The 144,179-nt window shown below is 37.0% G+C and overlaps 1 protein-coding gene across 1 annotated transcript; it reads left to right on the top strand.

Annotated features, from left to right (window-relative positions):
• Positions 1 to 4,154: 4,154 nt before the first annotated feature.
• Positions 4,155 to 78,997, top strand: IRS1 (insulin receptor substrate 1). Its single transcript, XM_051983444.1, has 2 exons — positions 4,155 to 8,063; positions 77,948 to 78,997. The coding sequence occupies exon 1, from the start codon at positions 4,249 to 4,251 to the stop codon at positions 8,038 to 8,040; it is 3,792 nt and encodes a 1,263-aa protein (XP_051839404.1). The 5' UTR covers positions 4,155 to 4,248; the 3' UTR covers positions 8,041 to 8,063; positions 77,948 to 78,997.
• The last annotated feature ends 65,182 nt before the right edge of the window (positions 78,998 to 144,179 follow it).

Raw genomic sequence — 144,179 nt, forward strand, 5'->3', positions numbered from 1 at the left:
GTGTGTGTGTTTTCACCCTTTAACAAAAATCTCCTATTTATAGTGTTGCTGATGTGGGCACGTGTGCCAGTGTTACCAAGCTGTAGCGGCAGTGTGTGTGTGTGTGTGTGTGTGTGTGTGTGTGTGTGTGTTGCACGCTGCAGATTAATAGAGTTTAGATAAAATAGAGGGCTTGGATGGGGAGGGAAGAGGGAAAGAGAGAGGAGAGAAAGGGAGAGAATACGAGTCACCAGATTTGAACTGCTACTGCAGAGATTCACAGCCCCTCAGTTTATAAATAACACACCACTGAATGGCGTCTACCTCCTTTTTTTTTTTTTTTTTTTTTACTATGCATTGCAACCTACCTTGGAACCCTCATCCTCTCTCCCCACCCTCCCCACGCTGCAGTGTATTGAAGGACAAGCAACTGCACCAATCAGCAAGCTTCCCAAAGCAGAAGCCCATGTGTTCAGGGAAGGCTTCCTACTTGCAGACTGGCTTTTTTTTTTTTTTTTTTTTTTTTTTTTATCCTCTACTCTCTATTCTTCCCTCCCCCCCCTCCCTCCCCCCTTTCCCTTTAGCTACTGAGCATGCTCAGCTCCTCGGCTGGAATCATAGTGGAGTTGCAGTGTGGAGCATCCCACGTTTCAGGAAAGCCTTAGTGAGAGGCGGGACCAGTGCAGATCGATACTAGGGCTGAAATCTAAAAGAGACTGCAGGAGAGTGCAGTGAAGGGAGACGAAGCATTAGTCAAGCTTTGCTTTCCACTTTGCCCTTTATTGATGGGCGTTATTTCATGCTTCTTCAGGTGACGTGGGTGGGCAGGGGCTACATTTAGATTGTAGGTCAGCTGAAGAAAAAAAGATTCTGGGGCCCATTTACTTGTGATAAGGGAGAAGGTAAACACCTCGGAAAAAGTAAACAGCTAGAGCACGGCTGTCTGGACAAGCAGAGCTCCTGACCTCGGCTTATGACAGACCGTGGTAGTAATGAGTTTGTAATCATCCATAATCTTTCTTCCCATTTCCCCTGTGATTAAGGGCACACGTTTATTACATGGCTTCCTGGTGTTATGGTTGCGCAGCACCAGCGGCTGCAGGGCTGAATTCTGCCTTTTGACTATTCATTAACTGGACTATACACCGGGATTGAACCTTTCATGTTGGCCTAATTAAGTCTATGCTGTAGCTAACTGGCAGTCTCTTTACTTGCCTTAAAAAAATAATAAAAAAAAAAACCCAGAAAAACAAAACAAGAGACCTTCTCAGTGTAGTATGACTAGTGAATGACACATCAAACTTTCTTTGGAGACCCTCACCATCTGTGTCTGCCTATCATTTTGACTGGGAGGAGGCGAGAGAGAGAAATTGTATAAGACCCAAGGGAGGAGAGCAACTAATTGTTATCCTCACCTGTTCCCCACACTTAAATCACAGGATCACAGATTAAGCTGGAAGGAACCTTAGAGATCATTTATTCTAGAGGTTCCTAACCTGGGGTCTGTAAATTTGATTTACAATTTATTTTTGACAACCGTGTTTTGAATAATTGGTTTCCTTTGTTAATTCCCATGTATTTTTTTCCCACTTAAAAACATTATTCTGAGACTTAACCAGTGAACCAAGGGGGTTCATGTTATCCGAATTCACATTCGGTACCCTTCTCACACCTACAAACCCACTGTGAATTGGCTGATCTTACTGCACTACTGTTATTCATCTTTGTTATGCCCTCCCTCCCTCCTTATTCTCGATCTTGAGAGAGACTGAGCTTCCTTTTAAAGAGTCACCGCCAAAGTCCCCCCTCTTTGGTACTGCACCATACATACCCTCTCGCATCCGCCCAGGACCTGCATACAGAATAGACTGCAGTATGTCTCCTCAAAACCTTGCCATTTTCAAAAATTTAAAGAAACCCTTCCCTGCCACACACACACAACACACACACACACACACACACACACACACACACACACAGAAAAAAAAAAAGAAAAAGAAGCTTCCTTTGGCCAATCTATGACAATTTCTCTGAAATCAAAACCCGATTTTTAATACAGCAAGAGCTTGTGAAGATCTGCATAGATAATAGCTCACATTCATATAGAGCTTAGTATGGGCCGGGCACTGTGATAGATGTTTTACAATTATTATCTCATTTGAGATATGTAGGTAAGAGATTAGTCTGTTAGTCACTCAATAAACATTAATGAATACCTACTAGGTGCCAAACGTGTTTACTGCTTTCCAGGCATTTCTTTTGAGATGAGATTGAACTCTCAGACAGTCAATCAACATTACTAAAACACTTATTACGTTCCAGACGCTGCTCGGTGCCTTACAGTTGTTATCTCGTTGGAATTGAGACTGGACTGTTAGACACTTAATAAACATGTATGAAACACCTACTATGTGCCAGACACTGTGCTTAGTGTTTTACAAGTTTTCTCCTTTGTGATGAGACTGAACTGTCAGTCACTCAATCAACATTAATAAAGCACTCATTATAAGCCAGGCACGGTGCTAAGTGCTTTACAGTTATTATCTCATTGAAGATAAGACTGGATTGTCAGTCACTTAATAAACACTTGTGAAGCACCTACTACGTGCTAACCACGACAGGCTACCTAGTTCTTGGAGGGGTCTCGTCCGTGTCCCCACCCTTTTACCCCCGGTTTTTCAGCCCCAGTTTCCCCGAGCAGCAGGGGGCGGGAGGTGGCTGTCAGTTGGTGCACCTACGCCCCAAGGCTGGACCACTCCCCTCCTCGGTGCCTCCTTCTAGGTCAAAGCTGAAATAAACAAACAAGGCAGGCCGGGGCCGGGCATGCTCAGTTGGACCGGGGCAGGTTTGGGTCGGTGAAGTCGGAGGCTTTATTTTGTGTGTGCGTGTATGTGTGTGTTCGCGCGCGCGTGAGTGTGAGGGTGCACTCCCGGGCCCAGCCGCCGCTCCGGGGCGCTGCCTGAGCGCAGCGCGGGGCTGGGGGAGGAGGAGGGCGGGCGCGGGTCGGATCGGAATGTAGCAACCTCGGCTGGAGCCTCTCGGCGGCGGCGGCGGCGGTGGCGGTGGCAGCTCCCTCCGTCACGTGTCGCGGTCCTGGGAGGGAGACGCGGCGGCGGCACAGGCAGGGGGGCCCCGGCGCAGGCAGGCCCCGACGCTTGTTTGGGTTCTGCAACTCTCCGAGGAGGAGGAGGAAGGAGGAAGGAGGAGGGAGGAGGGAGGAGGGACTGCCCCGGCTCCTCCCTCCCAGGGAGAAAGCGACTCTGCCTGGGACTCCTCTCCCCAACCTCCCCCCCCCCCCCCATCCGCCCTAGCTCCCCGCCAGCCCTCGGGGGCCGCCCCGGCGGCAGATTGAACCCCTACCTCCCGCCCGACCCGGCTGCATTTCGCGTGGAAATGGCTCTTTCTCCTCGAGTGGATGGGGCTAGCCTCGGGATCCGTGGCAGGCGGCGGCAGCAGCACGAGCGGCGGCGGCAACAGCCCCGCGGCCGGCTCTGAGATCCGATCCCGGTATTTCTGGGCAGAGGAGGAGGAGTGGGGGGTGGGGCCGCTAGTGCTAAGGCTCAGGCTGCTGCTGGTGGCGGCGGTGGGAGGGTGAGGGTGGGAGGAGAGGGAGGAGAAGAAGGAAGAGGAGGGGGAAAGGGAGGAGGAGGAGGGAGAGCCCTGTGCAACGTTGGGACTTGGCAACACGCCTCCCTCGGCCCAAGGATATTTAATTTGCCTCGGGAATCGCGGCTTCCAGTGGAGGACTCAGAAATCGGAGGAGTGTGTGTGTGTGCGTGTGTGTGTGCGTGTGTGTGCAGGAGAGGGAGAGACAGAGGAGAAAGGGGAAAAGCAGGGACCCCCCCTTCCCCTTTCCAGCCCCCCAGCTCCTCCTCCCTGTGCAGGAATCCAGCCCATGCAATGAAAGATGCATCTTTGCTTCTTCCCAGCGGTGGCTGAGAGGAGACTTTGCTCTCTATGGATTGGGACTGGCCTCGTCCTGGACTGATTTTCACCCCCAAGGGCATGAAACACCCATAAACTCTCTCGCTGGGGATCCTGACTTCTCGAGCAGCTGCTTTTCTTCTGAGCGCCGGCGGGGGAGAAGAATCACGAGAGATCTGGATCAAGGACAAGGGGGAGGTTGTATTTTTTTTTAAGCCGTTTCCCCCCCTCTCTCCTCGGGCTGACTTGTTTGCATGTGCTGTGTTTGGGGGAGGTGCCCGCTCTCCCACCCACCCGCTTGTATTTTCCTGGCTCGGCGGCCGGGGCTACGGCAGCAGCGGCAGCATGGCGAGCCCACCGGAGGGGGACGGCTGCTTCTCCGACGTGCGGAAGGTGGGCTACCTCCGCAAACCCAAGAGCATGCACAAACGCTTTTTCGTGCTGCGGGCGGCCAGTGAGGCCGGGGGGCCGGCCCGCCTGGAGTACTATGAGAACGAGAAGAAGTGGAGGCACAAATCCGGTGCCCCCAAGCGCTCTATCCCGCTGGAGAGCTGTTTCAACATCAACAAGCGAGCTGACTCCAAAAACAAACACCTGGTAGCCCTCTATACCCGGGACGAGCATTTCGCCATTGCCGCGGACAGCGAGTCGGAGCAGGAGAGCTGGTACCAGGCGCTCCTGCAGCTCCATAACCGGGCCAAGGGACATCACTTGCACCATTCCCACCACGAGGCTGCAGCTTTTGGAGTGGGAGGGGGAGGAGGCGGAGGGGGGAGCTGCAGTGGCAGCTCTGGCCTGGGAGAAGCCGGGGAGGACAGTAGCTATGGGGAAATGGCCCCAGGACCAGCATTCAAGGAGGTTTGGCAAGTGATCCTGAAGCCTAAGGGCTTGGGGCAGACAAAGAACCTGATTGGCATCTATCGGCTCTGCCTGACCAGTAAGACCATCAGCTTTGTGAAGCTGAACTCGGAGGCGGCCGCAGTGGTCCTCCAACTGATGAACATTCGCAGGTGTGGTCACTCGGAAAACTTCTTTTTTATTGAGGTGGGGCGCTCTGCGGTGACTGGACCTGGGGAGTTCTGGATGCAAGTGGATGATTCTGTGGTTGCCCAGAATATGCACGAGACCATCCTGGAAGCTATGCGGGCCATGAGTGAGGAATTCCGGCCTCGGAGCAAGAGCCAGTCGTCCTCCAACTGCTCCAACCCCATCAGCGTACCTCTGCGCAGGCATCACCTCAATAATCCACCCCCCAGCCAGGTGGGGCTCACCCGCAGATCCCGGACTGAGAGCGTCACAGCCACATCACCCGCTAGTGTCGTGGGTGGGAAGCCCTGCTCTTTCCGGGTCCGGGCGTCCAGTGATGGAGAAGGCACCATGTCCCGACCGGCCTCGGTGGATGGGAGTCCCGTAAGCCCCAGTACCAACCGGACTCATTCACACCGGCATCGGGGCAGCTCCCGCTTGCACCCGCCCCTCAACCACAGCCGCTCCATCCCGATGCCTTCCTCCCGATGTTCCCCGTCGGCCACGAGTCCCGTCAGCTTATCGTCCAGCAGCACCAGTGGCCACGGGTCAACCTCCGACTGTCTCTTCCCGAGGAGATCCAGTGCTTCCGTGTCGGGCTCACCCAGTGATGGGGGCTTCATCTCTTCCGATGAATACGGCTCTAGCCCGTGTGACTTCCGAAGTTCCTTCCGTAGCGTCACTCCAGATTCCCTGGGTCACACCCCGCCGGCCAGGGGCGAAGAAGATCTGAGCAACTATATCTGCATGGGAGGCAAAAACACGCCTAACTTGACCGCCCCCAATGGCCATTATAACCTATCCAGAAGTGGCATTGGGCACCGCTATACCCCGGGAGCTGGCCCGAGTCCTGCCACTGTGGGAGATGAGGTAGCAACCGCTGCAGAGCTGGAGAAGAGTTTCCGCAAGAGAACACACTCAGCAGGTACTTCTCCTACTATTTCTCACCAGAAGACACCTTCTCAGTCCTCCGTAGCATCCATTGAAGAGTACACAGAGATGATGCCTTCCTACCCGCCCTGTTCAGCAGCTGGCAGCGGGAACCGGGGCCAAGCCTACCGCCACTCAGCCTTTGTGCCCACCCACTCCTATCCTGAGGAGTGTCTGGAGATCCATCCCTTGGAGGATCGGGGCGGCCACCACCATCACCGGGTGGATACTCCGGTGCTACATACAGACGATGGCTACATGCCCATGTCTCCTGGGGTGGCTCCAGTGCCCAGTGGTCGAAAGAGCGGTGGAGATTACATGCCCATGAGCCCCAAGAGCGTTTCTGCTCCCCAGCAGATCATTAACCCCAGCCGGCGCCATTCTCAGAGGGTAGACCCCAACGGCTACATGATGATGTCTCCCAGTGGCAGCTGTTCCCCAGACAGTGCAGGTGGCTCTGGCAGCAGCAACACGGCCACTTCCGGGAACAGCTACGGCAAGTTATGGACAAACGGGGTGGGTGGCCACCATCACCACCACGTTCACCCAAAGTTCTCTGTGGAGAGCAATGACAGCAAGCTACCTTGCAGCAGCGATTACATCAACATGTCCCCTGCTGGGGACTCTGTGACCAGCAGCCCCTCAGACGGCTACTATGGCCCTGATGATCCACAAAACAAGGCCATCTACTCTTACTACTCATTGCCAAGATCCTTCAAACATACTCAGCAGCAGCAGCAGCAGCAGCAGCAGCAGCAGCAGCAGCAACAGCAGCAGCAACAGCAGCAGCAGCAGCAACAGCAGCAGCAGCAGCAGCGCCGGGGGGAGCCTGAAGATGGTGGTCGACTCCCTCACCTGCGCCTCTCGGTCAGCTCTGGCCGCCTCCTGTACGCCACTGCAGCCGAGGACTCTTCCTCTTCTGCCAGCAGTGACAGCCTGGGAGGAGGTGGAGGCGCCCAGGAGGGGGCCCATGGCCATCTCCATCATCAGGCCCTTCCGCAGCACCTGCCCCGGAAAGCAGACATGGTTGCCCAGACCAAGAACCGCCTAACCCGGCCCACCAGGCTGTCTCTGGATGGCCCCAAGGCCAGCACCTTGCCTAGAGCCAGGGAGCAGCCCCAGCAGCCTCTTCTGCCCCCAGAGCCCAAAAGCCCGGGAGAATATGTGAACATTGAGTTTGTGGGGGACCAGCCAGGCTACTCCCACGGATCGGCCATCTCCCTCTGCTCGCCCACAGTCAGGTGCCCAGTCCAGCGACAGCCGGCCCCCAGAGAAGATGAGGCTGGCTCAGAGGAATACATGAACATGGACTTGAGGCCTCCTCGGAGGCCTGCCTGTCAGGAAAGCTTTGTGGCAAAGGCTGGCAGAGCATGCCCCCTGCCCACCGGGGCAGGTGGGGTGTGCAGGCCCAGCCGCGTGATGCCAAACAGCCAGGATTACGTGACCATGCAGGTGGGTGGGCCCTGTCCTGGCTGTGCAGATGCCTCCCTCAGCTATGTGGTCATGCAGGCAAGCAAGGCTTCGGAGGAGTCCGGTGTCCCAGCTGCTGCGGCTCCTGCCCCTTCCCTTCCTTTTACCGCAGCGCCCCCCTCTCTCCCCCAGCACCAAGGACAGGCAGAGCTGGCTAGCCGCCCATCCCTGTTAGGAGGTCCGAAGGGACCCGGAGGAATTAGCGCCTTTACCCGAGTGAACCTCAGTCCCAGTCGCAACCAGAGTGCCAAAGTGATCCGGGCTGACCCCCAAGGGTGCCGGAGGCGGCACAGCTCGGAGACCTTTTCCTCCACCCCTAGTGCTTCCCGGGGCAGTAGCGTCACAGTGCCCTTTGGGGCTGCTGCCGCAGGTGGCTCTGGGGCCACTGGCAGCAGCGAAGATGTTAAACGCCACAGTTCTGCCTCCTTTGAAAATGTCTGGCTAAAGCCTGGGGATGTCGGGGGCCCACCCAGCAGGAAGGAGACATCCCAGATGAGCGGGGCTGCAGCGGGTTTAGAAAATGGACTCAACTACATTGACCTGGATTTGGTCAAGGATTTTAATCACCGGCCCCAGGAGTGTCCCCCTCTGCTGCAGCCTCCTCATCAGCCCTGTGGCAGCGGCGGAGCCAGTGGGAACGGCTGCTCCAATGAGGACCTAAGCGCCTATGCGAGCATTAGCTTTCAGAAGCAGCCCGAGGACCTTCCATAGCTCCTCCTGAAAAATCACAGCAGGTGAGTTTCCCAGTGATTTAGGCCAGCTGCAGAAGCTTGTTCCGGATTGCTGCCTCCTTTTCCCTCTTTTTCTCTCCCTCCCTCTTTCTTTTCCTCTCTCCCTCTCTCCCTCCCTCCCTCATGTCTTCCTCCCCTACCTTGCCAGGCCTGCAAGGATCCGAGGGACACACACATTCAGTATTCACCCAGTGATCTAGGGGCAAAGCTTGGCACCTTGTGCCATCCAAACAGCATTGGAAAAACAACTTGTCATTGTTTATAGGAGGATAGGTAAGGGAAACGTATATAAGTATTACTGGCCACTGTGTCAGGTATCTGGGTCTGTAGATCCCCATAGTGCAAATATATAGCATGTGTGTGAATATGTGTGTAATATGTATGTATACACATGGATGTTGGCACACAACATTTCTAGGGCTCGTATAAGAGAAAGAAGCCTAGTCTGTTCTTGTTACTAAATTGCAACAGTATTTAAGAAGAAAAACAAAACAAAAAAATCAACAGACTGGCCCCCTGGATTGGGATGGGGAGGGGGAGGAGGGTGGAAATCTTGCTACAAAATAATCTTTACTTGAATTTTTAAAGCAGTGGCTAACCACCCCATCTGAGGCTGGTTTAACTTAAAATCAAGGTCTCCTTGTCCAACTTGGGACTTTGGATCTGTTATTTCAGAATGCTAAAACATCCTAAAACACACATAGGAAGCCATATTCAAAATGCCTTTAAAAGCTTTTATCACTAATCTAGTTAAAAAAAATATTGAGAATGAAGTCAAAATGGGTAAAGAAATAAGATCTCTCTTTGTTCCTGAATCAATATTCCAACAATATTATTCACACGTAGACACATCATCTCTAAGGCATGACTGTTTTTCAGACAGGATATGCAGTAATCCTCTGCATGCAACTGGGACCCATTATTAGTGAAGAGTTATGGAGGTTCATTACAGTGTGTCTGTATTACAGTAGTCTGCTTTTGGAAATGTCTGCACTGAGACTGAAATATCTGTTGGGGGCTACTGTCCGGTTTATTTAAAATTATTTAAGCTGTTTCTGTTTGTGGAAAGAAGAAGTAAGTCAGGAAACATGGGGGATCTTTAAAAAAAAATTTTTTTTTTACACATAGAGCACAAATGAACTATATTAAATGTCATCTTCTGTAGATTTCATTTGCTGTTGATCTCTAAGCTTGAGAATAGACATTTCAATAGTAAATGTTGAAAGTTGACTTTGGAAAAACTATGGCTAAGGTGTGTTGAGGATGAACATAGCTGCTGTTTGCCCACACTTTCCTTGCATTGAACATATTGCCTGACTGGTGATCATAGCCATGGATTGAGCTGTGGAGTACTTTTGCACATAACGTCATGAGTTGTCTACTAGGAAGTTTCTACCATTTGGAAACAATTTATTCTAGTGAACTTGTTATCTTGTGACTCTTTCTTATTTCTGTATCAAAGAGAGTTTTTTTTTAAGTGTTTCTTAAGTGTATGTGTTCATTCATAAAATATTGATTTTTTACTGACCTTTCAGGAAGCCAGTTAATTTCTATAGGGACAATTTCCTTGATTCTAGTAACTTTGACCCACATCAATCATTGTTTTGTCTTAGGTGTATGAAAACACAGTGACAGAGGGCAATGACATCAAATCAAGAGTTTAGATTCTAGGATGTATCAGCAGAATGATGCTTACTTGTTTATCTTCAGTGTGTTTGTTTGACCCAGATGGGCTATGGTGTGTTGGGTGTAAATATTTGGAATTAAATTTATCAATGAAGAGCTGTCTTGTTTCTTTGAAATTAGATTCCTTGGAGTATGAATCATTGGTAGAGTAGTCAGAAGTAAAAAAAAAAAAAATGTTGTTTCATCATATTTATTCATAGCTGCTCTATAATTGAGCCAAAAAAAGTGAGCAAGAAAAGTAGATCTTTAGTAATATTCTTCCCAAAGAGAAATGTATTCACCTTAGGTGGGAAGGATTATCCCAAGTATATTCATTCATAAAATATGCTTTTTTTATCTTAAGCTTCCAGTTCTAGGCAAGTGTGTTAATTTCAATTGTGACCCTTTCTTTGCTTCCCAATAGAAGAGATATTCTTCTTAAAATTGGTATTTGTGACCTTTCAGGAAAAATAATATTCTGGGATAATCAAATTCTAATAATCACAAAATAAGGAGTTGTGGGGGGGGCAATTCCTTAATATTTGTTAGTCAGATGGAAATGTGGGGCAGGTATCTCTGTGTGAATTGGGTATTGTAGGAGCTGATTTGGGTTATCAAAACAAAATTGGGATATATTGTTCAGTAATACCCACCACTTTAGGCCTGTTTTCAATTGTTCAGTTAAGAGATATTTTGCTCATCTTGATAGAGATATGAATCATATCATTCAGTAGCCAGATTGAAGCTCCTAGAGCTAAGTAAGTTTTGCATTTGTGAAAAAACCTTGTAACTTCCTGGGCTTATATTTTTCCTTCCATTCAGGTGGGCTTGGATCTTTAGGTAGAAGAAAGGGAGATATGGAGCTATGAGAAGCTTAAAGTGCTAGTTAAGTGTTTCCTTCTGTTTTTTTCCCTCCTTTCATTCTGCACCTTTTGGATTCCTGTTTCCTTGTCTGTTTATCCATGCTAGGTTTGCCCTTTCTAGACCCCTAGTTTCTTCTATTCAGTTCAGCAAATAAGATTAAGTCCTTGCACTAGGGGGGAGGGAGGAGTGCGAAAACAAAAAAGGAAAAATGTTTCCTGTCCTTGGAGAGTTTATAATCAACCTAGTAGAGGGCTAGAGATCACTCAGATTAATACAAATTAGAATATGAGGTATGTTTCAGACTGGTCTGGGAGGACTAGAGATTAGAGGGGGAGGATCACTACTAGTTTAGGGAAGGGGGAGGGTTTATACCCTAGTCTCCCGAAGTTGATTAATATTGACCCTCACCTCATCCTCCACATCCTCCACCCCCTCACTCCACCCTCCAGATTTCCTTGGCGGGGTTTGTCAGAGTTGATCACCTTCTGCAGGAGGAGGAGTTGAGATCTGGGCTAGGGCGGGGAAAGACAGATGGGCGTGGATTGGAGTGGAGGAAAACAGAAAATCTGGGGAGCCGAGAAATCTGGGTTTGAGGAGTAGACCTGGGGATTCCCCCTTAGCCTTTGCGTTTAGTTGCCTGTGGCTAGGTGGTTGGAGTTGAATTTAGGCTATTTTATTTTGGAAAAAGCCTGTAGTGGGAATCCCAGTGCCCATCCCGACCCTCAGTCCCCATTCCCATTCCACCCTCCACCTCCATTTTCGGGAAAGCCACGTGGATTCTTGTTTTGTCCTCTACAGCTCCTTTTTGTCCTTTGTTTTGGCTAAGGGCTCTACCTTTTTTTTTTTTTCTTTATGATTTTAAGGTGCCGTTCTGCATCCTCGCGACTTTTCCTGGGTGATCTTTCCCTTCTTCCACACCCCAACTTCTTACTTTGCTTCCTTTCTTTTGGTCCCCTGTTTTCCTGTTCACCCTTGTCCCCAGGACACCTTCCCTCCCCCTCCCTTTTTAGCGCACCCTGCCGGGTCTTGTATCTATCTATCTTGGCATTTCTGCCTGGGCACCCAGCTGCCTATTTGGATGTGATGGGTGTGGCAGGGACCTCCGGGGTCTGGAGGAGCGGGGAGGTGGGGGTAACATCGGAGCCCAGAGCCCGGCTGCGGCTACGGCTGCGGTTTGGCTCGGCCGGGCACAATGGTCCTGACGCCTGGCAAGGGCCAAGCTAGGAAGGACTGGGGTGGGAGGGGGCGGAGGCGGGGCTGCAGCTGGGGTTCTGCCGCAGCTTTGGCCAGCACGGACTCCTTCTCCAGGCCCCCCATTCCCAGCCCCTAGTGGCCTCAGTGGCCAGGCAGGCGGTGCCAGCCTGCAACCAGTTAGTGTGCTGATTGAAATATTGCACTCGCCCTTAGACCCCCAACCCAAGTTTTTCCACGCCTTGGCTTATTTTTGCATCGACATCAGATTGTGAATTTTGGAAGGAAAATAGATCAGACCATCCTAATAGGCCACTCTTGTTTTTAAAAATAAAGCCCACAGATGATTGTCATCGTCCCCCCCCCTTTTTGGGGGGGGCACTCCCAGCGTGGTTCCCCAGGTGTAGTAGTCATTTAATAAATGTTTCTTATTTCAAGTAGGCCCTTAATAAATGCTTGTTGTTATTGTTGCTAATGATAATGAACCTTCTGGTTTTGTTTGTTTGTTTGTTCTTTTTTTTGGCAGTCCCATCTTTCCCTCTGGATGATGACTTCCTCCTTTTCCCTTGCTTGGAGGTCTCCTAACTCCATGTGCTGGGGAGGTTTCATCCAGTGTTGGGGCTGGGCTGGCAGTTTCCAAGGGAATCTTGTGTTTAAATCTTTCTAATGAAAAGAGAATTAAGAGAAATGCAGATACAGTAATTCAGGCCTTTTGTGACATTCTTCTCCAATGACTCACCTTTCAGAAAGCCAACATCTAATTCCAAAAGTTAAAAAAAAAATTCTAACCAGTAAATTCTTGAATTTAGAAAACTTAAAGAGTAATAAATAGGAGCACTTAAATTTACTAGATACCCCCAGAAGTAGGAAATGAAGCTTTATTTAGTATTTTTAGGTCATTATAAAATTTAAATCAGTCTAGCATAATTTTAAGTGAATAATAGAGGACAAAAGAATCCAGTTTTGAAAGTTGGTTACATTTTGTTGCACATCCATCTCAATTACATTTGTAATGTGAAATATAGACATAAGTTATATATGTATATAAATTATATATCCAACATGAAACTTGCCATCTTCATAGATATTCAACTCTATTTTGTTCTGATTTTCTCCTCTCTAAAAAAAAGAAAAAGGAAAGATGAAAAGAGAGAGATGGTAGGAAGAAGCACCTTTCCTCTGGATTGACTTGTATGGCCTTTGTTCTCTTACTGGCTTCAACCAGCTCAGCCCAAAGTTCCCTTCCCTCACTGAATCATATGTGCTGAAGGCAGTGCTTTTCCTTAGGTGCTGATTGAAATATCACAAGGGAAAAGTGTATGATTTGGCATGCTATGTAAAAAAATGTCCTAGAGCAACTTCCAGCAGAATGTGAAGTTCTTTGACTTCAATATAACTTTAACAACAGAGTTCAAATCACACGAAAAGTACTGCTCTAACCTCTTTAGACTAATTCTTAAGGTTTAAAAATAAAATCGATAAGCTGACAATTCTTTAATTTTTTACCCTCCTCTTCTCCCAAACCAGGTTTTAAGTTTACATTCTACTTTTGGATGATTAATTTGGAACTCCTGTCACTATTATTGTGCAAAGAATAAATAAATGCTGTCCATGGTATTGACTTTAAAAGCCCGGACTTAGAATGATCCAGGTCGTTTTTTCCTCTTTATAGATCACCCCTCTTGGGCAATTCCTAAAATAAGATCTCTATCCTCAGGAAGCAACTGCTAGCACTCCTTTATTGAGTCAGATTTAAAGACATTCATGGTTAAAAGGTATTACATGTTCACAGGTTGAGCATCAGGAAACCTTGGTACAGCTAGTTGCAGGTTTTTGAGATACTTTATTGTTCAGTTATAGACCCTGAAGGAAGATCTTCAGCTTGATTCCAGCTTGACCCCAATTGACTAGGGAATATTTGAGTACTTTTCATGTTTGGAAATAAATTGTCCAGATTCTACCAGGTAAACATTAGGACTGAGGTGACCATCAGTAACCTTGAGGACTAGATTGGACTGCTTGAGAACTCTTCAGGGTGAATTGGATTCTCTTATTCAGACCACCTGAGAAGAAGTCTAGTTTGCCATCATGAGGCTGTTGGTGGCATCTTGAATCCTACCACATAGAATGTGCCTTGGTTCAACCATTTTATGCAGCCATGAATATACCCTAGCATGAATCATACTTTTTCATTTAATTTTTGTATTGTCTAAGCAGCCATAAGAATTTAACTAGACATTCTGACAAGAAGAAAACATCTGAAAAGCTCATATAAAAGGTGGAGAAGAGCTTTGCTTTTGCATTTATTTTGTTGTTCAGAGATGTCCAACTTTCCATGACCTCATTTGGAGTTTTCTTGGCAAAGATACTGGAGTGGTTTGCCATTTTCCTTCTCCAGCTCATTTGACAGATGAGGAAACGGAGGTAAACAGAGTTAAGGGACTTTGCCAGGGTCATATAGCTAGTAAGTGTCTGAGATTTTCTGACACTCTATCCAGCACACCATCCAGCTGCCTTCACTGTATCTTTGTACTTTTATGCCTACATGATTTGGGGAATTGAAAGGCAGCCTTAAAGCCCCAAAGAACTGGAATTCAATCCTATCTTTGATACATGCTTGCTATGTAACCCTGGATTAGTACCTTGGTGGTTGTTTTTTGTGCTTGAAGAGGACCCAAGTGTCCTCACTATGTTAGTCTTAATGTGTCCAATTGTGGCTGATCAGACCGTTGAGCTTGGAAGGCTCTGTGTCACATGTTGGACACAAGTATTCATGTGTCTGTTACAGAAAAGATGATATGTTAGTAGAAGGAATTTTCTAATTCAGAAATTCCCTATATCAATTAATTCACAGGTCTAGTCCTTATCTCTATTGTAAAATCCTGTGGTTTAGTTTTTCTGTTTAAACAAATGTAAAAGATTTAAATATTTCTTGTGGTGATTAAATTAGTTTGGTTTTAAATTTTCTTCTTTAGATTTTTGAGCACTTTGCATTGGATTATGCATGGTGTTTACAATTTTCTTCTGAGGATTGAGTTTTTGCTGTATTCTGGAACTCTAAGCTTTCTATACTTACTCCCTTGCAGATTTCATAAATCATTAGAATAGTCCATTGACTTTTTTCATTCATTGCTTCATTGATTTAGACTTTCCCAATCCTTTTCTAACCGTGGTAGCAATCAGATAAATTTCTTAGCTCTATAATATATAAATGTTACCTTTTCAGCTTTAATGGTTATTCAGTATAATGGTACTCTTAACAATCTGAAAAAGTGTCACTTTTTTCCTCATTCTCTTTGTCTGCCTTTCAGGAAGTGAAATATTGCTTGAGGTAGCGGTTTATTTCTCTACTTTATAGGGGTTTTGGTAATTGCATTCAAAAGAGTCATTCTCTTATAATAAGCTACTAGAGGTCAATTATTTCTATAAATGGTTTCATAAAGAAATAAGTATTGTAGATTCTTTTTTGATGAAGATATTTTATCTTTTAAAATACTACAGGTCTTATTCTTCATCTAGTTATATAAACAGTAGTTTCAGTATCTTTTGATTTCTAGGTATGCCCAATTTTAAGAAAAAATACTAATAATTTTATTTTTTCATTTTGTATACATATAAACTCTGAAGGAGAAAGCACTTTGATTTGTTTCTATTGTGTTTTGTTTTAATATTGGGTAGTGGATAGAAAACCAGACCTGGGGCTGTAATGTGAATAATGTGAAATATAGACACAAATTACACACACACACACACACACACACACACACACACACACACACACTTCTGTACAAAGTCAACTTCAGATATTGACTAGCTGTGTGACCCTGGATAGTTCACTTAACTTTGTCTTAGTTTCTTCATCTGTCAAAGAAACTGGAGAATAGAATGGCAAAACACTCCATTATCTTTGCCAAGAAAACCCCAAATTGGGGTCATTAAGAGTTGGCTGTGACTGAATAATAACAACAATTTTAATATTAGTAAAATCTCTACTAAAAAGGCAGCAGGAGCTGACTGTAGAGCCCAGAGGTCTACCTAGAATATATACTAAGCTTAAGGCCTTGCCAAGACATTTAACTTCTTAGTCCTAAAGCTAGACTATAGTTTACAGATAAAATGTCAGTCTATATTGATGGGTATACTTAATATATCATGGGTTCCCTAAATAAATGAAATCATAGTTTGGAATCTACCCCCTCCAAAAAAAGCAGCCTTTTGGAAAATGATACTGAACTGTTTTTGCAGATCAAAGAAAAGTAAGCTTGTAATAGTTGTTATTTCTTGGCTTTTCCTTTCTCCTATAGAAAGGAAACCACTTGAGGGCAGACACTTTCATTTGTGACTTCCTACCACCAGTGATTAGCATAGTGTCTGGCAAACTGTAACCAATGAATAAATGGTTTTTTGATTGATTATTCACATGGAGATGATTACATGTGTCCTCAACTCAATTGACAAAGATAGAAAGACTTTTTATGAAGTTTGCTAAGGTAATTTTGAATTCCTCAGAAAAAAATAGCTTTGGTAGAGTTGTATCATGATCTCTCTTAAAATCTATATTTTTTGTTTGATAAATATATAATGTGCTTGTTAGTGATTCAATCATTTAAAAATAACATAATTTGATGCTGCCTTTGGAGTTTCAAAGGTGTGTCTACTCACCTAGGCACTCATTCTTACAAGAATATAAAAATAAATCCTGTATTCAAAAAAAAATTGAAATAGTTAAATTAAATGTATCTATAAAGGGTTATTTTATGTGTGGGTTTTACATCTCATTTTCTGTTTTTAATTTAAGATAACATTTGTAATACCAAAGCCTTGTCCCTGTATCCATGGATGCATCTAAGACAGTAATAACTCAGTGCATGAGTCTCATCATTTACTGTCTTATCTTCAGTGCCTTATTGCATTGGACCAAACTGTTTCATTAGTGCATTAGTATGTGCTGAGATGCCTTACTAAATAATAAATTGTTTAGATCTGTTTGGGAAGTGAACCTAAAAGGTTATAAGCTGTGGTGAGTAAAAGAGTCTTTCATCAACTCTCCATTTGTTTTGTTTTGTTAACTCAAAGGCAGTGATGGGCATCCTCTGATCTTCTTTGACACATCTGGGTCACACCGTTGAAGCATCACTTAATCCTAAGTAGCTGCTACTTGTGTTGTCTGGGTTGGAGTGATCAAAGAGGTGCTTGCTGTTCATCATTGCTTTTCATTGTTTTCACTTAAATATTTTTAAACATATCTTTTGTAGCTGACATTTTCTGCATTGCACCAGAGTTTGGACTTCTTGCTTTCAGGTAATGGAAAACATTAGATTGCCTTTATGTGATCATGGATTCACTCAGAACTGGAAGGAACCATAAAGGTGCAACTCAGATAAAATAGGATTGTATATTAACTCAGAAAACTACAGATTAACATTATCTATGATGTATTGTATTTTTAATTATTTTATTAAATATTTCCAAATTATATTTTAATCTGGTCCTAGCCTCACTGGCAAGTCTGGTAGTTGTGTTTGATGTCTCTGATGTAGTCCAGCTCTTTAATTTTACACATGAAAAAACAGAGACCCAGGGAGATTATAATTTGCTACAAATCACAAAGATTGTGTGTGTGTGTGTGTGTGTGTGTGTGTGTGTGTGTGTGTCTGAGCTGAAGTACTCAGATTTTTCCCATTGATGTACAAAAAGAGAAAGATTTTCACATAAAGCTGGGTCCCCCTCTGGTGACAGAGTGGATAAAGTATCTGAATTGGAATCAAGAGATAAGCTCTGAGTTTGAATCCTGCTTCATACACTTAATTGTTGTGTGCTCTTGGCAAATCACTTAACAGTCCTTAACTTCCACATCTGTGTAAGGAGGATAATAAAAGAGCTTATCTCAGGGACTACCTGGGAGGATACATACAGATAAAGAGAAGGAGAGAGAGTCAGAGACAGAGAGACACACAGTCAAAGACAGAAAGATAGATACATACATATATATATATGTATTATATATACATACACCTATATAGACATACAGAGATAGCTAAATAGCTAAGTAGCTGGAGATGATAGATGTTAAATATAGATAAAGATAGGTAAGGTGTTAGATATAGATAAAAGAGAAGTGAGCCAGAAGGAAGAGAGAAGATAGAAGACAGGTAGATAATTGATAGTTAGATAGATGGTAGATAAAATGATTGATGATAGATTGACATTAAATACTTTGCAAGTCAAAATTCTATAAAGGTCAGCTATTATTAGAATTTATTTTGTATAGACTGGCATATATGTACACATTGGTTCTCTGAGGGCAGGATCTATTTAATTTTTACCTTCTTGTCCCAGTGCCAGGCACACTGCCCCACATGAGGAATGGTGCTTGGATGCTGTTGATTGATTGAATTGGAGCAGCTGGTGTGCCTTATTTACTGTTCATCTTCCACTTCTTACTCTCTTCTCTCTCCATTATAAAATTCCCTGTTCTTCTTTGGAGGAGAAAGCCAAAGTTCTAGTTTTTTTAGTGAAGAAAGTGTTAATGGTAATCAGATAAATAAAAGCCTTAAATTTGGTGCCTGTTGGTTGGTGTTCACTATCTGGGTTTCTGTAATATCACCAAAAGGATGAATATGACATGATAATTTGCTTCTTACTTTTTGAAAATAACTCAGTAGTTTTTCAGGTGTGTGTGTGTGTGTGTGTGTGTGTGTGTGTGTGTGTGTGTGTGAAGGGTGAGAGGCACTGGACTTCAGATCACAATGATAAGTTCTGTCATATCAGACACCTGCAGACCAGGTGACTTTGGACAAATATCTAAATCTCATTTTCCTCATTTATGCTACCAGTCTCACAGGCTAGTTGTGAGAATGCCATTTAAATGAGAGAATGTCGTTTAAAGTGTTTTTTAAACCATCAATGCACATACATATGAATTACTGCTTTATTTATTTATAATTTTTTTAAACCTTCCTTATCCCTACTTGACACTGTGGTTGGATCACATGGAAATGTTATAAAGTCAGATATGTGAATTTGCTCAAATATTTGAATTGTTGCTGATTCTTTTTTTGTTTGTTTGTTTGGTGAATTTTCTCATGCTCAAATGAAGCCCTTGAATCTAAGGTTAGCATATTCAAAAGCTTTTTTGTCTGTAGGTGACTGATTTTTATTTTAAGTAGAAAAAGATACTAATGCCATGAATTCTTGCTCTTGCCCTAGAACCCTGCAAGTCTAGCTTTCTTTAAAGTCTGTGTTGCTCTCTCTCTCTCTTTCTCTTTCTCTCTTCTTCCCTCCTCCTTCTCTCTCTCTCTGTCTCTGTCTGTCTTCTTTTTCTTTCCCTTTCTTCCTCCCTCCTTCCCTCCCTCCCTCCCTCTGTCTCTATCTCCATCTCTCTTTTCCTCTCTTCCCTCTCTTCTCCCTCCCCCTTACTATCTCTCTTTCTCTCCCCTTTTTTCTTTCCCTCTCTTTCTCTTTCTCTCTGTCTCCCTTCCTTTCTCTTTCTTTCTGTCTCATTTGTGAATGGGTAGACAACATGCAGGAGATCTTGCATTTTGACAAAAAAATACAGCATACCTTCTCAAGAAATTACTAGCAGCCTTTCACAGAGATATAAATAGGAGTCTTTCTTGCCTTCAATAAGGTTTATGTCTCACTATTATTTCTCAGACTTTGAAGCTTAATAAACAAATACAGTAAATTTAGTTAAATATTCAACTGTTCAATAATTCTAAAAACTCATGGAGATTCTCCTCATCTCAGTTTCCCCACCTTTGTTTGTATTTAGGAAAGCAGCCAACAGCATACTTTCTTGATAATGTCGATGATTTCATTTTTTTTTTTTATCTTTTTATTTTACTTCCTTGCCCTTATAGCAAGAACTTAATTGACATTGACACAGGAACCTGCAGCTAGTACAATTGACAAAGAAAGGTTTCTCCCCATCATAGGGGACCAGATTTCCAACAAAGCAAAGATGAGATTAAATGGCTGAGCTGAACACCTCTTTCCCTTCTCTCCCTCTCCCTACCTTCCCAAATAGAAAATAGTAGTCAAAAATAACAAAATAGATCAGAACCCAGAACTTTCTAACAAGCAGCTTTGATAAGTGAATACAGAACCAGGGAATTGAATTTATCACTTATGTTGTTAAATAATAATATACTTATGTATGCATGGAAGCAAGAATGCTGGATAGGAGCTTATCTTTCTCTTTGCCCCCCTATTTTTCCTCTAGTATTCAGAATGGTAGGGTTTAGGAGTGATAGGGAAGGTTCCGACCTATAATTAGATTTTTGAAGGTTCCTTAAATCCAGGACAGATACGTCTTCTTGTAATGTATTTAAAAGTACCCAGAGAGAAAGAAGCCCCATAAATTAATTTAGTGATAAAGCCTGCCTATCCTCCTTTCCACAGAATTCAGAACCACATTCAGTTGCTAATTTCACCATCCCTGGGACATTTTTTGAGACAATAGAATGAAAGTTAGAGAGGAAAGTATAAAAAGGAGGGGTTATATTTTAGTGTCCTGATGCCTAACAAGTTTCTGCTTTGGTCACCTGGCCTGGGGACCCTTAATTTAGAAGAATAAGAAGGGAATGTCAAGTGAAGTAGAGATGCAAGATCCTGGCCCAACATTTGTAGAAAAAAGACATAGAGGAGGAGCCAATCCTTTCCCTTTATCTTCCATACTCCATGTCTTTCTGTAAAGCCCCGTGAGACTAACAATCATGGTTCTAGTTCTAGGGCCATATTTCCCTCAGAGAATGAATGATATGTAGGGTTATCAGGGGAAGATTAAATTCACAGTTATCCTATTGGAGAGATGTCACTAAGGAGGGATGATAAAAACAAGTTTGGTCAAATACTGGGATAGTCATAGAGTGTTTCCATCTGCTTCTCCCACCTACTCTCATCACTGAAGACCATATAGCGAAAATTATCTTCCTCATGGTCAATCTCAAATTGTTCAATATAGCAGTACCAATTTACAGTACATTAAGCGTTCCTGTTTTCCCACAGCCCCTCCAGCATTTGTCATTTTCCCTTTATTGTTCACTTTTGCCATTCTGATGAGTTTGAAATGATATAATTTCCATTTCTCTATTAATTGATTTGAATCACTTTTTCATATGATTGTTGATGGCATGGATTTCTTACCTTGAAAAATTACCCATTAATATTTTTTGATTAATTGTTGAATGTCTCTTGAGGCTTCAAAATATATATTTTTTCTTTTTGCAGTTAGAAAGGACATTAGACATCATCTAGATCATAACGCTTATATAATAGATAAGCTTCCTATAACCGAGAGGAGTTAAGTTCCCATAAATAAGGAATAACAACTCCAGATTTCAAACCTAGAACCTCTGACTAAAAGAGCATTATTTTGCTATGGTGTCACACAGTCTTCCCAAATGGCTGTAGTTCATGAAATATTGTCAAAAAGCAACAGTTGTTATCTATGTTTAAAGGCACAATATTTTTGCAGCAAAAATCTAGCAAGAGAGAATGGGCTGATTATAAAAGGATGCTCTGGATAAAGTAAAGGTGAATATCTTGTGTGTGTTGGGAGGGAGAGATCTACAATTCAAGTAGAAGCACTCCAAATTTGTCACAAGAAACCCAAAGATTCATGCTTTCCTTTAATCTAGAGGTACCAAGAGGTGACTACTTTCTGTTCTTGCACTATTTTTTTCTTTCCATTTCCCCCTACTCATTTTTTATATCCATGAATAATATAACTTAATTCCCCTAGGTCTTAGTTACTACCAGAACTGTCTAAAGAGGTAGAAAGAATACTGAATTTAGATTAACAAGCCCTGAAGTTCAAGTCTTTCACTTAATCCCTACTTGGGCCAATCACTTAACCTTGTTTGGATTTCAGTTTCTCCATCTGTAAAATGAAAGGGGTTCAATTAGATCATAGCATCTTAGCTTTAGAAGCTGGAAGGATTGAATAAACCTTAAAAGGCTTGAATTAGTTGGAAGGTTCCTTTCAGCTTTAAGTTAATGAATGATTCTGTGATCTCTTAAGGTTGTTTCCCAGCTCTGAGATTTGAGATTCTAAGTATAGTGAAAGAAGGTACAAATAGCAAGGTCATTTGAGTTAGGGACCTTTGTAAGGTTTGAAGGAGGTGATCTTTTTTCAATGCAAGTCCAGATTTTGATAAGACATATTTATTTTTGAAAAACAAATAGGTGTGTGTGTGGATGTGTGTGTGGGGTGTATTGCTTTTAATCTCTGATCTAGTTAACATTCACATTTTTCTCTTATCACTGTTACATACCTTGAATGTTTCTATCAACTAATTTCAAGGAAGCCACTTTCTGGTTAAAGGAAAGCATGAATCTTTGGGTTTCTTGTGACAAATTTGGAGTGCTGCTACTTGAATTGTAGATCTCTCCCTCCCAATACACACAAGGTACTCACCTTTACTTTATCTAGAGCATCCTTTTATAATCAGCCCATTCTCTCTTGCTAGATTTTTGCTGCAAAAATATTGTGCCTTTAAACATAGATAACAACTGTTGCTTTTTGACAATATTTCATTCCCATTTTTACAATAACCTAGAAGTTGTTGGAAATGGATTTAAATATTGTTCTTTCATTTATGAACTACAATTTTAAACAGATATGTATGAAAGAATTATACTCAGAAATATGGGAAATACTCTCCTTTTGGGAATTTAACATTCCTAAAGCCCTACCTTTACTTTTTTTTGGTGGGGGCAACATAAGCCTTTGTTAATAGTACAGGGTTAGTACAGGGTTGTAGGTTAGTACAAGGAACGATCTTTGGAAGGTGTGCAGACTTGCAATTAGTTCTTTGAATTGGGTTAGGAATGTGTCTCTAGATGGAAAAATGAATGGCTTTTAGGGGCTGTTTAGCTTCTGGGATACAAGCCCACTGAAGGAATGTTATTGTGTCTTCCAAGCCTGTTCTCACATAGGCTTTGTTGGACAAGATCTCATGTCTTTGCATTATCAAATACACAACAAAAACACTGAGCCACTCAGTCTGATCTAATTGAATGGGACAGCTTAGATATCCTTGAGCCTGCAAAGTAGTATGTTTTCAGATCACTTGCTTTCAATTAATTAACTTTTTTTCCCTATTAATAGAAAAATTACTGAGAGCCATATTTGTCTTGCAGACTAACATAGTGTTAGCAATCTGAAGCCATTTTTTTTTAGGAGGATGAGTGGCATAGTAAGGAGATGATAAACTTAATAATTAACATCTATAGAATGTTTCTGTTTGTTTGTCTGTCTGTCTACCTGTTAATCAAACACTGTACTAAGTTCTCTCATTTGATTCTCACAACAACCCTGGAAGGTAGGTGCTATCATTATCTCCATTTTACAGATGAAAAAACTCAGATATAGATTTAAGTGAACTGTCTAAGGTCACACAGCTAGTAAGTATCTTAGGTTAGATTTGAATTCAAGTTTTCATTATACCATTTTGCTGACAAGTTGGAAGAATTAAAGATGCAAAATATTTCTTAATTCTGGGCCTCTGATGGACCTATTATTTCATCACTGTGAGTACTCCTTTTCCCAGTGCAAGGTCATCATCCCTCTCTGCCTCCTTCTGCTGATTTTGTTTATGTTTAATCTTCCCTGAGAGGTTCTGCTTTAAAATAACAACTTGTGTTTATGTAATACTTCAAGGTTCACAAAGAAAGCTCTTTCCTCACAATAGCCTATGAGGTAAAAAGATCTCTGAATCTCTGAGATATTAAGTGACTGACCCATGATCTCACATTTATTAAATGTCTGCAGTGGGATTTAAACTCAGGTTTGGAGACCTTTCTCTGTTACTTTCAGTATGATTCTGAAGCTCTGTTCCACCTGTGGTCTTTCAGTTGGTGTCTGGCCCATTTCTTTTTCTGCTCGACAACAATAAAAAATTGCATGTTTCAAGATCATGGTCAGAGGAAGGCAAGAAGATTATAGAACATGATTCAAGAGGATCAGTTCAGAGAATTAAAGATTTTGGTCTGAAGAAAAGAAGAGAGAAATGTGTTGATTATCTTAAGATATTTAAAGAATTGCTTCATGGGACCAAGTTCTTCATTTATTCATTGAAGGACCAGTGGGTTTACAGAGAGGCAGATTTGGGCCCACTACAAGGAAAACCTTTATGGATATTCACTGCTGTCCATAAATAGAACTGATTATCTTGGAGGGAATTATAGTAAGTGTTCCAATACTTGAAATTTTCATGAAAGTTGGATAATAGTTCATTGGAAATATCACAGAGACATTTAGACTAGGGAGTCTCTGAGATCCTTGTCACATTAATAAATTTTGATTCTATGAAAATGAATATGATTATTGAACTGGCCAATTAAAATCCATCTCTTTATGAGAGGTATTAAAACTTTTCCTGATGGTTTTCAAAACTTAATGGAAAAACTTTTTTTTTTTTGAAATCAGGAAATATATAGGAAAAAAAATCATGGCTATAAAAATAACCACAACTAAGAAAAAGGTTATTTTCCATGGTCATTTTTGAGTACCTTTATTGGATCCCTTTTCCCTGTGCAATGTTTTTATTTTACTCATTCGGAATTAACGATTTGGGGAGTGACAGTGAACTACCTGTTGAGTCCTTATAATCTTCAACCAAATGTGAAATCTTGGTTAAAATTAATTAGAACTTAATTATTTGTGGACCTGAATAAATGATCAATTATTCTGTGTCTGATTTATCTCAAAGCCTTTCTCCTTTTTATTTTCCACAAAGACACTGTCTCTTGAAGATGGACACATCTTTTGCTTTGTTTTGATGGAGTTTGCTTATTTCTCTGCTTGAAATAGCACCTCATCAGCTTTTATTCTGTTAGTATTATTCTTATGATGTTAATTGCATTTTACAGATTCAGGTCACAGTTTAGAATTTGCATTTGGTTTTAAGAAAATCAGAAATCGAAAGCAGTAAGAACATTACTAAAAATAATTGTTTTACTCTAGTGATCTCAGTTATTCAGAAGCTAGTTATTAAGCTCCTGGATAGTGTGGACCCCTTGGGTCCCCATTTTCTTACTCTGGTTCTTTGTCTTCCTCTTGGGCATTTCACTGCTTATTAGCACCTCTGCCATCAGCATGGGTAGGGCTGGAGAGAGGAGGTGAAATTCAAATCAGTCAATTTTGTTAACATCTCTTCTAAAAAATGAACCGAGCAAGAGAAGTTAAAAGTGAATTGTTAAACTCAGATTTGGGCATTACAGCATATATTTAGGCTTTGCCCCCATCCTTTATTTCCATAGATAATTGAGAACGTCGACTTTAGTCTTAAGGCAAAAGTCATGGAATTCCTGTTGTTAGAATTCACTATACTAGCTGCAGTCAAAATCCATTTTAACATGACTTGTTATGAGAAGGATTAGGATATACCCTGAGTCTGGTTATATTCTGGGAAACATAACTGCATTCAGTTAAATATCTTTAACCTTTAGCACATGTCCCCTAAGACTACTGTATTTTAATTCAGGAATTTATCACTTTACTGAACTACTCTTTGGACTTTATTCTATTCCTCAAAACTTTAAAATGTCTACAATTTCGTGGGCAGTAGAAGCATCAGGTAATAGAGCCCTCTTGGACTTGTAATAAGAAAGAAATGCCTCACATATCAACTGGGGGATTTTTCAATCTCTCTCTGTCTTGTTGCCTTCTCCCTCACAGGATTGTTGTGAACTGTGAAATAAATGTATGTCAAGCAACTTAGAGATGGAAAAGACTGTCTGAATGTGAGTTATTATTAATTAGAATCAACTTCAGCTTTTAAAGAAGTTAATAAATTAACAATTCAATTTTAAAATTAATAATTGGCTACCATATACCAGACATTCGAGGATAAATTAAGGGACAATTTACTCCTTTTTACTATTTATTTATTTTTGTGAGGTAGTTGGCGTTAAGGGTCACACGGCTAGAAAGTGTTAAGTATCTAAGGTCCAATATGAATTTGGGTCCTCCTCACTTAAGGACTGGTGCTCTATCCACTGCTCCATCTAACTGCCCTGACAATTTAGTTTTTATACATTCATTGGATTTGTTTCCTCAATATTTGGCACATGATAGTTAATTAATAAAATGTGAAATTGTTAATCTACTAACATTATATGTGTAACAATGTATATGTCATATGTAAATTATATTTATGACAATAAATATATATTCACATGCAATATGTAGAAGACAATATATTCAAATACCATATTTGAATGTATTACCTAGTATGTGTATATGTGCCTATGTATACATATATAAACGGATGCATATATGTAAACATATACACATATACACATATGTGTACACATTTATATGTCAATTAGATGGCACAATGGGCAGAGCACTGGCCCTGGAATCTGGAAGACTCATCTTCTAGAGTTCAAATCTGGTTTCAGATATTTACTAGTTGTGTGACTCTGGGCAAGTCACTTAATCAGCATTTGCCTCAGTTCCTCATTTGTAAAATGAGGAGGAGAAGGAAATAGCAAACAACTCCAATATTTTTGCCAATAAAATCCCAAAGGATACCACAAAGAGTTGGACACAAGTAAAAAAATGACTCAACTAGATAGATAGACACACACACACATGTGAACATATATGTATATTTCTCAATCTCTGTACCTGCAACAACCTTTATGAATGACTAGATATCTTTTTAAGTTTTCAAGTAACATTTTTATGCAATTGTTTTTAAGAAAATAGGTTAATGAAACTTAAAAGTAGGACTTTCCCCCCCTAATTAAGAGAGGAAATAAAAACTTTGTACAAATAAGGAAGTTTCTCTGAAATTGTGACTTCTAATTCAGCAAATAGTCAAAATCTATTGTATTATTTTTTTTTTTTTTGGTAAAGAGTGGGCTAATGATATGCCTCATCATTTTGTGAAATTAAAAACAGCAATCTTTATTCTTCGATCTCAGGGCCCATTTTCTTTCTGTTGTAGTATCTGAAAGAATTGAGATAATTGTATCATTATTAATGGTTTTAGAGGGATATTTTACAGAGCCACATGTGGCCCTTTTTTGACACTAAAGATCAAATAGTTGTCTAAACTATTTCTTAAATGAGAAGGAAGTCACATTTCAGTAGCTACATTTTAAGTACTTCTTGGAGCAGTAACATAATAGGGACTTGTTGGTTTATCAATTGATTGATTAAAGGTAAAATATTTACAAAATATTTATGATAGCATGAATGTACCTCCTTATACCAACCAGCTGCAAATGAACAAAAAGAGGTTGACATGGGTGACTTTTTTCAAGAAAATGAGGAAGAGGACCTCCTTTAGGAGCAATACCCATTCATCCCTTTTTTGGTTTTGTTTTGTGTCATCCCTTCTTCACAGGTGTGGCTACCATTGCTGCTCTAGTAACATCCCAGTACAATAACTTAACTTTATAGTAAGGAATATGTCATGAGTAAGTAAGTTGCTGGCCCCCACAATATTTGAAGATAAGCCCTAAACTTTCTCTTAATAATAATAAGTTCTGTGGCTTTTACTTATAGGCTTTATTTCCCTACCCTTTAATCAATTTTGTGGCTTTCTGCAGAGTCTTCATAAAGTTTTCCACATTTTCTTCCAGTTGTGGAGCTCATAATTGAACATGACTCTAGTAGAAGAATATCCAAAAAGTACTGATTGTATCATAGAAAATGGGCCTGATGATCTCTATACATGATGCTCATTTTATTTTACTCTCATCTGCCCCTTATTCTTCTAATGATAGTACTACATCACTGATTTGTATTCTATGTGGGGTCCACTGGGATCCCTGAATTGTTCTAAGTTGTGGTTGGTTAATTATTCAATTAATACACACTTGTTAAGTGCCTACTATGTGCAGCATTATAAAGGCAAAAGACAGGCTTTATTCTCAAGGAATTCACAGTCTATTTCCTAGATTCTAATTGTATAATATGTGTTTTTCTCCCTCTCAACTGTGTTTTAGTTTGTGTTAAGTGCATTTCTTTTAATTTTTTATTTCTCCAGTTTATCAAAGGCTATCATCCAAGTTACTAATGTCTTTCTTTAGAACTATGGATATTATTTAAGTCTCCAGTTAAACAAAATAACACTACTGGAAACATCCTTGTTTATTTACTTTTATCAACTTGTAAAGTTGCTTTAATCATCATAGCATTTATTAAAAACTATGGAAAATAGGACACACTTGATCTTTCATTGTCATCATTAGTCTTTTCTTCTGTTTCAGGAGGAAACAGAGCTGTTATTTATAAAAGGGACTTTATAAATTAAGGTTTTTTAATTTTATTTTTATGTTTGTCTGCATATTAGATCCCTTTGGCAGCCTATAGGATCACTCAGAATAAAGTTTTTAAATGCACAAAGCAAAATACATAGGCAACACGGGAAATCATTCATATTGAAATAGAGTGATCAAGAGATTAGAAAATTAGTTTCATGATCTCTAGATTAAGAAGCCTTCCAAAGACCATTTAGTCCAGTGCCTTTATATCACAGGCAAGGAAACTGAGTTTCAGTGAGATGAGGACTTTACCAAAGGTCAAATGTCAAAGCCAGGATTGGAACCATGGTCTCTTGAGTGCTCTTTGCAGAACATCATCACTTCCTTAGATTGCCTGACCTGTACATAGATTGTGCATGGCTCTCTGGGGACTGACTTGGTCCATGTTAGCCTGCCCCAAACAGATTCTAGTTTTGAAAATGTGGCTTGTGGAGAATTTCTATCCTTAGGGCATGGTGAATAAACCCTTCCCCTCAATGGCATAGATACTTGTCTGTACTATGGAGAGATAACTGTCCATTGGGAAAGAAAAAGAAAAAAAGAAAGGAAAAAAAAGTATTCAGCATTCATGTACCCAACATTTAAGGTGCCCTTAAATGCACACCACATATATTGATGACAACCTGCCTCTATCCACCAGAGTAAAATCCTCCTGGGGCTACATATTGCTCTTTTGTTACTCATTTTCTTCTTCAAGGCTAGCATGTGCATTTATTTTTAATCATATTTTGTCTGTGTGAAGATTAAGGGGGATGCAGTTTGATTCTTTCCCCCCTTTCCTTCTGGGACAGCCCTTGCTCACCTCTATAACTTGCGTGTCCCAATTCTCATTAATCATACAGAACATGTGAGTGTTAGAAATGGAAGGTCTCTCTCTTTCATTTTACAGATGAGGACATTGAGTTCATAGAGCTTAAATAACTTGTCTCAGGTCACATAGCTACTTAATGAGAGCTATAGCTTTGTACCAGAAGCCCTGTCTCCTGAGGCTTGGGGCCCCCAGGGCTCCTCCTTTACACCAGCTGTCTCCTTTGCCCTTTTCCTGGACTTATAACAATGAAGCTGTTTTTTGGGGTGGTGATGATGGGGATAAAGAGGAAGGGAGCTCATTCTATATCATCAAAGTGTCTGGGTAGAAAACAAAGCTACACAGCATCCTAAAGTTTCAAAAACCGTATATAAAAACCATATATATCCCATGTCATTTCCCTTCCCCTCAGAAGAGCCAGACGCTCATTTAAAAAAAAAAATACACATTTTTTTTTGTCTCTCTTAGAACTGTCTCAGCTTGTCCTGTAGATCTGGCAGTAAGATTCTTTACAGCCTAGATCATAAACGATTACAACCAGGGATGGGTTTTACCTCCGTGTGCTTTCTCTATATATTTAACTTTGGATTACATCGGTAATTTTTCAAGCACATTCCCTTATAATCTCTCTTGTTGTCTGTACTTGTTGATTGAGAAGGCTACTAGGAAATAAGTTCAGAATAGAAAACTTAAGATGAGAAAGGAAGAAAGGAAGGAGCATAGGAGGGAGAAGGGAGAAAAAAGGGAAGGAGAGAGGAGGAAGGGAAAAATGGAGGGAGAGAGGAAGGAGGGAAGGATGGGAGGAAGAAAGTAATGGAGAAAGGAAGAAAGAAGGGAATGAAGGAAGGAAAAAGAAGGTAGGGAGGTAGTAGGGAAGGAAGAAATGGAGGGGGAGAAGAAGGAGAGAAAGAAGGGAGAAAGGAAGGAAGAAGGGAATGAAGGAAGGAAAAAGAAGGTAGGGAGGTAGTAGGGAAGAAAGAAATGGAGGGAGAGAAGGAGAGAAAGAAGGGAGAAAGGAAGGAAGAAGGGAATGGAAGAAGGAAGGTAAAGAAGAAAGGAAGGAGAAGAGAAGAAAAAGAAGGGAGGTAGGGGGTAGAGAAGGAAAAAGGGAAAGAGAGAGGAAGGAGGGAAGAAGGACATCCGTCCCTGCCTTCAAAGAGTTTACAATCGAAGAGGAAAAGACATTATACAAAAAACAAAGTTAAAAACAGAGAGGATTGTCCTACAGCTAGTCAGTCAGTAATGTAGCTAGACTTCCTTTGCCCTTTCCACTACATTATGGCATCTCATGGTGTCCTCGGGAACTTAGAAAACATCTAATAGCTTGTAATACTTGGTATCTTGTGTTCATTTGCAAACCACACGCCATTGTGGGATTCATTGAGTGCAGACGTGGATGGTATCCTCTGTAGACATTGTGTGATGTTTTAATTAGGTACTATCTGTTCTCCAGTCATTGACATCCAAGGGGAATTGACAGTTGGACTATATTTGCGTTAAGAGTGTTAGCAGCCCCCTGGAGTACATATATTTGGCTATTTATGAAACAGCCTTGTCTGTGAACTGAAGACCCGAAAGCTTCTATTTTGGAAGTCCCTCACGCATCAGGTTAGGTGGGCAGTGATGGTTTTTAGCTTTTCTGAGGAGGCCCCATTCATAGGAAGTTGAGGGTTAATATTCCTCTTCAGTTTGATAAATGCTAGATTATATTTTAAGTAGCCTGATCGTCTTATGAGCTTATGCACGTACGCTCACATACACACACACACCTTTTTATTTAGAATCAGCCTTACTGAGTGTTTCCAAAAAATCTTTGAGTCTGCAAAATATTTTCATTGGCACCTTGGTGCCATCTTTTCCTTCTCCTACCAAGATTTCCTCCCTCCCACTGCTCTCAGCTTAGTTAGACTTTGGAGCAGAAGTGTCTGCAGCTGATACATTCCTACTCCCAATTCCCCCACCTCCCGTAAGCATAGTTTAATCTCTATGTAATGCAGCATAAACCTAAGGAAATTTAAGAATTTGGAGGTTCATAGTTGTTTGAATTCTTCATCTTCTTCTCCCACATTCGCTGGGATGTAAAAATACATTTGATTGGACTTTTTTTTTGCATCTGAAAATATTTTTCAGCTAGTTCTTCTCTCCTTAAATTTCTAATTTTTGTTGTAACTGTAATAGGAAAAGATGCATGAAGTTCACTATTGGAGGGAGACATTCTTGTCATGAAGAATGAATAGGTTTTACTATCAAAGCCTGGAGATCTGAGTTGCATTTATAGGCTTGGCAAGGAAATCTGCCTCTATCCCCAAACCATTTCACTTGGATCGAATGATTTTTTTAAGCAGAAAGCACAAATTAGACATATACCGTTTAAAGCATATTTATATTTTGTTATGTTTTTGTTATGTTTTGATGGGGTATGTGAGTAGTTTTCTGCATTTAATTATCTCTGAAATATGGAAAATAAAAGTATCCTTCATTTGTCAGTCGGCATTTGCTGGGATTTTTTCTGCTAGCATAGGCCTTACTGTTTAAGCCCTTCTAAAGTTTAGGTCCAGGCGTTAACAGTGGCTGGTGGTCTTTGTGCTAGCCTGTGCCAGGGCCCTGATGTGGACTTGTGCCACTGCAGGAAATAGGTGAAAAGCAGATCACATTCCAGAGCAATGCTGATTTCCTCTGGCTAGCTGGGTCAGCTGTTTGAGTTTGGTCATAGAAATCTGACCTGCACAGCTGACCGGCCCCACAGAGAAAGGAAGGGTGTGAGAAGAGAACCGGGAGAGGGGAGAAGTTGGCCAGATATTGTTTCTTCTTGCATGTTCACTGTAATTAGAGTAACTTTGATAGTGTTGGCTGCTGTTTGTGTTTTCGTGTTTGTTCATATGTTTCTATCCTGAGGAAGGGAAAAAAAAATCCTTAAATATGGGCTGCTGTTGGTTGTTCCTGATTTAAATTTGTCAGTGTCAAAACAGAGAGGCTGCCATTCAGGGATGGTACAACGTGGCTGCCCCCAAAATTTAGAGCTGGGTCTAGAGTTCATTCAGTTAGCTCTCCAAAATTGTAACTCCTGTGGCTTAATCAGTTCATGTTTATGTCAAAATTTACCCAAAATGCCTGATTACAGAACCAGAAGGAAGGACAGAGTTGGGCAAAGTTAAAGTATATGAGGGAAGTGGGGAAAGGGCCATTTCCAGATGGGCAGCTATTCAAGATCGTTGACCTAGTGTCAAAGGACAAGTAGCTATAGTTATTTTTGATTTTGGTGTAGGATAGACCTGTTGGATTGACAGATGGGTCATCACTTTGGTGGGTGGATATATTGGAGAGGGTGCATTATAACTATTTTAGCAGAATAATACAACGCACATAGACAATTGATCATGTGCTTGTGGGATTTTTCAGAGATTAAAACAGTCTTTTAAAGGGTATAGGATGCTTGTGAGGTCCAAAACTAATTAGTAATCTGTTAAAGAGTGTAGAATGCTTGTGGAGTCAGGAATGTGTCCAAAACTAACCTGTTCATGACATGAACATAGGAGTTATAGTTCTGGAGAGCTAATTGAATGAACTGTGGATCCAGCTCTAAATTTTGGAGACAGCCACATTGTACCATGCTGTGTATGGCAGCCTTTCTGTTTTGACATTGACAAATTTAAATCAGAAACAATCAACATAATTTTTTTAAAATTTTAAAAATTAAAATTTTTTTTTACAAAAATGGATTCTACTCAATAATAGAATTCCCATTGTGTGCAGGATCATATTAGTTGCATTTGTCATGTATGTATATAATTTTAGAACTGAGAAAGACTTCTTCATTCTATAGATGAGTAAGCTGATTTATGGAGATTTCACCTTGTTTAAGATCCAGTTGAATTGGTGGCAAAAATAGAATTGGGTTTCTTATATTCTTTCTACCATTCCACAGTATCTCAAATAGAGTTAATCTTAAGCATGTCTGTTCCCAAAAAGACACTTAAAAATATAGCTGGGGCAAAGGGGAAGGAACTCAGAGAGAGCCCTTGGACTTAGAGAGAGAAGACCCCTTTGGGTGAAAGACCTTGGGACACCATGAGGCTATGGTAGGGAGACAACTGTTGTATGTGAAGTTATTTTCATTAATTATTCTTGCTAACTGACCCCTAAGTTCAATTGTTTATCTCTGCTGAAGTAGTGAAAATACCCCCTGAATTAAAGCTCTAATCACCTTACCCTAGTTACAGGTATCTATATATCAAATTATATTTAATTATGTACAATGACTTCCATGTTTAACATTCTCACATGAATATTTTGTTAAAGATATGTAGTAATAGTCCTTTTATCGAGAAAAACAAACTTAAATTTTACAATTTTAGGCTTAAACCCACTACTTTCCTAAGAAGTAAGGTTGTGAAAAATTGTATTTTTTTTTCTTAATCTAATAGAAACGTCTGCTATTTAATTACCCAGACTTACTCACCTATCAGAAGAGGAGTCAGACTCCTCTCTTTTGATTAACCTGGCACTTGTTCTTAGAATTACCTGGTTTCTTGGAATCTTACATTTGAAGTAGCCTGGAGATAATGACTAGGGTGAATTTTTTCCCATTTAGTGATGGTGTTACTACTTAAATGATAACCTTGTTAAAGTACCTAAGTTTCATCATGATAGGTTGATGGGCTGGAGATGTGCACTTCTCTAGTATGTTCACACTGCCATATGTCAATGTTTATGAAATTCTTTGGAATCCCAATATGGCGTCTATCACAAGCATATCTAGGTTCTTCACTTATATGTGGTTTCTGGTTAGGTACTACCACAGATCAGCAACTTCTGTACATTGGGTATGATTCTGATCTCAAAGAGGATTCTGGGTTACCGGGGCTGCATTTCCCTTGATTTGTCAGTTCCCCAGCTCAAGTAGATTGTGAACTTCCCAAATGGGATGCTCTGAGTGACAGTATTCAATTTTGCATTCCCAACGATCACCTTTCTCTCGGTATTGATTCATAAACAATCATAAGTATCTCGAGAATTTTTGCTAGTCTGCAATTTGGTGCCAGCTCTGTCAAGTGCCATATTATTATGTAGGACTATTGTAAGGGTGTAATTACCCAAATATAGCATTTCCTGAATGAAGATCTCAATGGCTTATGATAATATTGAGATAAGTATTCATATTCTCAGCCAGCTTTCTAGCATAGTTGCATAAAAGAGATTAAGAATGACCCTGATATTGTACCTGTTATTGATTATAATATCAAAACCTGATATTGTAACCTGATTTTAGTAGTAGTGGAGGAATGGGTCAAGGTAGGGATGCTAAGTTCCGGTGGTAGTTCTGCTGACTTGAAGTAGTCTTAGGATCTGAGTTAGTTTCTCAAGACACCCAAACTTCTTTATTGTCAGAGAGACATCTTCTAATGATTTCAATATTTTTTAAGGTCACTAAATCGTTTAGAAGTCTAAAGAGTCCTCCCAAACAATTCATCATGATAGAGAAAAACTTCAATTACTTAATTCATTCATTGGCTGCACTTTTCCTTATGGACTTTATAAATGATTTTGTATTTATTACCTTTTAGGTTCATATGGAATAATAAAATTGATTGGAAAGGTGTGACTAAATAATACTTGTTGAAAAGATTACTCTGTGTGCCAAGACCTCCCAAAATGCCCGCTACTAGATAGACATCTTTTCCAGTCATGGAGTTCCATGTCATTCATTCTAGAAATCATTTTGCAGTATGGAAGGTAGGGAAGGAAAAGCCTTTTCATTACAAACTTTCGGGCCATACCTTTTTTGGTGATGCATTAATAAACTAAACCACAGAGTCACATACTTGGCTATGAACCAACCAACCACATCTGGACTGAATCTTCATAGTTAGAGTTCCTTATATCCCTTAATTAGAGCCTTACTTGGATTGGTAAGGGGGTTACTACGAGATGGCTTCATCTCTAGCCGTGCCCCATTATGTCATCCTAGCCCCTGAGATACATGCCTGAGAAACCAGTCCATCTAGGTACTGGGTGTGGACTTCTTGGGACTCAGTCTGTAAAGCTTCATCCCAGTCTTGTCTGACTTTTGATGAGCTAATAGCCTAAATCCTAGGCTACCCTGGTCTGCACTTTAGTTAGCTTAATTGACTCTTCTGCTTTGGTTTCTATTATGAATGAATCAGATCCTTTTTTTCCCCGAAAACTCCTAATACAAGTAATCTTCTGGCTATTGAATTAAAATTAGGATTTAGTAAGGAGATTTTGTTTAGTTCTCTCCTCCTCCCTTCCATGTCACCTGAAATAACCTATTACTCTTCTGGCCCTTATTTTTAGATTAGCATTTATTTTTGAACTCTTATATTGAGTGGTTTTTAGGGTATGAAATCTAAATTTAGACTTGCTGATAACACTTAGCTGCCAAGGGACTGGCACCTTGTGGAAGCTTGTATGTTTTAGGAACCAAAGTTTTATTTTACTTTAATCTCCCCTATATTATATCATTTAGCTTTGGTTTAATTCTACAACCACATTTCAGAGCACTGCTTAGCCATCATTTTTAAGTATAGGAAAATCCTATATGAGAGATGAGGTATCTAAAAATAGGTATAACTCTTTCTTTAAAAAAAGTTTATTTCTCCCCACCTCACCAAAAATAGTAATAGATGAATTAGATTTTAATAGTATTCTGTGTGCGTTGTTTGCTTTTATGGGAGGTGACAGGGTGGCCTATATAGGTTCCAATTCAAAGCCTTCTGCAGTATTTTCCCCAATCATGGAGGTGAGCTGAGGGTATCTGATCTTGCAAGAAATCTTATAATTCTCTGATGCTACTTTCAAAATAAAAAGGAAAAAATAGAGAAGGGTCTTTCCTTTCCTTTCAAAGATAAGAATTTCTTATGTACTGCAGAGAGTGAGAACTGGAATTCCCCACATCTTTCAAGCATTTGGAGATGTCTCATTTAGGTCACTAAACTTGCCTCATAAAGGTCTCTCTTTGAGGTTCTCCTTTGGTAAAAACTGCCACTTTGGAGGCTTACAGAACTGCCTCAGAATTTGGAGAACTCAGTGGAAAAGAGATTGATTTGGGCAGGCTTCAGGTAGAGACCTTAAGGAAATCCTTAGCTAAATCCCGTTTTCCCTTGCCTCTTCCATTTCCCTGGATCTCTTGGAATGGACCAATCCTTAAAAAATGTCACAGTGACTAAACCTTAGAGCAAGTTTCCAGTTACTTCTCATGTGTGAAAGTATAGGAACATCAGAGTTGTTTTAGCATACTAACAACCTGTGTCCTCCATCCGCCATTGGATTGATGCGCTCCCCATGGGTATCTGAATGTTTACAGTATCATCTTTACTAAGTCTTGAGGGACAAGTGAGATTGTCCATCAACATTCCTGTTAAATGATAGAGTGCCAGGTGGCTAATCTTTTTATGCAATGGAAATAAAACATGAATTTTTACCAGGGGTTGCTGCCATCATTCATACCAACTTGTTTAGTATTGTTTTTAAAAGTAAATATATTTGAAGCCTGCAATATTAACATTTCACCTTAACTTTTCCCACTACTATGATTCCATGAAAGAGACGATGTAAAGGAATGGATTCCATGTTGAACCTGAGCTCAGATTTTCCTTCTGACACTAGGTGACCAGGGAGTAAAACTCTCTCAACCTTCCCATAACCCCTAAAATCTAAAAGTTGTGGAAGGATTGGAGTCTTCATAGGTGGAAAAAGCTCCTCATGCCAGTGGAATCTGACAGGTCCTTGGCATTTGGAATAACAAGAAATAAGGTAGGTAGATAAGGGTTTCCTTATGATGGCATCCCATACTCAGTGCTTTAAAACTGATGATAGAACATGTACTACTTTATATCCCCAGGGAATAGTTAATTTGTGTCTCTTGCTGTACCTAATTTTGTAGAAAAATCAATTAGATGGTTAATAGTTTCCTGTTCTGCACACTGATTGATATGTGTGGGTCAATATCTGATCTAGATTTTGGAATAAATTGTATGATTGTTATTGTGATCAGTTGTTTTGGGATCCACTTATGAAAATAATGTCACTGACCCCCATCAATTCAATAATTCATTGTTTACTGAGTACTTTCTATGTTTCAGCTACTGGAGCAGGTATGCAAAGGCAACCAAATATCTCATCTCAAGGAGCTGTACTCTTTGAAGTATTATGTGGTGAGATAACATATGTATAACACTTACCACAGTGCCTGGCACATAGTAGGTGCTATGTAAATGCCTATTTCTTTTCCCTATACTCCTTGAAATAATTTATATGTGAGAATAGTACAAATTAATAGACCACACGCCTGTACTATAAGTAGGTTTTCCAATGGTGATGTGAGAGTAACTTTGAGTTATGTATCACATTATCTTTCCATTATCCCTCATTAGATTGGCTGGAATTAGAAGGCTTAACCAGTGATCTTGGTAAATTATTTTTCTCTGGAAAGCCAATTAGCTGATTTGAGATTAATTGTATATTCTTTGCTTCCTTAGTTCATGCTACAAACTATCAAGTTATTTTTTTTAATTGATCGTTTTGAACTAAATATTGTCTGAAACATATCTCCCAGTTTCCCACATAAGATATTCACCAGATTTCTGTAGAGTCAGCTGTTGTTCGAGTCAGCTGCAAATATTTTTTTCTACTGAATGGATTGTCTACAGAGAGCTGGGGTTCTCATTCTCCTGTGGCCCCATTTGTTGTCCGCTTGTATGTAAATGATAGAACCAAGCAGAAAAGAAGTTTTAGGGAGAAAGAGAGTAGGGTTAGAGGATTGGGCTTACATGATTTTTGCGCTGATCACAGTCTAGTCTCTGATCTCTGTCCATATACTAAAAGCGATTTTCACTTTTCTAACCATATTCCAAATGTAAATGAATTTTTTTATCTTTTTTTAAATATTGTGCATTATTCCTCAGTCTTCAATGACATTCATATTCCAGTATTCAGTACAATTCAAATTCTGCCCAAATAATTTTTGTGTACTGATAGTTTTTTGTATTGAATATTTCTCAAATTAAGTAGGCTTATGAGGCTGGAATTTGGAAATCATTTTGATGTCTCTTAACTGTAAGATATGATAGTTCTAAAATATTTTTTGAATGCTTTTATGGGAATCCTCTTTTTTGGTTTTTTTTTTTTATCAAGTTTCACTCTTCATTTTTAAGCATAGTACATGGCCACCCTTTCTCACATCAGCTGCTGTATATGTGCTGAGGACATGCAAGTTGATTTCAATGTTAGCTTAAACAAAACCCTTCCATAAATCTACTGTAAACCAAACAGATATGGTGGTTGGATTATCAGTTCTTCAGGGTTACTCATGCCATTATTTCCTCTTTTATTATGAAGAAGACTTAGAATCTTAATTCTAATTTTAATATTATTTGGGCAGCTAAGTGACAAGTAGTGGATAGAGCACCAGCCCTGACGGCAGGAGGACCTGAGTTCAAATCTGGTCTCAAAACACTTCCTACTTATGGGACCCTAGGCAAGTCACTTAACCCCAATTGTCTCAGGGAAAAAAAAAATATTTAGCCCTCATTCTCCAGATTCAAGCAACTTAAAAGTCAATTGTTGATTTTTTTTTTTTGGACAGGCAGAAAAACACTATATTAAAAAGCACAGCAATTTCAAGAAATTAGAATTTATGGTAGATATTCTCACATTAGTGAAGGGCTTAAGATATTGTTTTGTAGAGACTTAGTTTTAAAACTTGAAGTAATGTGTGGTAGAAAAATGTGTGTGTGTGTTTGTGTGTGTGTGTGTGTGTGTGTGTGTGTATAACTTAAGAGCTTAAATTTTTTAATGTAATTTCTAAAAGAACAAGATAAAAGTTACTTTTATGTGGATGAGAAAAATGGACTCAAATGAAGAAAGAGTTGGTTGATACCATAAGAGCCCAAGAGTGAAAGAAGACCACAAAGGCTTTGATAAAATTTTATTTTGTTGGATTGAGCAATTCTGATGAAGGATGTATGGCTATTAAAGCTTTCATTGTGCTATTTGGAAGAAAGATGTCTTCCTTTGGAAAAAAAAATCCATTCAAACTTAGATTTGTGTGTTGGTAAGTTCATTCTCCTTTCTAGTGGCTTTCTGAGGGGTAACCGCCAAAATTTGAGATGTGGCATCCATGGCATTTTTTGTGGGTTTTGTTTGTTATATTTTTGGCACAAATTTGGGCAGTAGCCTTCTCTGAGAGACTTAATACAGTACTTTCAGAGTTTTGCATAATTTTAGGACTGCAGAAGCCACAAGATGGTATAAAAAGAAAACCCCAAAAATGTAGTAATTTGAATAAAAAGAAACTAAAAATAGACCAGTATGGGAAATGTTTAGAAAATGGTAAGTGGAAACTAACTAGGAACTCAGGAATATATTTCCCCCCAATTCTGCTTTTCTTGATCAGCGTAGTGAGTTTTGCCCCTTTAAAGATTTTTCTCCTCTTTTTATCTTTTCATTGAGAAAATTACTTGCTTTGTTCTAAAAGCATTGAAGGAAGATAATGAACAGACTACAATTGCTCTCTGATTTTATTCTTTCCTTGTGAAGTTCATTCTTGGGAGAGACTGCTTTGTAAAATTAACATTTCATGGTTCTTTTTGGCAACAAGCCATCTGTTAATAGTGCATTTTGGGTGTGGAAGTGTTCTATCTTTGCATTTTTAGAGTTTATGCCTAGAATTCACTTTCTAAAGTAGTCCAAATATTTCAGCACTTTCCCTATAAAGTATGTAAAAGTTCTTTTTTGGTAAACTTTAAGGAATTTTTCATTTACTAAGTAATGTTTTTTGCACTATCACTATTATTGTTATTGCTATTAAAATTATGTTACTGGGTACCCTCAAGAAATAATTTGTGTGATTTGGGGAATCTACCTTTTGACCTTTTGTTCTTTGGACGATTCTTTCAGAATTAAAGCTTTTAGAAGGTTGGTGCTTGTATTTCATTGACATTATTTCATCTTTGATAATTTCAGCTTTGCCTGATGATGCTATCAGGTCAGAATGCTGTATTCTAATAGGGGTGGGGTGAATCAGTATTCATAAAAGAGAACATTAAAATTACTTAATTGAATTCACAAATTAAAGCAGATAAAAATCTAGATTTTTTTTTTCCTAGGGAAAAGAATTCAATGACAGTTGTTGCAACCAAATGGAAACTTTTGAAAGCTATAATTTATATTTAAAAAATATTTCTCAGTAAGCACAAACTGTATCGATAGTGTTGCCTCTATCTTATTCCTTAGCACCCCTTTTCTGAATGGTAGTGGATCTTAGAGAAACTCTGTTTCCTTTTAAAAATGAATTTTTTTAAACAGAATGAAATCCAGAAAATCAGTCAGAAATCATTATATAGAACCCATATAACTAATCTAACCCATACCTAACGAAGAATTCCATCTACATCAAACCTATCAGGTGGATAGCCAATCTTTGCCAAAACCTTCAGTGAGCAAAAATTCACTAACTCCCAAGGTTAGTACTTTTGAGTAGTTTGAAGAGTTTTTCCTCCTACTAAGTCTAATTTTACTTTGTTGTTCCTATCTAAGAGAGATAACATACATAGTAGGGGCTTAATACATGTTTATTAGTTGATTAGTTGGAGTCAGAGTACCAAGGTTTGAGTTCAGGCTTTGCCTTTGATGTTATTTGAGCTCTCAACTTTAGATTTTCTTGTCTACAAAATGAGAGGTTTCGAGAAAAACTTTGGAAGTCTTCTCTAGGTCTAAAAGCACGATCCTATCATTAGCCTTTCTCCTTTATTGATGGTAGTTCTTATTTATTTGCTTTTGATTAGGTACACACTGCCCATGTAATATAGTAAGGTATGATTTTGGTTAAAAATAATTAGAAATATGAAGTTCCACAAAAGTGAGAATTAAAATATCATTGGCAGTCAGTGTTAATATTATTATAATCTAGTATTATTATGTTATTAATATTCTATGCTTTTTTTATGTTTCCTAAATTTTTTCTTTAATTCTAGCTAATCTTAGATATAATCCACACTTGATTGGCAGAGTATAAACAGTGAGTCTTGGAAGTTTGAGACATTTCCTCTTCCTGTATAGAACAGAAATTCCTTTAGAGGCAAAGTTTGTTTTTGGGGGAGGAACGGGGAGCAAGAGATTAAAAGCACATAATACAGTTGGTGTTTAATAAATGCTTGTTGATTGATTGACTTGTTGACATTGTACTTTGTATGCTTGGGAGGCCTTTGCTCACTTAAAGTTTGAGAATATAACTATAGTCTGATCCCAGTATTAAGTAAACTGTTGGAAGAAGTTAGGTAATTTGGGGTAAATTAGGTAATGTTGGGTAAAAGGGGAAACAAGGTGGACCATTTGCCAACTTTATCTGATATTGCGTATAGTTCGAAATGAATTACCAATATAACAATATATCTCTATTAAAATTTAAATCTCCCAAAACACATTCACTATATTATTTAACCAAATGTAAGTGATTTTTTGATAGCTAGTACTATGAATCCACACCTGTCCCTGTCTTTTAGCATTAAGTAACCAAGGGTTGATAGTATAATCATATTCTTGATGACATGTCATAAATAATATCTCCCATGTATATGTTACATTGCCTTGTAATGCAGGGAGTTGAAGCATTGTTATCTACATGAATTTAGGGGATTTTTCTTGATTGTAATTAATTTGGCTTCTAAGTTTAGTTGCACATGGATAACCCAATGTCACAACAGGAAAGTATCAGTTTTCATTGACGCACTGTGGAAAACCCTAGTAATTGCTGGGTCTTGTTGAGAATGCACAGGTATACGTGGGCTGTTGTGGTATATTAGGTTTCAGCATCAGTTTACATGGAATAGTCTGCAAAGATTTTCTTTCTCAGTATATATATCTTCCACGATTCTGGTAAGTGACATCTTAGATTTTGGGAGGCATTTCTGATGGCAAGTTACTTTCCATCTTGTATCACAGTCCCTGACAAATAATATATGCTTAATAATTACTTGTTGACTTGACTTTTGAGAAAGTGTTATGTAACATAGGTAGGGAAAGAGGGTTAAATATGGATTCAGAAAAAATTTGAGTTCAAATCCCACTCCAGATACTTACTATTAAGTCTTTAACCTCTTCCTACCTTAGTTTTCTCATCTGTTAAAACTGGAATAATGCTAGCAACTACCTCCCCAGATTATTGTGAGATTAAATTAAATAATATTTGGAAAATGCTTTGTAAACATTAAACTACTATCTTCATTCTAGTTATTATTAATATTATTATCTTGTCCTTAACTGTTTCATGATGGAAAGGAAGGTTTTTATGAAACTGTTGATGCTTATAATGACTAAACCTGAAGGGGCTTGTTATTAGAAGTAGGAAGTGGGACAGCAGAGTTTGTTATACACCAAAATCTATGTCATATACTGTGGTCATATACTCTTGTAGAAGTGTGTTGAAGGCTTGTTTCTGATGTAATGACATCCCAGATCAGCAAGGATATAAATAAATGATAGGTTATATTTTTAAGGATCAAGGAAATTTTTTTAAAAAGGTATGTTCTTATATATTTGTAATCAGATATAAAGCAGGGTGCTATTCTACTTGTCAATCAGAATACTTTTCAAGTTACCATTTTTCAAATAATTTATAAAATATTTTCACCTTCATAAGAAAGAGGAAGAAGCTTCCAATGAAAAATCTTATCAAAGCAAAATGAAGGTTTTCATTTATTTTTAAATGGTTTCATTTAGTAAAACCATGCTTATGGTTTTTGAGGGTTTTAATTCAATTTCCAAATTTACTTAAGTAAAAAAAAAAGTATCAAGTTTTCATCAAGCCTGAGCAGTGTTAATTGTATATAACATGGATCATTTTGCTTCTTTGCATGACTATGTGCAGATGTTCCAATATAGTTATATTAGCCAAAGAATTTCAACATATTTTCTTGGTTTGATGACACATGGCACTCCTCAAGTACTGACATTTTATAATGACTTCTGATATCCCATATTGTTCTTCAACCCCAAGAAAAACACCATCGCTAGTGGCAGGATTGGTCTTGATCCTCCCTCTGTGCATGCTTTTTAGAGATTGGTTTTCTGGAGGCTTTAATGGGTTTGGAAAGATGTATCTGCTTTGGCCATAACCATTCTTCTCCACTCATGTGACCTTCATTCAGTTTCAGTGCAGAAATAAATGTCAATGCATACCAAAATATAGGAGGTGCTACAGGGTTTCCGAATTTGATTTGCTACAGCTGCTGTTCAGCGGTTATTGTTTCAGGACTCTTACCAGCTGCCATAGTTAATAGTATGTATGTTTAAAGTCTTGTTGTTGCTCTAGGCTGAAGAACTTCAAGCTGATACATTTAACAAGTTAAAAAAAAAAGAAAGAAAGAATGTGCTTTTAGAGCACAATAGGTTTGGACCCCACAAAAATTTTTTTTTGTCTTTGGGCATTGTTTGCTTCAAAGGAAATTGCTTTTACCAAAATCCAGTCTGGGTTTTTTTTCCCCCAGGCTTATGAAGTCATATTTTTTTGGAATATGTTTTAAAAGCCACATGGATGCTCAATATGAACCATTTGTTGATGGTGCTGATTCTTGGTTTGTCTTTGAGTCATGGTGTAATGCTTTTTTCCTTATACTATGCAATTTTAGATACTGGAAGCATATTTTTTTTCCCTTGTCCTCTGGAGAGCCTTTCTGGGTCATCTTCCGGACCCAAACAGAAAAGAAATTTATAATTTCAATAGCTTCTGTTATTCCATAATCATCAGCTAAAGTTACATGGAATACAAATGTCTCCAGAAATGTTTTTAAGTTGTATGACTTGGGTATAATTTCAAAATAATTCCCACTTAAAAGTATCAATTTTAGACTACATTTTCTATCTTATGAATTTTTATTTATATATTAATTTAGAGGTATTTTCTCTGTTTTCCCTAATTCTTTTCCTTATATATAGAGAAAAAATTATATATATATACCTTTGTATTTCTTTTTCTTAACTGTGGGTTAGATAATGTCTTGCACAGGAAGGTATTTTAAAGGGACAATATCAGTCATTATAGTTTTTTAGAAGTAAAAGGAAGAGTAAACCCAATATTATATTTTTTATTTTCAAAACATATGCATGGATAATTTTTGAACATTGACTCTTGCAAAACCTTATATTCCAAATTTCCCTCCCTTCTCCCTACCTCCCCCCGAGATGACACATGATCCAATATTATATTTTAGTGCATGTGTTTTTGGCTTTCCCAGTTTCCAGGTCCAAGTTTAATCCCCATTAAGTAAATGTATATTCATCTAGACAAGGGCTTCTTGACTTATTGTATATGCATGATGGACCCCTTTGACAGTCAGGTAAAGCCTATAAAGTCTACACAATAATGCTTTTAAATGCATACAATAAAATACAAGGAATTACAAAGGAAACTAACCATATTGAAAAAAGTTTTCAAAATATTTTTTAAAAAGTTCTTGAACTCCTGATTTAGCCTTTAAGTGCCTCCTCTGCACCAGGCTCTGTGCTGGTTGTTAGGAATACAAAGGAGAATGCAAAGTCCATGCCCTCATAGAGCTTACATTCTGCCTCTTGCCCATTCCACTCTCCCCATTTTAAGAAAAATGTCATTGGTGTCTAGATAATTTCGTTAGCTTTTCCATTACAGTGTATGTTTGTTATTATGTTAATGTTAGTAGAAGACCAAGTAGAAGAAGTTAATTTATTGGTAAGAGTTCAAAAGAGTTCCTTCAAATGAAAATCCTGTTGAAAGAGAAATATCTATATTAAATGTACTCCCAACACATTTTACACGATTCTACTCACCCAAGATATGTGATTTATGTTAACTTGAATTCTGCAATATTGAAGTCAAACATATGGCGTTCTGAGATTGGCTGTGTGTTAATGGCCTTGTAATTGCTTTGCATAATTTTGTTATTTCTAAAATCAGTTCTTTGGGTTGCCTTATGCTGAACTGATAAATTGTTTTCTGTAGCTTTCGTGATAGAATAACAAGAAAGCTATACTAAGAGTTTTATATTTTAATCCATTTAAAGAATAACTTTAGATTTATTCTTATCATTCTTATCAACCCCACTTGGACCCAAAAGCTAGAATTGGAGCTGTAGAAAGTTGTTTTGCCTTTTTTTTTTTTTTAAGGTTATTGACAATATCTTTTTACTAGCAGATATGTAGAAGTACTTAAATTTAGAGGTATTTTTGTAGTTTTAAGGTTACCTGTGTTTAATTTTAGTTATAGAGGATCCAGGAATCCCTTTTGTGACATCATGCCAAGTGAGCAATCCCAAGACACCAACCTGGAAGTATTTTGATATATAACATTCTAATTCATCAATTTTAGAGTTTTGTTAGCAAGTTCTGGTATATCTAGTTGCCTTCCTCTGAATATCCTGCATCCAAAATCACTACCCTTCCTTCCTTCCTTCCTCCTGTTTCCCTCCCTCCCTCCCTCTCTCTCCTTTCCTTCCCTCCCTCCTTCCCTTCCTCTTTTCCCTCCCATTTCCTTCCCTTCCTCTCTTCCCTCCTTCCTTCCTTCCCTCCCTACCTCCCTCTCTTCCCTCCCTCCCATTTCCTTCCTTCCCTTCCTCTCTCTCTCTCCCTCCCTCCCATTTCCTTCCCTTCCTCCCTTCCTTCCTCCCTCCCATTTCCTTTCCTTCCTCCCTTCCTTCCTCCCTCCCATTTCCTTCCTTCCTCCCTCCTTCCTTCCCTCCCTCCCTCCTTCCCTTCCTTCCCTCCTTCCCTCCCTCACTTCCTTCCTTCCTTCCTTCCTTCCTTCCTTCCTTCCTTCCTTCCTCTTTCCTTCCTTCCTTCCTTCCTTCCTTCCTTCCTTCCTTCCTTCCTTCCTTCCTTCCTTCCTTCCTTCCTTCCTTCCTTCCTTCCTTCCTTCCTTCCTTTCTCTTTCCTTCCTTCCTTCCTTCCTTCCTTCCTTCCTTCCTTCCTTCCTTCCTTCCTTCCTTCCTTCCTTCCTCCTTCCTTCCTTCCTTCCTTCCTTCCTTCCTTCCTTCCTTCTTTCCTTCCCTCCTTCCTTCCTCCCCTTCTTTTTCTTTCTTTCCTGAGGCAATTAGGGTTAAGTGATTTGCCCAGAGTCATACAATCACTACTCTTTCTTAAAGATTCCTATACAACATTGCAGATGTTTGATCAAGACAGAGTGCGGTGGACCTATCACTTCCCTTAGTCATGATGGACTTTTTGCCTCTTTTAATAGCATTAGCTGTTTCGCTGACTTATAGCCATGACACAACCACAGTTCACTGCCATGGATTAGAAAAACTGTTTTATTTCAAATATTGCTGGCAACTTCATTTGGGCAAAATTGGAAGTTGCTTTGGGCCCCAACCTTTATTGAATTAAATTGGAAGACAAGATGAAATAGACAATGGAATGATCAGTATCTTAGCTGGAAAGAATCTAAGGAAAGAATGTCATGCTGATCAGAAAGGAATGGAGTAAGGAATCATTCCTGGGAAGAGAGTGTGTAAGGGCAGTTAAGGTTAGAAGAATTTCAATAGAACATGGATCCTCCCGATGCAAACCTCAGTGAGTGGTTCTTATAATCAGAAAATTGTGTCATATGTGGCAGTTAAGAGTAGGCCACATGGTTAAAAAAAATCACCTTCCCCTATCTTTGAGACCTTTCTTCTAGTTTGTTTAAGTAGTTGTGTAATAACTTCAGAGGTTTGTGTCCTTAATTAGTATCTACCAAACATAGTTTAATTTCTTTTGAATACTCTTAAGTTATCATTATGAACATAATTTAGTACTGGCCTTGGATCTATCAAAGAATATATAGGTGGTTATCCTATACTTAATTCTTTTTGAATTTTGTGATTTCTTTTGTAGCTTTTACGTTTTTTTCTTCACAATATGACAACTTTTACTTTTTGTTCCTGTTCTTTTGTCTACCTCTGATAGCTCCCCTCTCCTTGGCACATATTAGGTACTTTATAATGCTTGTTGATTAATTGATCAATTAATTTCTGTCTTGCAATTTTTTTGTCTCTTCTGGGCTAGGAAACAGATCACCAAGCTTATTAGAATTGTGTATAGACGAAGGATAAACTCTGAATGACAATCCAAAGGATTTTCCCATGAGTAAAGTACCTAAGTCTTCTGGCATTTGTCCTGACTGCCTAGATGCTATTTTTGCTTACTTCTGTTTTTTAATTAATATGAAGTGATTCCCCTAAAAGTAAGGTATTGCTTCTGTTAGGTTTGGTAGAAAAGAAATTGAGTGGTTTGTTAGAGATTTATTGTGTGCCAGATACTAGAGTAGATAATGATAAAGAAGTAAAGGAACCTTACTAGAGCCTACATCCTAAATCAGAAACCAAGTAATTATGCTAAAAAAGAATTACATATCAACATAGCAAAAAACATGAAATAAGATACTCAAAATACAGAAGTGAGCTGGAGATTGAAAATAAAAGAATAATTGTAGTGGGATGTAAGGGAAGTCAGTTTTGAAAGATTGGATTGGCAAAAACCAAATGGAAAGATGCTTTCCTTCCTTTTTAAATAACGTAACTTTTTATATTGAATAGACTTTTGGTTTTTTAAATATAAAACATGCATTCCAGCAAGATTAAAAGACAGAAGATCGTATGAAACTGTAATTTTCCTTACTCTAGGATGTTTTAATTTTTTTTTTTTAGACCTTACATTGGTTCCAGAAATCCATGTTTATATAAATATGTATATATTTTATTTGGGTTTAGTATCCTATTATATTAGGTTTGATGTTTTGATATATCAAAACAATAACCACAGATAGCTCTGGTTAAAGGTATCTTCTATTGTGGGGCAGGGAATTACAATCTCTTGAGTATAATGATTAGTGGGACCGGCAATCCATGAGTGCCATGAAGAAAAGGAGAAGAGGACATACAGAGAAGAAGAGTCTAGATTAACTTGGAAAAAGAATGTGACTTGCATTTTGTTTGTGTTTTGGCTAAGCTAATTTTGCCTATATTATATACTGTCTCAAGTATATGGGAAAGCACATACTTTTCAAGATAGATTTTTTTTGTTTTTAATAAGGTGAGAGTTGTTAGATATTTCTGTAGATGATGATAATTAACATTCTTAATTATAGAGCCATCCTTTTGAGCATTTTCAGATTAGTTACTATTACCAACTGGGATAATATGCATAAGCTGAATTCTGTTTATATGTAAACTGTATAATATTTTAAAACGCACATCATTCTTTTACCCTTCTCAAAGTACAGAATGTTTTCATCTACATAGGGAATATTTTTTAAGAGTAGATGCCTAAGAAATGTAAACAACTGGTAGGGAAATGCAGCTGTTTATGATTTGCTTTTTAATTTTCTGTTCCTTTGTGGCCTCTAATGTTAAAGGGCTTTTGTTTACCTATTATAGTGTATGGCTTATGATTTTATAAGTATACTTCTTATGGTTTTGTTTTGGCTTTCCATGTAAAGGGAAGGGAGGCTGAAGGGAAAGTCACATGTTATAAATATCCCCACATTTACCAGACCTTGGATTTGAAGCAACAAGCCAGTATAAGCTGTCATCTAGAGTAGAAAAGGTTTTATATTTTATAAGGTCAATAAATGGCAGCCTTCATGCTTTACTTTTAGGCTGTATTTGTGTTTTTATGTCAGGATCTATTCGTCACAGTCAGTTACTTTTGTCCTCTGCTGGTAATACTCTTTAAATCAGAGCTTGTATATTTAGTTATTATGCAGGAAGATATTTTAATCTCTTAGTACATTACCTTTATGTTTTTGGTGGCAATCTGTCTTATAAATGTTATTACTGATGAAGGTTAACTTAAATTCAGATACTAGTTAAATATAAGGCTCCATGCTACTGCATTCTGAGATGAAAAACTAAATAGTCTTTAGCCTCAAGAAGTTTTTATTTTACTGCGGAGGATAGAAAATGTTCCAAAGGAAATAAACACACAATATATGCAAAGTGATTTCACAAGAGTACTAACCAGGGAAGGAGGTGGGGAACTGATGACTATAGGAGATGTATTGAAGGAGACTGGGGATTTTGTGAGGCAGAGGTGAGGGTGCTTTTGCAATACTCTGGCTGATTGTATTGACTGTAATCTGGCCACTGCGGGAATGGAGAAAATGGGTGAGATATGAGCCATTTTATAAAAGTGGAATCAACAGAATTTGGCAATTGATTAAATATGTGAGGTGAAGGTCAAAGAAGAAACTGTGAGAAACCCAGAGTTTCAGATGTTGAGTAAGTAAATGATAACAGCATAGCAGAACTAGTGAAGTCAAAGGGAAAAACAGATTTAGAAAGAAATTTCAAAATTGATTTTGGACCCTTAGACTTTCAGGTATCATTGGGGCATATAGGTAGAAATTTCCTGATAGAAGTTGAAGATTTGAGTCTGGAGATTCCAAGTAATTCTCTAAAACTCTTGAGTTGCTGACTCCTTCCAGTCTACATTGATAGAAGGAGTTTCTTCATCTAGAATATTTGATACTAATGAAATCAGTGGGCTGTCTGAAAGGACTGAACAATACAATTCACTCTTGGAGGCAGTGGATTTTAAGTTCCTTGAGGCAAAGACTTTTATTCTTGTCTTTGTGTTTTCTATGCCTAGTGTGGTATCTTGAACGTAAAAGGAGCTGAATAAAGGTTTTGAACAATTGTGGGAATTCAGTTACATTTGGGCAACTTGGGTGCTGCATTGGTTCCCATAAAATGTCCAGAGCTTCCAGGGAAGATCTGGACACATTGCGTTCAAGGCCATGTGGGATTGATGTGAAGATATGGACAAGATGGTCAGTGGTCACATTGAAGAGATGATATATTGAGGTATTTTAAATATGAATGGCAAGAAATAAGGAAATCAGTAATGTGGCATCCCTCTTTTTTTAGGGTTCTAGTATTCATCTTATCATGATTTGAGAACTTTGATTTTTTTTTTTTTTTGTCTCTGAATTCCTTGATTTGCGTGGTCAGGTTAGGAAATCAAATAGTTAAAAATCTAAAAGCCCAAGATTAGTTAATTTTTGTGTTTTTGTGCATTCTTTATGAAACAATTAAGAAGGCCTGAGGTAGGCAAATTCATTTTGTCCAGTTGCAAAACTGAGGTGAGAAACACTTTGTCTATTCTGTACAAGTTATTTTGAGCCCTTACTTATTTTTTAAAATCTTATCTTAAACTTGTCTACCTTATTATTAAATGCTGCAATAACTTATTATTTGTGCATAAAAGCAGAATATTTAAAAGCTCATTCATGGTTATGGTGCTTTAAAAATATCTTTTTAGTTAAGGATAATTCATTCCAATTAAGTAGTCAGATATTAAATTTTAATTCAAAGAAAAATTGAAAAAAAAAGCCTTTTTACTGGCAAGTTACTGAATAATAAAATGGGATGACATACAGTATTTCCAAGTTAAGTCATACTGACATATCAAATGATTTTAAGTGCTATGTTTTCTATTGATTATACCTCTCTTGAGATGTTTTTCTCTAAATATTACCTGGCCTGAGGCAAAATTGGGTAGTTTGTTTAATAATTTCCTTCATTTTCCTTTCAATGACTTTTCTATCACTTGCAATTTTTTGCAGCTCATCCCTACTATACTCACCACTTATTCCTTCATCCTAATGACCGCTAAAGATGAGCTATATGTGGCATTCCATATAGATCTGCTCTTCCTGAAATATAGCATCCTATATTTCAGACCTTATTCATTACTCAATTCTGTTAAAACTGGCCTGCATCCTATTCCAACAGGGGAATGGCAGGTACCTAGCTTCTTTGTTACTTAATCTGATAAATTAATTTGTGGTTAAGATATTAATGGCCGATACTGACTTAATTATAAAGAAACATTTGTTAAGCACAATGTATGGTTCTTGGCTTCCAGGTAGCCATTTCTACTTTTGTCAGGTACTTTTTATATTTTAAGAAGTGACTAACGTGGGAATTTAATGTACTTGACATTCCAGTCTAGTATGGGATTTTGGGGTCAGGTGAGGTTTTTTTTTTTTTTTTTTTGACACACCTCAATTTCCATTGTGTAGGCAGTTAGCAATTCTGCTTATACATGTAGTGCTAGTACAGGTATATTCTTCTTTTGTTTCATATATGTACATAAAAAATCACAGCTTTGAAATGGGTAGCAGAGACCCTGTAGTATAACACATATCTTAACAAGAATACTCAGTAATGGTTATCCAGCTTTTGCGTAAGCATCACTAGTGGTGATGGGGGGAAAGAGGGGAAATATTAACTTTTAATGTTATTATATTTTTGGATAACCTTAATTATTAAAAAGTTGTTTTTTTTATTACATTAAACCCAAATCTGCATTTTCCCCCCACAGTTTTTATCCATTATTATTAGTTTTTCCCTTTGAGATTGGGGATGATAAAGATTATCCCCCCTTCTTTTCTTTTCTTCTTTTCTTTTTTCTTTTTGTTGAGGCATTGGGATTAAATGACTTGCCCAGGGTCACATAGCAGATTATCCCCTTTTCACATGACAACCCATTAGACACTTCTAGGCAACTCCCATGACCTCCATCAGTCTTCTACAGATTTAATCAATAGGTTATTCCTAGTTTTTGGTTTTCTTCCTCTGGATACTCTCCTGAGTGTCCCATCTATGCCCTACTTAAGATGTGGCATTTTAGAACCAAACATTATATTCCAAACTTGATCTGATCAAGATAGAGTACAGTGAACTTCTTACTTTCCTCTCTAATTTTAGATGTCATTTTCTCTAAATTCAACCTAAAATTGCAGTAGCTTTTTATTGGCTCCATGTCACACCATTGGTCTACATATTGAGCTTTCAAAACACTAATATCTCTATGTTTTTCTAGACAAGCTGCCTAGATTAGCTAGACTAGCCACATTTTCCTCATCTTATAGGTGTGAAGTTAATTTTCTGAACTCAAGTGTAAGATTTTGCATCCCTCCCCATTTAATTAAATTTTGGCACAGTGTTCTAGTTAGCTGAAGTATTTTGGGATCTTGAATGTCATTCACTATATTGGCTTTGCCCCTATCTTTTGATTCATCTGTAGATTTGATAAGTACTTAAAAGAGTTCATAGATAGGCTCAAGAGATAGAAGGAATATAGGAAAGATGATGACTTCATTATACAGATGAGGAAATGAGGCTTTGTGGAAAGGGAAGAAATCTATACAATCCCATAAAGTGAGTAGAACTGAAATTTTAATTCAGGTTATCTGAATCAAAATTCAGTATGTTTTCCAATACCTCACATTTCTTCTTTATTTGAGACTTCATCTAATTCCCTGATGCAAATGCATGTACGTACACACAGTAAATAGTATAGACCAAGCATACATTCCACTATGTATGGAATCATACATCAAACTATTAATGACTCTTCCAACTATTCAACACTTTCTGAATTCAATCACCTAATACTACTGTCTAACCTCCATCTCTTCATCTCATCTACAAAAACAATATGATATCTTGTTAAATGTTTTGCTAAAATCTAAATTCCTCAAATCTACCAATCTAAGGACTTTGTCAAAAATGGGAATAAAGTTACTTAGCCGGACACGATCTATTCTTGATGAAACTCGGGGCAAGCTGCTTCACCTTTGGATTTCCTAATCTAAAAAAAAAAAAAGAAATTGGATTAGATAGTCTCTAAGGTCCCTTATGATCTATAATTCTATGCCATATTCCAATGGAGGAATAGAAAATATAAAAGAGAATTGAAAAGGGGATGGGTATTTATCTATTGGTAAGTCTCTATCCATTTCTCTTTTCCTTAACCTATATCTATCTGTCCATCCAGCTGCCTCTCTCTATCCATTTATCATGTTTTATTTTTCTATCATCTATTCTCTATCATTTATCTTACCTATCCATCTATATCTGTTCATTATTATTTCTCTCTCTCTTTTTCCCCTTCCCTCTTTATTTCTTCCTTCTTTACTGTTTAGTTTTCAGATATGTCCTATTCTTCAGGATCCCATTTGGGGTTTTCTTGGCAAAGATCATTTACTGTTTCTTTCTCAGCTCATTTTACAAATGAAGAACTAAGATAAATAGGGTTAGGTGACTTGGTCAACGCCACACAGCTAGGAAGTATCTAGGGCCATTTTTGAACTCACAAAGAATGAGTCTTTCTGCTTCTAGTCCTGGCACTCTGTCCACTGTGCTACTTATCTACCCTTATGTAAATGTCAGTGTCAATATGTGTGTAGTTTTATTATTATATCTAAATAATTTTATCCAGAGACCCCTAGAATTAATTTCTTACAGAAGACCTTTGTCCTAGGGCATTGATTAGCAAAATTTTGATGAGTAGCTTAGAGGCAGGTGAATACAGAATCATTTGCCATTTCAGAGAGTTTTTGTTTCTTGGATTTGTACTTGGCACAATAATGAAAGTCTTCAGTTTAGAAACCTTACCTCTTTACTGCTGGAACCTGCTAGTTTTAATTTCATGTTAAAATGAGAAAAAAAATATTTAACATTATCTTACTAGACAAGAAAAGTCTAGTAGATGATGACTCAAAATTAAATTTCTCTGAATCTCCCCAGTGAAGAAAGGACTTTCAGCAAATTAGAGTGTTTTTCTTTGGCCTTCTAATCCCAAAACTATCTGCAGAAGGGTTTCTCTCTTCATTAAGGGTGTTATACCATGAAAGTAATACTCTCAGCTATGCTTTTCTTCCTTGTGTGAAATACAAGCATTTTCAAGTATAGGCTTTTATTTACAGTAGATAATAACAATGACAGCTAGATTTGGAAATACATTACTACATGCCAACTAAATAAACTTGCCAATGATGGTTTTCTCGTTAATAATAATCTTTTAGCCAAGATATACATACTACTAGTCTATAAATCACAAGAACTAAACATCAAGGTAAATTTATTTTTTTTTCCTTCACTATAATATCACAAGTAATAGGGCTTTTGGTCCACCAACCACAGGTAAGATTTCCAGAGCCGCCTTTCTTGTCTCAAGGGAGTCTTAAATTTCTCATCACTTAGAACTCATCTTTTCCCATTAGAGAAATTTATGGCATGGGCCAATAATATTTTGAAATCTTATCATAGAATTCTGGTGAGTATTACTTCACTGATCCATGCAAGCAAGAGAAGGTCAATTTAGGAGAAATCCTTTGGTACATGTATTTTCCCTAAGTTTAATCCTACTAAATTTCAAAATATATTGCCAGGTGCATTATCAAGATATTCCCTCAGAATGAGAGGACATCCTGGTGCAATAGTGTAATTTGAGGTTAGGATTTGGAGGACTTGGAGTTAGTTAAGTAATTCTTTGTGTCTCACTTTCCTCATCCATAAAGTGAGGCAACTGAGTGACAGAATGAGTAGAACCTGGTTCAAGACTAGCCTTTTGACATTTACTAGATGTATGAACCTGAGTGAGTCACTCAAACTTGTCTACCTCAATCTCCTCAATTGTAAAATAATAGTTTCTGCCTCCCAAGGATTGTTATGAGGACAAAATATTTGTAAGTGTTTTGTAAATCACCCTATAAATGCTAGCTGTTCATCAGTCCATTCATTCATTGACCCATCAGACTTTTATTGAGAGTGCTTCCCTTTTTAGTTTTTCTGGAGATAAGCTGGGAAAGGTGGATCAATATTTAGAGACCCTTGCCTTACAGATGCTTATGTTTTACTGGAGGGAAAGTTAGAGGGAAAATTAATTGGGTCCATTTTTCACCAGGTAAAAGACCAGTTACAATACATGCCAGTTACAAATAGTACCCATTTCAAAATAAGGAAAACTCTTTCGTTTTCATAAGAAGTTTCTAGAATTGAATTCCAGACTGAAGAGAAACTTCTTTGTAAAGTGCTTTCTTTTTTTATTCTTGGCTTTTATCTCATTGACTATAGAAATAAAACACATCATTTTATTTGACTGGCTCTTGTATCCTTTGTTGTGCAGATTTTTGTAACTGTCATGATGTGGAAGAATCATAATCTTCAGAGCTGAGAAAGATTACCTTTCAAGATAGAATCTTGGGCTAATTAAAAACATTAATAATAGCTTTTTATTTTCAAAATACATGCAAAATAGTTTTTTTAAACATTCACCTTTGCAAAACCTTGTGTTCCAAATTTTTTCTCCCTCCTTTCCCTTTCTCTACCTCTCCTAAATAGCAAGAAATCCAAAATAGATTAAACATGTGAATTCTTCTAAATGTATTTCCACATTTATCATGGTGCAGGACAAAAATCAGATCAAAAAGGGAAAACAAAAAAGAAAAAAAAAGCAAGCAGACAATAAAAAGGGTGAAAATACTATGTTGTGATTTATATTGAGAGCCTTCTGTGAGATGTCATCATAATGTATACTTGACTTTGGGTTCCCAAAAATGATCTTCATGGGGACATATTTCCTGGCAGGTCCTCCATGTTGGAGAGACTTTGGGTACAGGTTCATGTTATGAACTATCTGAGAACACCAAGCTAAGTTCAGAAAAGCTTCACTGGCCACTAGATTTCAACACCCACCACCTGATTTATTTATTTATCTTTTAGGTTATAAACTTCAACTTAAATGGGTACTCCTTTTTACATAGTAGAAAAGTTACCACTGTAAATGAAACTGCAAATCTGTCATGCAGATTTTCTTCTTCTTTTCAAGTATATAATAAATTTGACATGTTACTTTCAAAGTTAACCTGATTGTTCAGGATTCCATTTTTTAGCCTTTTAAAAAATCTTCTTTGGAGTTCAAAAATGTGCTTAATGACCCTTTTTTTTTTTCCTTTTGCCCTTTTACTCCTAGTTCCTTTCTCCTCCATCACTTTCTCTATTCAGTGGAGAAAAAAGATGCATACTTTTAACAACTTAACTTTTAACAAGTATGCATCATCAAGGAAAATACCTTTCTACTTTGTCTGCATCTGAAAATAAATTTTTAGCATTTATTTTTTCATTCTATAATTAATGAAGCCATTCTAAGAACCCTGTATAAGGCAAGGATTCTTTTTTTAAAATAAAACTTTTTAATTTCAAAACATATGCATAGATAGTTTTCAAAATTCATCCTTGTAAAACCTTATATTCCAAAAATTTTTCCTTCCCTTCGCTTCCATATACTGAACATAATTCAGTATATGTTAAACATGTGCAATTCTTCGATACACATTTCCATAATTATCATGCTGCACAAGAAAAAACAGATCAAAAAGGAAAAAAATGAGAAGGAAAACAAAACGCAAGCAAATAACAAAAAATAAAAATAAAAATACTCTATTGTGAGCCACACTCACTCCCCACAGTCCTTTCTCTGGGTGCAAATTGCTCTCTCTATCACAAGACCATTGGAACTGGTAACGCAAGAATTCTTAATCTGGGATCTATGAGTAGATTTCAGAAGATCCATGAATTTAGAATGGAAAAAAGTTTTCACTAATCTTTAAATGAAATTTAATATTTTTTGTGATTTAGAAACATAATTCTGAGAAGGATTCTGTAGACTACCAAGGGGGCTCTATGGTATAAAAGGTTAAGAATCCCTTTACTAAAGGAGAGAGGTATAGTCAGTTTTGATTGCCATTGGTGAAATCCCAGCTCTTTTGAAGTGTTGAGTAAATGATTTTTAGCAAATCATTTCCCATCTCCTTCAGAAGTCATCAGATCCTTTCCAAGTCTAGTATTCCATAATTTTCAGGAAAAAAGGAAACCCTGAATAGGTTTGGGGATGCCTGTCAGAGTAGCTGGAGCAGCATCATTGGATGCACTCAGTTCTAGGGATCTGGGAAGAGACTGAGACCAGATGGCTGGTCTCAGTCTGGAGGCCAGAGCTGAGGGACTGCTGTAGCTTCTGCTGCCCAGCAGGTCGAAGTCCTGGAGACTTGCCACTCGAGAGAGCGCTCCAAAAAGCTGACCTGGCCACAGTCCCCTGCTTCTGCTAACTTTCCTTAGTTATCCATTATTGAATTATTAATAATAATAAAAAAGTGGGACTGGATCTAGCAATTCCATCCTAATTTTGTCTCTTGGAGGGGTTTCTTGGGAAACAGCTAAAACGCTGCATGTATATCAATATTCATTAGTCAGAAAGGCTGCAGAGGATATTGGAAATTTGCATAATGCAGTAGTTGAAAAGATTTTACGTAGTTAATTGTAATATTCCATACACACATCTGAATGGCACCATTGGTTCAATGTCATGCGTTCCATACAAGTAAAATTTTATTTCAAAAAAACATTTTATTTATTTCAATTCAACAAACATATATTAATCACCTATTATGTGTAAGATACTGTAGCTCTGTAAAATAAGGCTATTTCTGGATTCTGGCAGATGGCTCAGAGAAAATTGTTGAGTTTCTTACAAAGAGTTTACCCAGAGCAAGAAATGTATTATCAAATCTATTTAATCATCATTTTATTAAAAAAAAAGCTTGTTCATATATTGTTTTCAGTGTAGACAGGGAAAGAAGGACCATAGTTCTGGTCAGTTTTATAGAGGTAATGAATCCTTGCCATAAAAGGACGTTAGCTCTCCATTCTCTTCACCACCTCAAATATTCCAAGTCCCTCCCACATTTCCAAGTCACTCATTAGAATTAGCCAGGGTACAAAAAAGATTCAAGAGTTTAGGGAGGAATAAAAAGTTGGCATGTAGATATCATTCTTACCTGTGACAAGGGCCTATGACCTGTGGGATGGAATCACAACTTTGAGCAATGCCTTCAATTTCATAAGAGTTCCATTAAAATGAAATATGTCAGATTTTTTATTTTTTTATGATGTATTTTATCGCAGATGAATACTATGTGATTTTGTGTTATTTTAGACAAGCTGATTTTGATACTCAGTAATTGGGGAGGAGGAAGGAGGGAATCATTTATATAATACTTATTATGTGCCAGGCATTTGGCTGAGGACTTTATAAATATTATCTCTTTTGATTGACAATGAATAATCCATTATGCTTCTGACTTCTTAAGGGCAACATGTAAGAAGTAGATTAGGGGATGAGATTTTAAACAAGGTGCACTTTATCCAGAGAATGCCAGTTATTCTAAAAAATGGAAGTGAGGAGGGAGTGTGTTATTGGCATTGGGGAGAGACAGCATTCAAATAAAAAGAGATAGATAGAAGTCAGTACTTGAGAATTAGTAAGACCAAAAAAGGAAGAAATGTATAATAAAACTGGAAAGATAGACTTTGAATGACTTTACCTTTAATTTCATTTTTTCTTTTTCTTAATTAAAAGTTTTTATTTTCAAAAATATACACATGGGTAATTTTCAACCTTCACTCTTACAAAATTTGTGTTCCAATTTTTTCTCTCCCTCCTCCCTTAGATGGCAAGTGATCCAATATATGTTAAACATGTGCAGTTCTTCTATACATATTTCTACAAATACTTTGAATGACTTTAAATTCCAAATAGAAGAATTTATTTATTTCTGAAATTTATAATAGAGAACCACTAGAAGTTCATTGATTAGAGGAGTGACATGGTCAGACCTGGCTTTGGGAAAAATCCCATTGATAGCTATTGAAGGACCATCAGGATGTTCATGATAAAAGTCTATTATAGGGTGAGCTGGAATCAATAACTTTTCCTACCACTGTTCCTCTAGACTGAGAATATCAAAAGTTAAAACAAGTAATCTTTTTTTTTTTTTTAATTTGCTGAGACAATTGGGGTTAAGTGACTTGCCCAGGGTCACACAGTTAGGAAGTATTAAGTGTCTGAAGCTGGATTTGAATTTGGGTCCTCCTGACTCCAAGGCCAGTGCTCTATCTACTGCACCATCTAGCTGCCCCAACAAATAATCTTTTAAGATCTTCCTGGATTTTTAATTTTCAGGACTAATGTGCATTGTGTTTACCATTTCTAGTTCTTTTTCTCCACTCCATTCAAATTCTGTACTTTTCCTCTTTTCACCAAAAAGGAAATAATAGGGAATGTTGAAGGTAGTATAGAAATCATTTCAAGTTTGCTAATAGCTTTAAGGCATCATAAATAGGAAGAAGGGTCAGGGCAGTAGCTGAGGAAAAAACACTCTTCTTCTTCTAGGAAGTTATAGCAATTATGAATGGAACCATAGTCTAATAACTTTCTGTGATCTTGTGGTATTGATTCATTTTTTATTTCCTAAGCAAGAAGTGAAAGGAGTTAAAATCTGGAGAGGATCTGAGAGAGAGATATGGGCAGAGTGCTAGGACAGGTGGTGGGATATGTATATTGATTTGGTTTAAGTGTCCTGCTGATGGTAGTCAGAATAAAGAATGATCAAGTCTGTTAGTTTTAGGGCTGAGATGAGGATTGACTTGCCCTATAATCCAGCTCCATAGTGAGTCTCAAAGAATTCGCAGAGTGGAAGGGGAGAAAAGGAGAATAACTTCTGGGATTTTGAATTTGGAGGAATTATGTTCTTGATGAAGAGACCTGAGAGGCAAATGGCAGAGCAGATGGCAAGATGCCCAAGATGATTGAGCCCTGATGTCTTGGAGAATATCTGTATTTCCCTCCATATCAGTTTCTTTGGAGGGAAGACTTGAGGAGGGGAGCCAAGAGATTGGCTTATTGCAATGAAAGTTAGGCACATATTAGCATAAAAGATTTTGCACCTGTGTATTCACCCTATTTACATTATTTATATTTTATTAATAAGCCCCTTACCTGGAGGTCAAAGATTATGTCCTAGACTAACATACATAGCATGTGTCAAGACTATCAAATGGAAGTTTGTGGAGGAGGAGGTAAACCGAAAACAGTTCATGGCATCTTTATGAGCACTACAGTCTGGTCTGAATCCTAGCTTTGCTTTTAAAATGGGAAGTAACATAGAACACAACTTTTGTTTTCCTAGTAGAAGAAGGCAGAATCAGGTCAAACCGAATAGATTACCCATTTGTGACCTGATTATTCTGGAAAAACAAAAACAAAAACAAAAACAAAAAAAAAATTTGAGGCATTTTTGAACCTGGTTTAAGCGAAGCTCATCTTAGGGTTGTTAATTAAGTGCTAATTGTAGCCTGTCACTGTTTGATAGTAATGGTGTAATTATGTGGTTAAGTAGTATTTTGAATTCATTTTGTCAGTGTCTGGGGCTATAGTCTGGAGAGAATAGCAGCTATTGTTTTCTTTGTGTGACATAGTTCCAACTGTTCCCATGATTGAGTTTAAAGTTTATCTTTTCTTGCTGGCCATTCCATTGGTACTTACTCTGGGCTATCTTTGAATTAGCCATTTGGAAATCGATGTTTTCTTTCTGTGGTCAGTTTTTCAATATTTTAAATACTGTAGAACTGTTATTAGCAGAAACTGTATTTATTAGAGGTGGGATAGAGATGAGTATCAAAAAGTTTGGTGTTAGCTACAGCCTATGGTGACTCATTTAGATTTCTATTTCCTCATGTTAGTGTTTATTATAGACAAGAAATTTGTCCCCTTAGGTTTTCCTCTGTATTTAGGCAATGAACCTTGACATTGGTTATGTAATCATCCTCCCTATAGAGGCTTTTTGCCTCATAAAGTGAAGCATCTACCAGGAATATGGTAAAATCTTGTACTCGGGTTTAGAAAATCAACTTCACAAGAACATCATGGGGGAAAGATGATTAGATAGAAGCTTGTGGGAAAGCTATCTTAGTGAATTACAAGCTCAATATAGGATTGTCATGTACAGCAATCAAAAAAGCTACTAAGATCTTGGGCTGCAGGTAAGAGGGGCTTAAGAGAACTGCTGCATTTAGCTCCAGTAAAATTATATCTAGACTATTGTGTAAAGTTTTGGATGCAATATTATAGGAAGGAGGAATTGGTAAGTTAAAGAGAATACAGAGTGGGACAACCTGAAATGATGAAGGACCTTAAATTCTTGCCATGTCGGAGATTATTTGAATGGAATAAAGGGCATTTATCCTGGAAAACTGAAGATTCATCAGGGATATAAGATTCTTCTTATCCATGTAGGGTATGAACTGCCAGGCAATTCAACTCTACTGCAGAAAGCACAACTCTGTTGGATTAGCCACATTGTTTGAATGTTAAATGTACGCTTGCCAAAAAAAATTATTTTATGGAGGGTGGTCAGAAAAAGCGATACAAGGACACTCTCAAGATATCTCTTTAGGATTGATTGCATGACATGGGAGACACTGGCACTTTGTCAGCATGGCGTGCCTTTGTCAGAGAAGGTTATGCTTCATGAGCAAAACAGAACTGAATTAGCCTAAAGGAAATGCGATTTATGGGAAATTAGAGAATCCACCCCAAATATTCATATGGACTATTTGTGCCTGACCTATGGCAGAGCACTCCGAACTTATATTGGTCTGATCAGCCACAGCTGAACACACCATAACTCGACTCAATACAGTGACTTCATTTTGGTTCTCTTTGAGAATGAAGGACACCAACCAAAACCAAAAATAATTTAACAGCAGTCTCTCTTTTCAAATTTATTATGCATTATTCTCTTCCATCCATGAGTTTGGATTACTTGCTGATTTCTTATCACCTGTCTTCATGGCCTTTGCAAAGGCTGTCTCATGCCTGGAATGCATTCTCATGATGCCATCTCTTAGAATCCCAAATGCTAATTTAAGGGACAGTTTTTACTGTCCCTTAAAGGTCATGGGGCCTTTCCTAATCACTCCATCTATTCCTGGACCTGAATTAATTTTGTTTACATGTTTTAATGACTTCTTTCTTTACTTATTGTTCCTCCTTACAGTGAATTTTTTGAGTTTTAGAATTTTTTTTGGCTTATTATCTCTGTTTCCTGCCCTATTAGCAGGCCCTAATTAAATGCTTATTGATTGATTAACATGATAGCTGGCTTCAACTGTTTCATAGGTTATCATGTAGACACTCAAATTTGCTTAGCTCTTGAGGCAATAAATGGAAGTTGAGAAATGGCAAATGACTCTCTGTAAGGAAAGAAAAAAATATCCCCTTTGAAATCATCTGGCAGAGTCTGGATGTCCCCTTGTGGGGTATACTGTAATGCGAGTGTCTTTTCAGGTATGAGTTGGACTCCATTGCATCTGAGGTTGCGTCAGACTCAAATTCTGTAATTCTCCCAGTTGATGCTTTCATTTAGTCAGGATCACTAGAAGAGGAAAGAATTGGCATTATTTCCCTAACTACTTACTTACTGGGAATGAGGACAATTAGAATCTAACCTTTAACTTTCTTTACTGTTGAGTAATTAAGTATGGGGAGTTCACAATGCCCTAGCTGTAACATTTGAAGGGTATCTTGTCCAACTCCCTTGTTTTATTTTATTTTTACTTGCTTTTAAAAAATATATTGCCTTTTCTATTTTAAGTTTTAAAAATCCTTAACTAAATCAATATTTTGAAGTACAAAATAGAACAGAAAAGGGATTATATGTGAAAACTTTGAGTTTTTCTTACATCTAGCTGGCTTTTCGTTTTAAGTATATAATATACATTTTTGTATAATTTTCTCACTTTATTTTTCTTGCTTTTTTGTGATATAACTTATGTAGAAATTTTTTTGGTTTATTTTCAACATTCACCTTTGCAAAATCTTGTGTTCCAAATTCCCCCCATCCCCTCTCTTAGACAGCACGTAATCCAATATATGTTAAACATGTGCAATATAATACACATTTTAAATCTATAACATCAACATGTAACTTTCACAGCTGTCCTGCTTGCTTGTGTTTGCTTCTGGTTTTCTTTTTGTTTTCTTTGGTGCATTAAAAAAAAAGTTTTGATGACCCTCCGTTTTGTGTGTGTGTGTGTGTGTGTGTGTGTGTGTGTGTGTGTGTGTGTGAATCTATTACTAGTTCCTCTTTCATATTGGGGAAAAAAAGCAACCACCAAAAATGGAAAAAAAAAAAAACTTGTAACAAACATGCAAAAAATAATTAAATGAATTACTATTATCATCATATTAAGTAAGGTAAAAATATAAAGTCCATTCCTTCTTTCTCCCTTCATAACCTGCCATAAAGTTTCAAATGCCCTCAAATAGGTGTTCCTCTAAGTATAGCTCTCTCTCTCTCTCTCTCTCTCTCTCTCTTTATCTCTTTCTGTCTTTCTCTCTTTGTCTCTCTCTGTCATTCTCTCTCTTCTGTTTCTGTCTTTGTTTCTCTGTCTTTCTGTCTTTGTTTTTTTTTCTCTGTCTCTGTGTCTTTCTTTGCCTCTTTCTCTTTCTCTCTCTCTGTCTGTCTGTCTCATTCTCTCTCTTTCTATGTTTCTGTCTCCATCTCTCTGTCTCTGTCTTTCTCTCTTTGTCTCTCTCTATCTCTGTCATTCTCTCTCTTCTATTTCTGTCTTTCTCTGTCTCTCTATCTTTCTCTTTCTTCTTCTTTGTCTTTCTGTCTCTGTGTCTTTCTTTTGTCTCTTTCTCTCCATCTTTCTCTCTCTCACTGTCTCTGTCTGTCTGTCTCTGTCTCTCTCTGTCTCTGTCTGTCTCTGTCTCTCTGTCTTTTTCTGTCTCTGTCTTTCTCCCCTTCTCTCCCTCCTTTCTTCCTCCTTTTTGCTTCTTTTCACCTGTCTCCTATATGTGTATTTATTTGTACATACTTGTATGTATCTATTTGTATAAACATATGTGTATGTGTATGTGTGTGTTACATATATATACTACGTATCTATAGACATAATCCTAAAATCTCTTACATTGAGATGAGTGCTCCTTCTACTAGCTCTTACATATTTAGACATTTTCTGTTCTATGAAAAGGTAAGATTTCTTTATTTAATTCAAAAACCAAATTTTCAGTTTATGCTATGTGAAAATCAAGTTTTAGCCTGTTTCTGTGGCCGATCACTCTGGGAGCAACCTGATGACAAAGAAGCCTCTTTGACCTTTAGTGCTCTGATCTCCCTCCCCTCTCCCCTCTGACACTTACCAGTTTTATGTCCATGGGAAAGTCCTACAAGTTACTTAATGTCTTTCTGAACTTCAGTTTTCTCATCTATAAAATGACTTTACGTCTGTACCATCCACTTATCTTATGAGGTGAAGCCCAAGTGAGATAACATATTTAAGGCACTATATAAATCTGAGAGCTCTATAAAAATTCCAGGTCCCATCATTGTCATCGTTACTACTGGTATCTGTCCAGTTCAATGACATTGCTATTTTCAATAAGTTGCATTTCCACTGCTACCAGAGACTGTTGTAAAGAAGGTCTGGCACATCAAAGATCTCCCTCTTAATTGAATTCAAGTCAGCCGGGATGTCAGGACACTTTGGATGGCACTCTGAGAGGTCTAGAAATGCCTTAGGTGATCATATTCAGGTTGGGATCACCTCAGAGTCACTTCTGAATATTCTTTTAAGAGAAAAATCTAGGGAAGGAAATGCCCTGATTTGGCACCAGCAGCCAGGATGATGTCCTCAGAGTACCTTGAGTCCTGCTAGGCAACCTACTTAGCACTATAAAAGCAGGATAGTGCTTAATTCAGAATGATATTAGGGGACCTTTGAATGAATGCTATTTCTTAGATAAAAGAAGAAAAACCTAGATATCAGCTAAGAGAAGGAAAGGATCTGTAGGAGTCTAATGGAATTAAATCTGAGAGAAGAACTAGAGTCTTTATATGGGCAGAATCACAGGTCAAGGTCTGGTATAAATTGGGTGATCCTTCCCTTCCAACTAGAATTTTGAAAAAATAAAGAAAAAGTTTGCAAGCACTTTGATATTTTTAGCCCTTTTCTGCCCAAGAGGACTTAGAGCTGTAAACAATAAGTACATTATCAATGATTTCAGTCCATCTTTCAGATTTGATTCGAACTCCCCCAGCTGAGAGCAATTAGGCCTGCATCTGGCAGCAATTTCAGCCTTTCACAAAGTTAGTCATAAGCGTTGGCCATGTTAGCCTCTGGTGCAGTTTCTTCGTATGAGAGTTTTGAAAAAAGCCCACCCAAAACACCCAATTCCTCCCAAAATATTATTAGCTCTGCTTGGGAACCTGGAAATAGTGCATGAGTAACTCACTGAACATCCATTTAAGCCTATTCATAAGAAATCTCGGGGAATTCTTTCATGTAGCATTCATTCTTTGCCGAGTTATGACGTCAACTGCAAAGGGCAGGGTCCCTTTTTTATTTATTTATTTATTTATTTTTATGTCTTCTGTGAAAGCAATAGAAATGGTCTTTCAAAGGATTTCTGTGGAAAGCATTAATTTTAAGAGTTCTTTAAAGCTGGGCTAATGTTATCTGTCGTAGTATTTAATCTATCGCCTCATGATATTCCCTTTGTGGGTAAGCAACTCTTTGTATGAAATTGCACCATGGTACCATTCATTTAGTTCTGTTACTTCCAGTTTTCTTTTTCTTTGACATGGCTTTGGAAAAGAATTTCCTCTTTCTTCCTTTGAGCTATTCCCCCTCCCCCCATCCAACTTTGGCTTTTGCCCTTACAGTTGAGTTGCTTCCTCCTGATAGATTATTGTAATTGTAAAGACTTCTGGTATCTTTTTCCCCCCTTTTTTCATCATCTTCTCTTTTTGAGACCATTTAAAAGTACTATAAGAAGGTAAGATTTTATAACAATTTCATACTGTGATTCTCCTGAAGCCAGAGAGACTAGGGAAGAGCTGGTAAGAAGTTGTGGTTTGGAAATTTATTTTTTCCAAAGGTTTGAATGGAACGTGATTTGGCTCAGATCTGTTTTTGGTGTCCTGTTAGATCATTCTGTTTCCATTTTCATTGTGGATTTTTTTTGTTTATTTGTTTGTTTTATTTTGTTTTTTGGTTGTTGCTGAACTCTCACAATTACTTTTAATAATTTTTTCAAAAGCAACTTTAAAAATGGGCAGTGATAATACAAAGGCAGTACAAGTTTATAGTAACTACTTCAGTTTACCTCAAATTATAGCTGATCATTAACTTGACCCAATTAGACAAGCCCCACCCACTCAGCCTTTAGTAATAAAGGATTGGGAAAGTGAAAATTGTTTTTCCAAATTCCTTCTTAAGGTAGTCCAGTTGTGTTTTCCCCACAAGTAATAAATCTTATTTGTACTTTATCTAGACTACTTTGAAAAAAATGAGGATTTTTAGGATGCGTACATTTTAAAAATATGTTCCTCTTATGTATCTTAAAACAAATTTCAGTTGGCTTGAGATAGTATTCTTTCATTGTCTAGACGATCCTGATCTTTAGGATAATTTATTTAACATCAAAGAGCCCTGGCTCATATATTCCTTCTGACTTTTCTCCCTTGGTACCCCCCTGAAAACTGGAGGAGAGATGAAGGCTGAAACCTTTAGCTTGTGGTTTTAATGTTATGTTTTCCAGGAGATGTAAATTAGGTGTGTGCCATGGGTACAGTTTAGTAGTAAGCCTCAAAAATACTGGATTTGCAATCTAGCTATTGTATTTTCTTTTCTAATAATCAAAGCCCCTTGAAAAACAAGTCTTGCCAGATGAACCCAATGAATCTGATCTATGTGTGATCCCGGAACAGATGTCAAGCAGAGATCACTCGTCAGAGGTACCTTGTAGTAACTTTTAAAGATGCTTATTGGGCTCTGTGCATTTTTCTTGCATTACCCAATTCTTCCATAAAGTCAACCACAAACCATATTCTAGGGGACTCCAGCTAAAGCTTGTGGTGAGTAGGAAATAGATTAAACACAGGTTTCCCCTTTTCTCTGGTTGCCAACAGTGATGTCAATGATGTTAATGATCCTTACCTCAGCTTGCTGCAGCCCTAGCACCCCCTATTAAAACACTTGTCTTGAGAACTGTTTTCATATGTTGTTAAGGAAACACTGAGAATTGTTGGTAAGAAACAATGGGGTATCCAGACGATGACTTAGATGTAGAAGGAAGTACTTCTTTTTCCTAGAAGCCACTCCTGAGAAGATTACAGGGAAGGCCAAACAACAGAACTCTCCATTTGCTGTCAGGTAAAGAAAGTAAATGGGATGGAAATAAATTTCATTGATCTTTGGATTCTAAGTCCATGTTCTATCCCTTGTACATGAGGTTGCTCATTGATTCTAAGTGTGGTATTGTACTACGTAGGACTTGTGTGTTGAATGGTGTGCCTTTCTGAAAGTTAAGAGAAAACTGATGTGAAATGTGCAATAGATAGCTCAGGACTGGGGAAGAGGGACAGCATGAAAAGTAGTAGAAGTAGCCTTATGGACACCCACGGGCCATTTGCTTTTATGGCTTTGTAATGTTAACTCAGGTCAGAAGGCTGTTCCTTATCTGTGCAGCATTCATGGGCCCCAAGCTGGACCAAAGAGTCCGGAAATCAGAATTCCCATGTTGGCTCCAGGCAGAGCGTATGAGGTAATATGGATAAAATATTAATGTTGTCGTCGATGTCATTGTTCTTACCTTGGCTATGTGACTTAGTCTGTATGAAAATTTTTAAGTTAAAATTATAAATGGAAATTTATATTTATATTATTTGTATATAAATTATATGTACACACATATCCTTTGCTTTCATTTAGACTGCACTTGAGGGAAGTATAAAAACAAAAATTAAACCGTCCCTGCCCTTAAAATAACTTATAATCTCCTTAGAAAATAAGCATCTAAGAAATATTTGTTGAATTAAAATGAATTTTCTAGCCCACTTTAATTTGAAGATAAGGAAACTGAACCTCAGAGTGGGTAGAGGAACTTTCTTAAGGGCATATAGCTGGTGACTGAGTTCACCCCAGATCTTGAGATGCCCAGGCTAGTGTCCTCTGAGGTGGAGGAACAGAAACAGAAACTCAGATCCAAACCTTGTTCTTCATTCACCCTGTACTAGGGACACCCTCAGCACCTCCCCCCCCCCAACACTGGTCTTCTACATGGAGGTCAGAAAGGCCAGTGTGCTCCCTAACTCCATTGTATCATTATTTTGTATATATTTGACTATACTGGGGCATTGATTGCCTTTTCCTTTCTTCCCTTTCTTGTATTTCTCACCTCCATCAAGGAGTGTATTACTGCCATAGTTACCACCATTTGGCCTTTCTTTATAATTAACAGAGACCCTCTGTCAGAAAGACTGAGAAACTGGTCAGATTGAATGACCATTAGATACTAGTATCCACTTAATTCAGATACCATTAATTACTACTGTAATCCATGGTTTTTTTTTTTTCCCCCCCTCCTTTCATTTCTTTACAGAGCATCTAATCTTTTAAAAATAAATTTTCTGAATCCTTTTTTTTTTTTTTTAAACAAATGAAAAAGTTTTCCTTGGAGAAGAGCAAGTCAATAATACCAATGTCTCTTCTCCCCTGTGGATTTGCAGAGAACTGACAGATGGCTTGGTCTTGTCCGTAGCCATTGGCTCACGTGCGTGCCATTTACATTTACCTTTCTTCTCTGGTGGTCTCAGGAAGGCACCAGTCCTGCCAGAAGGTCTTTCCTTGGGACAAAAGGACAGGAGAGAGGGCCTTCCACACATTGGCTGCTTTCCCTGCATTTTCTTCCTTGGCAATGCGGTGCACTGAAATGTTGGCTAGTCTCCTTGCCGTGTTTCAGCCCCCACCCATGTGACTTGGATCAGGCAAAAGTGCTATTTAAGCAGCCCCATTAAAGCTTTTGGCTCTGCTAGGAGGTTACCCTTTGCCATCAAAGAGACCAAGTCGCCAAGTAACAGCCCAACTTTAGCCTATTCAAGTGTGTTAAGTTTCTTTTCATTTGCTGAAATGACTTTTTTTCCCCTTTTCAGCTTCAAGTGGCAAATATCCTTAGCTAGCTCTAGCTAGCTTAACTCCGGCTTCATTCTTCATAAGGATATTTACTCTTGTTTCTGTTTTTAATAGATGTATTTTAAGGGTGGTTTTGGAAAAGGAAGAACGAGCAAACACAAATCGTATACTGTTGTTAGGGCTTAAATTAGTCATAGTTAGAATCTCAGATTCTCTTTATTTTCAGTGGATGTTAGGAAATAGATCCAAGAAGCATACTCTCAGCTCATATGAGAGGAGAATCTTGTACATCCTTTCTATTCATTGGGCTTGTCTAGTCTCCTTTTTAATAGCTGTATTCTAAGGTGAATCCTATTTTCCTTAGTGACTTTAGTTATAAAATTGTTTTTTTTTTTATTGCAGCTACTTTCACTCTGTTCTACTCTGCCCTCCAGAGTTACTAAATTGATATTCCTGAAACATAGATCTGTTACCTTCCCACATTCCACTCAAAAATTTCCGGTAGTTCCCTCTTGCCTCTAGCACAAAATACCGAATTCCTCTCTCCTCCATGCTTTTGAGCAAATTTCCTCTAACCCCACCAAACCTTACTTAAGAGTTTCTGGTTTTCCTCAAAACACATTGCTTCCATGCCTTTTTGTTACATGCATGGAGCCTTTTCTACTTCCCCTAGTTATTAGCATTCTTTCTCACCTGAAATGACTTTGCATGCTTTTCATTTTTTAAATTTATGTACATGTTGTGTCCCCTCTGGAATGTATGCTCTTTGAGAGAAGACTTTTTGCATTTTAGCCTTTATATTTCCACCATGGCAAAGTAGGTATTTAGTAACTGGTTTTTAAATAGAATTTCTATGGTCCCGCCAATAAAATCAAGCGAAAACTTTTGTTGGAAGAAGGGGATAGCATGGAAGTTGATATGTATGTAGTGTGTACTGTGCTGCAATGGCTACTTTTATATTGGAAATGCTTTTAATATCTATTTGTAATTTCCATCCTCTATCCCACCCCCCACACCTCCTGTATCCCTATTTGGTTCCATCTTTCTATGATGAGACCCAAATATCATAGTTGCAGTTTCCAAAACTCCTTTTCCTTTCCTAATTTGTTGTGATCCCTTATAATTGCTAGAAAAATTAGACTATATACCATATTTCTTAGACTTGAATCTAGGTATAATCCTTTTTTTTTTTTTTAATACCACAAGTAAGCATGTTCATTTAAAAAAAAAAACATTTTATTATTTAAAAAAATTTAATTAAAGCCTTTTATTTTTGAAATATATGCATGGCTAAATTTCAACATTCACTCTTACAGAATGCTGTGTTTTTATTTTTTTCCCTTCTCCCAATCCCTCCCCTAGATGGCAAGTGATCCAATATATGTTAAACATGTAATTCTTCCATAAGTATTTCCACAAATAAAATCAGCATGTTTAAAACAAAAGATACATACATACACACATATACATATATATGTACACGTATATATTCTTTTTTTGCTCTCCATATGTGTTTATACATATACATATGTGTTTGTATATATAAAGCCTTTAACTTTTGCTCATTATTTCAGAATTGTGAGATTAAAGCATATGTAGAAATCAACATTTTTGCTGGACTTTAAAACTGTATATACCACAAAAGTTTTGATTTTTAATTTTTTTTCATTTACTTTGTCATTATGAAGCATAATTTTAAATGAACTTTGCCAGGTCATTGTTTATTCTTTTTAATACCTAGAAGAATTAGCTAGTACTACCACACTTTCTACACTTAGAGATACACACACACACACATATATACACATATACATATAATATGTGTGTATGTGTGTATCTATGTGTATATCCTAGAAGGGTGGGTATCTGTGAATGGGAAGAGGGTAGAATTAAGCAGTATTGGGGAAATTGGTTCAATGTGAAAGACTAGAGAATGCAGGTATGGTGTCTTTATTTCTGATAACATGTATAATGTAAATCCTTCTTTTTCATCTGTGGATTGATTTACAGTTTTCTTAGTCTTTTAGCTCAGTGTTCCATTTGATATAGTGTATATTAAATAAAAACATTTATTCATGATTTTTGACATATATTATAAATTTATGATATTTATATCAAGATCTATTATTAGTTTTTTTATTCTGTTGAGTGAAGAGTTTTATCTCTGCATAAGATCTGCATATCAAACCTGCACAACTCTTAAGTCAATGTTGTGCAAAATTAGATATTAATAAATGCCTAATAATTATAGGACCTCAGAATTGAGAGCAAGATAAATGTGGCAAGGAGATTGGTTCTTTTGACAGTAGTGGGCAAGTTGAGAATGGGTGATGAGTTCAGTCTTGGTCCCACATTTTGGGAAAGATAGAGAACCATCAAGTTCAAATGTTTAGAAGTGGGAAACCAGATGGTGAGAGCACTAACACAAAACCATGGATTTGGTGGAAGGAACTGGAGATATTTAATTTGAAGAAGGAAGACTCAGGAGAAAATGATCACTGCCTTGAAGAATTTGAAAGTCTATCTCGTTGGAGAAGGCTTAGTTTTGCTCTGCTTCCAAGGACATAACCAAACTCAATGACTGGAAGATGGAAGGAGCCAGGTCAATTAGCAGGCATTTTTTAAACATTTCTGATATGCCAGGCACTGTCATGGGTGCTGGAAATAGAAAGAATGGAACAGTCCCTACTCTCAGGGAGATAGCGTGCCAGCGATGTAAGGAAAAACTCTTCCTAATCATTAGAGCAATCCAAAATTAGAATGAGTAAGGGACCATTGAGGTCATCTGGTTCAATCCCTTCAGATCCTGTTTCCAGATTGGAAAATAGAAAGGGATCCCTTAGGAGAAAGTGGGTTTCCTTATAGTAGATCTTATAACAAAAGCTAGAAGACTACTTGTTGAGAATTTGGCAACAGGGCTTTGATGATTGTACTAAATGGCTTCTGAGGTTTTTTCTAGCTTTTAGGTTCTTTAATTAAGCTATATATTCTTTATTTTTATTTATTTCTCCAAGGATATTGGGGTTAAGTGACTGTGCTTTCTATCTGCCCCTAACTTTTAGGTTCTACAGTTAGAGATGGGGGAAAAATAAAGGGGACAGAAAGGGGGTACAGTAGAAGCACCAAACGTGGAGTCAAGAGGACTTGGGATATTTAATTTGTAGAAGAGAAGACTCAGGAGAAAATGATCACTGCCTTGAAGAATTTGAAAGTCTTATTTTCTTGTTGGAGAAGGCTCAGTTTCAGACCCAGCCTCGGACACCAGTAGTGTGACCCTGGGCAGGTCATGTGAGCCCAATTTCCTTCCACCATCCTCTCCCCGCCCCCCCTGCTCCCCCTTAAAAATAAATAAACCCAAAGTGTGTAGTGGGAAGAATTATGATTTGAGTACTAAGAGTTAAGTGCTTAGGACAATGAAGAGATTGCAAGGGATAAGAATGAAGAGGAAGCTATTGGATTTATCTAAGAGGAGGTCAGTGATGACCCTTGAGAAAGTTTCAGTGAACTGGTGAAAATGGAAACCAGATTGTGGAGGTCCAGGAATGGAATCGGCATGGAAATAGAAGCAGCAGCTGTGGACTACCCATTTCAAAAAATTGTGTCTATGAATAGGAACTCAGGGTTGTGATTTGAAGGTATTGAATAATTAAAAAATGCTTAAGGACAGATGGTCAGATGTAGAACATCGAAGCTGTTTAAATTTTGAAAGAAATGATAATTTAAATTATTGAACCGTTGAGTGAATAAAAAGGTATTATTGCCCATATGTGGAGATGATCCCACAGACCCACACTCAGCAGGACATGGCCTTTTTTTGTCATTGCATCCTCATTCCCTCACCTGGTTTCCATATGTGATTTGCATGTGTAAGTTGGCTGGAGGGATTAGACATGATCTATGGTCATGTAACTGAACCACGTGAGGAGAGAACCTAGGATCTTGGACTCAGAAGTCAAATGAGTGAATTACTCCATTCCAGCATATCTATGATCTCATTTATGTGGATACATCTTGTAGTACTTGTGCCCATTTACATCTGTTTAAGTTCCTCAAAGGGGGTCCATCCAATGTGCTAGGGATTTCATTATTTCTCTTACCATTGCAAAGATACCCAATGGAATACCCATTGCTGAGCCCTTTCTCTTGCTTCAAACAGCTCACTTCTCAACCCTACCATATACCTTTTCATTGTCTTTTGGGCAGTCCTAAAATTAAATTCTTTGGAGGCTGTGGTCTTCCATTGATTTGAATCTGTAAAGCCACAAAAGAATCAATAAACCACATCTTGGAATTTTGATTTTAGTTTTATCAATTATGTTTTTTACAAGTTTTGTTGTTGTTTAATTGTTTTCAGTCTTGTTTGACTCTTTGTGACCCCATTTGAGGTTTTCTTGGCAAAAATATTGGCATGGTTTGCTATTGCTTTTCCAACTCTTATATTGCCTCAGGAAACTGAGGTAAATAGGATTAAGTGACTTGTCTAAGGTCACACAGTAAATAGCTGAGGTCAGATTCCAACTCAGGAAGATGAGGCTTCTTAATTCCACCCCAATGTTCTCTGCACTACAGTGCCACTTAGCTGTTCCTTTTACTAAAATCCATATACAAATAATACTGTTTATTTGGAATATTTAACTTTCTTGTTCTTAGCTTCTGTTTAGCTTATATTTGCCATTTTCAGTAGCATACTCTTTTCTTCAAATTGAGTCATTGTTTTATTTTAAATAGTTGAATTTAATTCCTAGGATTATTTTTCTAGTTGAATTGTATGTAAGACTTCAGACAGTGAGCTCCATTGAAGAAACCTAATTAGGGCAATAATTTTTAAGTGTAGTTAGAACAGGAAATGTGGTGTTTCTGGCAGTGTTACATTATATGCTGAATATCTTTACCACTCTTTACCTTTATTCTCAGTAAAATAGGAATTGCTAATAGTGCTCTCACCAGATGTGTGTGGCTGTATCACACATTGCTAAATAAATTATTAGTAGATTTCAGGGGTTATAAACACACCCTTAAATAAATGGTTTTAAACCCAATCTGGATTACTTTAATGGTGCTTTTTGTACCAGTTTTGTAATCATACATTATGCTAGTTATTTTCATGATTAAAAAAAAAAATCCCATATAATGAAACTTGAAAAGTAGCAAAAAATCTTAGACTCCTCTTTTAGGAAAAAAATGTTGATTTTTTTTTTTTTTAATATCTTTGTTATTTTTCAGTGACTCTTTCCCCTGCCTCCTGCCAGCAATGAAATCTCCCCTTGTAATAGACAAGTAGTTACTTAAATCAAACCAAGACATTGACCATATATAAAACCAAGTGCCTCAGTTCATACCCAGAATCCACCCTCCCTCTGCCAAAAAGAGGAAGATAATAAGTTTCACTAAATTTCCTCTCAATGGTCCCTGCATTGATAAATGTTCTAACTTTCAGTGTCTTTCTTTACTTTATTTTGTTCATTGTTTTCTCACTTATTTTTTTTTCTCTATAACAATTCATGTAAGTTTTCTTTCTTGTGACTTTTCCAAGATGGTTTTATTTTCCAGAAAGTTGAGACTGAGTCATAGCTCCATAGCAATGTATTAATGTGATTGGTTTCCCACTGTCCCTCCAACATGTATCATCTTCTTTGCTTTTCAGCTTTTCCAGGCAGAATAATGTAAGGTGAAACCTCAATTGTTTTAATTTCCATATTACTTTTAGTGACTTGGAACATTTTTTATATAATTGCCAGTAGTTTGCATTTATTCTTTTTAAAATTCCCTGTAAATATTCTTTTACCCTTATCTGTTGGGTAATGACTCTATTTGTATCAGTTTACTATAAATTTTTGATAGCAGATCTTTATCAAATATTTTTGGGAATATATTTTTCCCCTTCAACTGACAGCTTTATTTTAGTCTAGTAAAATTGATTTTGTTCCTGCAGATGTTTACATTTTACATAATCAAAGTTGTCTGTTTTGAATACCTCTTTGTCCTTTTCTATTGCTTTCCTTCCTATCTATGGTCTAGTAAAATGTGGATTTCTATTACATGTAATAATTTAATAATCCATAAGTTTCAATGAGCCTTTTCCAAAGGACTGACCCTTTCTGGAGTGTTGATTCATTTGTTAATTCTCAAAGCTTTTTGTTTATATCATCATTATTATTACTAAGTTGGAATTGCATTAGAAGATGCAATAGGGAGAGCCTGTGTGATATTGTTTTATTTATTGTATATGTCCCTATGGGGACATGGCAATGTCACAAATAGTTTCCAACCACAAAATCCTGTGACTGTTGGTCACAGCAGTTGGGGGTGTCAAGCTGCTTTGCTCACAAGTTATCACAGGATGATATAATTCCTAAGAGTTGATCCCAGGAATGGCAAATGGTCAAAGGCAATTTTCTTGGTCTTTTTCTCTAAGAAAATGTTTCACATTTTACTGTGTCCAAAGATTTGGGCATATCATATAATCTTGCAGTACTTGTTGCTATCTGTATTTTTAGGTAGTTTTTCTAAATCAGAAATTTAAGAAGGCATCTCCATATAGCATTTGGTAACTTCTTTCCTAATTTGGTTTTGGTTGTATGTGTTCATGTATGCACCTACATGCATAAGTGTGTATAAATAAATAGGTATATTTCTAGATGTGGATGTATGGACATCCACCTGTATGAGATGTTATCCCATAAAAAAAATAAATTAATAAGCAGCCTGGAAACCCAATAGCAAATATTTTTTATCCTAACAAAGGAGTCATGTGAAAGACCAAAGATTTAATCCTGCAATGACAGCAAAGGCCAAAACTTTAAAGATTGTATTATCTTGTGCATTATTCCAAATATTCCAAAAGGGTAGTATATGTTGATACTGTGATAGTGGATTTCATATATAGAATCACTCCAAGGATTAAATTAAATCAAATTAAGTTTTAAGATAGTCCATCGGAAGCCAGATGTGTTGAAAAGGGGTAATGATCAAGCTATATTAAAAGGATTTTAGTAAAAAAAAAAAAAAAGAGGTTAATAACAAAATGCTTGGCACATAGTAGGCACTTAATAAATGCTTACTGGCTGACTGAACATATATGTTACATATCTGTATACATATGTGCATACATATGCACGCTCACTCTTACCCATATGATGAAAAACTCTATTCTATATGTTCGTATAATTAATGCCTTTTAAAATGACTTGGAGGTCAGCAGCCCCTGCTTTCCTTCTTGCTTTTAGAAAATCCTGGGAGAACCCCAGCTTTCAGCTAGCATGGACATTCAGGGCCTTCCCGCGAGTATTAGCACAGGCTTTGTCTTAGAATGATTAGAGAAATCACGTGCTTGCTGTTGTTCAGGTGCAGGTAGGTCCACAACAGCCAGCAGATCGCCTCTCATCTCCCGTGATTTCAGCTTCCGTGCCAGAAATGATTTGAGTGTATTGAAAACAACTCAGAGCAGTAGATTTCAACATGTAGAGTAAAGCTTTCCCTTACCTCCCCTCTCTGATGGCCCCCCAACCTCATCTCCTGTACAGCCAGTGCAGGTTGGAGCATGTGCTCACCCAGTACAGTTTGTTCCTTTGCTGAGCTATTCATTCAGCAATTTTGGAAGAAAGCCAGATATGAAATGCAAAGCAAACCATGCACCCTTCACTCTTTCCCTGTTTAAATTAAGCAATTTCTTTGTTTGTCACCAGTCCTGTAATAAAGTACGGCCTTGCTGTCTAATTTTAGGCCCCTCGCTTCGAAGCTCTGTTAAGTAAGCTGGATGGAGATATTCTGGGAGGAACATTCCAGGCGGCTGCTAGAGGGGGGTTCAGGAGAAAGTTGAGAGTAAATAAGAGATCTGTGAGATAATTCTCCAGGGAGTTTCCCAGCATACCACACATCATTTGCAAAGATAGGCTTTCCTTTCACTTGAGGACCACACAAAGTAAATTCTGTTTCTTGGCAATTAATAGCCACAGGACAGGGAGGCCTTTTTAAAGTTTTTACCTTGGTGTTTCTATGGCAAGTCTTTATTTGCAAGTGGGGAAAAATAGACTGTTTGCCTATCTTTTAGTAGCAGAGTTCATATTTGAAAATATACAGAACTTCTCTCATATATAAGCCTATAATCCTAATTTCATGAGTTGGGATTTACCTGAAAGCCAGAATGTAAATATTAGCAAAATCCCCCTTTAGAAAGAAGATGGGGCAGATAGCAGGGAGTGTGGGGAGACCTGGGGCAGTATTGTTAACTTCTTCATTGCCTATTTTTTTTTTTTCCTAGCTTTACCATCTCCTTATAACCTTCTCTGCAGACTAGGGGTGGTTGATGAGACTTTGTAATAGCATTTTCTTTAAGAGGGACTCAGATTTAAAAAGGCATCTGTCTCACCACCATTCTCTATGAAGGGAAATGAATAACATTTCTGAGCCTCTGTTTCCTCATCTGTAAAATAAATTATCTTTTGAGTCCCTTTCCATCTCTAAATCCTAATATGTCATCATATTTCTTCTTATTGGGTAGGAAAGGGAGTGAGAGAATTTGAACGGAAAATAAAATAATTACAAAACAAACAAATAAATCCTATGGCTTGTTATTGCTGTTCAATTGTTTTTCAATACTATCTGACTTTTTGTGATCCCATTTGGGATTTCTTGGCAAAGATACTGGAGTGGTTTGCCATTTCCTTCTCATTTGACAGATGAGGAAACTGAGGGAAGTGACTTATGCAGGGATACACAATTAGTAAGTTTGAATTCAATTATTCCTGAGTATAGGTCCAGGTCCTCTATCTACTCCGTTCCCCATGCCCCGCCCCCCAAATCCTATGCTACCTTATTATATTTATTACCTTCTTAATGATGGGAATGGAAGAAAGGAGAAAATTTGGAACTGAAAAATCAAACATTAAAAAAAAAGTAAGCTTTGATACTTTTTTGAACCGTGATTACCCTTAAATCCAAACTTGAATGTTTCCTTTTTAGCTATTTGTTGTTAAACTAAGCAATTTCTTTGATTCTCCCGTCACCCCCAAAATTCTTCTATTAAGCAGTACTACATTTTTGTGTTTCTCACTTGATTTTTTAACAAAAACTTGTGTCTACGATGTATGCCTCAAAGATAGGTGTTTATGTTTATAATGTCCTTTTTTCATTCTTTTCCCCATCCCCCAAATATTGCAGGGTTAAGTTTTTACTCAGTAGTTGCTCACATCAATACCTCAATAAGAAATCAAGCCACTCATTCATTGTTCTGTTAAATCATACGGATTTATTTGATTTTAGTTTGCTTATGATTGCTTTAGATTCTTATATTTTAGTAAACTCAAAATCCACAGGCCTTTAGTTTATTGTGTCTCGTGCTTTTGATTGCTCATTATATTGCTCTTTGTACGTTATAAAATAATTACTTGTCTTGAAATATTCCTTCTGATCATAATTTTCTTTTTTTTTTTTCTCAATTGCAGAATGATGACCTATACAACCTCAGCAAATCCTTCTTAACTCATGGGTATTCAGACGCCAAGTGTTTCATGTCTCACAACTAGGACCTCACATCCTCTTCCTCAGTAGATGGTACGATGCACCCAGTTCAGTTTGTTTACTTAACACAAACCTCAGGAGTCTGTTGACTGAACTGCACATTCTCTGTTGTGCCAAGCAAAAAAGCACTGTGACATCAAAACAAGGAGTCTCCATAGCTTCATCGGCAACCGCAAGGACTTAGCTGGCCACCATGAACTGATGTGCCCACCACTATGTCATATGAGACTGGGTTTACTATTAGCACATTTACACAGTATGCTAAATTTCATTTGCTGCTGAAAAACCTGTATGACAGATCATCATTGTAAATTATTACATACCAAACTGTTGATGTTGGTTGGAGAGTATTAAATATTTAACATAGGTTTTGATTTCTATATATAATTTTTTTTTAATTAAAATGTAACTTTTTTTTTCTTACAGCACATCTTTTTTTTGGATGTGGAACTGAGGTACACTATGTTCTGTTGTAAACAGAGTGGGGAAACTGCTTAAAACCAGGCTAATAAGAATAGAGTAGGGTACTATTCTTGTTTGAAGATTGTAATTCAGAAAATAATATAATATTATTCCTAGGTCCGCAGATGACCCTCGATTGTACAGCTATATTTACTGATAATATCTCTTGTAACATAAATCTGATGTTGATCTGAGTTCCTTACAATGAAATCATAATTTTATACTTCTCTTATAAGACAATAGTAGGCGATGTTAACTAAACTGAAGACAAATTTTCTATACGTGGTATTTGCAATTGTCAGCTTGAACTCGGCAAGTACACAGAAACAAAAATATGACAAAAATAATCAAAGTCTTCCATTGTATATATTGTAAAAAGAAGACGAAGAAGAAGAAGAAGAAAGAAACATGGGTGATCCCTTCAAATTCAAATCTCTCCTTGGAATGAACAATGTGGGTGTTTGTAAATTCTGGAAATCTCTTTCTATGCGTAATAAACTAGATGCTGTTTATCTTTTTTTTTTTTTTTCCTTTCCCCCTTCTATAAGCTATCTCCATTCTCACAGATTTTTTTTTCTCTGTGCACACATACAGATATTTCATTTCCCATGTTGTCTTGAAAATGACGGCAGGACAAGTGAGTGCTTGCTAAACGAAATTAAAATTCCAGAAGGTGTATTATGATAGCTAGGACAACATCTCACTCAACTAAAGACCTTTATCTCATGTTTCCTGAGACCTTTCAGTGTAAAGCTTTTAGGAGAATGTAATTAGACTATTTTACTTCAAGGGCACTAACTGACTTGTTAGTGATTATTCACAAAATATGAGTAAACTAGGAATACTTAAAGGAATACCAATATGCTGATGGGGCATCAAAACAGTCCCAAAACACTTTGACCTTTTATTGTTTGGGAGACAAACATCCTGGGAATTTTTGTGTATGTATGATCAAAAAAAATGGCAATGAATCTACCTTTAAAGTAAGAGGCCTGATTACAGATTTTTATATTTTCACTGGTGAACTTTCTAATACTTTAGTGACTTAACTTAGATATCAGGCTCCCTCTGTAATCAGTAACAAGTCTGTATCAGGGGACCCCAGCTTTTTTTGTGGGGAAAAATATTTTTTATTTCCTTAAAACTTGAAATCACTAGGGAGAAGAGCATGATAGAAGCCACTGCCCAGCCATTAACTATTTGGGAATTTATACACTACTCTTTTGAAGAGGGATAGTGATGGAGAAAAGAGATAAGTGACTATTCCATCATGCTGCCAAAGCCTGTATGAATGTTAAATCAACTGAATGGCATGTGTCTCGCAGGCTGTTGTGCTCTGATTCATTATTGCAGATTCCAATACTTTGCATGCTCAACAGTGGCTGAAATAAATAGGCCTGTAGTTATAAACAGTCTAAAATTTTTTAAAAGACCTTACTGAATATAATTACTGTTTGTAGAAATTGTCTCTATTAATTTTGAAAAGCCGACTATGAAAAGACTTCTTACTTTTTTTCAACATAAAAAGTAGACTTCCATAATTGAGCTTTACTTTCATTATTCACCTGTTTTGACTCATCTTTTTTATAGTATAGAGAATAAAAGCAAGCTTGCTAGTTCTCTTCCATTAAGAATTCAAATAGTTTTAGAGAAATCAGTGAACCAAGTCACCACCAACTGTTTTCCTCTAAAGCCAGTTATTTTTTCTTCAACTCAAGAAAAATAACTTTTTCATAGATATGTTGCCTTAGGCACCTTTCTTTGTGTAATTGACATAATTTATTTATTTTTTTTGGCTGAGCACCCAATAGAACATTATATACATTTTGAAAAAGAAATCCTTTCTCCCCAGGTTATTATGCCTTTGGTTTATTAATGGGCTAAATAGTTAAGGGATAATAACGTTTCCCAGGTTTCTAGATCTGAGATTAGTGAAGGCAAAAGAGTGGCTTGTGTCATTTAATTCATGTAAAATTTAATAGGAATGGCTGTTCAAGGAAGGGATCTGTGCCCCAACTCTATTTGAGTGCCATCTTGAGAACTGCCAGCTGCTTGACTCTTAATTAGGTTTAAGTAAAACCCAGGTTAGTGTTTTTAAAATCAGAATGAAAAGTTGGATCCTTGAATTAAACAAGAAATTAAAAGTAAGGATTTTCATATTTTTTGTTAGCAAAACCAGAGTTGGTTTAAAACCACCTACAACCTTTTGTAGCATTCATTCCTATAGGCTCACTTACAAACTTATTAAAATTATTGGAAATATCAAGTATGTTTCCTTCCTAAGATAATACCCTTCTTGGTTTAAAAAAAAATATTCTAGAGCCAGATAAAATGAAGTAATTTCTTTACTGATGAGTCCCCTGACAATGAGAACAAGTCAAAAGTGATTTTATATATGTGGCTATTTCTCAATTTAGGTATCTTTTAGGCTACCTAAAAGATCAAGGACTTTTTCACTGGCCTGGTTTATATATATATTTTTTGTTTGCTTTGTTTCCCCACAACAACCTTTATTATTTGAATTGTTCTTATGGAGTTGATTTTTTGAACCCTAGCATAGGACTTCACATTTTTCCCAATTTAATTTCATTTTAATAGATCTAAGTTGATTTCAGTATGCATTGATTTAAAATTTTTCTAACAACAGATACAGAAAATCTTTCTTTTCCCCAAATGTTTAAATCTTTGTAATTTTTTGTGAAATACTAAGGAGCCTCTTCAGTGTTTATACTCAAACTCTATCCTTTTGTCATCATGTCCTAACTATAATGTATGTACCTTATTTAATTACACAGGTGAAAATGTTTATCTACAGTCTCAGTGAAAGGTGAGAAAATAGGATCTAGAAGGTGGCTATTCACAATCCTCATGACAAGATGTAGTCAAAGCGGGCTCATTTTTCAACTGTTGTGAGGATTGAATGGAATACTATATGTAAAGCATTTTTCAAAGAATAAAACACTATATAAATGTTAACTGTCAAATGATAAGATCCTGGAGCCCAAGACTCCATGTGAATTATGACTATCATCTTGGATAGACAAATCTGTTGATTGGGATAGCATGTTTAAAAAAAAAAAAAAGACTATGGCCAAATGTGACCTCCCAGCAAGTTGAAGGAAGGGAGTGCTTGAAGAATACAACAAAACTAGGCTAAGGCAACATTGCTCTTGTGTAGATTGTTATCAAACTCAAGAAGAAAATGGCTGCCATTTTTAGTGGTATCCAATTAAAAAATACCAGAGATGAATGTCATCGATAAATTAGAGAGGAAGTATTATTTTTGCCACTCCTGTTACTTCCCCATCCATACCAAGCAGAAACATTGTTTATTCACAAAGCCAATGGTATTTTCTTAACTTTTGATTGAAGAAACCAGTAGAATATAGTGGATAAAAGCTGGATATGGATTTAAGAAGAAAAACTTAGCTTTATATGCAGCCTCTAATATTGGCTATGTGACCAAATGGCAGTCTCTCAATCTCAGGCATCCCTCTGAAGTATTTTAGTTATCATCGAGAGGTTGTGATCTGTTTTAGTGGAAGGGAGTTTTCACATCAAAATGAAATCATTTTTGATGCATGGATGAAAACCATCAGCTGGTAAGACCAATATCCAAAGTGCTATAGGAAATATAAAATTAATATACTTGAGTCCCTATCATTTAAAAAGTTTCTACTACTTAGGGAATTTGTGATCTAATTTTTTAAAGTTAAGATTCCATACCCCAGGGGGAATGTGTATTCATGTGCATGCATGTGTGTATGTGTGTGTGTGATTCTGGATGGAGCAAGCATTGCCTTGTCCAAAGTTGCTGACCTGGCATCTATGATCTGGAATTATTGATAATTCCAGATGTCACTTGTAATCATTTCCCAAGGGTTAAGCATCCTCCCAGTGAAAGCATAAATAGAGCAAAATAGGAAAATCAGTCTACACTTGTAGATAACTTTAGGCAAATCTGTCTTCACGTGTATACACAAACAACTTGTAGTGTAGCAGTTCTTAGTAATTTATAGTAGGCGCAGACCCTGTTTCCTCAGTACAATGTTACTTGAAGGCACAATTCTTTCTCTACGCCTCAGGGACTGCCTTTAGAATGGGAAGAAAAAAAAAGACATACATGTTTTCACTGAAACTGTTTGTATAATTCAATTCATTAGCTTATGAAGGTGCTGCCCATGGTGCTACTTCATTTGTGTACAAAGAGACCAAGACATGGTCTGTATTGCTACCAAAACATTCTCTTGTATAGATGTGTATTGAAAAATGTATTTTGTGTGTGTGTGTATGTATGTGTGTGTATGTACATATATATCTATATATGTCATGGGTACCAGGCCAGTTGTATATTTCCATTTAGAAGTGTTTCACTTTTCAAGGTTTTGGTGATTTTAAGTTTTTTTGGTTTGTTTGTTTTTGTTTTTGTTTTTTCTTCTTGATTTAGTCTCAAAGATTCTGTCTGGTATTTAGAGCTGTAGTGTCTTTATCCCTGATTAAAGAAAACTGTGGAAATGAATTCACTGATGTTAATTAATGTTAGTGATCCTCAGTGTCTTTGGTAAAGGAATACAGAACAAAACCAACTAGTCAAGTTTGCATTAAGACTCACCTGAGTTTTTGGCTTCCCAGGTGCTCTAACCAAGAATCTTTAAAGAAGTTTGAGTACATTTGAAGCTACTAGCATAATTAGATTCGCTTTGCCCTGCCCCTAATCTGCTCTTCTCTCCCCTCCTCCCCCCCCCACTCAACTTTATTACTCCTAAAACCTCTGAGGATTATTTTAGATGGAAAGGACATCCTCTTAAGTTGGCCATCTTAAAATGCCTGGACTCCTAGAAAGGACTTAGAAAGTAAACTATAAGAAGGAGTTTTGCATATAAATTTACTATTTCCAGCGTAGAATCCAATTCAATCCAAAAAGCTTTTATTCTAGTTGTGAGCCAGTTATGTTTAAACATGGGAATTTCCAAAGTAGCACAGAAGCAGTCTAAATATATGCTCCACCTTTATTGTTGTTTTAAAAAAAAAGTTTGTTAATTTATCTTAATCTGACAGTGAAAAGCCTTTTTCAGAATAGTTTCAAAGAAATCATGCTATTTCTTTTAAGTATGATGCTATCAGGGGACCTGGAAGCTGAGTTCTAAGTCTTAGAGAATCTTTTAAGGGCTTTAAATAAGAATCGATTATAATTAACATGCTCATTATTTAGCTGTAGCTTTCAAAGTGACTCTATGAGTGCTTAAATCATTTGTTGCCCTTAATTGTTAAGAAGCTTTTCTTTCCTTCTTTGCAATATCTTTGCTTAGTATTTGGCATGAGTTCAAGATCTGATTTATAAAATATTTTTTAAAAATTGTTTTTTTTCATTCCAAGAAAATCTAATAAACTCAAACTATAGCTAATAAAATGTTGCCAACATTTTGAATGAATAGGACTATTTTTTATTCAGATATGTTTTTAAAAATGTTTATTGATATCAAGAAGTTCATAGGGCTTCTTTAGGGCTGGAAGGACTTTTAGAAGTAGGTAATCACCTTCATTTTGTAGATAGGACAATTCAGAACAGTTGTCACTTGTCCATGTCACACAGGTGGGAGAACCAGTGGCATAGCCAGCATTTAAACTGAGGCTAAGTCCCAAGGCAGTGAATCTTTCACAGCAGTACACTGATACCCAGAAACGATTTTGTTCTCCGAAAAAAAAAATGTGTTCTCCCCTCCTCCAAAAAAAATCCTTTCATAAACTTAAATTTTTAAACTTTTTTTCCTACTAAAAGAATAAACTTCATCCCAGTCATAAATATAAAATTATAGAATCTGAACTAAAGAGGTTTTCCTATGGTTATTTCCCTTCTTCACTTTTGTTTTGGGTCTTAGTTCACCTATGCTAAAAACAGTTTTCTAATTCCCTAAGGTTTTTCTGAATAAGTACATCTCCATGTAGCATTGGGACTGAAATGCTCTGCTCTACTTTAGAATTCAGCCCAAGGTGAGCAAGGTAAATTTGAAGGCCACAGTTAATCCTCTTTTCCACCCAGTCTTATTTTTTACCCAGTCCCTGCAAATAGTCCTTTTTCATCATTTCAACTCTCAGAACTTCAATCTTCCATTTTTTCATCTTTTAATGAGGTCACCTATGGGCTCAAGAATCCCCCCCCCCCGCCCTTTTCCCTTTTCTCCCCTCCCTTCAACAGAAAGGATGAGAATTCATTGATAAAAGACTACTTGGGATTGAGAAGTGAACAGACTCCCATAACTTTGCAATTAGATTCATACAGGTCAGCCAACAAGCATTTATTAAGTAGTTCCTAAATTCCAGGCACTGCTTTGGGGTTTCAAAAAAAAAAAAGGCAAAAACATAGTCTTGGCCCTCAAGAAACTCCTGTTCCAATTGGGACAAAATGTAAACAACTATACATAACAAGATACAAATAAAGAATAGGTAAAAGGTAGTCTCAGAGGGAAAGGGAGGAGCTGGAAAGACATGCTTAAAAAAGGATTTAAGCTAGTCTTAAAGGAAGCACAAATGAGAATTTATCGCTCAGGTCTAGGGGGACACAGTGTATGGAAAAAGGACAATCAGGAAATGGGTATTCTGAATGAAAAAAAAAACAGCAAGATCTCACTAAAAGTATGGGGAGAGGAGTAGAGCCTGGAAATGCAGAAAAGAACCAGCTTCTGCAAGGCTTTCGATGCCCAATAGCATTTTGGTAATGGGTAGTAATATAGTGGTAATGGGCATCCTTTGGAATTCACTGAATACTGATATGTCCATATAGAAAGATCACTTTGGCATGGAGTGGAGGATGGATAAGTATGGGGAATGACCATGGGGATTGGCAGGGGCAATGACCATGAGGAATGACTATGCAGATTTGTAGAGTATGGGCTAGCTCCTTGGAGGGTGTCAGGGTCAGACAGAGTCAAGACAAATTAAAGTCCTTTGTCTTTAGAGGGAGAAGTGAAAGAGGCAGGCAAACTGCCATGCGGCTTGTCAAAGATGTATCCTCGATTCTGGAGTCCTGAGTCATCAGCCTCTCTCCTCCTCCTCCTGCCACCAAGTCTCTCTGATCTCTCTCCCTCCACCCTCCAGTCCTTGCCTCTGATTATCTTAACACCAAACATTCAGCAAGCACCAACAGTGAGAAGAACCATTTATCCAAATATATGCTAATAGAGCCATTATCTCACATCGAATAGGTAATTAGCCTTAAGTGTTGGGTTGTCTGATTCAAGCATACCTTTTTGAAGTTTCAGCCCTCTACATCTCTCTTTCTTTTGTTTTAGAACATAGATGGTCACACTCTTCCTGACTTCTCAGGGAGGTGAGAACCCCCACAAGGAGGTGATCACAGGGATTGACATGGGGAATAACCATGGGGATTGGCATGGGAAAGAGACCAACCCATATCAAGCTATTGCCATGGTCTACATGTAAGGTGATGAAAACCTGCAGCAAAGTTAGGGCTTTATAAAAGAGGAGAAGGTCATTTAAAGGAAAGTTGGTATGAAGATAGAAATAATAGGAATTGATAATACATTGGATTTGTAGAGTGAGTGAAAGATAGCAATCAAGATCTACATTGAGGGTGTGGGATTTGGATTCACCCCTTTTGCCTGGTAACACATTGGATTTGTAGAGTGAGTGAAAGATAGCAATCAAGATCTACAACGAGGGTGTGGGATTTGGATTCACCCCTTTTGCCTCAGTGTCTGTTATGCTTAAGAAACAATGTGTACTGTATTCAGTATTCTTAATAATTATCAAAGGTGTGCTATGCACAGTGTGCTGAGATTAAAAGATAAAGGTTCAGTTCCAAGTCTTAAAGATTTTGTAGATTATAATATAAAATAAAAAGCATTGAGTGTAAAGAGAGTGCAAACTTTGCAATGAGTGAGGAAGGAGAGTTTATTTCTGGTTGGAGACTTCAGAAGAGGCTTCTTGGTTCTTCAATTAATTCTCCAAGAATGGGTGAGGTTTCCATAGAAAGGGATTAAGGGTGGAATGGAGTATATTCCAGGTGTAAGGATCACTGTGAATAGCACAAACTGAAGGCAGAACCTTGCAGGATGGCTACATTAAGGATGTGAAGGGTAGAAAAGGAACTGGAAGAATAATCTTAAGAGTTAGAAGACTCAAGAGATTATACTAGCAGAGAAGGTAAAGGAGAGGGTTAATCAAAATTGTCAAAACATGCATAAAGATGGAAGAGAATAAAGAAAAGACTCAGAAGAGTAAGTGGAAGAACAAACACTTCAATGCTTTTGGCCCATGACCATATAACTGGAAAAATAACAAATAAAAGCCAAGTAGTTAAAAGTCAATTAGAAGAAAGTCCAAGATAAGTTTGATTCAGTGCCTGTGTTTGTGTTGCATTGATTGAACTACATAGAAACTCACAATGAATCTAAGAAGGCTGGAACATTAGCTGCATGCTCAAAAGAGATGGGAATGGAATAAGTCAGTTAGAAGATGACAAAGGTATAAATGACTAGGAAAGAAGGTGGACTTCTCAAGAGCAAGAGTAAATGATGGAAATGACAAATAGTACACTGGTACTCATGAAGTATTTAGAAACCAATAGGAAAGCTTCCTGTGCATTAGATTGGTCTTTTGGAGCATTTGCAAAGGGCAAGGACAATAATTAGTCAAGATGAGAAAGTATCAATAGTGATGATAGAGAGCTAGTTCTATAGCAGAGGATACCCCTGTTGATGAGATCATAGAACTTTTGAGGTATTAAAGACAGTGTTAATGGGGAAAATATGTCTAATGAGAGGTTCAAATGATATTGGGATTATGTGTCATCACTCGTTATTTATTAAAAATGGAAGTGAGTATACAGAAGGCCCTAGATACTCAAACAAAGCAAGTCCAAAATGATTTATATACACTGGAACCATATGATAGCAGCATTTTTCCTTTCAAGCAGAATCTGAGAACTAAACATATAGGTCTCTCAAACTCTTGAGAATTTTAGTCTGAATGGGTGGGGAGAAAAAGCCTCTTTACAATGGTGTCTCCTGCTATGCTGTAGCATAGCACTCAAAAGACAATATTACAGCAAGATAGCAGTGTATAAGAACTGTTATGCACTTCTAACAGAGTAACACAAATTGATCCTTACAATTTTGAATTGCCTCTTAGCTTTGAATGCTCTAGGTGTGTCTCATTAATTTAGAACCAAAAAAAATTAGAGACCCTGGGCTTTCCATTTGTCTCCAAACTCCTTTGAGTTGTAATGATATTGAAGTGCCAATGCTATCTTCTCAAGACCCAGATTGAATGAATGTTGTTCAAGAGGCGTGTCTTGATACCTCCATATACTTGTGCTGCCTTTCAACTACTGTGTATTTATGTTGCACAGAATTTATGACTTTTATCTCTATTGTTCCTATCCAGAAGAATGTAATCTCTTAAAGGCCAGAATTACACAGTGGATAAAGGGCATGATTTCTGGAGTTAGTGGAATTAGGTTCTACTCTTGTCTTTGAAGCTTACTATTTATGTAAATTATTTTGTTTCTGAGGACCTCAGTTTCCACATCTGTCAAATGAGGAGGTTATACTAGAGAGCCCTTCTGAGACCCCTTTCAATTCTAGAGTCAAGATGCCATGACTATTTCATTTTTATATTGGTGCTTGATACATAGTAGATAGGTTTAATAATGCCTTTTCATTTATTGAATGATTCTTCACCTGCCACAGAAGTAGTTGAGTCGGTATTTCCAGATTCAGAACATCTCTAGGATTTATTTCCCTTAATATAGGATACTAAGATTTTTTTTTTTTTTTGCCTCAGACAAAGCCCTAAGATGAGGAAACTGAGGCTGAATGGAAGTTGGTAGGATTTGAACTCTGACTCCAAAGTCTGTGCTCTTTATTATTAATTTTATAAGGATAACAGAGTTTGTAGGATTTATGTCCTGTCAAGGCATTGCTCCCTGTCTTCCCAAACCATTTCACAATTCCCTCCTCTCAAATTGCCTTCAGTAGTTTGGGCTAATTGCCATCTGTAATTGATGATGTATTTAGAACTTGTGTAATCTTTTGGGAACGGATTTGAAGAAATATTTTATCATGATGTTTGGCTGTTAAACTGTGGCCTGACACTTGGATAAATTCAACTTCTTATTATTTCCTTATGGAAAGGAGTTAACAAAAAAACTCAAAACAAAAAAAAAAAATCTAAAGCAACCTTATCAGTTTGAAAAGCCAGATCTTTTCTATGGACAGAATGCTCACCTCTTGATTAGTTGTAAAGACTTTATCCCATTTTATATCTTCATCACCTCCCACTCTGAATTTTAATAAGATCACATCTCTCATATGGGAAGATAGGTGAAAACAAGAATTTGTTTTACTTTCCCTACTCACATTTTTTAAAGTAAGGAAAGACTGGCTGAACTTTTCCCTTCCTAGATGGATTGAATCATCTCTTTGGAAAATTTGACTGTTGGGGATGGATCACGTGATTATGATATTCTAAAAAAGCGCATAGGAACATCAGCTAAAAGGTGGGAGAGATCTTCAAGAGCATAGAGTCCAACTCGTTCTTTCATTTTCTAGATTAATTAATGGAAGCATAGAGATTATATTGCTTGATTAGAATGAAACAGCTAATAAGTGTTTTTGGCAGAATTTGAACGAGGGATCTTCCTGACTCCAGATCTAGCTCTTTAAGTTTCCGTGCCATCTAACTATTTGGCTCAATATGTTATTCAATAGAAAAGCAGTTAGGTTTACTACTTAGTCATATGAATGGACATCCTGAAGGAATTTAGTTCAATTAAAGAAGAATTTATTAAGCACTATTTGCCAGTCAGAGACAATATGGCATAGTTCATGGAGGGTTGGCTTTGGAATCGAGAAATCTTGGATTCAGGTTGTTTCTCTGACGTGCTAATGGTGTGTGGCCATGGGCGAACCACAGACAACTCAGTCTAAGTGTATACTGGCAGGATGAGTTGGCATTCTCTATTGAGCATTCCAAATACTGATGAAATCATAAGCATATTCTCTAGGCCATTTCTCCTCCTCCATCCCCTGCTTTGCCTCAACTGTTACCTAGCCTTAATCATTGAATGGGAGTAGCCTCAGTTAACTTGAGATCTGCTGAAGACCTTAGCTTAAAAAGCCAAAGTCTCCCATTGCATCCAGGGTCATCTCTAGGGGTCCTGATCTATATCTGGTCATTGGACCCAAATGGCTCTAGAGGAAAAAGTAAGGCAGATTACCTGGTACAGCCTTCCCTCACTTAAATCTAATTCACTTGCATTTCATGGCATCATATCCTTGATGTCAGGGAGAATGAAAAATGAACAACAATTCCCCACTTATTTTCCCCTGCTTCCCCAGCCAAGTACTGCAAGTACTGCAAATATTAGAATTGGTCCCTTCTCCCCCCATAATTTTTCAGGGTAATTTAGGTCCCTTCTGAGCTCTCCAGGTAAGGGCTTTTCTCAACAAATGCTGTAGCTGAACAATTTTACCTGGGGACTTGAGATGTTAAAAGGTTTGTCTTAGGTCACACAATCAGTGTATATTAACAACTTAGGTCCTTCTAACTACAAGAATGGTTTCATTCACTACACCATTAGCTTCTTATTCATCCAGATACTTTTTCAAAACTTTTATTCTGTTAGAACACTTCCTTTTAGTCTTTTCCCATAGCAAAACATTGCACTATTTGGTCTTCATATGGAAACCATTCAATTCAAGTATTCAATAGGAAAAATCTTTATTAAGCCCCTACTATATGTCAGGCACTGTGCTAAGTGCTGGGGATACAAAAAGAGGCAAAGGGCAGTCTCTGCCCTTTCTTTTTAATTTAATTTCAAGATGAATAATAATCATAAGAACAATAATGATAAAAATATAAATAGGGAAAGCAAAACAAATTCCTGTTTTCACCTATCTTTGCATATGAGAGATATGATCTTGTTAAAATGTAGGAGTGGGAAGTGATGAAGATGTAAAATGGGATAAAGTCTTTACAGCTAATCAAAAGAAAAAATGATAAAAAGACCTTTAACTTTGGGGTATTATCCAGGAATCAGAAATCCTAGATCCAATTGTTGACCCCATCAGCTATGTGGCTGAGTAACCTTTACTTCTCTGAACCTCAAGTCCCTCCTATAATAAAAATGTTGGATTGGATTATCTCTATTGAGATATGATCATATTGAGATTTAACATTCTATGACCTTCAAGCCAAGTCCATGTCATTTTAATCTTATGTACTGATCCCTAGGATCTTTGATACCAGAGAACATAGAGAGAGAGGAAGGCTGAAGAGGAAGGAGCTGAAGATGTATTTCATGGTAAGATTAACAGAGTATAAGTCACTATCTCCTAAGTGGAGTTTGGAAGATACCTTCCACCAGTCATTCTGCTTCCCTTAACAATTTTATTTCCTTGCCTTTTTTGGTAATTAATTTTTTTTGCTCATCTTGGGATGGGGCCACAATGTCATAGCAGCATTTACCTCACTGTGGTGAGGATGTGGTCATGAGTTCTCAAAAAGCCTTGCCATTTCTGGTAGATTTTACCAAACTGGAAAGCATTTGAGTGATGGACTGTCTGAGGTCCAGCCTGGCAATTTTCCCAGAAGCTCACCATCAAAAATTTGGTACCAGGTGATGAATGTTTTGACCACAGCTCACGAAATCATTTGATGTGTGGAGCAATTCTAATCTCTGTTGGTGGAAGAAGTGAACTCCCTCAAGAAGTCATAGATCTTTTAAGGTGCTGAAATTTGGAACCCCATAATTTTTTCTCATGTTATTTGTTCTTCCTTTTATTAAAAATGGCTCATCATTTTTCAACTTGAGAATACTCTTAGCAGGATGTCCACAGGTTTAAACCTGTATATTTCCTGTGGATGTTTTGAGTAGTTGACAATGTAATTTTGACTCTATCCAGGTTTGTCCCTTTTAACCAGGCTATAGTTTTTATGGTACTTGACTAGCTTCTTCTTCTTCTTCTTCTTCTTCTTCTTCTTCTTCTTCTTCTTCTTCTTCTTCTTCTTCTTCTTCTTCTTCTTCTTCTTTTTTTTTTTTTTTATGGGAAGGATAGATCTGAACTTATTGCTTCTAATGAAAGAGTATTCCACAATTGTTTTATGAGACCTGAGAGACAAAGCCTTAGAAGTTACCCTCATTTCCCTAAATTATTCCTCCTGGAATTGGAAGAATAACAGTAGCCAAGATAGACAGATCACCATGACATAATTTCTGAGAGAGGATGGAGAAGTTTTCTTATCCATGCAAGTATGTCCTTGTCTGCCCTGACTCTCAGTAGTAACACCTAGGACTAAAAAAGAGAATCACAAAGATGGATGGTTTATCTGGGGAAAAGAGTGCTCTGAAGTACATATGTATCTGTGAGGGATGTGAAGAATGAATAAAGTTGAAGGTAGAAAGGACAAGGAAAGAATAGGGATTTATAGTTCACCTGAAAAGAAAGAGCTGAAAGGAGAGTTTTCTTATTGTTCTTTTTATCCAGCTTCGATCTGACACTTCCCCACCAAAGGAAATCTTTCCATTGAATCAGTAGTGCTAAGCATACATGGCACCTATATTTTTATTCTGCCTAAACTTTCATGTAAAATTTCTGAAACTGATCACATCCTTTTATATTTCCCACATTAGAAAAATGAGATCAAATTTTCATAAACCTTGTGGCCTGCCTCTCACCATTTTATAGTTACCTCCTGAATAGTATCAAGAATTTTACATCCACGATCAAGTGAATGGTACATAAGTAATGCGATGAAATGTTCTACATAGAAAAATCCATTAAATCCCAGACACCCTGAGAATAACAGAAATAATGTTGAACTATGGCAACCTGGTTGGAATTCTGACTTTTCAGCAGAACATGAGATTCTTGAGGTTAGGGATGTTTTTTCCTCTCTTTCATTGTATTCTGTCAAAGTGATTTGCACATGGTAAATACTTAATAAATGTTTATTGAATCAAATACAACTGATTGGGTGACCTTGAGCAAGCCTTTTGGGCTTCTTTGAATGTCAGGGTGGTATGTCCAAAGGAACAGCAGGCTCTTTGGGTTAGGATCTATAAAATAAAATTTGGCTATTAAAAAAGTGTGATAAAACTGTATTGAGGATGATTTCCTTAAAACACATACATATTATGCTATATAGAGATATTACCCTTTAGAATAGGTGCCACATACAAAAAAGAAATAGATAAATTTGATCACATTTATCTCCCCACCAAAAGGGAGTAAATCATATAGATTCATCAAATTGTGGGGCTATAACATAAGCAGCCTTCTCATGTGTGCCTTTTGGTCTTCTGTGTCAAATGAGATAGGCTGGATTACATGGATCAATGGATACAGAGAAAAATGACTTGACTCTTATAAACTAAACTAAATGACCCTGGGCAGTTAATCTACTGAGCCTTAGTTTACTCATCTGTAAAGTGGGAAGGTTAGACTGAATGCTTCAAAAGTTTCTTCCTGCTGCGAAGCCTAGGAACTTTAAGGAACTTCAAATCTATGCTTCTAAGCTCTCAAAGTTTTCAGCTCTTTTAAAGATGCATTATGTATATCATATTTTGCTCAACTATATATTTGTCATACTATCTTCCCCTCCTCCTTTGCCCTCCATCAGGTAGAATGTAGGATGTAAACTCCTTTGATGGCTAGGAGTCTATTATTTTTGTCTTTGTGTTCCAGCATCTAACATAGTGCTTTACATATAGTTGATCCTTAATAAACATTTGTTGAATTTCACTGAATAGATGCTAACCTACTTTCTCTAGGTGAATAATTTATCTCTCTATTATCGATTCTAATAATTAACCATGTAGTTTAGTTGGTGGTATCTCTTTGGTAAGATTTCCTATGAACATCATTCATGGGTATCCATGTGATTTTCTTTGTAACATGGATTTTAAGTTTCTACCAGAAAAATCTTATCCTGCTAGGGTTTTAAACAACCTTGATATGTGATGGGCATCTTTTGAAGTTGGCAAAGTAAACAAATGAAATTCAAATGAGTTAAAGGATTTAATTTATGAATAATGATGGCCAATTTCAGGCTACTTTGCCCTTTAACTTGTCCAGATCTTATCTAACCTTCAATGACTAGCTCACATCTCACCTCCTCCAGATTACTTAATATCTATGTGATTTTAGACAAGACTCTGAGGCTCATTTTTTCCATGCATAAAAGAAAGGTATCAGACTAGAATTCTGAGGTTTTTAAAAAGTTTTTTTCCAGAGTAATAAGGTGACATAATGAATATAATAACCCTGATCCTGACTCAATTTTTTTTTCTTATTTTGTGATCATAATAAAAGAAACCCATAAACTATTGATTGAGGTAAAATTTTAATGATTGCTATAAAGAAAATGCTAATAGAGAAAACTGGACCCTTAGCCAATGGTCTATTTTTAGGTGTTGAAATAACTCTTCATTAAAGAACTAATCTGATGCCTCTTGATAGATGGTATGGAGATGACTCCAGATTTTGAATGGCTATATTTGCAAAAGAAGGTCCTACCCAGCTGGGAATGTTTCAAGAATATACTTGGTAACAGGCTGTCATCCAAGGACTGGCCTAGCTATGACAGAGAGATGCCCTTTCCCAGAACGAGAGTGAAGAAGGTTTGAGTGGCTGCAACTCACAAAGAGTGTTTACTGAGTAAGGCACCAAAGGATTGAAATTTATATTTTTAGCCAGAGCCTCCACTTAGAAAATCTCTATTTGGGTAATAATCATGAATTAAATGTCAACTGGGTATTGTGCATTGTGCTAACTACTAGAAATACAAAGAAAGACAAATGTCCTCAAGGAGCATACAGCCTAACTTGCATATTCAAACAAGCTTCATATAGGAAATATATTAAATCATCAACAGAGAAATGATATTTGGATTAAGATGGATTAGGAAAGGCTTCCTGTAGAAGCTGGGATTCTAGCTAGGACTTGAAGGTTACCAGAGAGGCTAGGAAGTAGAGATGACAAGAGAAAGTATTCCAGGCATAGGGGATGCCAGTGAAAATGTCCAGAGTTTGGAGATGAAGTATTTTGTTTGAGGATCAATGCCAATTAGATGAAATAATGGAGTATAAAGTGTGGGAAGGTTGGAAAGTTGGGATTTGAACACCAAACAGAAGATTTTATATTTGTTTCTGAAGGTTAAAGGCCACTGGAGTTTATTGAGTGTGATCAGACCCATGCTTTAGAAAAATTAAGCTAATGTCTGAATGGAGTATGAAATGAGGAGAGACTTATGGTAGGGAAACCAACCATCAGGTTATTTCAATGACCCAGGCATGATATAATGAGGGATTGTATCAGTACTGTAATAGTGTCAGAAGAGAAAATGGGGCAGATTTGAGAAATATTATAATGATTGAAATCCAGAGGAATTGGCAGTAAATTGAATATAAGAGAGGAGTTGAGAGGTAGTAAACAGTCAAAGAGGACATTGAAAGTAATGCCCTTGATAGTACTAGAGAAATTTAGGATAGGGAAGAGTTTATAGGGAAATATAAGGAATTCTGTTTTGGACATGTTGATATTCAATTCAATTGGACACCATATTCAATTCAAGATGTCTAATAAAGAGTTGAAGATTTGAGAGATCAGTGAAGAGATTAAGGTGGCTTAAGTACAGTTGAGAATCATCAATACAAAGATGATTTTATAATTTCGGGAGACTGATGAGATTACCAAGTGAAACTGTGATGACTGCATTAGCACCCTGGATACTTTAAAATCAACTGGAGTCAGAATAAGCAAAAGTCCTTGATCTTAATTCTTTATCGAAGGGAGAGGAGAGAGGGTGGACACAGGAATCTCCTCTTTCTTCTACCACTGGGAGTTATACTTGCTTGTCCTACTCCACCCTTTTCCCCTCCTCCCAATCTCCCTATACACCAACCGATCGAGCCAGCACAGAATGGTGGGGTGGGCCATTTTCCAAGCAAATGGCTAATAGAGTATTGTCCAATAGGTAATTAGCCTTAAGTGTTTGCTTGTCCGAACCTCAGTGCATGAACTCAAGAGTTTCAGTCCTTTACATGAAACAGTATAATAAGTTTTCTTAAACTTTTTCTACTCATGACCCCTTTTTACTTGAGAAATTTTTATGTGATGTGACCCTGAATATATAGGTATATAAAATAGGTATACAAATAAAACATTTTTTGATAATAAATCATAATTTTGTGACTCCCACATTCAATTATAAGACCCTATTTGGCATTTAACTCATATTTTAAGAACCTGAGGCATAGAGGAAGAAGAAAAGGGGACCCAGCCTAGAACTCTATAGAATGTCAACAGTTCCTGGGGTACTCTATGATTGGAGAGCCAACAAAGGAGTCTGTGAAGGAGAAGTATGGTAGATAAACGGATAAGTGAATTTCAGAGTTCATTAACATGGACTTGCTACATTTGTGGGAGATGAAAAGAATGTGGCCATCTTTGTGTGTGACTGAGATGTGGTGGATGAGAAAGTTGAGAGAAGTTATGGTGTTTGAGAAATTAAAAATAGGTATTTTGGATGTCCCCTAATTTGATGAGAAGGAAACAAAAACTGTGAGCCATCTATTTAGGAAAGAAGGGGTACATTCTGGATGTCTATAAAAGATTTTGATTGGGTGGTAAATATGGATTGCATAAAACTCAGAGAAAGAGAAGTTACTACCAAGTAATATTGGGTCCTTAGCCTGGAAGTGGCAATAGGAAGGAAAGACTATATTCCATGTCTCCCACCTCCTTGACTAGTGAGGCAAGGGGAATGACTTAAAGTGAAGACAGTGTTGAAATGGGGGCAAGGGAGGCTCTGTCATCAGTAAGAAGTCAGATCTCAGTGAGAGTAAGAAGATGAAGGGAATGAAAAAGGAAAATATTTAAGATGAAACCAAGTTTGTTAGCTATGGAGCAGGCATTCCAGAGGACACAGTGGAAAGATTAGGTAGCTTTTAGTTAGGACTTTGGTGTGGTGGTGGATTGAGTACAAGTCAGTCATCTAATACACATTTATTAAATGCTTATTGTGTTCCAGACATTATGTTAAACTCCGGAACAAAGAAAGGCAAAAGGAAGTTCAGGCCCTCAAGAATCTCATAATCTAATGGGAGAGACACATGAAAATAATTACATACACTCAAAGCTATTTACAAAATAAACAGAAAATAATCAACAGAGAGAAGACACTAAAATTACAAAAGATTGAGAAATGTTTTCTGTAGAAGGTAAAGTTTTAGCTGGGATGTGAAAGAAACCAGGAAAGCCAGAAAATGGAGAGGAGGAATACCTGCATATGGGGACTAGTTAGTGAATATGAAAGAAACTATAAGGAATACAGTATCACTGGAACAGAAGGATTCTGAAATAATTGAAAGAAATATTTGGGTAGAAATGTTAGGAATGTGACGGTTTTTAATGACATCCCCATGAGCATTCATTTTCTCACTCATTCTAGCAGGAAGCTTCAATTCTAGTCCTAGCTTGGACACTTGCTGAGTTACAATTGTGATGATGGGTAAGTCACTTAGCCTATTCTGAGTTTCAATTTCTCTTTCTGGAAAATAGGGCTAATAGCACTTGCACTATTTATCTTCTACTATTTCCACCTATATTTGTAAGGAAAGGGCTGATGTGTTCATTATTATTATTCAATAATGACATTTTTGCATTTTGTTTTTATTGTAAAAAGCAAACAAAAAAAAGTGATTCCTCATCTGTTAGATAATCAGTTCAAATTAGATAATTTCATTTTATAAATAAGGAAGCTGAGGTTGAGAGCGGTAAACTGTCACACACAGTCATACAGCTAGTTAGTAGCCCAAATGAAACTGGAAGCAAGGTTTCTAAACTCTAAGACTAGTGCTTTTTCCTCCATGCCACCAATGGTTCCCTTGTTCTGAAGCCATAAAGGCAAATAATACAGGGTAAACAAACTATTGAAATACTGCTCAGTTTTGTAACATGAGCATATATGGACATATTGGAGGAGGGCAATAAACCTTAAGTAGCAGGAGTTGCAATACTTTTGGGAGAACAGATGTTTGCAAAGGACTGAATAATCACTGTGACGAGAAAGTTCTTACCATTGGCAAATTAATGACATGAAGGTGCTGGAAATAATGGATCATAACTAAAGAAAAGGACTAAATATTGAATTGTAAGTTGTGTGACCCCAAGCAATTATCTTAAATTCTTTGATCTTCAGTTTCCTCAATTTTAAAATGGGAATCATGATACCTATAGCATGGAGTTCTCACAAGACTTGGGTGATATAGATATTGATAGATAAATATAGAACTACATCAACTTATTTATAAATGTCTCTCTATCTATATTTATATGCAGTACATTTATCTGTCTGTCAGTCCATCCAATCATCTATCCATCTATCCATTTATCTAATAATCTATCATCTATCTATCTATCTATCTATCTGTTCATCCATCCAATTGTCTATTCATCCATCATATCTATCTATCATCTATCTATCTATCCCTCTATCCATCCATAATCTATCCTTCTCTCCCTCCTCCCTCCCTTCTCTTTTTTCTGTCTCTCTCTGTCTCTTTCTCTTTCCTTCTCTCTTCTCCTCCTTCCTTCTCCTTCCCTCTCTCCCTTTCTCCTTCCCTCTCTCCCTTTCTCCCTCTTCTCTCTCTCTCTCTCTCTCTGTCTCTCTGTGACTCTCTTTCTCTCTTCCTATGCACATACACACATGCAAATATATAGAAATAATTATTCCAATGGGCTGGCCATATTGTTTGCTTGCCTAAGACTATTTTACAGTGAACTAGCACAAAGCAAACACTCAGGTGGAAGTCAGAAGAAGTGATACAAGGACACTCTCAAAGTGTCTCTGAAGAACTCTGGAATTAATTGCCTGAAGTGTGAAATACTGGCAAAGGCTTATCTTCATCAAAGAAGGAGCTGTGCTGGATAAGTAAAGCAGAATTGAAGTAGTTCAAAAGAAATGCTAGAAGTGCAAAATTAGAGAATCCACTAAATTTTCATATGGGCTATTTTTTCCTGGCCTGAGATACAGCCTGCCAAGCTTTGTATGTGTCTGATCAGCCAGTCCAACACACTGTAATTCAACTCTAAATAGTGATGTCCTTTTGGTCCTCTTTGAGAATGACAGATAATATCCAACCTCTGTGTGTGTACATTCAGTTATCTGTGTGTACAAAGCAATTTGCAAATTGTGACACCCTGTATCAGTGGTTATCATTATTGCTAATAATAATAATAATAACCTAGCAGAAAAAAATTCAGAACCATGTGGGAACATGTTGATGGTACTTATCAATCTTAAAAGTCTACCTGTTAATTAACGATGCTTCCAGTTAGCATCCTTAAGTTTATCTCCCAATAATTTTATTCAATAATAAAAAATACATATTTTATCTACATGTAACCCATAAAATATGAAAGAATGATAACAGTTGTGGTATTGAATAGAGAGCTAGCCTCAGAGCCTAGAAGACTGGGGTTTATCTTGGCTGGAATATATACTAGTTCTGTGGCCCTGGCCTAATCATTTAGTTCTGGAAACCAGTTTTCTCTAAGACTACGTTTCAAAGAAGTCACTGATAGTAATTATAGAGGGAGTTCTTTATATCTTTGAAATCACAGGTCCAGATCTTGTCCTTAACAGCAGGATTGTAACTTATTATGCTAGTCCTCTTCTCTCTGAACTTCATTCAAGAAGCAGCATGGTTTAGTGGGAAGAACACTAATTCTGGAGTTAGAGGATCAGTGTTCAAATCTCATTTTTGACATTTTCTGCCTATGTGACATTGGACAAGTCAGTGTCTGGATCTTCACTTCTTTCACTGTAAAATGGGGGTTAGAGAGAGGTTTCACTAGATGATTCCGAGGTCCCTTCCATTCTCTTTGAGGGGAATAAGATGATTAAATATTAATAAGCAGAATCCTAAGATGTAGTACACCATTTGTCAGTTTCTCCTAAGTGCCAAAATTAGTCTTTTGAGGAACTTGCTAGGTGGAATAATGAACAGAATTTTGGATTTGAAGTCAGGATAGTTAGATATTTAATAACTTTGTGATCCTAGAAAATCACTTAACCGCTCTCTCATTCTCAGTTTCCCCTCACTTGTAAAATGAGTATTATAATAGTACCTTCCTCCCAAGGTTATTATCAGGATTAAATTTATAAGATATGTAAAGTGTGTAGTGGTTGGAGTATTGGCCCTTGAGGTAGGAGAACCAGAGTTCAAATATGGCCTCACAGACTTACTATGTGACCCTAGACAAGACACTTAACCCAGATTGCTTCTTTCTTTCTCTCTCTATCTCAATACATATAATATATAATAGTCATATATTATTTTATTATTAACATATTAAATTAAAATATAAATTATTTTATTGTATGATTATATAATTTATTATATTAATACAATTAAAAATTAAATTCCTATTAAATTATTAATTTATATATTATATAAAAATATATGTAATATATTATATGCAAAGTTTTTGCAAACCTTAAAGTGCTATATAAGTACTATTTATTATTATTGTTATGTTAAAGCAATACCACTCAGTCCTATAAATCCAAGTGTTTTCTCTGCTATAGTACAGCTGTTTCTCATTTTGCAGAGCCTTTTTTTTTTTTTTTTTTTTTTTTTTTTAGAGGTGATTAATTCTTTCCTGGGACTTATGTATCCTTAAAAATAGATGGAACCAGAACTCTAACTCAGATCTCCTGACTCACAATACAATATTTATTCTCCTAGGATAGAATAAATGCTCACTGGCCACAAAACAACAGTAAGCATTCATTCTTCTTAATTGCAATAGTCAATTTATAATGGTTAATTGCCAGCACAGAAGGTGAGATGTTGTGTTAAGGAAATGTTATTTCCCAATGAGACTATAACAAGGAATTCTGATTCTTAGGACAAATTCAACTTAGTTCAGTAAAGAGGAGGATAGAAATGGAAAATTGAAAATAGTCCAGAGGAGAGTCTTCCCTAGTCAAATGTAGTGTAGCTGGGCAATCCATTCCTTAGTGAGTCTGATAGTACCTTTTAGTGTGGGGGATGATAGAGCAACATAAGATACAGGGTCAGTAGCCCCAGCAAACTCAAAGAAGTGTGGTTCTAGTGGTAGGCACCAATTGTTCAACTTTAAAGATCGATTCTGATTTTCTGTAAGCAATTGCTACCATTGATCTATGGACTGATCTGGTTTTGAGATTTTTATATTTACCAAGCTTTTTTTTTTATTGACTGAAGGTCTCTTGAGTTCCTTCTGCCCACTTCTTCCCACTTAAAATCTTCCCTTCTAAAAGTAAAAGATTGAGAACAAAAAAAAAAAACCAACCAAGTAAATAATACAAAATTAACAGTCTAATGAATTGTAAATGCATTTTCTTAACAGGTCTATGACTTTAAAAAATATTCATTGAAAAGAGCTTTCTCACCTGTGCTACCAGAAAAAGCTGGTGCTGCATAAATTAATTCCTCTTAAAAGCAATGATCAGCACCTTTCTTTCACCATTTGCTTTATTTCTGAACTTCTTAATCAGTTTATTTCTGCTGAATTCAGAGTGTGCATCTCGTGAAGTTTTCCCATCCCTCTGAAAAGAAAGAAGAAGATATAGGTAGAAGTTTATTCCTCCCTGATGTTTAAGTTGATAACCTGTGCAACTAGACACTTAGTTAAAATGAAATAAGGACTGTCCATCATAAAGATAATACTCGTAGGAGCAGCAAAATCCTTTTTGGCAGAGCTGTCCAAAAATTTCCTTCAAAAACATCAGTCTGTTTTTAGAATAAAGAACGGAAATGTTGGTCAACACTCATTTAATAGAGAAAAACATAATTTTCCTCAAAGAAAGATCAGTTTTTGAGAAACTTAGAAGTTATATTTTAGAGACATTTGTAAAATGAAAGGCATGATGTAATTTCATTTCCCTTTGCATTTTCTCAGCTATTCATGAGAGGAACACAGAATGTTATAACTAGGAAAGACTTCCAACATTATTTAGTCTAAATTTAATAAATTTGTAAATTGAGGCTCAAATATATGAGAAATAATACTAGCTGACATCTGTGTCTCTTTAAGATACCCAAAATGTTTACATATATTATATAACTTGAATCCCACATATCCCTAATAGGGAGAGGTCACAACTATCATTAGAAGTTTTACAGTCTGAAACAAGTTAAGTGACTTTGCTATGGTCACACAGCTAGTATCCTCCACAGATATATTTCAAACCCAGGTTTCTCAGTCCAGCAAGTAATTTATTCAAGGTCATAATAACAGGTCTCCTGACTTCTACTCTAATGCTCTTTCTACCACATCAAGCTTTGGCTCCAAAGGCCCTGACATTATCAAAATATTGCCAAATAGTATTTGCTAAGCAAGTCTTGCAACATTTCTTGTGGCTCTTTCTCAAAGTCTGACTTTACCCAAACAGTAGGAATGGCTTAATGTGGCAAAGTCAATTACACCCTTTGACTTCCTTGTCATTATATCGAAGGAGAGTGGGTGGAATGCTATAGACCTCCCATTCCCCCATCTGTCCATGTTATAATCTGAGTTCACCTACCTTTGGGAGATAAGAAAATAGAGATAAAGGGTTATATCTTCTAAATGTTGGCAACTGATGAACGTCTTTCTACCCAGCAGTACTATCAGGGACAACGGGACAACTTTTGGGGATTGTCAGAAGACATGAAAAACAAATATTCAAATGGAAGTAACAATCATTCATCCTGCTAACATACAGAAATTTCTGAAGGACCATATAATGAAAGAGCAATGATTATGTCATGCTTGGATCATGAATTCCTTCCTTCCTTCCTTCCTTCCTTCCTTCCTTCCTTCCTTCCTTCCTTCCTTCCTTCCTTCCTTCCTTCCTTCCTTATTTCCTTCCTTCCTTCCTTCCTTCCTTCCTTCCTTCCTTCCTTCCTTCCTTCCTTCCTTATTTCCTTCCTTCCTTCCTTCCTTCCTTCCTTCCTTCCTTCCTTCCTTCCTTCCTTCCTTCCTTCTTTTCTTCCTTCCTTCCTTCCTTCCTTCCTTCCTTCCTTCCTTCCTTCCTTCCTTCCTTCCTTCCTTCCTCTTTCCTTCCTTCCTCCTTCCTTCCTTCCTTCCTTCCTTCCTTCCTTCCTTCTTTTCTTCCTTCCTTCCTTCCTTCTTTTCTTCCTTCCTTCCTTCCTTCCTTCTTTCCTTCCTTCCTTCCTTCCTTCCTTCCTTCCTTCCTTCCTTCTTTTCTTCCTTCCTTCTTTCCTTCCTTCTTTCCTTCCTTCCTTCCTTCCTTCCTTCCTTCCCTCCCTTCCTCCCTCCTTCCCTCTCTCTCTTCCTTCCTTCTTTCTTTCTTTTTTCTTTCTTTCTTTCTTTCTTTCTTTCTTTCTTTCTCTCTCTCTCTCTTTCTTTCTTTCTTTCTTTCTTTCTTTCTTTCTTTCTTTCTTTCTTTCTTTCTCTCTCTCTCTCTCTCTTTCTTTCTTTCTTTCTTTCTTTTTTCTTTCTTTCTTTCTTTCTTTCTTCCTTCCTTCCTTCCTTCCTACCTTCCTTTCTTCCCCTTCTTTCCTTCTTTCTCTCTTTCTTTTTTCTTTCCTTCCTTCTTTTAAAAAAAATTTCATTTATTTATTTATTATTCAGGTTATACATATACATTCATTTTTTATATATTTTCATTTGAGTCATGTTAGGAGAGAAAAATCAGAACAAAAGGGAAAAATTGAGTCATGAATTTTAGTGTCAGAAGGACCTTAAAATTTCTCTAATGTAGTCCTTTCATTTTACCCTCTCTGAGGTCTAGAGAAGGAAAAAATGAATTGCTCAGGGTAACATAAACAATGGGCAATAAAATCTGCATTTGAATCCTGATCTTTTTATTCTGGCTTCAGCCCTCTTTCCATTGAACCAAAAGAAGAGGATTTCTTTATTGTCCAAAATCCAAAATCAAAATTGGTCCATTCTGATGCCTACTAGTTTTTTGTGAAGCAGGAAACCTGGATTTTGTTTCCTTGTTTAATTATTTTCCCTCAGTCACATCATTCATAAATGAAGATGTACGATTCTATGTGATTGCTTTCAACTTGAAATTCTTTGCTCCTATGTTCTGGCCAGCTTGGCTTGCTACTGTCTTAATAGAAGGAAGTTGGGAGAGTATTTGAGGTTGGATGAGTGCAGAATACATCTATTTGCTATTTATTAATAATAGTTAAGATATTCCCAAGGTGAGTAAGCTACTACTTACGTGTAAATTATGTCTACATTAATTCTGTCTAGGTCATGAGAGTACCATTTAGAAAATTACTGATCTAGGCTACTAAGCACAATCTTAGTACCCAAAGGAGTTAATGTACTTTTCAAAATACCTAATCTGTACTCAAGAATGGGGTTGTTAACCTAGTTAGAAGGTATCCATATTTACTACTATTACTGCTCTAAATGCATTCAGCTCTGCTCTCTTGGATGTTTTTCTGGGAAATGCCAGCATAAACATATGTAGGTCAACAACAACAAGAATGATACAGTTTTCAAAAAAGAACTGCACATTGTCAACAACCCTATAAAAATGTTTCCAATTACTGATAAAGAGAAACATAAATTTAAAAAGGCTTTACTTCATATGCCACAAAATGGCAAAAATAATAAAAGGTAGAAATAGTCCATGTTGGAGGAACTATAGGAAACCAGGCCTACTAATGCACTGATGGAATAGTAAACTGGTCCAATCATTCAGGAAAACAATTTGGAAATTCATGCATATCCTTTGACCCAACAATCTCACTAATAAACATTTACCTTAAGGAAGTCAAAGATAGGAGAAAAAAGGGTTTAATACATGTTAAAATATTCATAACAACCTTTTTGTTGTAGTTGTAGCAAAGAGTTGGTTTCCATAGAATAGGGAATGATTAAAAATATAACATGTAAATATAAAATATTATTGTAAGAAAAACGAATCTGAGAAATTCAGAGAATCTTGGATTCATAGAATTTCAGAATTCAAAGTACCTCAATAGTCATTGAGCCCAGACCATATCTAAACAAGTTTTCCATCTACAGGCTATCTGGCAAGTGACAAATTCTGTCAATCTTTTCTGACAGAAGCAATAACAATACTACTAATAATACTATTCATATATTTCTTTAAAGGGTTACAAAAGATGAAATATGATATGTCTGTAAATCTTCATAACAGTTCTTTAAGTAGATACTATTTTCTCTTATTTTATGGATAAGAAAATGGAGGCTGAAAGAATGACTTTCTTATAGTCACAAAGGCTAAATAAATGTTGGGTTTTGAGCAGCTGCCATGTCGATTGCCCTTTCTTAGCCTTCTAGTGGTGAAAAGGTAGCCAAAAAATTGCTAAATTGTAATAACCAATTTCAGGGCCAAAAAGCAGATGATGAAACTCACTTCCTTCCTCTTAGTAGATATCATCAGATAAGGTGAGTGTGTAGGTTGGTTTTTGCTTAATTGTTTTCCTTTGTTTCAAAGAAGCAATGGAGGCTGGATTATATCGAGTAATGATTATTGTGTTGTTTTTATTTATTATGTTGCTTTATTTTTTAAAAGAAGACATAATAAGTAAACAACTCACACATGTGAATATTCTTAGTCTTTTGTACAAAGGGCAAAGTAAAGGGAATAGATGCTTTCATTCTTTCTCCCTCGTGAAAATGAACTTCCAAAGGTAACACTGCCAAACTGCATTGGAGCAGAACCAGAGATTTAGAGTCAGAAGGGGCTCAGAGGGCATTATATTCACTGATCTCACTTTCCCCAGAAAAACTGAGACCCAGGGAGGTTGAATCAATTCCTTGAGGTCACAGAGCTAGCATGCTTCAGAGAGAGTATTGGAACTCAGGTCTTTTAACTCTAAATCCTGTACGTTTCTCTCTACTGTACCACAGAAAACATGACATGATGAAAATAGAAAGGGCTTTGGTATAGGAAGAGCAGCATTCACCTTCCACATTTACTGGTTGTATGATCCCATAACCTCAGGGTTCCTCAATTTCCTCATCTGCCAAATGCTATTTATTTTACTTATCTCACAGGGTTGAACTGAGGAAGGCCAATGGTAACCTTGAGATCCTAAGGAACTGTAAGTTATTATTATTTTTTAAGTATGTTTGCCATTTCTTCAGTGCTTCCTTAGCCTGGAGTGCTGCTGGTCAGTATAGACATGAAACAGCATTGGTACAAAGTAAGTGCTTAATAAATGCTTGTGGACTTACTAATTATACAATTGGCTGCTTCTTCACGTCCCACACAGTTGAGTGCCAGGCCAAAGGCATTCTTCTCTAACATTCTCTCTAATAGGAGAACACAGAGAATATCATCTTGAATCCACACAGGAAAAGATGCTTAATTGGCATCCCATCAGGCAATTAAGGGGGACAACTGGCTTTCTTCCCCCCACATTTTGTCTCATACAATACATTACACATAGAAAAGATATAATTATTTCCTACAGAAAAGTCATGGAGCATGTTGGTGGTGTAGGAATCCTGTACAAAGAACACAGATTCTATTTCAACTTCTGACTCTCTGACCCTGGCTCACTTACTTAACTGAGCCTCCATTTCTTCATCAAAAACCCAATTAAACAAATATCAAGTTAAGGCTTTGTGGCATATTGAATAAGAGCTGACCTTGGGGTTAGGAAGGTTCAAATCTCCTCTTGTCATACTTTCTGCCTTTCACTAGAGGTCCTTTTGCTTAAGACTAGTCTTGAAGATGAGGTTACAGGAAAAGTGATGGTTTCCATTGGTGGAGAGAATTTCCCCATCTGGGATTTCCCTATACAATGAAATTATAAGTCCAATGCCTGTTTCTAACCTGGGATAAGAAATCAAATGGGTGTAGCAATGGCTAAATTGTTAAATATAAGCTATTTATAATTCATGTCAGCCCCTAAGGTTAATGGAGCACTTTTATCAAAGATCCAGCAAGTTAAACTGTGTTCTCAGGGCTAGGTCCACAATAGCTTCCATTATATAATACTTTGCACATATTTTCCTCATTTGATCCTTGTAACTATGTTAAGTGGGTGGTAGTAGCCCTATGTTATAAATGGGAAATCTGAACTTAATAAAGTTGCTTGGGGTCATAGACCAATACCAGAGGCAGGAATAGAACCCACATTTTTCTATCTCTGAGTACAATATTCTATGCCCTAGACCTTACTTCCTCCCAGCATCTAACCCTTGCAAATGGGAAGAAGTTATTTCAGATGGTTCAGGAACCAGGGCATGGTTGCTCATGCTTGGTCCAAACAAGTCAATTTAGGAATCTAGATCAAAAGTCAGGTAGATCAACCCTGACAAAAGTTCTAATCTCAAATGAGAGAGAACAGTCTTCATGGTCAAAGTGAAGTTCATTTTGTAAATGTTCCCAATGATTTCTTTGTATCCATGGGAGCTGATTATGAAATCAGTGCATTATGCTACCATGCATCAAAAAGGTTAAATTGAAGGCACCATAGAGTACTATCCTAAGTAGCAAGAAAATTTGCAAAAGCTTGCTGGGAGGCACGTGTTTCCTGCACCTGCAGAGTAAACGTGGCCTTTATTTTTTGGCTCTATAAGGTTGTTCCTTAATAAGTGGGGGAAGGTGTGGGGAAGGAGGATGGGATCCTGGCAGCACAATCTGAAACTGGATGTCTACCAGAGCACATTGTCCTTTGTCAAGGGCTGGGTCATAGTGCAGAGGGGAGAGGGTTTCTTTGCCATCTACTCTTCCTGGCAGTGCAAATAACAAGTTGTAATTATAGTTTTACTACTGGCCAGTCCAGTCTACTGTTCCAAAGTTCTGGATATCATCAAAGGGCTTGGGGAAAGAGCATTTTGAACTACTCCCAGAACCTGCCTTTGTAGTCAGTCTATAGTAACGTAAATGCACTCGCTTTGTCCAAACAATCCTAATAACCATGTGGTGCATAAACACCATAGAATAGGTTGGCAGGCAATAAAATCTCCAGGTTATTACCAGGGACCTTGGCATCAATTCCATAAGGAAAGGAGCAGGGCTGACATCTGTTGAAGGTAATTTTACTAGAATCTTTCCAAGAGGATACGGGAGTAGTTTGGTACAGAGGCAAAAAATGTAAGCTTCACTACATACTAGGAATGAGAGCCTGAGATATCATTGAACATATTTGTGTTCTCAGTATGTCAGTTGTAAACTGGGTTAATAACATTTGTATAGCCTATTTCCCAGGGAAATTATTAGGCAAGTAGAAGTGGCTATTACTTCTTTGATTAAAGAGTCTGAAGAAATAAGAGGTTTCTCTTTCTCCATCTTATTGAGGAAACTGAGGCCTGAGGAAGTAAGTGACTTGACCAATGTTATGTGTTTCTCCACTCCACCACTTAATAGTATTTTATTTTTTCCAATTACATGTAAAGATTGTTTTCAACATTCTGTTTTGTAAGATTTTGAATTCCAATTTCCCCCTCCCTTTATCCCTTCGCACAATGGCAAACAATCCGACATTGCTTACAAATGTATAATCATATTAAACATATTTACACATTAGTCATGTTGTGAAAAAAATCAGATTAAAAGGAGAAGACCATGAGAAAGAAAAAAGAATGAAAATAATATGCTTCAATTTGCATTCAGACTCCAGGTTATTATCTTTCTTTTTCTGGATATGGATAGTATTTTCTATCATGATTTTTTGGAATTGTTTTATGAGAAGAACCCCAGATCATAGAGCTTGTAAAATATCTTTAGTCAGACTTGAATTGTACTCTTCCTAACTGTGGTCTTCCTATGTGATTTGTCCAGAGTCCCACTAAGGCAGTATGTGTTACAGAAGAGTCTCGAATCCAGGTCATTATGAGTTTAAAATTGCTCTATTCATTTTGCAAAGCTACCTTTAGAGGGGTTAGGGTTTTGTAAAACAGAAGGCAGCAAAACTCAAGATTTAGAAACTGATCATTGATTGATTGACTTAAATTGGAAAGTTTCTCTTGTAAGCCTATTATAAAATGAAACTTGAGCACTCACTCTCCACCCAAGCTACCAAACACTGACTGGTATGATGATTAATCAGTTTAACAAAAATCAAGGCTCACATTTACCCACCATGACAGTCAGGGTTTCTGGATGTGATTGGTATGGAAAATTTCTATTTTCACACAAATCATGAACATGAGAATTCTAGAATGGACTTGTGATCCATTCATTATTCAGGAGTTTCTTTCGATGGTCTTTCATTTAGTCTAACCTCTTGGTTTTACAGATGAAGAAACTGAGACCTAGAGAGATGAAATGACTTGCTCAAGATCACATAGATAGTAATTGGCAAAGCTATAATTTGAACCCAGGTTCTTACGTTCATATACTTCTTTGATAAATCCTTTATGTTGTTCTTCATTGTATTTACTTGTTTATATTGTGTGGCTCACAAATACCATGTACCATTCCTGCCATATCAAATGAGATAATATTTATAAAGCCCTTAGCATAGTGTTTGGCACGTAGTAGGTGCTTAATAAATGTTTTTCTCCCCCTCCTTTTGGATCATCCCCCTGAAACAAAAAAAGATGTAAAGTTGTGAGAAAATAATTTTTAAAAACAAGCCATAGAAGGGTAAGTATGTACATTGAGAAGAAAACTGCTGTAGTGTTTAATTGCAGTAAGTCAATTAAGGGAAAAAAAGCAGATGGCAGTCACTTACAGGGAAATAATCCAAATTGTTGTGAGATAAAGATGATCCAGCCAAGACGGCTGGAATCTTTAGAAAGTAAGAGATGCTGAAACTAATGAGGATGGCATCTAGGGAGAGGTACGGATGTAACACTTGGTTCTTTAGGGCTCCAGGGACTATCTACACACAGGAGGCATCCAGTTTTAATGGGGAAAACCAAACAAAAGAGGAAAAGACCCTGAATTTCTCTCTCAATCAGCACAGAAAGCATATTCCCTGTATTGTAGCATTGTGGACCTGGAAGGGACCTTTGATACCAGCTGGTCCAGCCCTTTCATGTTGTAAATAAGGAAAGGGAAGTCAAGAGGGATTAAGTGACTTGCTTGGAGCCACATGACTAGTTACTGGCAGAAGAAGTTCTTGCTGCCTTAGATGTCATGACTCTTATCTGACATATACAGAAATAGAGTAGATAGTTCCCTCTGTGGGTCAGTTGAAGGGGCCATGGAAAGAACCTCAAACCCAAAATATCTTTTTCCCTCATGCCATGGTGCCTCAAATTGCATCATTAGGAAGTTATCCTATGAGTTTAGTAAAAATAACAATCAACATTTATATAGCACTTTGAAATTTGCAAAGCATTTTGTCAACATGCTAGAGTTTTACAGCCAACTTTTTTATGTTAAAGCTTTTTTAATTTTCAAAACATATGCATGGATAATTTTTCAACATTGACCCTTACAAAACCTTGTGTTCCAAATTTCCCACCTTCTCCCTGCTCCCTTCCCTAGATGGCAAGTAATCAATATGTTAAACATGTTAGAAATATACATGTTAAATCCAATATATGTATACATATTTATATAATTATTGTGCTACACAAGAAAAATCAGATTCAAAAGGAAAAAATGAGAAAGAAAACAAAATCCATTGATCTTTCTAAAGGTCTATTTTGATAAATGTTTCTTAACAAGTTAAAGTGAGGAGGGTGAGGGAATAAACATTTATATAGTACCTACTATGTGCCAAGCACTGTGCTAAGCAATTACATATATTATTTTATTTTATTGACATTTTAAGGTGATAATTTAGTGACCAAATTTATCAAATCATTTTCCTCCTAATAAAATTGTGAGAAAGATTACTTGACTCACTGCAATCATGTACAAGTATATTACTATGGTATTAATATAAAAGTATGCATGTATATGTGTGTGTGTGTGTATATATATATGTATATATATATACATGTATATATTTGTAAATTCTTATAAGAGATGTCATCTCTCAGCAAAGGGAGCTCCCAGAGATTAACTTTGCCAATGAAGATCAGGACCTTCTCTAAAGTTTATAATCTTAGATACTTACTAGTTATACTTTCTTTACTATGTATCAGTTCATACAAATCTTTTCATGTTTCTCTCAGTTTCTCATTTTGGTTATTCTTTTAGATCAGTGATGTTGGCTTGAATATTGAATAATTGACTTAGAATTTTTAATAATTTAATATTCTCTCATCTTAATAACTTTGGAGCCAAATTAATAGTACTTGTGATTTTTGAAAATTTCTCTATGGAAACCTTTGTCTTCTTTCCATGTGTGATCTGTTCCTCCTTTATTGAACAGTAGGAAGTTTACTAGAGTTTTAAATCTCTTGTTCAACAAGTTCTTTGTGGCCTAAAATAAGTTGTCAAACTAAGTGACAGGGTAGGCTTGCCTTTCCATTTTAGCAGACAATCAGACCTACATTTCGAAAGAATCTGTCAAGTCCTGAACTTAAGCAAAGTAATCTCTAGGAAAAGACTTTTGGACTTAAAGTGTTCTAGATATTGTGTCTAGAAGAGAATCCACTAGCTGCAATAGGAATTGTAAGTAAAGAAAGCTGTTGGCTAAGATGATCACCTATTGTGGAGATCAAGAACTCATACCAGCCTGAATAGCTATAAGGGATCTTGGAATTATTCCAGATACTCTAAATTAAATAGATGTTCTTTTAAAAATATCATAAAAATTGGATTTAATTATACAGAAAATTGAAAGAATTTTTTTAGGGGCTAATACATTTGGCTCTGTTCCTTAGCTATTAAGAGTTCCAAAAAGAAAATAGTACATAGAAATTAGGCTCTAAGAGGATCATTTTAAACTTGTGAACCCATAGCTATTTTTTGAATACCTATTGTATTTAAGAGGTAACATGGTATTATGGCAAAGTCAGGATGTAAAATTAGTAAGAATTAAATTTGAATCCTGCCTCTGACACTTATAGTCGTATCATCATAGGTAAGTGATTTAACCTTTCTTAGGAATTTTAACACTATATTATAAACAGGTTGCTATATGCATAGATGGTGGGAAGTCACATCTGGGAGCTGTAATATCAAAGACATTATATTCAAGTTATTCAGTCAGGAAGTGTTCATTAAATATTTATTATATAAGATTGAATTTGGAATCAGGAAGACTCAGACTCAACCTCCTCTGGCCTCAGACACTGAACAAATCACTTCACTCTGTTTGCCTCAGTTCCTTATCTGTTAAACTGGAAAAGGAAGTGGTAAATTGTAAGCTCTAGAGATACAAAAGAATCCCTGTTCTCAAAGACCTTACAATCTAATGAGGGAGGCAGCTTTTAAATAACCAACTATATACAAAATATATGTAGAGTGGATGGAAGGTAATCTCCTAGGGGAAGGGTCTAGGAGCTGAAAGGACCATGAATGGTCTCTTTTAAGAGTAAAATTTGAATTGAGTTTTGAAGGAAGTGAGCAAAATCTTAAGTGGAGATAAGGAGGAAGAGCATTGTTGGTATGGGTTAGAAACAGTAAACAGGCATGGAGACAGTCTTAAGTGCTTAGTTTGAGGAACAGCAATGGCTTGATCATAGAGTATGTGGTGGAAAGTCCAGTCTAAGAAGATTGAAGAGGGAAGAAGGATCTGGGTTATAAAGACCTTCAAAACCCCAAACAGACAACTTTATATCAGATCCCAAAGACTACAGGGAGTCATTGGAGTTTGTTGAGTAGAACACAATGGTAATTGTAGGGGAATGTGTCATGGAGAAGGTAATAGCAGAGTCTCAGGCAAACTGGATATTCCAGATCCCATTTGCCTTTCTTCCCCCTCCCCTCCCCGCAAATTTCAGGATGTCAATAACCCCCAAAATTCAAGAAACATGGTACCCATTTAACCCCCAGCAGAGTACAACCTCTTAACCTTTTGAGGGAGGTCACAGACTCCTTTAGGAGTCTGATAAAGCCTATAATTCTTTTCTTAGAATAACATTTTTAATATATTCTAAGTAAATTTAAATTTTGAATTAATCAAATAAAATTTAAATGTATAAAATAAAATACAAAGAATTACATAAAATTAAAAATGTTGAATTATAGTTATCATAATATTAAAAAAAATCTGTAAGATTGTTTAATCTGTCCCTAGGATATATCTGTACCTCCTAAATAAGACTCAGACCATTTCTGGAATGCATGGCACAGTAGAAAGGGCACTAGATTCAGAAGATAGAAATTCATATCCAATTCTGACCCCGACTTCCTGTGGGACTTCAGGAAGTGATTGGAGGAGTTATAGAGATCATTTCTGTCAATTCCTGAGGTATAGCATAAATTGCTTCTATAATGTTTATTATAAGTGATTATATTTGAACTTGGACATCTCCAATGCTGAGAAACTCATTATTTCCCAAAGTAACTTATTCTATTTCTTGACAGCCTTATCTATTAAGACCTTCACCTTTATCTTAAGCTGAGATTTGTCTCTCTTATCCCTTAATTTCTCTGGGACTCAGTTTCCACATCTGTAAAATGAGATAACGTAGGGCTAAATCAGGACTTCTTAAACTTTCCCACTCATGACTCCTTTTCACCTGAGAAATTTTTATGTAACCCCAGGCATACAAAATAGCCATATAAATCAAACATTTGTTGATAATAAAACACAATTTCATGACCCCCAATTCAATTATGTGATCCCCATATGGGGTTGCAGCCCACAGTTTAAGAATCTTTAAACTAGATGACCTCTAAGATCTCTTCCTATTCATTGTTAAATTGAAGTTACTGCTTCAGTAGACTACCATGCTTCTCTTTCCATTCCTATTCTCATCCCATCCTATCTCATCTTACCTGTCAGTGGGGATAGATCTGACCAGAGATCATCAGAAGATTTCAAACCATTCCTTAAAAGTCAGCTACTCTTTGTTAATACAAAGATTAAAAAAAAAAAAAAGGATTTTTGCTGCTTCTTCTGAACTCAATCCAGCACCTGAATTACTTGATTTTGGTTTCTTTTTTCCTTACAAAGCCATGTTGACATTATATCTATATAATCCATTTCCCCTTTAATAACTGGTCTTCTCTGTTCCTGACCAGTTTGATCTCTTTGTTGAAAGAGTCCTTGTCCCTTTTCCATTTTTGTTTCATCCTGGCTTTTAACCATCATATTACCTCAGTTCAGATCTCCACATATTGACCCACCCACGCATTGTCTTCCCATCCAGCTTTGCCTGACCAAGTTCTTGCCCAGCCCTTCTAAGAAATGAGCTCTCCTCTGCATCTAACTTCCAGTCTCATTTCTAAATGTCCATTAAAAACAACTGTGGCTTTGCTTACTTTCTCAGGTAGAAAGAGTCTCCAGGACAAAGCCAAATTAACCTGAAGTATGGAACTGAATTTGATTTCAAAATATTTCTAGAATGAACAGTGAGGAGAAATAGGACTTTGGGGAGAGGAATAAACTTTGTGCAGGTCTTGACTTCAGGTAATACATGAATAAATCCCAATTCCGATACGATTTTGTGTTGTTGTAACAGAATGACAGCATTCTGAACATAAGTGAGGAGAATTCTTGCTGTACTCTGCCCTGGTTAGGTGGATCTTTATCAAATCCTCTGTTTGGATCAAGATAATACAATTTAATATTATCATTGACATGATGGCTCAGGGAAGGCAATCAGGATAATGAAGGGGATTAAAAAAAAGAGAGAATTGTAGATGTTTTAAAAATACTTAAAGGAGTGGTGGGGAAAGACAATGTCTTTCCAATATTTATCGTCAGCATTTTCAATATTGATTGTCACCAATAGGAACAATTGAGATTTAAACTCAGGTGTTCTTGACTCCAGGCCTATGATTCTAATCACTGCCCCATCTCATGGCTTCTAAAAGAATTATTTGTTGATTTCTACCTGTGGATTAAGTTTCCTCACTGAAAGTTCTCTACACTGATGAAGTTAAAAATTTTGACCAAAAAACTCGATATCAGAACTTATAAATCTAATTACAAGAAAAGTACATTTTCCTCCTTCCCATCCAAAATATTTAGTGATTGCAAATTTTCATTCTTTGAGATTAAATCCAGTAAAAGGTAAACTCTTTGAGGGAAAGAACTATTTTCCCTTCTCTTTTAATACTTAGCCTGTGCACAGTGCCTTGCAAATAATAAGTGCTTAAAAATAATTGTTGGGTTGGATCAGACTTTTTAGAAACAGGCCAAAGAAGTTTGGAACCAAGTCTGATAAAAATGGTAGGTGAGTGAGCTTGGTCATGTGATTTTGTGATTCAGATAGTGTTATAAAATAGTGGGGCCAGTTTAAAAAATTGGGACCAGCAATGTCATCCAGTCCAACCACTTCATTTTTTTACAGAAGAAACAAAGTCTGTACAGGTAAAGTGATTTGTCAAAGATTATATAGATTGAAAGTGACAGAGATAGAATTTGAACTTTGATCTTTTGTTATTAGAGAGCATGTTTTCTCTGCTATACTACAATTCTCCCATTTAATTGATTTTTGGTCTATAAAATAGTTCTGAAGATAGTCCTAAAAATGGCATTCCATTATATAAAGAATTAGTGGTGTCTGTCATTTTTTGGTTATTACTTGTTTTGTTGTATACATCCCAAAATGTCTATCTGTCTGTCTCACTTTCATTGTCATATTCCTTACTTCCCTGCCTTGTGAAGACAAAAACAAATGAACAAAACCAATGGCTACACCAACGGAGCCTGGGAGCACCTGAAACATTCTCCATCCATATTCTTCCGCCTCCATATCTAGAACTTAATTGCTCCATTTCTCCTTTTCTCTGGAAACATTGGTCATGTCATTGGACTTGATTTCAAATGCCTTTTAATGTTGTTTTCTTTACATTAGTATAGTTATTTTGCTTATTATTCTCTTGGTTCTGATCCAAACAGGTTTTGAGCAATGGCATCTTTGTTGGAGGAAGCGTATATCCCTTCCTATAGTTAATCCTTGGAAGGACAAGCTCATGGGATCAGAGTTAAAAGGAACTTTAGGGGTCATGTAGTCCAGAGGAGAAAACTCAGGCACAGAGAGGTTAAAAGACCATTTAAAAAACAACAAAATTTTTTATTTTCAAAATATGTACATGGATTATTTTCAACATTCACCCTTACAAAATTTTGTATTCTAAAAATTTCCCTTCCTTCCCCTTACCCCCTCCCCTAGATGGCAAGAAATTCAATATATGTTAAACATGTGCAATTCTTCTATACCTATTTCCACAAATATGCTGCACAAGAAAAATTAGATCAAAAAAGAAAAAAAATGAGAAAGAAAACAAAATGCAAGCAAACAACAACAAAAAGAATGAAAATGCTATGTTGTGATCCACACTCAGTTCTCACAGTCCTCTTTCTGGGTGTAGATGGCTCTCTTCATCTCAAGACCATTGGAACTGGCCTGAATCATCTCAGTGTTGAGGAGAGCCACGTCCATCAGAATTGATCATTGTATAATCTTGTTGTTGCTATCAGTTATGATCTCTTGGTTCTGCTCATTTCTTTTAACATCAGTTCATAAAAGTCTCTCCAGACCTCTCCGAAATCATCCTGCTGATTGTTTCTTACAGAACAATAATATTCCATAACATTCATATACATAATTTATTTAGCCATTCTCCAACTGATGAGCATCCACACAATTTCCAGTTTTTTGCTACTACAAACAGGGCTGCCACAAACATTGTAGCACATGTGAGTCCCTTTCCTTCCTTTATGATCTCTTTGGGATACAGGCCCAGTAGAAACACTGCTGGATCAAAGAGTTTGATGACTCTTTGGGAATAGTTTCAAATTGTTCTCCAAAATGGTTGGATCAGTTCACAATTTTACCAACAATGTATTAGTGTCCCAGCTTTCCCACATCCCCTCCAACATTTATCATTATCTTTTTTTTCTGTCTATCTTAGCCAATTTGAGAGGTATGTAGTGATACCTCAGAGATGTCTTAATTTGCATTTCTCTGATCAATAGTGATTTAGAGCACCTTTTCATATGACTAGAAATGGTTTTAATTTCTCACTCTGAAAATTATCTGTTCATATCCTTTGGCCATTTTATCAATTTGAGAATGGCTTAAATTCTTATAAATTTAAGTCAGTTCTCTATATAGCGTAAAAGTGAGACAAAAGGCCTTTTTTTCACTTGTCTATGAGTTCATGTAAGAAACTCCTGGGGGGACCCTTTCTACACTAATACAGAATAAAACCTTCTCTGTAACTGATAGCTTTAGAAAATTAATTGGGTCACTAAGAGATTAAGTGGTTTGCCTTCTCACATATGATATGTGTCAGGGACTCACCTCGAATCCAGATTTTTCTGACCCTAACACTCCCTTTATACCCACTATATGTTACCTCTTTTAAATTCTTATATTTGTTGAAAAATGAGTCTCATTTATTTATAGTGATACCTTAGAGTCAATACCAAAGTTAGGAATGTAGGTTTCTAATTCTACTTTATTAAGAAAGTCCTTGTCTGACGGTGTTTCTATGGATTAGAGTTCATCTCATTGCATTAGGCTGGATAGAGCTCTGCAAAATATCCTATGTGTTTTCAGGAGTGAAGCAGGGCCATAAACCGTGACTCAGCCTTCTCAATCTCTTCTTAAGGTAAATGGTCTTAGAATCAGTTTTGTTAATCTTCATTTAATTATTAGATCAGTTTTTTTGTGTGTGCTCTAACAGAGTCATACTTCAGGCAGGGCAGCTGGGACTGTGCCCCAGGTGTTGTCAAGGTGGAGCACCCTGTTGCTTTATATGTTGTTATCCCCTTTACATAGGGCTTATGGGAAGGATGGGGGAAGGGGCAAAGAAATTTGCACAAGAAGTTGCTACTTCTTTCCTCACCTCTGCTTTGTAAAACTTCAACTCCAAATCTCTCATTTTTCACATGAAGAAGATGAGCTCATGAGAGGGAAAGTAGATAGTAATTTTGCTTGAAAGGTGGGATATTTGAGAGTGTATTGGTTAATAAGAGAAAAATGAATAAAAATGCTGAGGTTTTATCTCAAACTCAACATATAAACAAAGATGATGAAAAAATGAAAAAATAAATGTTGAGTGATGGTAAGCAGAAAGACACTAATGGACTTTTAGAGGAGCTATATAGTAGAAAAGTCACTAAGATATACCTAATTCTTGACCCAACTATAATACTACTGGCCATATACTCCAGAAGTCAAAGATGGAATGAGGGGTTATATTTAAATTGCACACATACAAACACACACATTTATAATAGCTCTTCTTATAGCTGGAAAACTGGAAACAGTGTCTACCAAATATAGAATAACTGAAAAAATTATAATAGAAACATATGATGATATATTATTACATTCTAACAAGCAACAAGTAAGAAGAATTCAGAGAAATTTGGGAAGATTTATATGAACTATTATATATAGAAACAAGGAGAAACAGAAGAATAATTTGTGCAATGACTAAGTAAACAATATAGAAAAACATCAGGATTTTGATAAATGCAGTGACTAACTGACTTTAGAGAACAGACAATAAAACATGTTTCCCCTGCTTTGAGTAGGTGACCTGTAGTTGTGGAATGAATAATATGTTGCTAGACACAGGTAATTTGTTGGCTTATATTATTTTACCACATTTCTTTGTAGCAGAGAGGATTCCGTAGAATGGGTAGCTGGCCATTAGCAATGGATACATTTGAAAAACCAAAGAATATTCTTTAAATTTCTATTCATTAGTCTTAGAGAACCTGAGTTTGAGTTCTGATACTTATTAGCTGAGGATCATTAAAAAGTCTCTAACCGAGCTTGGATCTCAATTTCTCTGTAGATAAAATGGCAGTATCTACCTCAGAGGATTATTTATAAAACTCAAGCAGTAGAGAAACAGAATTTAATAAAGTTAGGGAAAGGAAAGGACCTTTTCTTAGACTTCTTTGTCTCCACAAAGCCTGTACGGTGCTGAGCTCAAGGGAGGAGGTTAGAAAAAGATGCTGATTGTCTGATGCATTAGTTTTCTCTAGCTGCTTATCAGTTACAAAGTTCTTGGGGGAAAGATGCTGAGGATGGGAAAAAAAAAGAAGGTTGTGGAAGAGCTTGCACAGGACCTGAGACAAATTGACAAGAAGCAAATGATTTTGCTGCCTGACTTTCCTACCTCTCCGTGGCTCCCGCAGCCTTTGCAAGCCACTTAACTGCGATTTCAGTTTTTATTTGGAAATGTTGTCAGATCTATAATTTTAGAGTCAATCTGCAAACTGATGTTTAAAGAAGGAAAACTAAGGCTGAGGTATTTACCATGACACTCAGGAACAGGGGAAAAACATGAACAAGCTGGCACTTTGTAGCTCGTTATTGCGCTCTTTTAATAAAGTAATAGATGCTTCAGAATGGCTTTGAAGTCATTGCCAGCTTCTTCGTGGGGCTGTGAAATCTGATACTTGGGCTTGTAAGCAGTCTGTGAAAAGTACAAACTGGAATGCTTGTGAATTCATTCAGAGACTTCCAAACTCGAGGCTGGCCTGGGAATGGGAATAATGAGGCTAAGAGGAGGAGGGGGGAATGGATCCAGTTAAGAGTGGTGGCTGGTTCTCAATTTTGGCCGCCTTTCAGGGAGAAGGCCTTGCACTTTGCAGAGATAAACAGTGGTTTCCCCAAAGGATAGAAGGGGATTTTAAGACGGAAACTTGGTCTTCCCAATAATGTTTTCTTATTTAAGAAGCCTACGGCAGACTAGGGCAAAACCCACATTTAATAACACACATATCGTTGTGGCAGGTGTCACGGTGCAAGCTGGTGCTGGCAGGGTAAAGGCAGGACATAGGAAGGCTTCGCCTCTTTCCAGTGGGACCACTGCTGAGAAAACCCGGCTCAGCCAACGGCAAGACTGTTTTCTTTTGCTCTGCCTAATCCTGCCTTTGCTATTTCTCTGGCTGTGTGAGCCTGGAAAAGTGTCTTTACCTCTCTAATCCTCAACTGCCTCATTTGCAAAGTGAACTGATTGAACTAAATGACTTCCGAGGGCCCTTTTGCAGAGGCGATCCCTCTCTTTTGCAGTTATTCCTTGTGCCAAATGCATCTTAAATAAAGTGACATTATGGCTTGTTTTCCTTATCCTGAAAATGTCAGCAAGAGTTTTATAAGTGTCATAAATTATGGACAGTAAACTGGGGAAACATTGTGCCCAGAGAGGGATTATGGCTTTAGCCGCGCATGTGCCTAGGATCCCTTTTACTCCACAGCCCACGAAGGCTGGCAGAGGAAGCCGAGACAGCTCCTCTTTACAAGTGGCCTTCCATCTCCCATCTCTGCATAAGGGGTTCCCCATGTCCTTGATGCCCTTCCCCCTCACCTCTGTCCTTGGAAATCCTTAGCTTCTTTTAATGCATCTTTAAAATTGCTTTAAGGTTCAGGTGCCACTTTCTCTCAGAGGCTTTCTCCCATAGCATCTTTAATTAGTTTTTCTCTCTTTCTATTTCTGTCTCTCTCCCTGTCTCTGTGGCTCTCTCTCCCTCTTTCCTTCTCTCTCTCTATCTCTGTCTCTCTCTGTGTGTCTCTTTCTTTCTGTCTCTCTGTCTCTGTCTCTATCTCTTTCTCCCTCTCTCCCTCTCCCTCTTTTCCTTCCTCTCCCTCCTCTCTCTTTCTCTCTCTCTCTCACACTCTCTCCTTCATCTCTCTACCCCTCCCTCTCTCTGACAGAAGCAACTGTCTAGCCCTCCTATTCTCTGTGTCTGCTTGTTTGTTTTGTCTGTCTGTCTCTGTCTCTCTCTATTTCTCCATCTTTGTCTCTCTTCTTCTTCCTCCCTCTCTGTCTCTCTATCTCTTTCTCACCCCTCCCTCTTTTTCCCTCTCTTTCTGTCTCTGTTTCCTTTCTTCTGTCTTCTCTCTCCTCTCTCTCTCCCCCTTCTCTCTTCTCTGTATCAGTCTCTCTCCTCTTTCCTTTCTCTTTCTTTCTTTCTTTGTCTGTCTCTCTGTCTCTGTCTCTCCCTCTCTTCTCTCTGTCTCTTTCTTTTTCTCTTTCGGTCTTTCTCCTTGAAACTACTTTGCATTTTTTAGCATATATTTTGCGTTTCCTTTTTTGTATGCCTGCATATATCCCCTTCAAATGTCTGGGAAAACATAAGTGCCAGTTTTAGTTTTGTTTTTCTATCTGTAGTGTCTTACCCATAGATTCCAATAATAGTCCTTGCCCTGACTACTCACTGCCACAGTCACTAGAGCAAAGGTTGCCACTTTCATTACTCATTCTGTGTCAAACAGCACTTTCTGAATTTATTACCTGATCTGTGACATTAGAGATTTCGGAGTCATAAATGCTAAATTCAGAAATAGAGACAGATGCCTTTTGTGAGATATTTTCTGAGTGGCAAAAGGATGGTTCAAGAGAGGAAACTTAAATGGAACCTCTCAGTGGTGATACGTAAGGCTTAAGAGCCAGAGTTGGGAGACCTGGTTTCAAATCCTGGCACAGCCACTTAAAACCTTTTTTAATAGCTTCCATAATCTCTTTTAATCTTTCAGTTAAGATACATTTAATCAGGATAAGCACAAACACTCGCATCACTAAGATGATTATTGTCAATACTGATATCATTGAAATGAAAAGCATGGAAATAGACTAAGCTTTAGCATTCCCTGGTCTCTTGCTTTTATTACTCCTGGCAAATCATTTCCTTTCTCAGGGCCTCAGTTTCCTGGGCTGTAAAATAAAGGGGTTGGACCAAAGAAACTCTAAGATCCTTCTAGTTTTAAATCCTTGGTCCTCTATAACAAATTGAGGTTTCTAACAAAAGCATAACCTAGGTAAGATGCCTGAATAGAAGACATTTTCCCAGAGGGATATCTAAATACAAAGAAGCATTGGATAAGGGGCAGTTGTGGTCTTCAGAAGACCTAGTTTGAATTGAGGTGTTGCCACTTCCTAGACCATAGAGTCAGGAGAACCTGAGTTCAAATACAGCCTCAGATACCTACCTAATTGTGTGGCCCTAAGTAAGTTACTTAACCCTGTTTGCCTCAGTTTTCTCATCTGGTAAATGAGCTGGGCAAGAAAATGGCAAATCAGTATCTTTGCCAGGAGAAACCCCAAAGGGGTTATAAAGAGTAGGGCATGACTAATTGGCCAAACAATAACAAAGCAGTTCATTTTCCTCTCTAATATCAATATCTTTTTCTATTAAAATTAGGATAATCAATATGTCCATTGCTTACCTTACAGAGTAGTTGTGAGAAAAAAACTTTGAGAATCTCAAAGAAAGGTCTATAGAAACATAAACCCTGGAAATTTCATGTTTTTAGAAGGTAGAGAAAGGAAACAGGCCCCTTCAATATTTAGTGTTGTTAAATAAATGTATGAGAAGCAGAAAATAATGAGGACATGAATTTAAAATTTAATTCGGTTCAACTCAACAGCCTTTGTGTAGAGGCTTAGATTAATAGGGCTGAAGCACTGTGGTAGGCGTTAAGAATACAGAGACAAAAAGGAAACTTATCTTGCCCTCAAGGAACTTCTATTCTCCAAGATGTTACCTGTTGTCCTAGAGCTGCCCACATTGTAAAATTAAACTTAGAAATGAAAGAGTGCCTATGATGATAAATGATGTCCAACAATATTAAAAAAAAAAGTCAAAAATCAAGAAGCTTGATTTCCTCATGAAAAGACTGTGTTACTTCAATTCCTAACTAAAACTTGACTTTATGGAATAGGTGTCTTAGTGTTTTGAAATATCCTTCTCGCATTCATTTCTGAAAGTTGAGTACCTACTCTTTCCTTTAGTGCTGGGGGGAAGGTCCAATTCTGTGTTTAAAAAGATATATCCTCAGAACTGTGGGATAAGAGAAAAGGCAGAAGGACTGGGGTAATATGACAAATATGTTAATATATGTGTGTATAAGTGGCAGCTAAATTGTACAATGGATAGAGCATTCTTGGAGTCGGGAAGACTCATCTTCCTGAGTTCAAATCCTACCTCAGGAACTAATTAGCTGTGTGATCATGGGCAAATCATTTATCCCTGTGTGCCTCAGTTTCCTCTTCTGCAAAATGAACTGAAGAACTTGGGAAGGAATTGGCAAACCAAAACAGTATCTTTGCCAAGAAAACTCCAGAGTCATGAAGAGTCAGACACAACTAAAACGACTGAACAATAATGTTCAATAGTGTATGTGCATTTGGAAGGGATGGTATTGGTAGCATGAAATGCTTAGACTAGAATCAGTCTCCAGCTTACTCACTGTGTTCACTAAGTTCATTTGTAAATCATTTGAAATTTGTTTCCCCACAGCAACTGTTAGAAATGGTGATTAGGTTCCCAGCCCAGACAATAAACTTTATTGAAATTACCTTGTCACTGAAGCTTAGTACACTGGCATGAAAAGTATTAAAAAATAATACTTTTACAATGCAGGCCTTTTAGGAAGCAAACAACTCAAAAAAAGGATGCCAGCAGCCAGAAATAAAAACAAATCAAATGAATAAGAAAGAATTCTTCATTTAGAATCTTGTTAATTAAGGAAAAGTAGGTTAAATGAGAAGAGACTTGAGCCAGGAGAGAGGCAGTGCTGCTTGGGAAGCAACGTTGGCCAAGCAATCAGAAAAACCAAGTTTGAATCTTTATTCTGTTACTACATGGGTGTTCTTAAGAAAATTACCTAGTCTCCTGGGGGCCCTTTGGCTCTGTAAAATGAAAGAGTTGAACGAGGGACTCATTCAGGTTCTGCCCAATTTGAAATCCAGGAAACTTTTATTATAAAGACATTATAAAGAATATTTCTGGGGCATTTGAAAGGACTTTAGAGGTTTGCCACTCTAGCAATTTATTATGTTTCATCTTCATTTCATGTTTTATGGCTTTCTTTTCCATTGATATAAATATGGTACCACCATAACTCGTATTATTAGGATTTGTTTTATAGCCCTCAAACTGAACAAAACTAGGGTGAAGAATAAGGGCGATAAGAAAAAGAAGAAAGAGAAAGGAGGATTTTCTTAATATTTTGGGGAAGAATTGAGAAAAAAGAAGAAGTTAAAAGGCTGTGTTATAGGAAGCTACATAGTGTAGTGGATAGATTAAAAAGCCTAGAGTCAGAAAGAACTGAATACAAAGCCAGCCTCAGATGTTTCAGTTTTCTTATTTGTAAACTGGCAATAATAGTAGCATCTACCATCTATGATTTTTATGAGAATCAAATGAGTTGATTGTAGAGAGCTTAGTACAGTGCCTGAAACATAGGAAGTGCTATATAAATACTATTATCATGTATGACTTAGAGCAGATGTCTGAGATAGATTAATAGGGCTGAGAATGATGAAAGATAAAGGGCATGGCAGAAGCATGGTGTATCTATTAAACTGAGGAAAAAGAAAGGCCATGGTAGGGAAGAGGCTGTTAGTCAGATGGTTTCCTGGGATGGTTTGGTTGCTAGATGGAATAAGTATGTACAAGACACTAATGTCCTTGGGAAGGTGGGAATTTGGAAAGTGATGACATATGCAAACAGCTGTTAGCATGTATAGAATGTTCACAAATCAAGAATGTTTATAATTTGGGGAGCAAATGCTATGCTGCTGAAGGGTTACAGAAAGGAGCAAGATGTCTGAGGTGATAAAGTATATTGCTGAATTCGCCATCTTCTTTCTGGAGGGTGGTTGACCATTTGGAGGTTTTTACTATATACCACTTCAAGACGTTGTCAAGCATATTCTCTGATAAGTTATTGAGAAATAGACAAATAGTTATGTAAATTATATAAATCCTATATTTTGTTACATCATTTGGATGAGTCATTGTACATGTTCTTTAAGCATTGCCTAGTTTCTTATTCATTTGAATGTTTTCTTTTTCCACCCCCCCCCCCCACTTCCTTTTTATTGCTTTGAAGTGATGATGAGGGGGCCGCAGCAAGCTATCTTAAAAATATGGGAGCATTTCCTCCTTATAATTTTTTATAGATTCTTCCAAATTCTAGACATGACTTGGCCAAGTATGAAATTGGATATAACCCATGTTTGTGGGTTCTCTTCAAAGTCATCATTAGCACTGGTGAAAATCCTCAAAATAGCTGCTTTGTAAAGAGACAATTAATTTCTCTTCCCTCATTTTTTAAAACTAAAAATAAAGCTCAATCTAACTTACTATACTTCTGGTATAGAAGTAGATCTTTTTAGACACAATTTTGACACGAATGGACTGAGAGCATAGATATGATTACATTAGGGGATAGGACTGGTGGTATTGGGAGGTGGTTTAGAAAAAGCCTCTTGAAAGCCTCTTGTGAGCATATATTAACTGCATTCTCAAGAGATTATCTTAGTTTCAAAGCAAATCAGATATCAGTTTATAGCTATAGAGTTGGAAGGAAAATTTTTCATATAATCAATTTTTAGGATAGAGTCAAAAATTCAAAAAATAAGATCTGCAGCTTCATGTGCAATCATCTTTTTTCCCCTTATGTCATATTATGGAAATAATTGTTTTATTCCATAAAATTAAAATTAGCTTAATATTTTAAATTGATTTTGGAAAAAAATGTTAGGAAAGAAGAAGAAAAAGAAGAAGAAGAAAGAAAGAAAGAAAGAAAGAAAGCTTTTAGCTAGAGACTTATTACCTAGAATCAAAATCATATACATATCTTGATGTATATGACAAATAATTTACTTTTAAAAAATTCAATCAGTCAGGGGAAGCATTTCTATACCTTTGCTATGTCCCCTTTGCTTTTTTGGTATTGCTGCTAACAACAATGTTTCTCTTTCTCACTTCTGCCTCACAGAATACCTAAGTTCTTTCAAAGCTCAATGCCATAGCAGTTCTTTCCTTATTTCCATAATTGTTTGTAGCCTGCCCCATTCCCCCCCCCTCTCTCTCTCTTTCATGAAATTACCATGAATTTACTTATTTTAAAATGTTTTTATTTATATTTACCAATTACATGTAAAATTTGACATTAATTTCTAAAATTTTGAATTCTATATTTTCTTCCTCTGTCCCTGTTTTCCCTATTCTAGAGAAGGAAAGCAATGTATCAATTATATATGTGAAGTCATGAAAAATGGTTTTCTGTGTTGACTGTGCTGCAAAAGAAAACACACAGAGAGACAAACAAGAAAAAAAAAGTATCCTCAATCTGCACACAAAGTTGATCAGTTCTCTCCCTGGAGATGGATAGCAATTTTCATCATTGCTCCTCTGGAATTTTTCTGGATCATTGACTTGATCAGAATATCCAAGTCTCTTTAAATTTGCTTATCTAAAGATCATAGACTTTGGGTCTGGAAAGGCTATTGAACCTAATTCCTCCTCATTTTGCTCTTAGAGAAATTAAGGCAGAAAGAAATCAAATGAATTAATAAATGGCAGACAGCCAATGGTACAGCCTGGATTTGAATCCCCTATCTATTCTGCCTCTATTTTGGTATTTCTATCTTATCTCCCTATTAAAATGTGAATTTCTTGAGGCCAACAACTATTTCAGTTTTGTTTTTGCATCACCAGTATCTGAGTGCCTTGCATATATTAGACATTTTAAAAATATTAAGCTTAGCTGCATTGTTTTTGTTTGTTTGTTTGAAATAGGCTAATTGAGCTTCCTGAAATAAAGGTGATGGACTGAAGGTGCAGAATTGTATACACTATTATTATCTTTTGAATGTAGAAAATATATGGATTTCTTTTGCTTGATTGTGTTTATTAATTTCAAAGATTTTAAGAGAAGAAAATGGCAAACTGCTCTAGTTTCTTTGCCAAGAAAATCTCAAATGGGGTCGGGAAGAGTCAGATGTGACCAAACAACATAAAAAGAGAGGGCTGCTTAAAAGTGATAAGATAGAAAAAAGGATCATTGAAGTAGTTTTTAAAACCACAGAGAAGACAGCAGAAGGAAATTCAGAAGGAATCACAGACAAGTAGGACAGCTTTGGAAAAAAAATGTTGAATTTATTATATACTTATAAACAAAACAAGTTGTACAAAAGATTGGTGTTTTGAATATAATATTTTCTATTCTATGTTGTCTATGAAAATATCTTTTTCCCCTGTTGTTTTCAGTTCTTTGTTGCTACAAAAAGTTCTATTATAAATATTTTAGTGTATGTGGGACCATCCTTTTGACATTCATTCCCTTAGGGTAAATTCAGAATAAAAAAATAAAATTTGTTCAGAATAAAGAATTAAAGCAAAAAATAGGTTAGGTATTAAGATAGTGGTATGCTCTGATAATTCATTTGGCACATTAAAAATCTTTTCAGAGATATTAGTTTAACTTATGGTACATTCCATATTTGTCCATCCTTTTATTGAAATCATCTATCCTTATATTACATTTCAAAAACATAACTTGCATCATTGTTGTTTGAGGATAAAATAGTAAACCTACTTAAAATTATTCTTATTTATTCCGATTCCCCTTTCCTACCTGGACACAAGAGGAGATCCACCAATCACATAAGCAAGTAAGGACATTTCCTAATAAAATTTACTGCTTTTGATATTTATTCTGTCTTCAAAGGACAATGCATTAGCTTGAGGGATTTCTTATATATCCAGCATTTTCCTATTAAAAGGCAAAATCAAAAGTATTGATTCTATTAAGCATCTATGCCCTTGTGTCAATTCATTCTCTAGCAAGAGAAGGAAGGAGTACTGAAATTTAGCCTATTTCCATCCTTTCAATTAAACGATATTGGTATTGACAATGATAATTATCTTAGTGATGGAGGTTTTATACTTATCCTGATTAAATATATTAACTGAAAGCTTAAAAGGGTGCTGGCAGCTATTAAAAAAGTTGTAAGCTACTTATTTCTCTCTCATTCTCAGCTTCTCAATGCCAATCTTTCTCTATATTCATGTATATATGTAACTTCTCTCTCATATAATAAAGTGTGTTCATACTAAATATAGTATGCATAGCATAGCATATATACAATAATGTGTATATACAGTATATAGTAAATATAACACATATATGCATACATATATAGTACATCTGTTTATCTAGATTTGCGATTTCATCATTGTAGATAATTCCTAGTGTAACAGCTCCCTGCACCAATTTAGGTTGATAATTCTTTCTCGATTTATACTTTTAGAAACATTAAGGGATTAAGTGGCTCCCAGTTATAGAGTTAGCATGTATGAGAGAATGACTTGAATTTAGTTTTTCTGACTTGGATTCACCATATAATGTTGTTTCTTATATACATTCCATTTATCTGTTACACACCCATGAGATTTCTAGCTTGATAATAGGTTATTGCTCATGTCACCAGAACATGTAAAGACCAGATAAACTCAAGAAATAAAACATTAAAAAAAAACTATAGAGTCTTCTCTCTGAATAATTTCCGTACATTTCATAAACTGAATCCAGTAATTTAACTTATCTCCTGTCTCCTGTCAGGCCCCTCAGCCATTGTTGAGAGCAGTCACTGGAAAAGGAACCCATTTTCCTTATCACCATCAACACCCACTGCTAAACAAATGTCAGCAACTGGCAGGTAAGCCCCAAAGACCTGGTAGTGACAATCTTCCACCGTACCAATGACCCTGTTGTCACAACCCATTTATTTATCATCCTAGGAATAACTTCCATGCATATGTGATGTGACACCTACTTTTGTGCATTCTTCAATCACAGGTATTGCGGACTCAGAAAAGAAAGCTCTCATTCATAATTTCTTAAAACACAGTAATATTCCATTACAATCATGTACCACAACTTGTTTGACTTTTCCCCAGTCAATGGGGTAACTACCCTCCCTGTCCAATTCTTTGCTACTACAAAATATGCTACCATAAATATTTTAATGTATGCAGGGTCTTCCTTTTGACATTTGATATGCTTAGAAGTGTTATTTATAGCTCAAAGGGTATTGACATTCAATTCTTTCTTCACATAATTCCAAATTGCTTTCCATAATGATTAAGCCAATTTACAGGTCCACCAGTAATGAAGGAGCATGTCCATCTTCTCACAATGCTTGCAAAACTGACCTGCCATCTTTTGTCATCTTTGTCAATTTGCTGGGGGTGAAGTAAGATGTCAGAACTGTTGTGATCTGCATTTCTCTTATAATTAATATTATGGAACATTCTTCTATATAGTTGCTAAAAGCTTGCGTTGAGAGCTGTTCTTATCGTGTGACCATTTATCTATAATAAGTGACTTGTGGTCTTATGTATTTCAGCTAGCTGCTTACAAACCTTGGATATCTGACTCTTAATAAAGCACCTCTCTTTTTATCTTAGTTGCCTTAAAATTGTTCATGCAAAATATTTTGCTATTTCATATAAATGAAACTACCTATTTGATCTTTTCTAATTGTCTCTCTTTTTTTTGAGATTAAGAATTCACTTGCTAGTCAGCCTGATTTTGTATTCTTCTGATTTTTAAAAAAAAACTATGATTTTTAATATCCAGGTAATATATTCATTTTGAGTTTATTGAGGCATAAGATGGAAAATGCTTGTCAAAACTTATTTTCTGCCAGACTTCTTTCCAGTTTTCCCAGAAGTTCTTATCAAATTGGAAGTTCTTTCCTATATAATTTATGTTTGGAGGGATTATTGAACACTATGTTATTATGTTCAATTATTTCTGATTCTGTCTTGTCTAATCTGTTCCATTCTTTCATACCTTCTATGTTTCATTGTCAGAGATTATTAATAGTAACATCTGGATGTACCATCTTAGTTTTAAAATAGAAAGAAAAACATTAAAGGAGTAAAATATATCACACATACATATATAAATACATATACACATTTACACACATGCATATGTATTTTATATATGGCATATATGCATAGATATGTGTATATACATTATACACACATATACACATAAACCTCAGGGTTTAAATATTATTTCAAATTAATTTTTGAAAATAAATTTAGCCAAATTAGGAAGAAACCTCAGGATACTACCCCATGTGGGTAGGCAATAGAGAGCATGAAGCAAGGTTCTCCATCAAATAGCTTCTTATTTTAGCTTCTTATTCTTGCTGATAAGGTGGTTCTTCCTATACTACTGAAGGAAGGGGGTATCCTTTAAATTTCAGTAGCACCACACAGATGTCCTATCTTAGTTACATGTTAGAAGAAAGAAAAGAGAAGTTCACCATAGATAGCTGTAGACAAGTTAAAAAAAGTGAGTAAAGTTTGATTAATCCAGTTCCATTAGGGGGGAGTCAATGCAAAAGGAACAGAGAATTGATTCTTTCATACATCCACTTTCTTGATGAGTTATATAAGAAAGTCATAGAAAATGACCCTGTTGACCGAATTTCTTGGTTTAATCTGATTTATCTATATATACACGACTTTGATGAGGAGTGAAGGGAGCTATATGTAAATTTATATGTTCATATAATATTCCATATTTATATTCATATAATACTCCACTTCTAACATTCAGTGATTTAGTCATTGATATTTCTGCATATGGCGGTTTATCTTCCATCTTTGCACTGGCTATCTTCCATGCTGGAAAAGCACTCCCTTCTTGCCTTTGCCTTATTGAATCCCTTACTTTCTTCAAGACAAAGCTCAACACGTATCTTTTACATGAAAACATTCCTGTCCTCTCAGCGTCTAAAGTTGCTCCTCAAGGCAACTAGGTTACATAGTGGATAGAACTCTGGGCTTAGAATCAAGAAAATCTGAATGCAATTTACACCTCAGTCATTCACCAGCTGTGTGATCTTGGGCAAGTCACTTAATTCTGTTTATGTCAGTTTTCCCATCTGTAAAATGAGTTGGAGTAGGAGATGGTAAACCACTCCTATATCCTTTCCAGGAAAACTCCATATGTGGTCACGAAGAGTTGGATATAACTAGAATAAATAACTTAACAACAAAAATATAAATATCATCTCCCCTGAAGGATGGAAATACCTGGAGAGTTTAGACCATTTCCCCTTTTAGCTTTTATCCCCATCATCCAACACAATGAAAGTGCTTGGTGAATACTTGTTGAATGATTTACCATAGTCTTCAGAATCCTGTTATAATCAACAAAAATGCTTGAGGATTTTTAAGGCCATTTGGCTCTTTTTCTAACAAGAAGAATGCCTAAATGAGAAGATTCATCCTTATTGTTCCCCGATCAACTTAAGTTCACTTGGTGGGTGACTCCTTATATCAGGGATTGGAAAAGCCATGATTGTCCATTCATTCTGAAGTTCCAAGTCTCTCCTGAAATACAGAACCAAGAAGGGAATGAGGAGGCCCTTGGGAGAGAAAATAAAAACAAGGCAGCTAAGTGATACAGTGGAGAGAGAGAGAGCTTTGGATTTGGGGTCATCAAGACCCCATTCTCAAATGCTTACTAGCTGTATGGCCATGAGTAAATAACAACTTTTGGAAACCTCAGTTTCCTCATTTATAAAATAAGGATAATAATAACACTTAGACCAAAGGCAATAATTACAAGTGTAAACCCATCTACAAACCTTTAAGTACTATATAAATGCTAGCTATTATTATTTGAAAAGATGAAACCCTATGCAGTTATTAGTGCAAGGTAAAATAAACTTGTTAAACTGAAATGAGGAAATAAAACATCTGGACAGTGGAGTCCAAATTCTGAGCTTGATTGGAAAGAATTTGCTTGACATGAACATGAAATCCAAATCTAAAACTGGTGTCTAATCTCATCTTTGCGGTTTCCGTCTCTATTTCTTCCTGACCTGCCAGTTTTCCATCTTCTTCTTGCAATGCAAAAATACCTCCAGGTTTGGGACAGACGATCTCTTTTTATCTTGCTGCCAGCTAGTGTTGTGCACCTGCCCAAGTCCTCCCTGCCCTGCAGCTCTCCCTATCTTGTGGGTAACATGCTTCTGGACACGCAGGTAGATAGGACTTTCATGCCTGGGATAATGAGATTAAAAAGTTGCAAGCAGCAGCAGATTTAATGTCTACTATCAACCACACAGGATATACTTTTTGGTATAGTTTAGGTAATTTGTGAAGAGGAAGAGAGAATAGAGTCTACATCCTTCTTCCATGTGTTATTCCTATTAGTCAGTAATGACATATCATATTCATCTCTTCTTGGTGTTGAGTACAATGCATAAAAGCTTCAAATAAACTCTTGGTAGGAAGCTAATAACCAGAACTCCCCCAATTATTTCTGTGGCCAGGAATTTGGCAACAGTGTCATTGAATCATTAGAATTAGAATAGACCTCAGAAATTAGGTTCAACCTTCTTATTTTATAGAGGAAGGAATTGAGTCTTAGAAAAAAAGTAAGTTTCTCACAATTTGTTTAGGTCACTTCATATTTTAGTTCAAAAAATACTTTCTACAGGAGGCTTTTTTCTTCCAGCAAGGCATTTAATTTATAATACTAAGTATTAAAATGAGGTATCTAGATAACACAGTGAATAAAATGCTAGTTCTAGAATCAGAAAGACCTTAATTCAAATCTGGCTTCAGAAACTCACAGTGTGACCCTGAGCAAGCCATTTTACTTCTGCTTACCTCAATTTCCCCATCTGTAAAATGAGGATGATAAAGTGAGTTGAATTGAATTGCAGACAAGTCAAGTACCAGAATTTAGGTCTCTAGTGCTATTTTCATCACAGTTTGGGAGATTGTTCTCTCTAATGAGTTCAATTGGCTTAAAATAACATGGAATATGAAATAAAAAATCCTCTAATAAGTTAAAAATCAAAACAAATAAACCCAAGATTTTAGGAATCATATTTGATTTATGGGATTTAATCAATATAAGAAGGAGGAGGAAGAAGATAGGAAGGAGGCAGAGTAGGTGAGTCTACCAACATACATTATTTTCCCTTTGATATATTCATTGGGGTAGTTGCCCTGTTCATAGAACTTTTTATATGATGGAGTATATTGATGGCCCAGAGATTCTTAAGACTCTAAACTCAACCAGGCAATACATTTCTATTACTTCTCAGGATTTTTTAGTCTATGCCATTTCTAGCTCTATTGTCTGAAGTTGAGTCAATCCAGACAAAGTGAGCTAGGTAGCTGAAGGGTGTCATCCCTGGCAAGGAGACAAAAGGTTGCCCTGAATTTGCACTCATTTATGTCCCTTGCAAAATGAACTGATAGCTTTTTTCATGAATGTAATTCCTGTCCCTCCAGTTAGACTTCTTGAGGACAAGGATCTGGTTGTCCATGGTTGACTCTCTTGGCACCATTGACATTAAAGGCAGCTCCATTACAGAAATGCTTCAGAACTCAAAAGTACAGCCCCAAGGGCAGGATGTAAACAATCTTGCACATGCCATGCTCCCCAATAAGCTAGTGGCAGAGGCCAGACTGTTAAAGATGAGATGCCCCGAGAAAGCACAGGCACATTATTTATAAGATCCAGAAAGTTTGATCTATATCACCCACCATCCAGGAAGTTTCTGATGCTGGTGAGATGAGCTCCTTTCCCCTACTTTTCTGATTATTATTATTATACCGAGAGAACTCTGTGATTCTATAGTTAGGATATTTGAGTAAGACCTTGGTGCCCCAAGGAATTTTACCCCCGCTATGCTTGGAGTTTCTTCCTAAATTGGCCCTTTGAGACAATTCGTCTCTCTCCCTATGGTCAAAACCTCTGGTGGAAATGCAATTTATACAAATAGTCTACAATGAAACAGAAGGTTAGTGAGTTGCTAATCTGTAACTATGGAGAACAAATAAAAAGGTTGACCTGTACTGGTCATATTGTGAGGAGCTATAATTACTGAAGGGAATCAACACTTGCTTAGGTTGTCTTTGAATGTGACATTGATCCTCCTGTTCTCTCTACTCTAGAGGAAAAACACATGGAGAAAAAGACAACATTCTTTCGTGTATCCCCCCCTGCCTTTGTAAAGCTTCCTATAGAATTTACTACATTGTTCTGCATGCAATAAGTGCTCAATAAAGACTTAGTTTTCCTGATGGTTTATCATGCTACTCTAACTCATTGATCAAATTCAAGTCCATATTTTAATTCCTGTTTGCTAGATTTCGGTATCTAGTATTTCTAAGACAGGCTAGACTAGAAAAGTGAAAAAAGTATTGTGAGATAGCCGTCAAGCAATTCCAGATCCCCCAGTTATCTTTTGATAGATGTATCCAGAACAAAATTTCATCTCTCCCAGGCTCTGAGCAGCTCAGAAAGCTGTCCAAACACTCCAGCATCTTATCCATAGGAGAGCCTGTCAAACTGCCACACAGAGTTCATTCCCTCTGAATTTAAACATACTTCTAACCTAGGGAGTGTGAGATATTTTAGAGCTGAAAGGAAATTTAATAGCTATCAAGTTTGAGCTCTTTGTTTTTTGTATGAGGAAATGAAGATAGAGAAAAAAATCAAATGATAGCTATACTAATAAATAGTTGGCCTGTATTTTAAGTTGTCCAATTGCTTTCCAGTCATGTACAATTCTTCATGACCCCATGTAGGGTTTTCCTGGCAAAGATACTGGGAGGGTTTGCAATTTCCTTCTGTAACCTATTTGACAGATGAGGAAACTGAGGCAAAAAGGTTAAGAAATTATTCAAATGTCTGAGGTGAGATTTGAACTCAGGAAAATAAGTCATTCTGATCATTCTACCCCACAGTGCCATCTAACTGCATTATCTAGTGCTTTAAGATTTAGGAAAGTACTTTACAAATATAGGTTTATCCCCACAACCATTATTAGTGTTATTATTATCTCCAGTTTACAGGAGAAATGAAATGACTTGCCCAAGATCACTCAGCTAATCAGTATTTAAGGCTAGATTTGAATCAACTCTGCTATGTACATTTAGTTGGTTTTTAAGTCCATAGTAGCAACCCATATAAGTAGCAAATTCAAAAGTGGGAGAGAGACTGCTATAGGAAGACATACTAATGGTAGTGGAAAATGGCAATTGATTCATGACAAGGGCAGAGACAGAAAGCCAAGGAATCTGGGGTCATTTTGCATGAGGGCAAATAATAATGGACAAACTTCAATGGACCCTGAAAACATTTCTGTATCACACATAGTTTAATGATTGATTTCATAATGATGACCCTGAGTCATAAATAATAAGTTAAAAACTCTGAATGACATGATAGATTCAAGAAAGTAAGAGAATATTAAATACATATTGGAAATATTTTAACCAAATGGTTAAATTATTTAAAATGTTTCAATAGTAGTCTTACATTGCTAGCTAATCTTAACGAATTGGCATGTGAAGAGTGTTCGGTGTCCACAGCAGAGTGGTGAGAGATTTGGAAATTGCCATTTGAGAATTATTTTAAAGAGTTGAGTATGTTTAGCTTGATGAAGAGAAATATTGTAGGAGATATGAGAGCTGTTTTCATGCTTTTGAAAGGCCATCACGTGAAGAAGGGATAAGACTTATTCTGCCTGGCCATAGAGGACAGAAGGAGAAGCAATGCCTAGGAATTGCAAAGCTTAATGTCAAGAAAAAAAAATCTTCCTACCAATTGGAGGTTCATTAAAAAAAAAAAAAAAAAAGGCCTGTTTTTGGTGTTAGTGGATTTCCCTTCAGTGGAAGTCTTCAACTCATCACTAATGGGAGGATTTTTGATTTGGTATATGTTGGATTGGATAGTCTTTTCTTCTTTTATCCTTCCTCCTCCCCTCCCTCCCTATCTTCCTTCCTTCTTTCTTTTGCTCCCTTCTTCTTTCCTTCTTTTCCTCTCTCCTTCTTTTCTTTTTTCTTCTTTCCTTCCTTCTTTTTTTTCTTTCTCCCTCCCTCTCTTCTTCCTTCCTTCCTTTCCTATATCCCTCCCTTCTTCCCTTCTATCTCCCTCTCTCCTTCATCTGTCTGTCTGTCTCTGTCCTTCCTTCCTTCCGTTTTTCTTTCCTTCCTGGCTTCCTTCTTTTCTTCCCTCTTTGCCTCCCTCCCTTCCTTCTTTCTTCTTTCCTTTCCTCCTTGCCCCCCTCCCTTCCTTCCTTTCTTCTTTCCTTCTCTCCCTCCTTCTTTCCTTCCTTCCTTTGCTCCCTCCTTCTTTTCTTTCTTTTCTTCTTCTTTCCTTCATTTTTCTTCTCTCTTCCTCTCTTCTTCCCTTCTTCTTTTCCTGACTCCCTTCCTTCCTCCCTCCCTCCTTCCTCCCTGCCACTCTCCCTCTTTCTTCTATCTGTCTGAATATGTCTCTTCTTCCTTCTTTTCTTTCTAACTTTCTCTTTTATCTCTAGCTATATCTACACATATATACATACCTATAAAGAAATACAATGAATCATATATGATAGTTACAAATGATGGGTATTATAGATATCCTTCTCTCTCTCTCTCTCTCTCTCTCTCTCTCTCTCTCTCTGTATATATATATATACATATATATGCATATATATGTATATATATATATTTATAGAGATAAGTGATTGTTTTCATTGATTGCAGCTTATAAAGATTGTATATCAAGGTACTAATAAAATCATGGTTCTTTTGAAGTATTGATATTGTTGATAAGAAGTCAATGTCTCTCTCTATCCCTAATTATATAGGAGTATCAATGTAGATTTATTTATTCCTACATCTATAGATCGTTATCTGTAGATTTGCTATAGATAAATACAGATTATATCTAGAGATGGATTTACATACATGATGAAAAGTATTTTAAAAGATTTTAAAATTAATTAACAACTATTTATTGACTATTTGAACAGATACTGAATGCTTTGAACTTTTTATAAAAAAAAAATCAGTTGTGTTGATGACTTAAAAAACTCCCAACACAAATTCTTCCTTATAACTCCAATTCTTCTCTCTTCTATACACAGTCTCCCTTCTTGTGACAAAGAAAATCACTTAAGAAAAATCAACTGATTCATCTTCCATGCCCACCTAATGTATACAGCATTTCTATATTTCCTCATCAGTTAGACAAAAGAAGAGAAGTGTATCTCATCATCTTTCTTTTGAAATCAAAATGACTTATTGCTTTAGTATGAGTTTGATTATTCTTGAATGTTGTATTCATTTGTGTCATTGTATCCTTGTGAGATGTTCTAGTTTTACTTTATTCTTTTTGTACTAGTTACTATAGGGCTTTCTCATGTTTCTATCATATTTGACAATTCTTGGGGCTCAAAAAAGTCTATTGTATAACACATATTATCTATCTAAGTGACACAGACTTTCCTTTCTCTTCCTTCTTATCACTTAGCCTTGTCTCATCAATAAACATTGAAGAAACTAGGACCATGCTTTCTGGCCCTAGTGAGCCTTTCAAAGGCAATGTCTCAGTTGCAAGATGAAGCTTTAGGATCTTTTGGCAAAACTTGGGGAATCTAATTCCAGTTCTCACCAGCTCTTTTTATGGACATGGAACAAACTAATAACTATGTTGTCATCTGCTCCCCAAAGTACAACTGGTTTTTTTTAAAGTTGGTCACAAGTGCATGATACCTTCTAAGCAGTTCTGGGAATTTTATATTTTAAGGTGACCCTCCTAGTTCAGTGTGTTCCCTGTCTCTGAGGTGTCAGGCATGTGAGCTTTACAGCCCGAGAAATATGTCCTATGCTGATGAGCATTTGAGTTCACTTATCTTCTGATATTTTTTACAAGACCGACAAGTATTTTATCCTAATGTTATACCAAACTATCACTCAGAGAAAGAGATATTTTTAATCCCTTGGTGAAGGGCTATAATGACAACCACTCACCTTTGGAGAGAGAGCTGAATAAGTTAAACTTATAAAGTTAAATAAGGTCCAAGAAATGACACCAGTGCTTTGATGGGAGAATAGAAAGAGAGCATGGATCCTTTAGTGAAAGTGAGAAGTATTGAACAGAACTGAAATCAGAGGATCCTGGCTAGAAATTCCGGCTCTTAACATTTATTAACTGTGTAATCTTGGATAAGTCACTTAAATACTCTGAAACTCAGTCTTCTCAGCTGTAAATAACTAAATAACTTGGAATTAGATCCCCCAAGTTTTGCCAAAGATTCTACAAGTTTCATCTTGTAACTGAGACATTTAGTGAATGTTTTCCCTCCCACCCATGGATTTAAATATCATTACCAACAGACAGCCTCCCCATTAAGCTATGGAGCAATGAAACAGGGAGAAACATTCTTCAAGCTTAGTCCTTTGGTTCTTAGCCTTTATATGTGAAGAAATTTCTCTGAATAACTTGGAAGAAACATCTTCATTTTCTAACCTACTAATCAAGCAGTCAATCAACAAACATTAAGTACCCTCCATATGCCAGGAACTGTGCTAAGAGCTAGGGATACAAAACAAACAAACAAAAACAACAAAAATGTAGACTAAAAACTTCAACAATAACAATAAATCAAATCCATAGCTTCCCAAACCAAAAAACAATCCCAAATAACCTAACAGCAAAAACAGTGCCTGTCCTCAAGTAGTTTACTTTTGAATGGTGAAATAACACGTTTAAAAAAATGGTGTACACAAGGTGCCAACAAAGTAGTGGAAGTAACTCTAGAAGGAAGGCAATGGCAGCTGGGGGAAAACCTAAATGGCTTTATCATGGACAGAGTTAATGAAATGAGAGCCAGAATTTGAATTCTGCTTCAAATTTAGGTGATTACCCCTTGTATCTCCAGAAGAGAAATCTTCAGAAATTTCCACTAGCTAATAAAGAGGGTTGCTTATATCTGTTCTCTCTTTTCTATGCTACTGCTAATCAGTTCTTACAGGCTCTCCTTGGGGCTCACTAGGACAGCCATAGTAGTCTCTTATTAAGTCTTTTTGCTTCTTCTCCCTTCTCACTACAATCCATATTCTTGTTGGAATAACCCATTTTATAGTCCTTTAATACTCAAACATCTTTAGCCCCCACCTGTTGTCAGGAAGATGTGACCAAACAGAAAATGTATAGGAATTCAAATCAGAGGTTCTAAGTTCTAGGTTCTATCTTATTCTTCGGCTTATTATTTGTATGACCATAGGCAGATCATTTCATCTCTCTGGGCTGCAATTTCCTATCTTGGAAAATGAAGGGCTGAGACTAGATGACTTGTAAAATTCTTTCTTGCCTTAAATCTTACAAACAAATGGGTACAGTTCAAAACAGTTTGTTTCACATTTGAGACTCTTCACAATCTGAGAACAATCCACTTTTCCAGTCTAATTCCTCATGACTGCTCTGGCCTTCTCCAAATTATACCATATTCTGAACCCCAGCTCTGCAAATGTGACCTGTGTTTCTACATCTTGGTGATTTTGTTTATCCTATTCCAAATGTTTGGAGTATCTGTATTCTTCCCTCCCTTGTCCTCCACTCTCTACACATCTTCATTTGATGAATCTCAACTTTTAAAGCCTAACTCAGAAGCCTTTCCTCTAAAAATTTGTCTAGATTTTGTTTCCCATTCCTCTAATGTATTTATTATAGGATATATAGAATATTATGACAATACTTTTTTCTTATGTGGCCCATGTAAGCCCTGGAGGTACTTTTCTAACCCCCTTTTTGCTTTGGGAGACTGGTCCTTGGAGCACAGTTATGTCACCCCTTAGGGTTCTACAGTTAACCCTGAGGGGTTGGGAGATGACTTAATAATGCCATATAGAGCTCATGGGCTGCTACATGTTTGCCAGGTGATATCATTTAGTCAGGAAAACTTAGATAAACTTTTAGAAGTGTATTGATGGGTAGTGAAGTTGTATAGTAAGGAGAATTACTATATCTCTTTGATATCCCTTCCCCCCAAAAGAAGTCTGTAACATGACACATTTTCTCACAAGTACATATAATGTCCAGGGGAAAGTGGGATCAAGCTTAATGACCATATGTGGAAAAGGAATAACTCATGACTGCTGGAAGTTCTTTTGTTGGAGTACCCAAAGTTCTCTCATTAAGTTAAATGATGGTATTTTCTATTGGGTTCTTTATGTGGCTGTGACTCTGCATCTAGTCTGTCTTTGGTTTTTGATTCAGACACTGTCATCAATCTGAGGATGCTGTTAGGATGACAGTGGGAAGATGTGAAGTCGTCTGGAGCTCTGAAGGTCAAGTAGTTTGGGAAGAGACTAAGCATGAAAAAAAGAGGCTATTCCCCCACCACAGTAGATTCTTTATTAGAGATTTAAGCTCAAACAGTCTTTACTCTGCTTGTTCATATCTCTTAGTTCCATAAGACTTGACCCATATTCCTCTTTCTGTCATCAGTTCATCCAAGAACTCCAGTTCATCAAAGGACTTTTAATACTGTACCTAAAACCACAATATTTGTTTGTGAATAGGTCTATTTATACCTTGTTTTAGCTTCTGCCTGATTGATTCAATCTAGACAAGTTCTCACCTGATAAATGTATTAGGGATTAATGGGTGAGGTTGAAAGCACCTCACTTATCCTACTACTAGAATGTGAACTCTAAGAGAACAATGTCTTATCTAAAATCTGTATTTCTCCCAGTGTGTGGCATAGAGTAGGGACTTAACAGATGTTTATTGAACAAAGGAACACATGGATGTTAAAACTGGTGAATAGTGACATCTCAAAATGTAGGCAGCTCTCCATCCCTTGGCAGACATTGTATCTGTAACATAGCTGCTGAACTGGAAAATGATTATTGTTAGTTATACTGTTATACTCTCCACCCTGTTTTGGACTACACCCACTGTGAGCCAGTTAATCAACACTATTTATAGAATAACTTCTTTATGTACTATCCTGCTGAAAGTAGAAAGGATTGGGGGAATGAAGGAGTGGCAGGGATGAAGGTACAATGGTGGACCAAAGAGATAGAAAATGTTATCCTGGTCCTTGAGGTGCTATTAAGGAACAGAACATCTGACATAAAATAAAAGATCACAGTTTCTTATTCGGGGTTCTTATCTATTTCTGACCCTCTGTACATAGTTGTACTTTAGGATTTTTTCCTAACCCTAAAATTAATTCTTTTTATTTCAACTTGTTCATCAGTTCCTATAAATTAAACTATTTTTATTATTCAGAACATTGCTAGATCTATAGATCACTTGAGTTTTATCCCCTAAAGATTAGTAAATCCTTACCTTCTCTTGACCTTCATTCCCACTTTTTCAAGCAATTATTCCTTCACTTGATTGGCTATAATACATCTGGTCAGTTCAGAACCAAGAGATCTGAACACAAACAGAATGAAGAGTGTTTGAACTAACCTTCTAATAAGGAACATACAGCCTCTTTTTCATGCTTAGTCTCTTCCCAAACTACTTGACCTTCAGAGCTCCAGAGGACTTCACCTCTTCCCACTGTCATCCTAACAGCATCCTCAGATTGATGTTATCACTTTACATAATTTATCCCAATTGATCTTTCCAATAACCTAGTGAGATAGTTATTATTATTATCCCCATTTTCAGATGAGGAGACTGAGGCTGAGAACAATTAAGTAGTGACTTGCCCAAGAATCGCAAAAATGGTCATATCTGAGGCAGAATTCAAATTCAGGTTTTCCTTTCTCCACACTCCACTCTGACGCCTAGTTGCCTCTCTTGAACATCAATGAATTTATCTTGTATTCTTTATCTTATGTCTTATTCTAAGACAAAACTTTTTAAACTGTGCATTCGGTCCCCCTGTGAGATTGCATAATGGAATATGACAATAGTAAAAGGCTAAACACACTATTTCCTACAGTATTAAATATCCCACCAATATTTAATTCTTTATGTAAAAATAAACAAGTACTCCATCTTATTAGTATGTAAATTTGTTTTCACTTTTAATAAATGGTAAAATTACATGAATACCAAAGAAATGTTTCAAAATAAATTTCATTATGATTTATTATCAGTAAATTTTGATTTGTATACTTATTTTATATGTAAAATATATACACTAGGGTAGTGTAAAATTTTTTTAGATGAAAAAAAGGTTGTGAGTGAAAAAATTTTCAGAAGCTCCTTTAGGAACATGTTACTTCAATGTAGTGTTATGCTTCATTTTTATCATGCCCTGCATCATCATAATTATAACAGCATTTTTCACTGGGCTACAGAGAAGGTTCATGGGAAAGGCAGACTACTTTATGAGGGAGGTACTCGATAAGTAGCTCTATTTATTACATACAACAGGATGTGTTGATATGGAGTGTCCCCAGCTGAAATTGTCAGCAAGCTTGTGTGTAGATAACCCAGGTCAGAAATCCCTAGAGGCACGGAAGATCAGTGAAAAGGCATCCCATTGTAACCCAACAAAATAGGCTATGATTTCTTTCTTTCTTTGCTATGGGTTTAGGGTCAATGCTATTTTGCTATAGTTCTATCATTATATTTCTTTGTAAAAGGGGGAAAAAAATCCAGAAGACCAGCAAATATGTAATTTTTGCAGCCTTTTCAGGAAATAAATTTTTGTACCTTAATGATTCTGTTGCATTTAAATTTCCATTATAAACAGTTGGTGTTATTAATGAGAGTAATAAAAGTGCAGTTTATTAAGTGGGTTCATATATTATGCATAGTGTTTTATCTAGACTTTTATAAGTTATATTCAATCATTCATTTATGAATATATTTATTTATTTTGGTGGGAAGAAGCTTGCTAGAAGTTTAGAGTTTGGAGAACAGAAAAAGTTCCTGAGAACTCATACATGAATGCACTCAGATCTGATTAACAAAATGGTTCTCAAACAAGCAGCTAATAAACAGTGCCTTTAATTACTCTGCCATACACCATATCTGAAACTTTCTGCATCCTAACAGATAGCATAAGAGTCTGTCATCAAAACAAATAGGTTTCCACTGAGAGCGCTCTGGTCTTTAGTCAGTGAGCAGAAAAGCACTATCTAGGCAACATTTTAATGGTATAATATCTGACAGACATTTCAGCGTGTTAGGACACATCTTTGCTAATATGAAAGAGCTAGGTGGTGTCTTTAACCTTCAAAGCTAGTCAGAAATGTGAAAACTAAATAAAATGTACTTGAATACTTCACCTCTTTGAATTCAGATGTCTTGAAGGAGAAAACAATTCCAGTACTGAGTGTTAAGATTGATTGTTTATTGTTTTGAATTTTTGATGTGTTTTCACTGAACTAGCTAACTGTGATTACCATCTAATTAGTTTAGTTTCACTTGAGCTTAATAAGAACTTTCATCACTGGAGTTTTCTTGGTCTCTTGAAACAAGATTATTAAAGATTTCTCTATTATTTTAATTTGTTGAATGTTTTAAAATAATTTATTAATCATAATATTGTTCCCGAGTTAGATGGGTGGTAATGACTACATTTTTATTTCCAAGATTCAGAAACTCAGGTTGATTAAATTAGTTCACACAAAGGCTCAATATTAGGTAAAAAGTGTTAGGGCCCAGACTCCCAGGGACATAGACTCTTTCAAGTTTGAAATGGGCATGGCCACCATACTTGGTCAAAAATATTTTGCCAACTCCTTACCTTGTCCTGGGAGAATTAATTTGATCAGTGAAACTTAGTTTTGACTTGGATTTCCTTTGGTTTCTGATCTTCATTTCATTGGTCATCTAAGGTCATTTCCAAGCTTCTGGCTTTATCTGTTAGAGTCTAGTACTTAAATAAATTCATTGGATATCTTTTTTTAATGCAGCATTTTGAGTTTCCCTCTACTCTTTTACATGAACAGATTCTCCACTTCCAAAATGGAATGGTTTATGACACTCTTGCCTTTTGTCTTTGTTTTAGCATCTTCATCAACTAGTAGCATTTCCAAGCAATGTTAGCTACAATGATTTTGATGCCCTCTGTTGTTTTCCATAATGGACAGAAGTCCAGTTAATCCTAACAACCAATATTTGGGTTATACAATATGTAACAATATGTTATACAATATATAACACAATAAGGATTTGTTATACATATACAATTGTTATACAATAAGGATTTGTTTTTAGAAGTCTACAGAATATGGATTTGTTTTTGGAAGTCTCTGTGTTAAGTTCAACAACTGAAATCACATTGATTTTGGTTTAGAGAGCATAAGATAGTCATCATTCAAGAAAACTTAAGTCATCAGTGGCTAGAGCTAAAGAGGCTCAAAATGCTCAAAAAGAAATTGAAGTTTGGTGGCAGTTTCTGATACTTCAACTTAAACTACTTATCTCATAATGCTATAACATATTATAACATATAACATATTATGCTGTATTTTTGTACAAGCATTAAACTTGGAAGTTCTAATTTGTAGAAGATAAACTATTCAAATTGTTAAGGGCTAATTAATAATAGTTATAGCTAATATTTACATAGTACTTACTGTATGCCAAGAATTGTGCTAAATGTTTACAATTATTATTTCATTTGATTTCCACAACAACTTTGTAAAAATATATCCTCATTTTATAGCTGAGGAAACTAAGGGAAACACACTTGTCTTAGTCATAAGCTGAATTTGAATTCAATTCTTCCTGAACTAAAGGTCCAGCTTCTATCCACTGTTCCAATTATTCACATGACTAATGAAAATGGCAATGTTAAATAAACTAGTCAAATCAAGAGAGAGAGACATCAATTTTTTCTTGCAGTATCAAAATACTCAAAGGTTGATGTTTGCATATCAATCTGTGATTTCACTGAGATGACATTTCCATCTCACTTTTCAATGATGCAGATGTGAACTCATCCATGTCTGCCGATTCTATATAACTTTTGTGCATGATTTCCCATGAGCTTATTACAAGGGGTTCATCCAACATCTTGAGAATTTTTTAAATTTTCTCTTCGCATGGTGAAGATACCAATGGAACAAAGTGGCTAGACATTAATTCTCTCTTTCTTACCTGTGTGATCAGTCAGTAAACTAGCATTTCTTAAGCACCTATGATGTAC

The sequence above is a fragment of the Antechinus flavipes genome, chromosome 3, assembly GCF_016432865.1.
Source record: "Antechinus flavipes isolate AdamAnt ecotype Samford, QLD, Australia chromosome 3, AdamAnt_v2, whole genome shotgun sequence".
Lineage (NCBI taxonomy): Eukaryota > Metazoa > Chordata > Mammalia > Dasyuromorphia > Dasyuridae > Antechinus > Antechinus flavipes.

What these genes read in the sequence shown, in the direction of transcription:
- IRS1 (XM_051983444.1), top strand. Translation starts at nt 4,249, where the DNA reads ATGGCGAGCCCACCGGAGGGGGACGGCTGCTTCTCCGACGTGCGGAAG.